The following is a 106,483-nucleotide window of genomic DNA, read 5'->3' on the forward strand; positions in this document are numbered from 1 at the left end:
CATAGCCTTCTAATTAGTCTGTTTCTCTAGTCTTTGCATGTCCCAGTCAGCTCCTTCTCACTGTCACTGCCTCTCTCTTTAAAGCACAGATTGCTTCATATTACCTGTTTGGCTAAACCTCTAAGAGTTCTTCATGGCCTTTAAAATCTGACTCAACCTAATTTACTAAGTCCGTATCTTGCCACTTCTCTGCTGAAGGGTCAGCTCTTTCAGACCATGGACCATGCATTTTCTTTTTTGTATCTTTAATTTCCAATATAGTGCCTGGCACACAAATATACTCAATAGACATTTGCTGAAGGGACAAATGAACCCAGCTACATTAAACTTGAAACTTCTTTGACCATGCCCTGTTTAAATATCTCCTTTTCTGGAGTCTTCTCTAGCTCTGTCATTCAAGTCTTATATATGTCACCATGCATTTTTTTTCCTTGTTGACTGTGAGCCAAGGGAATGTCTTATTCATTTTGCATCTGACCCAGTATCTAGGAGAATGCCTGGAATAGAGGAGGCATACAGTTTGTTGGATGGATGAATATATATTAGAGAGGGGGAAATAGTAGATTTTGAGAAGGTCTCCATGTAGTGAGGCCGACTGAAGGAATGACCTAAGAACCATGAACATAGATCAGCAAGTACAAATAAGGTACAGGGAAGTAAATACACAGATGATGATGTAGAATTAAATAATTAGAATAAAATGGGAGTCAATCAGAAAAGGTTCCCTCAAGATGGACTTTGAGATGTGTTTGAAATGAGGAAAGGGACATAACTTGAGATAATAGGAGCCTAGAAGCATGTCACTGAGTTTGGTTGAACCAAGTCATGGTAAGTAATTAGTGTGTTTGAAGCCTGCTTTTAGAGCAGGATCTGTTCTACTCCAGAGCTCAAGTTCTGCCTTTTTCCTGGCTCCTCCCCAAGTGGGCATGCTCACCCACTCTCTGTATTTTGATGTTTCCCAGGTCAGCCCAATGTAGGACTTTATGTTCTCAGTTCCTGTGAAGATAAACAAACAAAACTGCCCCGTGGGATTGAACACTTGCTAACCTTGGTCCTCTAGGGAAATAAACTTCCCTTTTCCCAATAAAACAGAACTGCTCCCAGTGATGTTAAGCCAGAAAAGAAACCTTAACGAACAAACTAACGTAGTATTACCACTTCTTCACAAGAGTATTAGCACATCTTCACTTTTTTTTTTCCTTTTTGTGAGGAGATGGAGATCCAAATAGGTCAAGAATGTATACAAGTGAGATCTGAGAAATACAGGGTAATAGCAGAATCTTGATTTTGCCACTTCTGTCCCCCTCCTCAAAGAGTATATGCAAACAACCATGATGCTGGACGGTCACTTTGTAGGGCTCAGATCATTGCTGCCTCCAGCACTTTGCAGGATAGAAAAAATAAACAGGTTATACTACTGTCTCTAAAAATGGTCCCCACTTTAGGAACAAGAACATTTTACACAGCGGGAGGTGCTTCTGAAGTCCTACGGAGAGAATCTCTTGACTAGGGGAGATGGCAACAGTCTTTCTTTTAGGATAACCTAGTTTTTACAGTGTCCATTTTTTTCTGAATGTTGTGTGTCCAACATCCAACATTCAATGCACTCCCGTTCCTGAATACCCAGTCTTACTGTCTTCTGCTCGAGGCAAGAACGTTATGGTAGCATTCGCTCACTGCACGTTTTGAGGGGCTGGGTCCAGAGCACAGCTGCTCCTTCTCACCTCGCAATGCACACAGTTTTCCTATGGCGGGCAGCGGTAGTCTCCTAAGCGGCTCCTGATGTACGAGGAGGCTTCCAGATCCAGTGCACGGATGCCACTCTGCCAGAACGTCTCTAGATGGCAACGAAACGTTTAAGCCTAAACTGAGGTAATTCCTCACCAGCAGCGGGGCTTCCCGGGTAGGCACTGCTTCGCCGCGCGCTGCCCAGTCTCTGGGGGAGTCACACTAGACTGTGGTGATGTCACACTGGCTGGGATGACATTTCACAGCTGGACACCCCCCCCCCCACCGCCACCAAGCACCTTTAAATCACCGCGGAGTCTGTAGCGCGGAGGGGGCGGGGAATCCGGCCCCGCACTCGATCCACGCTGGCTCCCCACGGAGGCCCCCCAACTCCCACTCCCATCTGTACTATGCTGTCCTCCTAATCCGCCCGCTCCTCAACACTTCCGCCTCAGTAGGTGTCATGGCGCTGGACTGTGAATGGTTCCCGCGGGGCGGGGCCGCCGGATGGGGGCGGCCGCTCGGCGCTCGGCTCGTCGTGTCTGGCGACAACGGCGGCTGCGGAGCGAGGGGCCCGGCGGTGGCCCCGGACGGCAGCGGGAGGCCGAGGCGGGAGCGCGCGGGGCTGAGGCGGCGGCGGCGGCGGCCTGGGGCCGGGCGGCGGAGCGGGCGGGAGGCTGAGGGGGCTCCCCCCGCGGGACGGGCGCGGGGACGGCTCCGGGGGGCGGGGGCCGGGGCCCGGGCCGGCTCGCGCGGGGGGTATGATGACCCGGCGACGGGGCCCCGGATCTCGTCTCCTCCGCCGCCTCCTCGCGGCAGCCCCAGCTCGCGGCTGAGAACCAGACCCACCGGCGGTGAGTCGGACCGGGCGGGAAGGGGCCTCGGCAGGGAGCGAACTCCTATCCGCTTCCCGAGGCGGGGTCGGGAGGGCCGCGGGCTCTCAGGGGCGCCCGGCCTGCGGGGGGCGCCTCCCTGGGCGCGCCCCCACCCGGGACGCGGTGCCCCGTCCGGCGGCCCGGCAGCTAGCGGCCGCGGAGGAGCTTGCGTTCCCGGGAAAGCGAGGAGGCTCCGGGCTTGTTTTCGGGGCAACTCCCCCTGCCTCCTGCCACTTCTCTTTGGGGCGTGTTGTTGTCCTCAGATGACAGGGGTCCGCCTTGCGCCTCCTCACCCGGCCGGTTTTTTCCCGGCCGTCGTGGCAGGTTCCCAGCGTGTGACTTGTGCGTGTGTATTTCACAGCTCTGCTTATCACCATGGTTTTGGGTTATTTGTGCTCTTTGCGACCAGGAAGCGGTGTCTGGAAAGGACGGCGGTGGTGGTGGGGTGGGTGTGGAAGCTTTTCTATCCTCTCCGCTTCTGTTCTTTAATCGTTAGGTTTGTAATTTGTAATGATGGTGGAGACTACGTGGGACCAGCCCACCTAATGTGTGTCTGTGCAAGGCGGATTTAGAGGTCTGGCTCGGAGGGAAACTTTTGCTGTCTGTCGCCACTTTTCCAAAGCTTTCGTTTAAAGAAAAGAGAGAGAGAGAGAAAAGGTGAGGAAACAACCGAAAACTCTTGGGTAAGGCCCGTACTGTTCGCAGGTCTTTGGGAAAGAGGCCCTTTTTGTGTTTAGCAACCGGGACTTGGGGCTCGGTCTCCAAGAGCGCTGGTCTAACCTCCAGTTTGTTGTGGTGACAAACCGTGAGCACTGGCCTTGTGTTTATGCTGGGCGCGTTTTCTTTCCTGTTTAGGTGGGGGAAGGGAGGAGGGGCTCGAGAAGGGGAAAAAACAATCCTCAGCCTCCGTATGTCTTTCCTGCACGTAAAACCGTCCCTCAGCTGTAGAAAGACTCGTTTTGAGGAAGCCCTAGGTGCTTTTTCTTAGTGACACTTCGGGAATTTTCAGAAATTGCATCAAAATATTCATTTCAACGGTAGACTCTTCTGCCCAGTCTGTCCTTTATCTTATTTGTTCCCTAGTAACTGATGAAAACAGCAGCCTGGCTTCCTGCTCTTGATGAAATGGGGTTAAATTAAGTGGCTGATGCCCTCAGCAAAACCTACAATTTTGCTCTTGTTTGTGTAAAGCTATTTTTGATTCCTGGTCTGTAGTGTGTGTGTTTTGAAGATTGTAGAGATTTCAAGTCATTACAGGCTTTTACTTATATAGGTCTAAAGCTTTCTGAAAACATTTCAAAAATCTAACAAGTCCTGTTACCTATGATTTGGGATCTTTACATGTAATTACCCCAGAGTTCTTTGTTACAATACTGGTATGATGGAAGTATATCTGTGACTTTAAGATACTGTTCCTTGCTGGGAGGATATTTTAGTAAAGTAACTTGTGGTTGGAACTGTAGGCAGCCAAGCCAGTAAAGCATCTGATGAGTAAAATGGTGAGTGAGACCTTGTAAATATGTATACTGGCTCTAGTTGGTAAGTAGGACTTCTGCTGGTGATGCTCATAAATAGTTTATACCATTTTTGGATATTGTAGTTTTATGGATTGTAGAGTAAGTTGATTGGTAACTTGAGATTTATTTTTATTTTTAAATTTTTTTTTTAAAGATTTTATTTATTTATTTGACAGACCGAGATCACAAGCAGGCAGAGAGGCAGGCAGAGAGAGAGGAGGAAGCAGGCTCCCCGCTGAGCAGAGAGCCCGATGTAGGGCTCGATCCCAGGACCCTGGGATCATGACCTGAGCCGAAGGCAGAGGCTTTAACCCACTGAGCCACCCAGGTGCCCCGGTAACTTGAGATTTAAAACCAAACCAAAACTCCCTCCTAAAAGAAAAAAAGATAATCTCAAAATTCACAATTCTCTGGAAAATAGAATTTCTTCATTCTGTGGTTTTGTTTTCACAAGCACAGTTCAGTCAGTAGTTGTGTTGGGAGAAATCAGTGAGCCAAACCTGCCTTGTAAACTTCTTACACTTGGAACTTGCACAACTTGTTGTTAGTTATATATATTGTAACTGGTCTTTTTGTAATTTGAAGTAATTTTGCAAACATAAACTTCCTGATCTCCCCTTTTTCATTTTCATGACTGCATAAAGCAATCCATATGTTTTTAGCTTTTTTTTTTTCAAGTTACAGTTATTAATTTCTCCCTAGTCTCTTCCCTTACATTGTGCCATTCTGAACACAACCCATCAAAATCATTTTTCCTTCAAGTACCACTTCAACAATCAGTGATTTGCTTTTCGGTTCCTTTTTTGTTCCTAACTTCACAGCTCCCTAAATGACTTATGTATTTTTGTAGAGCATAAATTGGCTCTAAAAAAACCTTTTATATCCTGTTTTTATATTTTTCTCTTTCTTTCTTTTTCGTGTGTGTGTGTGTGTGTGTGTGTGTGTTACATCACCTAAGCAACATTCTAAACTCCTAGAAGATTATATTTTTTATGTATATTTCTTTTGGATTCTTTAAGGGCACCTGGTACGGTGCTTTCCCAGAGTGCTTAATGAAAAAGAATCAGAAGACCTGAATTCTTTGCCAGCATTACAACTCATTAGCTCTATGTAAAACTTGTTTGCCTTTCTTGGGTCTCCTTTTTCTCACCTTGGAATTAGGGGGTTTTGGAAAGTCTCATCAAGTCCATTTTAGCTGTAAGAATCCCTGTACTTTTTTGCCAGTGTTTTTTGCTTCAGTTGAGTACATCTCCTTACTTGAAACAGTTTTTCATTTTTCCACATTCCCTAGCATACTGGCAAAAGTTATCTCATTAATCTGAAAGAAGTTATTCCACCTTCTATCCGCCAAAGTATTGTTACCTTATTTAAGTTCTCTTTTCCTTAGGTCTTTGCTGACTGATCTAAACAGGGTCATCTCAAGATTCATGTTTCATGTTGATGTTTGCTTTGTTAATTTGACATTTTCCTTATGCTTGAAACTCCTTGAGGTATAGCTTTCTTCATTCTAAATTTTGTAGGCCTTGTAAACTGTTGGGTGCATATACCAAGATCATACCTTTTTACCAAACACAAAAAATACATACTTTTTTTTTGTTCTATTGCTATAGATTCATCATTCCAAATAATGAAGAGCTTGAAATTTAGGAAAAGATATCCTGCCTAGAAGGATAGTTTACAAAATATTACAAAATATTGATTATATGGCTGTGAGTTACATAGAATTATAGAATTACTCTTTCATCAGCTAACACCACTTATTCCACACCCTCTCTTTGCATACTAGTTGGGTAATTGGCTTGCTGGTTCCTTATGAAGGAAAGTGTTACAGGAAAGGGGTGGTGGACTTTCATTCAAATAGTGTCCTTAGGGTTTCACGCCTATTTTTTCCTTCTGTATCACTACACTTAGAAAACTATTTTAGGTATTCTCTTGTAGGCAAGAGACTATAATTTCTATTTCAGTTGATTATTTCTCTAATTCAGTCAGTATGACACCTGAGATCCTCTTTTGTTTATATATGGAGAAGAAAGATCTCTTTCTAGTCATTCATTCTAACAAACATTTGACACATACCATATGTGATAGATGCTGGTGATACCCACCCCCCAAAGACACCTACTCTGGTATTTAGAATTACCCTTACAGAATTTGCAGTTTAGAAGAGAAGTCAACTTTTCTTTTTGAGGGAGGGAGGGAGGAGGGGGAGGGGCAGAAAGAGAGAGAGAGCATCTTGGGCAGGCTTCACACCCGGCGTGGAGCCCGTTCCAGGACTCAGTCTCACAACCCTGAGATCACAACCTGGGCCAAAATCAAGAGTCAGAAGCTTGACCAACTGAGCCACCCAGGCATCCCAAGAAGTCAGCTTTTAAATAGTCATACTTAGAATAACATTTAGGGTGGCCTCATGAGTTAATACATGATCTGGCTCTTGTCTGCCTGCTTCTATTATTTCCTTCCTTATTCTGTTCCATCTACACTGCTCTCTTCTTCAAATAAGCCAAGAATGTGCCTTGTCACTGTTCTCTTCCACTGGAATGGCTTCTTCTTGTCAGTTAGATCTTAGCTTAAGTGCCACCACCTTACAAGGCTTTCCTTGACCACCAAATCTAGAGTATCTCTGCCCCTCCCACCATCTCTGTCATATCATTGTGTTTTGTTTTCATCCATAGCATTATCTCTAGCTTCTGTTTTCTTGGGGGATATGTGTGTGTTGTTGTCTTCCCAGAAGAAAGTAAATTCCAGGAGACAAGGGATCTTGTCCATCTGGAACACCACTGTTATCCCTAGTTTCTAGAACAGTGCCAGGCAGACAGACTAGGTACTCAGTATATGTTTGTTAAATGAGTAAATGACATAAATAAGTACAGGTGTCATAACTACTGAGAAGTGGTAGAGGATGCTGTGGGAGCCTTTACCAGGAAACCTAAGCTAGTATGACGTGACCTGGGTGTATTTGTCAGCATAAGGCTTACTAACACATACATAATCTAGGAACATAGTTTTTCTTTCATGTGACGTCCTGAAGTAAATGTTCCAGGTTCAAGTGAGCATTCTTGGTGGGCAGGTGGTTCTGCTCTTACAGGATCATTCAGAAACAGTTCTTTCCATCTTATTGCTCTGTCATTCTTGAGCATTGTTTCATGGTAGAAGCTGGGTCTCCATGGGTTTTTGCTGGTAGAAATGGAAAGGAACACAAAAAGCTGTACATTACTGTCTGTTTGTGAGAGGGGCTGGTGAACATAGCCATGAGCCTGGGTTGAAGGAGAGAGTAGATTTTGATCCAAACCAACAGCCTATATAACCACACTGAAAAAATGGAGACTAACAGGATAAGTAGAAAAAGAGAAGACTAGGAGGGGACAATGAAGTTCAGAGAGGAAATATTATGTGTAAAGGAACTAGAATGGGAGAAATCAGGTCTGCTCTAGGAACTCATAAATTTAGTGCTACTGGAAATTTGGACATTTTGTACTTTATCCCAAGGTTTTAAGCAGGAGATAGATAAGCATTTTTTTAAAGTTTCATTTGTAAGGTGAAGAATGAGTTGGGAGAAGGGAGTTTTAAAAGGGGGCTTGAGAGTCCCATTTGGGGAAAGCAAGTTAGGCTGTTGAAATAGCCCAGGATTTTCAGCAGGGGTGAAGAAAAATGAGTGGAGTGGAGAGATAGATGGTGTTACGGTGAAGGAGTTTTCTTCCCAACACTACTCCTTGCTTTATTTTTACAGAATGTGTTTTCTTATTTACCTACCTTAATGATATGAATATTCTTTTTTTTTTCTTTTAAAGATTTTATTTATTTATTTGACAGACAGAGACCACAGGTAGGCCAAGAGGCAGGCAGAGAAAGAGGAAGGGAAGAAGGCTCCCTGCTGAGCAGAGAGCCCGATATGGGGCTCCATCGATCCCAGGACCCTGGGATCATGACCTGAGCCGAAGGCAGAGGCTCAACCCACTTAGCCACCCAGGTGCCCCTGAATATTCTTTATATATCATCATGCTGGGGAAGATTTATATCTGTGTACATGTCAGCTGAGGACAAGTGCCAGAGGAAGCAATCAATTTACAGTACTGATTTTAGGTTATTTAGGTCACCAATTGTTAAATTGTATCAAAGAGGCAAAGATGATGCTAAGCAAAAGCAGTAGGAATTTATTATTCCTACTGGAATAATAAATTATTCCTACTGGAAGATGTAAGTTACCTGGAAAGGAAGGGCAGAACACTGACAAATGATTACCTTGGTTGTCATAACTCATTTCTCCTTTCATAGTTATAATATTTGAATCCTTTGTAGTAATATTAGCTACCTGTAGTACCCATAATGTGGGGCACCCTGTAAATGTTCAGTAGATGTGACCACGGCAGGGAGTAGGGAAGCCTTTAATCTGTTTTTGAAAGCTGTATGTTCTAGCAAGACTCAGTTCTCTTTAGCAATAAGTACAAATGCTAGTAACCCTTTGCCTGTTAGTTCTAGTTCCCCATGAATACTGTGGCCAAATTTGTCAATATACTTGGATAGTTAAATCCTTGGAAATCAGATTTGAAATGAAAAGACGTTTATTAGTAGAGTCAAGAGGTGCAACATTTTTAGGAAGTCCCAAGTAATTTATTGGGCACTGCTCTCCTGCGGATTGGTAATATTCGTAACTTAATAGAGTCTGATACATAGTAAGTTTTCTGCAGATGTTAATTCTGTTCCATATTTTTGTTGGGAAGGCCTTACCCTAGGAAGAAAATTTCTTCCGCATTTTGCAGAGGCGGTTTTCTGGAACATAGTATCTTTATCTTATGTCTAAGAATGGCTGCTTTTAGCTGAATTTCAGGATGTTATATAGATAAGAGTGTTGATTTTTCTTTTTCTTTTTTTAAGGATTTTATTTATTATTAGAGAGAGAGAGAACATGAGTAGCGGGGAGGGGCAAAAGGAGAGGGAAAAGCCAACTGCCCACTGAGTAGGGATCCTGACATGGAACTCAATCCCAGGACCCTGAGATCATGACCTGGAGGCAGATCCTTAACCAAGTGAGCCACCCAGGTCTCCCAAGAGTGTTGATTTTTCCAGGCAGGTTTGATTTTGTATTTTCTTCTCACCTTGTGCTTGTTGAGGTCAGGATGAGTCTCAGCCACACTGGCATAGTACTGACTTAAGTACCACACACCCTTACTGTGGGGAAAGCCAGTCAAATTCTGGGTTGTTCTTTCCCTATGGATAGACTTAAAAGTTAGTCATACTGAATAAGAATCACGTCCATTTATATCCTTAAGCTTTTAGAAAAATTCCTAGAACTTGTGCATCTTGCAGGGCTCATTGAGGACTTGAAACCATCTGTATCTGTTATTTTATTTATTGGGTGAAAAGTTGTCCATAACATTACTCTGGTAAAGGCAGTATTTTAAAGTGTCTAGTTATGAACATATTCTTAAAAATTTGGTATTATACTTCATGAATTCTTTTTAGATTTATTAACTTTTTAAGCTTTCATATTCCTTGATATAGCTACAAACTGCAAATTTTGTATTCAATTCTTTTATCAAATACTTTTAGGCACATAAAGGTTGTGCTCCTGTTTCTTGATAGGTTGTTAAAATTAGTAGTTCAACAGATATGCAATGGAAAACAAATTTCAAAAATTTGCTTCCTTTCATTGTTTAAAAATTGGCTCAGTTTTATAATAGGTGAGAAGTATTTTTGCATATATTTTAATAGGTAAATTTTGTAAAGGTACTACTTGGTTTCAGATTTTTTTTTTTCATTTCTTTTTTAAAAAAGATTTTATTGATTTATTTATTTATTGATAGAGAGAGACACAGCAAGAGAGGTAACACAAGCAGGGGGAGTGGGAGAGGGAAAACAGCCTTCCCACGGAGCAGGGAGCTCCATGCGAGCTGGATCCCAGGACTCCGAACCAGGAGCCCGGCATCATGACCTGAGCCACCCAGGCTCCCCTTTCTTTTATTTTAATTTGGTATTATGTCAGTGATAATAGGCAGAACAAAAGGACTTGCAAATTCGTAGCCTTGGAATTAAATTGCACTGGCTTTAGCTTTTAATTTACACTTTTTTTCTCTTCAGAATTCATATAAATTGTGAAAACTCTCGTTTAAAGTAAATCCAGGCCACATTTTAGAAATCGAAGGCTGAGGATTTGTTCTTCGTTCCAGCTGTCTAGTCCAGTGCAGATGGTTTTTAGTTGCATTCAGGCACAAAGAAATGTACACATTGCTTTTTTATGTTCTGTAACATCCTTTGTCATGCTTCCTTCCTTTCTTGTGTGTGTTTATTTTCTTATGACTAGTAAAATTAAACTATGTGTAGTGGAGTGGAGACTCCCTCTATATCTCAAAGATGCACACAGAAAAGGGAGGGATATTTGAAAAATAAAACCAAGCATTTGAAAATCCTGAAGTTTAATATGAGTGGTAGGGAGTAGATAAGAGGTTGGTAGGCAGGGGTCGAAATCTAAATACTGCACGTCTGAATATTGCCAGGGTCTCTGCGGTAGTTTCTGATGCTATAAGCAAAGAACAAGACCTGTATGGCACCTATCATGGAATTAACACTGTAGCTGGAGATGGGAGTAACATTGAGTAAATAATTTTGAGTTGTAAGGGAGGAACAGGATGCTATGGGAGAGCATGGTGGGTGGGGAGGTGGTAGTTGTGGGGTGTATGTGTGTGAGTGGGGTGTGTGTGTGTGTGTGTGTGTGTGTGTGAATGAATGGTTTTCTCAGAAGAAAATCTTCACCATATTAGAGGGCCTTCCAAGAACTGAAAAGGGCAGTATGGGCAGGATGGCTGGCATGGAGGAATCAAGGTGAGGAGGTTCTGGAAGACAACAACCAGATTTTTGGAGAGTGTTTTAAGGCAGGTTGAGGATTTTGGACTTTATCCACAAAGCAGTGGAAAACCCTGAAGGCAGGGGGAGGAAGGTTGTTAAGAAAGAAAGAGCAGTCATCTGATTTGCACAGTTTAAAAACAAAGATCCCCAGAGTGCATTCAGGATTAGTTTGGAGGCTATTGGCTGTTTGAACTAGAATGGTCCCAAAAGGGGTAGGAAAAAAATGGCTGATTTTGAAATATACTTAGGAGGTAGAATTGGTAAGATTTGGTTATAGATTAGAGGTGGAGTAATAAGGGAGGAGGAGCATTCAGGATAATAATACTAAATGAATTCCAGGCACTGAGACTGTACATGTATTAAACAATTTAATTTTCAGAATAATCCCATGAGTTAAGTATTATCACCAATTTATAGATGAGGAAACTGAGACTCATTGCTTCTCTGATTTTTGGCTTAAGATATAGTATCATAATTGAGTTAGAAGACTAGGGGTTGGGTGGGGGCTCATAAGATTAATTTTGGACTTGTTAAATTTGGGATGTCTGCAGGATACCCAAATTGCAGTGTGGAATGCTATTTGGAAATAAGAATTTGGAGTTGAGGAGAGAGAAGTCTCGGTTAGAAATAAAGATTTGAGACTCTTTTGTAGATGACTAATCCTGGGAAGTAGTTATTGGGAAGAGGGAAAGTATGGACAAGAGAAGAATTAATATAGAGCCCCACAGCATCTGAGGGTTATATGATTGAGAAAGGGAAGATAAGTAGGAAATGGCTTGTTATGCTCTGTCAGTTGTTTCAACTTTTTTTTGAAAGTATTAGCTTTGGAAGTCTTGGGGTTTATTGAGTTTGAGGTGTTTATGGGATAGTTCAGGACAGAAAATTTGGCTGTTTTACTCCCTTTCTCCATGTTTTTCTAAGAAGAACTTCCTGTGGGTCTTCAGAAGATCCTCTCGATAGGCTTCACACCATCTTGTTTTGTGATCATTTTATCTGTGGTCTCCTTAATTGGTAGTGGACAGAGCTAGACACTATTAAAATAGTTAACTGAACAGAGTAGATAGCATCCACTTTGTCCAGTACATTCTGGACACTATTTCTATGAATGTAGTTTAAGATTGAATTAGCTTTTGGGGTGTGTGTGTGGGGGGGAACATTATTATATGTTTCTCTTACCAACTCAAAGTGTCTTTCATATACATGTGCTCCCACTAAACCTTGTATTTCTTATCCTTCTGCTTTGTGCTAGTCATATTTTGGACTATGTAGGATTCTCTATTCATGTTAAATTTCATCTGCTATTTTTGTCTTGTAGTTTCTACCCTATTGTGGTCTTTTTGAATCTGATACTTAGCAAATACTGAGTATCTGCCCGAATTTGATTCCTGTCTAAATTTTGTAAGTGTGCCTTCTATGTCTCAATTTAAATAGTTGATCAAAAAGCTCATCAGGGCAGGAGTGAACACAGACCTATGGAATGAGCTCTCAGGCCAAAGAGCTTGGTGCTGCTACTTAGTAGCTGTACTGTTTTGGGCAAATTACTTTATCTACTCTGTATCTTAGTTTCCTCATCTGTAAAGTGTAAATAATAGTATCTCTTCCAAAGAGCTGTGGTGACAATTAAAAGAGTAATGTATGTGAAGTGCTTAGACGACTACTTGACACATAGTAAGTGATCAGTGTTCTAAGCCATTATTATTATTATGGTTATTATTTTATAAACCGTTATAGATGTTCATGCTCTTTTAGCAATATGACTAACTGTTGCTGAGTCTTGAAGAATGTTTAAGAGTGTGAGATTGACCAAAAAATTGATCCTTCTGTAATAGGAAATGTGTTTTGGAAAATGTATAAAATAAAACCCCAGGCAGGTAGTTATACTTTACTTGTGGTTTTTCTAAACTAAAAGTCTTCTGCTCTGTTAATTGAGGGGTTGTGTAAAATTGAGAGTCTAATTCTTCCTCTCTCTCAACGTAGGTATGGCATCACAGCTGCAGGTGTTTTCCCCCCCATCAGTGTCGTCGAGTGCCTTCTGCAGTGCGAAGAAACTGAAAATAGAGCCCTCTGGCTGGGATGTTTCTGGACAGAGCAGCAACGACAAATATTATACCCACAGCAAAACCCTCCCAGCCACACAAGGGCAAGCCAACTCCTCTCACCAGGTAGCAAATTTCAACATCCCTGCCTACGACCAGGGCCTCCTCCTTCCAGCTCCTGCAGTGGAGCATATTGTTGTAACAGCTGCTGATAGCTCGGCCAGTGCTGCTCCATCAACCTTCCAAAGCAGCCAGACCCTGACTCACAGAAACAACGTTTCTTTGCTTGAGCCATATCAAAAATGTGGATTGAAAAGAAAAAGTGAGGAAGTTGACAGCAACGGTAGCGTGCAAATCATAGAAGAACATCCCCCTCTCATGCTGCAAAACAGGACTGTGGTGGGTGCTGCTGCCACGACCACCACTGTGACCACAAAGAGTAGCAGTTCCAGTGGAGAAGGGGACTACCAGCTGGTCCAGCATGAGATCCTTTGCTCTATGACCAATAGCTATGAAGTGTTGGAGTTCCTAGGCCGGGGAACATTTGGACAGGTGGCTAAGTGCTGGAAGCGGAGCACGAAGGAAATTGTGGCTATTAAAATCTTGAAGAACCACCCCTCCTATGCCAGACAAGGACAGATTGAAGTGAGCATCCTTTCTCGCCTAAGCAGTGAAAATGCTGATGAGTATAATTTTGTTCGTTCTTATGAGTGCTTTCAGCATAAGAATCACACCTGCCTTGTGTTTGAGATGCTGGAGCAGAACTTGTATGATTTTCTAAAGCAGAACAAGTTTAGCCCACTGCCACTCAAGTACATCAGACCAATCTTGCAGCAGGTGGCCACAGCCCTGATGAAGCTCAAGAGCCTTGGTCTGATTCACGCTGACCTTAAGCCTGAAAACATAATGCTGGTTGATCCAGTGCGCCAACCCTACCGAGTGAAGGTCATTGACTTTGGTTCTGCTAGTCACGTTTCCAAAGCTGTGTGCTCAACCTACTTACAGTCACGTTACTACAGGCAAGTGGCAAATGCTAAAAAAGCATATCTTAGACTAGAGATCTGTCTCTGTATTTAACATATATTACATAAAGTTACATATAACAAACAGTTTATTTACAGATTCCAAAGTAGAATAGGATAATATGTTTTACTTCATTCCTTGTCTGGCATTCCTATATGTAATATTGTCTTATTTCTGAAATTATTATTTAACACTAGAAAATCTAATTCAGTCCAATTTTGAAGGTTGTTCCTTGTTGAATTATACTAGCATCTGGTTCCTTCTTTAGTATCATTATACCTAGTTTTCCCATTTTAAAGAGCCTTTAAAAATATAAAGATGTTTACTTACTTGTAATGAATTTGGGCATATGCTGCTACTTTTTTCAAGTTCCTTTCTTGGCAGGTAAGATGCTTTGGGAATAATTCCAGGTTTAACTCTAGCAACATTTCATTCTTTGACATGTTCTTTCTTTTGTAATAGAATTGGATCTGATGATTGCTAAGGGCACTTCCTGTTTTAACATCTCCATAATAGTTCGAACTTATTCGGTTATGACCTTATTTGGTTATCCTAGAATGTCCTTGACCCAAGTGCCTTGTACTTTAGTGATTTTTATTTCCAGATTGGTATGTCTAACAAAGCTGCCTTTTTAGTATATAATGATTATTAGGACAGCTCTTAGATGTCGGTATATACAATGTTGTCTGTGCTATAACCAAGAAGATTTACTGAAAGAAAAGGGGGAAGTCTTCTTAAATGAGCTTTTGTTTCTTCAGTACCTCATTTATTTATCTGTTTGTCTAGTTACAAATTTTAAGGAATTTGATACTTAATTTTAATGATCATTAAATACAATTGCCCACTCACCCAATCAAGAAGTGAAACAATAAACAAAAAAAAATAGGCAATCCAAATGTGTTTATCAGGAGATATATCAAGAGATAATCTGTAAAATGCCTATATTAACTTTTGAGTAAATAGAAAGTCTGAACTTAGAATTTTATATAGTGTGAAAATAATAGGATATTTTAATCTGTACAAGGCTCAGAAGAGATGCCATCTCTTTACACATCTCTTTACATCTCTTTACACATCTAATTGTGTAAAATCTGCCTAACATGAAGTTTACCATTTTAACGATTTTTAAATGAACCATTCAGTGTCATAAAGGACATTCACCGTGTTCTGTAACCATCACCACTACTAAATTTTTTTTATCACCCAAAACAGAAGCTCTGTGACCATTGAGTATTAACTCCCACCTTTCTCCTACCCTCGGTATCCTCTATTTGACTTTGTGTCTCTATGCATTTGCCTATCTAGATACTGCATGTAAGTGGAATTATGCAATATTTGATATTTGTCCCTTTGTGTCTGGTTTATTTCATTAGCATAATGTTTCCAAGGTTAAGCCATACTATCAAATATTTCAGAATTTCATTCCTTTTCATGACTAAATAATATTCTGGTGCATGTATGTATTAGATTTTGTTTACCCATTCTCTTGGGTTTCCAGATTTTTGGCTATTATGAATAATGCTACAAAGAACATTAGCATTCAAGAGTTTAAGTCCCTGTTTTCCATTCTTTTGGTGGGTATATAGCCAAAAGTAGAATTGCTGGATCATATGATAATTCTATGTTTAACTTTTTGAGGAACCACCAAACTACTAGTAATGAATAAAGATTCCAGTTTCTCCACCTCCTCATCAACAGCTTTTTTCCCCTTTTTTTCTTTTTTGAAGTCAGGGGGATAATAGCCATTCTTATGTGTATGAAATGGTATTCATGTGGTTTTGATTTACATTTCCGTAATGAGTAATGATGCTGAGAATCTTTTCACTTATTTTTTAATTTAATTTTTTTAAGGTTTTATTTATTTATTTGACAGAGAGAATGGGAACATAAGTAGGGGGAGTGGGAGAGGGAGAAGCAGGCTTCCTGTGTTGCTGGGAGCCTGATGCAGGGCTTGATCCCAGGACCCTGGGATCACGACCTGAGCTGAAGGCAGACGCTTAATGACTGAGCCACCCAGGTGCCCCGACCATCTTTTCATTTCTTGCACATCTGTGTATCTTCGGGGAAATGTCTGTTCAAGTCCTTTGTCCATTTTTGAATTAGATTTTTTTTTGTGGTTGAGTTTTAAGAGTTCTTTATATATTCTAAGTATTAATCCCTCTGCAGATAGTTGATTTGCAAATGTATTCTCTTATTCCATTGTGTTGCCTATTTACTTTGTCAGTGGTATTTGCACAGAAGTTTTAAATTTTATTGAAGTTCAGTTGGTGTTTTTTGTTGCTTATACTTTTGGTATTCTTTCTAATAAATCATTGTCAAACTGGTGTCATGAAACTTTTTCCCATTTGTTTTCCTGTAAGAGTTCTATAGTTTTTAGCTCTTATTGAAAAGAATGTAAGAATACAGACCAGACATAGATAGCTCTTATAGTTGGGTCTTTGGTCTATTTTTAGGTTAATTTTTGTATATGGTGTAAGTTAGGGATTCGGTTTCATTCTTTTGTCTGTGAATATTCAGTTTTTCTAGCACCATTTGCTTAAAAGACTATCTTTTCTCTATTGAAAGGTCTTGATATTTGTCATAATTCATTGACCACAAATACAGGGGTTTATTTCTTGGCTCTCTCCTCTCTTCTATTGGTCTGTATGTCTGTCTTTATGCCAGTACCACACTGTCTTCATTACCAGTAGCTTGGTAGTAAGTTTTAAAAATTTAAAATCAAGTTTTGGCTATTTGGAGTCTCTTGAACTCCATTTTAGGATGGATTCTTCTATTTCTGCAAAAAACATTATTTGTTTTTGAAGGGATTGCACTGAATCTGTAAATCACTTTGGGTAGTAATGACATCTTCACAGCATTATGTCTTCCAATCCATTCTTCTCTATTTTTATCTTTTCCTTTTATAGTTTTGTAAAACTCTGATTATTTCTTGAGTGAGATGGAGTAAAGAGATTCCTACGGCCTTGGTTTCTCATTTCATTATGCTCTAGGCAGTTTGGCTATTTTTGCAACTCTCACCTCCATTTAGTTAGTTATTCACGACTTAGAAGATTTAGGTTCTGATTACTTTTTCTTTTAGTATTCTCCTTTGAGCAATCCCACCACCACCCACTCAGGTATATATACAGAAACACTCTACAGGTGCGCTTAAGAGCTCAGTTCTGCATCTCCTTTGGAGCACTGGGGAGGTAGGAGGAAGGGCACTGCTGAAGGGTGTGGAGGTTGATCAGCTCTTGCTTCTCGATCTCTTCTCCAGTCAGTGCCTGCAGGTGTTCTTTAACTCGTAGCCTTATCTGTGGTAACGGAAGCCAATGTTAAGATTGAAAAGCAATTAGAAGTAAGAATTATTTTGTGAAATAATTTTAATGGAATTTTCTCTTAAAGGGTAAAGGAGATTTGAAGGGTAAATAGTTCTGGCTGCTTAGCTTTCTCTAATAACTAACTTATTTGAATAATTTTCAGTGTTAGGTTGCTGGTCTTTGCCCCTTTTCCTAACCTTTTGATGTCCTTTTTTTTTTTTTTAAGTTGTTTTTTTTTTTAAATTTTATTTGAGAGAGAGAGAGTGTGAGCTGCAGGGAGAGGGAGAGAGAAGCAGACTCCCTGCTAGGCAGGAAGCTAGATGTGGGGCTGGATCCCAGGATGAAGGCAAATGCTTAACTGACTGAGTCACCCAGGTGCCCTTGATTAATTTTTTTAAAAGATTTTATTTATTTGAGAGAGGGGGAGAACACATGGGAAGAGTGAAAAGGAGAAGCAGACTCCCTGCCAAGCAGAGAGCCCAACATGGGGCTCATGGGGCTTATGGGGCTTGACCTAGGACACTGAGATCATGACATAAGCCAAAGGCAGATGCTTAACTGACTGAGCCGCCCAAGCACCCTATCCTTTTGATTTAATTTCAGCTGTCATTTGAGTAATTCGATTGTTTTTTTTTTAAAGATTTTATTTATTTATTCGACAGAGAGAGAGAGATCACAAGTAGGCAGAGAGAGAGAGGAGGAAGCAGGCTCCCTGCTGAGCAGAGAGCCCAATGTGGGACTCGATCCCAGGACCCTGAGATCATGACCTGAGCCGAAGGCAGTGGCTTAACCCACTGAGCCATCCAGGCGCCCGATTATGTTTTGTTTTTATAAGAAATACGATTTTCAGATTTTTGAGTCCACTGGAAATTACTCTTCAACAAGTCATCCTGGCGATCCATTGCATTTAGTTCTCAACTAGAGGAGTAATTGTGACTGGAGCTCAGTTTACCCCTTAAAAACAGGAGTTCTTTCTGCATATTACTGAGTAATTACTGCGCATTCTGAAGTTCAGTGTCCAGGGTTTAACTGCATTTAGGTTTTTTTTTCCATTTGAAATTTAACATGAATATGCTCTTATGTCACAGTAATACTTGATAATGAACCTCAGGCCAGTGGAATAGCAGCTCAGGCATTCCTTCTTTACCATTAATTTTATCCACAGTGGTCCTCTTTAAGTTGCATTTAGAGTCTGTTAAGTCCTCACCCTGGTGTCTTTTAGAAAACCTCTGTGAAATCTCTTTGGCCAGTGAAGCATCCTGGCTCCAAAGCCAGACTTCCTCTTACCTTCCTTTTTAGTTTACATTGCTTCATCTTCCTGATTACATGCCAAAATATTATCAGTTGACATAAATTTTTGCCATCATACTTCTCTGTTGGCCCATCGGCTTGGCTAAATGCCTTAGCCAATGGAAATAATATACTTTATTTCCTGGACGCTATAATTGTGTTTGCAGACTACTTCCAAAGAAGTTGCTGTCTTTGGGGCTTGAGTTTAGGCACAAGGGTTTGCCATGTTTACAAGCTTAGTGCTTTTCCATTCTGAACAAATTAACTGGCTTTATTAAAGTCGAGATCACTGTATTTGTTATATATAGAAGGACAAGGGCTAGAGAAGAAAAGCATATTTTCAGTTTAACATAGACAAATAAACAGTTTCACCTAAGCCACAGATGCAGGAAGTTAGGCTTTATGTTATATCTCTGATCTGGTAAGTAAGTTTGATGCCTCTGAGATGGGCAGGAAGAAACAAGAGTGCTCATGACAATGAGCAGGGTTTAATTTGTGCTGTTAAGTGATCCTAACCACAACTTGCTCCATGTTCTAGTGAAATAATGCTTTATGGCTTTGGAGGGTTTTTTTAGTTTAAAGAAATTTGAAGTTGGAAAATCAAAAGGCAAGAATTGCTATTTCTGCCACATGGTTTTAGTCATTACAGCCTGCTTAGTATTTGTTCTTAAAGGATGGGATGTATTTTCAAAGAGGAGACCCACTAAGTCCCAAGTACAGTTAATGCCATTTTCCTACAAAAGTGAATACTGCCAGTTTGGGTTTTTTCCCTCTCTTCCATGTGTTTCTATAGGTCATCTTTTTAAATGTTCAGTTGTTAGAATGTCAGAGCTGGAGTGGGACCTAGAAGCGTAATTAACCTCACTCAGCCTCCCTAACAGATGAAGTAGAAGCAGAATTTTAGTGTTGAGAGTTTATGTTGAAGGACTGAGAGATAATGGAAGGCAAGGGGAAAGATGATACAGTAATGAAGATAGCACCAAGAATTATAATCTGAATTCAGAGTTTAAAACATTCAATCTTTAGAGGTGAGCCTGCTTTAAATGTTCTGTTCTGTTCAGTAAAAGAAAAGAACCTCAGTCTTTTTGCTTCCTGGAGTTTAGGTCAGACAGTATTTCTAGTTTCTAATGATAGTGAAAATCCCTCAGTAGACTGAGCAACCTTATTTTATTTTTACTTTCTTTTTTTTTCTTTGATACTTACCTTTTTGTATGGTAGATGTGGTAGTTACTGTTTTAAGTGAGTTTTTGCTGGAAATCCTTAGCTGCTTTTGTTACTCCGGAAGCAGAGTGAGACCAAATGGAAAAACTGATTCCAGTCAGTCTTTAGGGGATTTTTTTGTCTAATGAGGCTTGGGGGCTGGAATTAATGTTTTTCTTAATTTCCCTGAAACTTTAAGCTTTGGAAGCCTAATAGTTATCACATATTTTTGCTACCTTTCTAAAGAAATAAGTTATTGGGTGGCCTGCCCCTCCCTATGACCTACCTTTGGATTTTAAAATGTCTTACTGGAATAGTGGGAATGGCAAAAATCAATCTGCTGCTCTTCAACTGATGCTTAGGAATGTTCTAAGCCCAGTTTTTATTTTGGCACAAAGCCATTTGTGTGCTCCCTGCCAGCTATTTTTGGCACTGTCATGAACTTGGAAATTAATGATTCTGCTCACTGAAAGTAAAAATTTTGTCCCCTTTTCAATTTTAGAAAAGCTTTTATGTTTCTGGATACTCTTATGCTCTAGTTTATTAATGCTGTTAAACTTGTGCCATCTTAAAAACATGCTACCGTGGTTGGGATTTAATTAAACTCTCAAGTTTCATCAGTAATATGTCGCGCTAGCCACCTGCAACAGGAATATCCCTTTTGAAGTTTGTTTCTTTGGCTAACAAAACCACAGTTCACATCAGTTAGTATAAAAACTGGTGATATTAGTCTTTCCACAGATAGCTGTCAAATAGTGAAGTCTTAGCAGGCCTGGATCAGTCTTCTGCTGTTCCTGTTCTAGGATCAGGAAAGCCTTTGGATCCTGTGAAGTCCTCTAATTTACCTTATTTTCTAAGGGCTACTTACTTAGAAAATTACTTCGGGGAGGATATTCTTATTTAAGGAAATATCCTTTATACAGCCCCTGCTCAGTCCTCCCTCCCCCAAAGCAGCAGCGTGCACATAATACTTAAAAGTTGGAGAAACCTAGGCACTCCATGAGAGGACACAGTCTGTTAAAGGGCTCCTTGTGGAGACAGATCTGCCAAGGGGTCTGGATTTGGTGTGCCCTTCCTTACAGATTCTAATTCTGTGACTTGTAAGAAGGAAGGAAATTGTCTGGAGATGATGATAAAATGTTTACGAGCTCAGCTCTTAGATTCAGATTGCCTGTGCTCCATCAGTTAGTAATTGTGTGGCCTTGGGTGAGTTACTTAACTTCTCAGTGCCCAGTTTCTTCATCTGTAAAATGGAGGATCCTTTATTATGTAGCATCTAAGATACCATTGATTAGAAACATTTATGTACCAATAAGAAGGTAAAAGCACTGCCATTAAGCTAAAATACTCATCATTTGCAAGAATTTTCTTGATTTTAGAGATGTTAAAATATGAAAAAAAATGCACCTTAGAATTGATGACTTGGGGCACCTGGGTGGCTCATTTGGTTAAGCATCTGACTCTTGATCTCAGGGTTGTGAGTTCAAGCCCCATGCTGGGCTCCATGCAGGGCATGGAATCCACTTAAAAAAAAAAAAAAAAAAAGAATTGATGACTTAACAGTAATAGTATCTATTTTCATAGGATTGTTGTAAGGAGTAAGTGACCACATTTGTAAAGAACTTAGAACAGTGAGTGGCACAGAGTAAGTGCTATATGAGTGTCATCTTTTATTATTATTGATATTAGTAATAACCTGTTATTATCATCCCCCTTTTAAACCCATTTATCTCGTAATTTTAGTCGTGGTTTAAAAAATGCCATGTAGGGCGCCTGGGTGGCTCAGTGGGTTAAGCAACTGCCTTTGGCTCAGGTCACGGTCCCAGAGTCCCGGGATCGAGTCCCACATCGGGCTCCCAGCTCCATGGGGAGTCTGCTTCTCCCTCTGACCTTCTCGCCTCTCATGCTCTCTCTCACTGTCTTCTCTCAAATACATAAATAAAATCTTAAAAAAAAAATGCCATGTATACTACCATGCCAAATAGATTTATATAGGTGGATATATACAACTTTTACTTTTTTGGAGACAGTGCAATACAACTCTGGGCCCAGATTGCCGGGGTTCAAATTCTAGCCCTTCCACTTATTAACTGGAATTTTGGGCAAATTACTTACTCTCTTTGCCTCAATTTCCTCTATAAATGGGTAATGATTTTTTAAAAGATTTTATTTATTTATTTGACAGAGAGAGAGATCACAAGTAGTCAGAGAGACAGAGAGAGAGGGGAAGAAGCAGGCTCCCCACTGAGCAGAGAGCCCAATGTGGGACTCAATCCCAGGGCTCTGGGATCATAACCAGAGCCAAAGGCAGAGGCTTAAACCACTGAGCCACCCAGGCACCCAAGTGGGTAATGATTTTATCTTAGATATGTTCATATATATATAAAGCTTTTAGTTTATGGTATTATCTTAGTCTTCTCTTCAAGGCTCCATTGGGTTTGGTTTCTCACTTTGAGCATTAATGGAAGTGAATATTTCTATAGTGCTTTCAACCATGATATCTCTACAGAAGGCATTTCTGTTACCAAGGGATATTTATTGATCAGGTCACTTAATTTTTTTTCTATAATTAAAAAGGTGCTAAGAATAAAAAGAATAAATTTGTGATCCCTTATCTGTGATTTCAAAATTAAAAAACTTTAAGTTTGGCATAAGCTCATTTATTGGCAAACTGTCTTGAACTAATGTAGGGCGGTTTAAGTCTTTATTTAGCCAACTTAGTATGACTGTTCAATTGTTTCATTGTGGAAATACTAATGTGTTTGATTTTGGGGTGCTTTCCTAAACTCCATTGGGATTACTATGCAATATGTAGTTTTATGTATGGTGATACCTTTCTGAAATTCAAAAAAACATTCAATTCTACAACACATCTGGCCCCAGAAGTTTCAAATGATGGATTTTTATATCAAAGATAGTTTTCAGTTTCTTTAAATCAATATGTACCTTAAGTTGGTACTAAAACAGAGTTTAGTCGACATAGTTAATTTCCCCAAATAATGTTTGTTTTTTAATTTGCTTTTTTTGTTTTTTGCTAGAGCCCCTGAAATTATTCTTGGATTACCGTTTTGTGAAGCTATTGATATGTGGTCATTGGGCTGTGTGATAGCTGAGCTGTTCCTGGGATGGCCTCTTTATCCTGGTGCTTCAGAATATGATCAGGTAAGAGTGTGTATTTGGATGGAAATAGAATGCAAGTATTTACTAGTGAAATAGATTCTAGAGGAAGTACTTGCTAGTGAAGTATTTAGATATTAGGGAAAGAGTAGTCCAATTAGAAAGGATTTTTTTGAAGACTAGAATTTTCTCTACCTGTTTCTCAGTCTGGTATTATGTTTGCAATTCAGAATTTTAAGTTTTTTATTTCATATTACCTTAGATTGGTACTTTTTTGGATCTGTCCTGATTTATTAAGACTGGTTTTGGTTAACAAATGTGTCCTGTGAGTTTTTAAGATAGGAAAATAAAGAAGGATGAGGAATTAGAATTTTAAGAGTGAAGCTTGTCTCATTCAGAGCTGTTACTTCCTTGTATACATGACATATGCTGAAATAAGTACTCTCTACATACTGAAACACATTTGGCCCCGGAAGCTGTAATGTATACTGGGTTTCTGTAAAATAGGATTTAGGAGGGAAATCATATGAATTGAAAAGTATTGTATAGAAGATGATCTGTGTCTCAAAACAGAGAAGCTTTACAAGATGTCCCAGTTTCCCAAGGAGCTCGTCCTAAGGGAAAAGGTTTTGCCATGGATGTATTACTGTATTATGTATATTATGTATTATGTATAATTGTATTATTTGCCATGGATGTATCATATGTATTATGCCATGAATTCTTATTTCTTGTTCTTTAAAAAAAAAAAAAAAAAGGTTTTAATTACTGTGCTGTAAGCTCTTTAAGGGCTTAGACTGATTCCACTAGTGTGTCCTCAGCTCCAGACATTATGTCTGACACATAGTAGGTACATGAGGATTATTGTTTTTTGTTTTTAAAGAAATAAATGGTTCTCTGGAATTATTAATAGGAAAAAAGAGTAAAACAGTATTTTCCCCTATTCAACTTAGAATTTTTGATTCCTTGATTCAGTTCAGAGCCACTTTCTAAAAATTTGACTCTTTGGGTATGTCTTTGCTTGAAACAAAAAATGAGTTGCTCATGTGATAAGTAACTGGTTACTTTGAGCTTTGTAATAATTCTGCCTTATGAGAGAGAAGCCAGCTTTCTTGTTTTACAATGACAAAGTGTGAGGGAGATAAATGATGCAAAAACACAGTTGAACTAAGCCATTGATCCTTCTTTTGGGGTCTTAGACCCTTATGAGAATCTGATGAAAGATAAGGTGTATGGATATTCTTAGAAAAATTTATGTACAGTATTTTGAGTTCAAATTTAGGGGATTCGGGGGACAAGATGGCGGGGTACTAGGAAGAGGCGTCTTTTCAGCTGGTACCCCAAAGTGAGCTGATTACCTACCAAAGAAATCTGATCACCCATGAAATCAGCCTGAGATCAGAATTATACACGTCTGGATCTCTACAGGGGCAGAAGACGCCAGTGAGCAGGTAAAGCGGAATGGGAACGGCGGACTGATATCGGAAGATAAACAAAAGGGGGAGGGAGCCACCAGAGGCGACCGGTGCGAAAGTAATACCCCGATACGAGCGAGAGCGCCCTGCGTCTGGGGACCAGCATTAACTTGGAGACTGGTTGAAAGACTCCAAAAGAGCAAAGGATCGCGGGGGCAAATTGTGGGAATCGGGGAGGCTAGGGACAGGGGCTTAAGTCCCCGGTCCCAGACAGCCTCCCCGGCGCGGAGGCAGAGAGAGTGCGGCGGAGAAACCGGCTCCTGGTCCCTAAGCCGCCAGTGCGCCCCAGAGCGCGGGGGTTCCGGCTCCTGTGAGGGGATGGGAGCTGCGCCGGTCTGCAGAACGCGCACTAGCCCTACCACAAAGCTTGAGATGCGCGCGCACGTCGCTCCAGCTCTCCTGGGTTTCTAAGGCCCGGGGGCGCTTCTTGACCCGCACCATTGTTTCAAAGTCTAAGCCGAGAGCGTGCGAAACTCTTCCCCGGACAGAGGCGCGCAAAAGCCCAGCCTGCGGCTTACGGACCAGCGCCCTGTTCTCAGTGCCCCAGACGCGCGCCGGACCCACAGCCGCCTCTGAAAAGAGGTGCGCGCAAGCCGGGCACTCCCAGCCCAGGCCGGCGGCAAAATCTCAGTGTGCGATCGCTGTTTGGAACCTCTCTGGCGGTCAGGAGCTCCCAGACAGCCGCCACTGCCTTGGCTTTGGGGACGAGCAAAAGATCCTGCGCCCCCAGGGTCTGCAACTTGGAACCTGCACTGCCAGCGGCCAAGGGGGAATTTATTCAGCTTCTGCACCCAGACTGAGGCTTCTCTCTGAGACGGAGATCAGGAAGTGTTCCAGGGTGCACCTTGACTGCACCAGAGTTGATACATCCAGCTACATCTGTTCAGTCTTCTCCCACCAAAATGACTAGGAGGAGGAATGCCCAACAGAAGAAAAATACAGAGGATGAACCTTCTGCAATAGAGCTAACGGCTATCAACATAGACAATATGTCGGAAAGAGAATTCAGGCTAACAATTATCCAGGCAATAGCTAGGTTGGAGAAAGCCATGGATGACCAAACAGAATTGATTAGGGCCGAACTGAAAGCGACCAGACAGGATGTTCACAATGTTAGGGCGGAGCTTAAAGCCACCAGGGAGGAGGTCCACAATGCTCTCAATGAGTTCCAATCCAATCTAAACTCTCTCAAAGCTAGGGTAACTGAGACAGAAGATAGAATTAGTGATCTGGAAGACAAACAGATAGAGAGAAAGGATCAGGAGGAAGCCTGGAACAAACAGCTTAGATCCCACGAAAGCAGAATTAGGGAAATAAATGATGCCATGAAGCGTTCCAACATCAGAATTATTGGAATTCCTGAAGGGGAGGAGAAAGAAAGAAGTCTAGAAGATGTCGTGGAACAAGTCCTTCATGAAAACTTTCCGAATCTCGCGAATGAAACCAGCGTTCATGTACTAGAGGCTGAACGGTCTCCACCCAAGATTATACACTCCAAAAAAACATCACGACACCTGATAGTCAAATTGAGAAATTATAATTGTAGGTATAATCTCTTGAAAGCTGCCAGGGCAAAGAGGCTCCTTACTTACAGAGGGAAGCCCATCAGAATAACGTCAGACCTGTCCACAGAGACCTGGCAAGCCAGAAGAGGCTGGCAAGATATATTCAGGGCACTAAATGAGAAGAACATGCAGCCAAGAATACTTTATCCAGCAAGACTGACATTCAAAATGGATGGAGAGATAAAGAGTTTCCAAGACCGGCAAGGCTTAAAAGACTATGCAACCACCAAGCCGATACTGCAGGAAATATTAAGGGGGGTTCTATAAAAGAGGAAAAATCCCAAGAATAGCATTGAACAGAAATATAGAGACAGTCTACAGAAAGAAAGACTTCAAAGGTAACTCGATGTCAATAAAAACGTATCTATCAATAATCACTCTCAACGTGAATGGCCTAAATGCACCCATAAAACGGCACAGGGTTGCAGATTGGATAAAACGACAGGACCCATCCATATGCTGTCTACAAGAGACCCATTTTGAACCTAAAGATACACGCAGACTGAAAGTGAAGGGGTGGAGAAGCATCTTTCATGCCAATGGGACTCAAAAGAAGGCTGGGGTAGCGATTCTCATATCAGATAAATTAGACTTCAAACTAAAGACTGTAGTCAGAGATACAGAAGGACACTACATAATCCTTAAAGGGACTATCCACCAAGATGATCTAACAATTGTAAATATCTATGCTCCCAATATGGGAGCAGCCAATTACTTAAGAAAACTGTTAATCAAGATAAAGAGTCATATTGATATGAATACACTAATCGTAGGTGATCTTAACACGCCTCTTTCAGAATTAGACAGATCATCGAAGCAGAAACTCAACAAAGAAACAAGAGCATTGAATGACACATTGGACCAGATGGACCTCATAGATATATACAGAACATTCCACCCTAAAACAGCAGAATACTCATTCTTCTCAAGTGCACACGGAACCTTCTCCAGAATAGACCACATACTGGGTCACAAATCAGGACTCAGCCGATACCAAAAGACTGAGATTATTCCCTGCATATTCTCAGATCACAATGCTTTGAAACTGGAGCTCAATCACAAGGAAAAGTTCCGAAGGAACTCAAACACCTGGAAGCTAAAGACCACCTTACTTAAGAATGCTTGGATCAACCAGGAGATCAAAGAAGAACTGAAACAATTCATGGAAACCAATGAGAATGAAGACACTTCGGTCCAAAACCTATGGGATACAGCAAAGGCGGTCCTAAGGGGAAAATATATAGCCATCCAAGCCTTGCTCAAAAAAATTGAAAAATCCAGAACACACCAGCTGTCTCTACACCTTAAAGAACTGGAGGATCAACAACAAATCAAACCAACTCCACACATAAGAAGGGAAATCATCAAGATTAGAGCTGAGATCAATGAGGGAGAAACCAGAGATACAGTAGAACGTATCAATGAAACTAGAAGCTGGTTTTTTGAAAGAATCAATAAGATCGATAAGCCACTGGCTACACTAATCCAAAAGAAAAGAGAGAAATCCCAAATTCATAAAATTATGAATGAAAAGGGAGAGATCACAACTAACACCAAGGAAGTAGAAACAATCATCAGAAGTTATTACGAACAGTTATATGCCAATAAGCTTAGCAACCTAGATGAAATGGATGCATTCCTGGAAAAATATAAACTACCAAAATTGAACCAGGAAGAAATCAACAACCTGAATAGACCGATATCTAATAACGAGATTGAAGCAGTGATCAAAAATCTCCCAAAAAACAAGAGCCCAGGACCTGACGGATTCCCTGGGGAATTCTACCAAACCTTCCAAGAAGAAATAACACCTATTCTCCTGAAGCTGTTTCAAAAAATTGAAGCAGAAGGAAAACTTCCAGACTCTTTCTATGAAGCCAGCATTACCCTGATCCCCAAACCAGGCAAGGACCCTACCAAAAAGGAGAGTTTCAGACCAATATCACTGATGAATATGGATGCTAAGATTCTCAACAAGATCCTAGCCAACAGGATCCAACAACACATTAAAAAGATTATCCACCATGATCAGGTGGGATTCATCCCTGGGCTACAAGGATGGTTCAACATTCGTAAATCAATCAATGTGATACAACAAATTAATATGAGAAGAGAGAAGAACCACATGGTCCTCTCAATTGATGCAGAAAAAGCATTTGACAAAATCCAACATCCGTTCCTGATTAAAACGCTTCAAAGTATAGGGATACAGGGAACATTCCTGAACCTCATCAAATCTATCTATGAAAGACCCACAGCAAATATCATCCTCAATGGGAAAAAGCTTGCAGCCTTCCCGTTGAGATCAGGAACAAGACAAGGATGCCCACTTTCACCACTCTTGTTCAACATAGTATTAGAAGTCCTAGCAACAGCAGTCCGACAACAGAGAGAAATAAAAGGTATCCAAATTGGTAATGAAGAAGTCAAACTCTCTCTCTTCGCAGATGACATGATTCTTTATATGGAAAACCCAAAAGACTCCACCCCCAAACTACTAGAACTCATACAGCAATTCAGCAGCGTGGCAGGATACAAAGTCAATGTGCAGAAATCAGTGGCTTTCTTATACACTCACAATGAAAATACAGAAAGGGAAATTAGAGAATCGATTCCATTTACTATAGCACCAAGAACCATAAGATACCTGGGAATAAACCTAACTAAAGAGGTAAAGGATCTATACTTGAGGAACTATAGAACACTCATGAAAGAAATTGAAGAAGACACAAAAAGATGGAAGACCATTCCATGCTCTTGGATCGGAAGAATAAACATTGTTAAAATGTCTATACTGCCTAGAGCAATCTATACTTTTAATGCCATTCCGATCAAAATTCCACCGGCATTCTTCAAAGAGCTGGAGCAAATAATCCTAAAATTTGTATGGAATCAGAAGAGACCCCGAATCGCTAAGGAAATGTTGAAAAACAAAAATAAAGCTGGCGGCATCACCTTACCTGATTTCAAGCTTTATTACAAAGCTGTGATCACCAAGACAGCATGGTACTGGCATAAAAACAGACACATAGACCAGTGGAACAGAGTAGAGAGCCCAGATATGGACCCTCAACTCTATGGTCAATTAATCTTCGACAAAACAGGAAAAAATATACAGTGGAAAAAAGACAGTCTCTTCAATAAATGGTGCTGGGAAAACTGGACAGCTATATGTAGAAGAATGAAACTCGACCATTCTCTTACACCGTACACAAAGATCAACTCAAAATGGATAAAAGACCTCAACGTGAGACAGGAATCTATCAGAATCTTAGAGGAGAACATAGGCAGTAATCTCTTTGATATCAGCCACAGCAACTTCTTTCAAGATACGTCTCCAAAGGCAAAGGAAACAAAAGCGAAAATAAACTTCTGGGACTTCATCAAAATCAAAAGCTTCTGCACAGCAAAGGAAACAGTCAAAAAAACAAAGAGGCAACCCACGGAATGGGAGAAGATATTTGCAAATGACAGTACAGACAAAAGGTTGATATCCAGGATCTATAATGAACTCCTCAAACTCAACCCACACGAAACAGACAAACACATCAACAAATGGGCAGAAGATATGAACAGACACTTCTCCAATCAAGAAATACAAATGGCTATCAGACACATGAAAAAATGCTCATCATCATTAGCCCTCAGGGAGATTCAAATTAAAACCACATTGAGATATCACCTTACACCAGTTAGAATGGCCAAAATTAACAAAACAGGATGGAGAGGATGTGGAGAAAGGGGAACCCTCTTACACTGTTGGTGGGAATGCAAGTTGGTGCAGCCTCTTTGGAGAACAGTGTGGCGATTCCTCAAGAAATTAAAAATAGAGCTTCCCTACGACCCTGCAATTGCACTCCTGGGTATTTACCCCAAAGATACAGATGTCGTGAAAAGAAGGGCCATCTGTACCCCAATGTTTATAGCAGCAATGGCCACAGTCGCCAAACTATGGAAAGAACCAAGATGCCCTTCAACGGATGAGTGGATAAGGAAGATGTGGTCCATATACACTATGGAGTATTATGCCTCCATCAGAAAGGACGAATATCCAACTTTTGTAGCAACATGGACGGGACTGGAAGAGATTATGCTGAGTGAAATCAGTCAAGCAGAGAGAGTCAATTATCATATGGTTTCACTCATTTGTGGAGCATAACCAATAGCATGGAGGACAAGGGGCGTTAGAGAGGAGTAGGGAATTTGGGTAAATTGGAAGGGGAGGTGAACCATGAGAGACTATGGACTCTGAAAAACAGTCTGAGGGGTTTGAAGTGGCGGGGGGGGTGGGAGGTTGGGGTACCAGGTGGTGGGTATTATAGAGGGCACAGCTTGCATGGAGCACTGGGTGTGGTGAAAAAATAATGAATACTGTTTTTCTGAAAATAAATAAATTGGGGGAAAAAAAAAATTTAGGGGATTCATGATTCCCAAATAAGAAACCTTGTTCTGAGCAGTTACAGCCCCCCAAGTGCCATTCCTAGGCCAACCTTCAACCTTTGTAAACAGATTGGTACTGTTAATTTTCCTAGGAAGTAGAGCCAAATGAAATTAGGTTTAGAAGTTAAGATACAACTGGATTTTTTTTTTTTTAATAAAGAAATGATCTGATAGTTTTGAGAGAATTTTTGCCTAGTGCATAGGTGTGAAACTGTGGGTGGTAGGAGGAAGTCGTTTTTCCCATGCTGAATAAATAGGGTACTGCTGTTGTAGAGCAGGATGGGGATGGGTTATCTTGGTGCATCTCTGGTTATACAAAAAGATTTCTGTTGCAGGATTTCTATTCTTATAGTTAAGTTTCTTTAAAACAATTTATATTGAGATACAGTTCATGTACAATGTAGTTCAGCCATTTAAAGTGTACAACTCCCTGATTTTTAGCACATTCACAGGGCTGTAAACCATAACTATGGTCAGTTTTAGAACATTTTCATCCCTCTGTAATGAAACTCTATACCTAATTAGCTGTCAATGCCCTTTCCCCTGAACCTCTGCATCCCCCACCCCGTGGCAACCACTAATCTACTTTCTGTTTCTATAGAGTTGCCTAATGTAGTTGATCATATTTATCACATACCATGTGTGGTTTTCTGAGATGGACTTCTTTTACTTAACATGTTTTTCATCCATGCTGTAGCCTGTTATCAGAACGTCATTACTTTTTATGGCTGAATAATGTTGCATTATATATATGTATACCACATTTTGTTTGTCCATTCATGTGTTGATGGACACTGAGTTACCATCTTTTGGCTGTTGTGAAATATGGTGCTATTAACATTGACATACAAGTGTTTAAGTTCCTGTTTTCAATTTTTGGGGCTATATAGCTAGAAATAGAATTGTTGGGTCATACGGTAATTTTATGTTTAGACAAACTTTTTCACAGTGGTCACACCATTTTACATTCCTACCAACATTACACAAGAGTTCAGTTTCTCTATATCCTTGCCAACACTAGTTCTTTTCTTTCTTTTTTAAAAAAATAGCAGCCATCCTTATGCATGTGAAGTGATAATCTCATTGTGATTTTGATTTCCATTTCTCTAACAACTAGTGATGTTGAGCATCATTTTATGTGCTTAACTAGATATCTGTTTATCTTCTGTAGAGAAGTCTATTCAAGTTGTGCATGAGTGGCTTAGTCAGTTGAGCGTCCAACTTTTGATTTTGGCTCAGGTCATGATCTTGAGGTAATTAAATAAAGCCCAAGTCAGGGTCTGTGCTCAGTGAGGAATCTGCTTGAGATTCTCCCTCTCCCTCTCGTCTTCCCCCCACTGCACTCAGGAATCTCTCCCCAACAGCACCCTAAAAATCAATCAATCAATCAAACAATCAATCAATCTTTAGAAAATCTACTCAAGTCCATTGCCCATTTTTGAATTGGGTTGTTTATTATTGAGTTGTGGGAGTTTGTATATATTCTGGGTATTAATCCCTTATCAGATACATAATTTTCAAAAACTCTCTCCGATTCCTTAGGGTTGCCTTTTCACTGTGTTGATAGCATTTTTTGCACAAAAGTTTTTAATTTTGATGAAGTCCCATTTGTTTGCTTTTCCTTTTGTTACTTGTACTTTTGGTATCATATCCGAGAAATTATTACCAAATCCAAAGTCATGAAGCTTTTCTCCTATGTTTTCTTCTAAGATTTTATAGTTTTATCTCTTGCCTTTAGATCTTTGAGCCATTTTAAGTAGATTTTTCTATATAGAATAAAGCAAGGGTTCAATTTCATTGTTTTGTATGTGGATATTCAGTTTTTTCAACACCATTTTCTGTAAGACTGTTCTTTCCCTACCTCTTTGCATCCTTATCAAAAATCAGTTGACCGTAAATACAGTGATTTATTTGTGGACTCTTAAGTTCTGTTCCATTGATCTATATATCTGTGTTTATCCAGTATTACACTGTTATGATTACTGTAGTTTTGTGGTCAGTTTTGAAACTAGGAAGTGTGAGTCCTCTAACTTTTTCTTTTCTTTTTTTTTTAAAGACTTTATTTATTTATTTGACAGAGAGAGAGAGAGAGAGATCCCAAGTAGGCAGATAGGCAGGCAGAGAGAGGGGGGGGAAGCAGGCTCCCTGCTGAGCAAAGAGCCCGATGCGGGGCTCGATCCCAGGACCCTGAGATCATGGCCTGAGCAGAAGGCAGAGGTTTAACCCACTGAGCCACCCAGGCGCCCCTAACTTTTTTCTTTTTCAATATTGTTTTAGATATTCAAGGGACCTTGAGATTCCATGTGAATTTTAGGGGTTTTCTTTTTAATTTCTACAAAATAATTATTGGTTGTTTTGTTTAAAAAGTAAAGTCCATTGAATCTCTGGGAGGTATCACCATCTTAACAATATTGTCTTCTGATCCCATAAATGTGACCAGATTTTTTAGGTTTTCTTTAGCAACATTTTGTAATATTCAGAGTACAAGTTTTCATCTCTCTTATTAAATTTATTTCTAAGTATTCTATTTTTTTTTTTTTGATGTGGTGGTAAATGGAATTATTTTCTTTATTTTATTTTCAGGTTATTCATTGCTAATGTATAGAAATACAATGAGTTTTGTAATTGATCTTTTATTCTTCAAACTTGTTGAACTCTTTTTCTAGTAGTTTTCTTTTTTTTTAAGGTTCTTTTACTTTATTATTTTTATTAAGTGATCTGTATTCCCAGTGTGGGGGTTGAATTCATTGGACTTGAACTCATGATAAAATGAGTTGCATACTCTACTGACTAGCCATCCTGGTGCCCCTCTAGTAGTTTTTTTCCTCTCCTCCCCTTCTTCTTCTTCTTCTTCTTCTTCTTCTTCTTTTTAAATTTGAGAGCAGAGAGAGAGAATGAGAAGGGAGAGGGTCAGAGGGAGAAGCAGACACTTCGCTGAGTAGGGAGCCCAATGTGACCCTCGATGCTGGGACTCTGGGATCATGACTTGAGCCAAAAGCAGTTGCTTAACCAACTGAGCCACCCAAGCACCCCCCTCGAGTAGTTTTCTGATAGAGCTCTAGTTCTCATTGTTTTAATGGAATCCTTACAATTTTCTAACTATAAAATCAAGTTATCTACAAATAAAAATGGTTTTACATCTTCCCTTCCAGTTTGAATTCCTTTTTTTTCTTGCCTAATTGCTTTGTATTAAAGCAGTAATAACAGTGTTGAATAGAAGTATAAGAGCAGAAATCCTTGTCTTGTTCCAGATTTTAGGGGGAAAATAATTCAGTATTTCACTGTTAAATATGATATCAGCTAAAGGTTTTTCATGAATACTATAGCAGATTTTATAGCAGATATTTGTGATTCTTGAAATATTAGTTAATAGCTTCAGATTTGTTGAAAACATTTTGTTTAATATAACAAATGACAATAATGCTTTGTTTGCATAAATACAGGACTTTTGTTTTTGCTGTTTGTAAGCTATGTGAAAAGCAGCATCTGGATGATAGCTTCCCATTCTACTTTCACAGTAAAACTCATTCTGTAATATTAAAATTTTTAAATGTTTTAATTCTTTAAGTGCATCATTATAGAAAAATTAGAAAAGATGCAGTAAACCAAGAGATAAAACTTTTAACCTTTAGTAGTTTCAACCTTCAGAGGTGACCCTTTATGATTTGGCATATTTTGTATTTATTTATGTATATAATTTGTTAATTTTCATCATGTACTTATTGAGTACCTACCTTAGACAGTGGGGATATAGTGCTGCATAAAACATTATACTTGCCCTCATGGAGGCTGTAGTTTGGTGATGGGAAACAGGCACTAAGTAAATAATTATATAATACTTTTCTACATAATATATAAATTATATACATAATCTCCAATTATATACATAGATCTCCAGTTTTTTTACAGGATTTTTACAAAACACAAATTGATCATGCTACTTCCTTATTCTTCAGTGGTTTTTAAAATACTTTTGGGGGGGCGCCTGGGTGGCTCAGTGGGTTGGGCCACTGCCTTCGGCTCGGGTCATGATCTCAGAGTCCTGGGATCGAGCCCCGCATCGGGCTCTCTGCTTGGCGGGGAGCCTGCTTCCTCCTCTCTCTGTGCCTGTCTCTCTGCCGGAGTGAAGGGCTAAATTCTTTTTTTTTTTTTAAGATTTTATTTATTTATTTATTTGACAGAGAGAGAGAGATCACAAGTGGGCAGAGAGGCAGGCAGAGAGAGAGAGGAGGAAGCAGGCTCCCTGCTGAGCAGAGAGCCCGATGCGGGACTCGATCCCAGGACCCTGAGATCATGACCTGAGCCGAAGGCAGCGGCTTAACCCACTGAGCTACCCAGGCGCCCGAAGGGCTAAATTCTTAATATGGCCTCTGAGCCCCTACATAGGTTGTCCTTCCCCTTTCTCTCTCCCTCTCTTTGATCTTATACCATTTCTTCTTGCTTTTCGAAAAGTGCTCTAACACTATTGGCATCATTTCAGCACTGGTTAAGAATATGCATCCTTCCAGCAAAGGCCCCTTGTACGTACTTTTCTCATAGTCTGGAATGCTTCTGTACCACCCATTCATTTCATCTAGTCAGTGCCTACTCATTTATTAGCTCAAGCATTACTTTCTCAAGGAGCTTTTCCTTACCAGTCCCCAATCTAGCTTGGGTTCCTTTGCTATGCATTTTTATAGAAGCTTGTTTCTTTTTTTCAGAATGCGAATTCAGTTTGAATATTCAGTTTCTGTCTCCCTCACTTGACTGCAGGGTTTATGAGAGCAGGAACCATATCTATTTTTAAAATCACCAGTGCCTCGCTCAATAAGTACTTCCTAAAAGAATGAATGAATATATGTGCTATATATAGTTCTATTCCACATGATAAACTTAGGGATATAGAGGAGCATATATACTGTATTTGGTCATATTTAAGACACTACTGACTGAAAGATACACCATTTTTCTGTACCTGTAAAAAGAATGCTGCCAGTTAAACCATGACAGTTACCAGTTGTGAGACATATTTTGATTTCAAAGATGTTAGTGTGAAAAAATATGCCTCTTAGAATCAGTGAAATGTAATTTTTTAAGTGAGATTATTTAATTTGTAATCTTGTTTTTCTACTTGGTATACTGTGAAATATCTTTGTGTGTCAAGAATTAAACTTCTGTCATTTATTTCTTTTACTTATTTTGAGAGTGTGAGCATGCACATGTGAGCAAGCAGGGTGGGGAGGGGCAGAGGGACAGGAAGAGAGAATCTTCAGCAGGCTCTATGCCTAGTGCATCTAGTCCTGACCTAGGACTCGATCTCAAGACCCTGAGATCATGACCTTAGCCAAAATCAAGAGTCCGATACCTAACTGTCTGAGCCACTCAGTTGCCCTTCTTCTATTGTTTTAAATGTCTGAGTGGTATTTTATTGCACAAATTTTATTCTTGATTTTAAAAAATATTTCACCATTTTTGTATGCAAAAGAAGTTCATATTTAAAATATTCTTATCTAGGGGGACCTGGGCGGCTCAGTGGGCTAAGCCTCTGCCTTTAGCTCAGGTCATGATCCCAGGATCCTGGGATCAAGCCCTGTATCAGGCTCTCTGCTCAGCAGGGAGCCTTTTCCCCTTTCTCTCTCTCTGCCTGCCTCTCTGCCTACTTATGATCTCTGTCTGTCAAATAAATAAATAAAAATAAAATCTTTTTTTAAAAATGTTCTTATCTACATTAAATTTTTTTTTTCTATTTTGTTAATGCTATATTGACTTCCATTATGTAGCTCTCACAGATTCAAGAGTGATATCCTGGTGTTACCTGAAATTGTCTCATGAAAGCAGGCCAGATGTGGCCTACAGGCCATAGTTTGCTGACCTCTGCTTTACACTGTTAAAAAATTGGTGAGGATCCCAAAGAAGTCTGTCTGTATACATTATATCTGTTAGTATATACTGCATTAGAAGTTAAACTGGCTGTACCTGGGTAGCTGTTGGTTAAGCATGGGACTCATGATTTTTGGCTCAGGTCGTCATCTAGGGGTCATGAGATAGAGCCCTACTTCAGGATCCACATTTAGCACGGCATCTGCATGAGATTCTGCCTCTACCCCTACTCTGGCTTAAACACATACTCTCCCCTCAAATAAATAAATAAATAAATAAAATCTTTTTTAAAATAATAAAATAAAAAATAACTCAGAAGAAAGTTTTTAGGGGGAGAGATGGGAAGTAAGATTTATTTCCTGGCTTATAAGTTCTCTCTAATTTTATCTTAAATACAGCCATTCAAATATGGAAAAGGTGGTTAAAAAATAAATTACCTCTTGTATCACTCTCAGTAGTGGAGAGAAAAGCAAATCACCTCTTCTGTTGCTTTCTTGGGTCTTTGGAATTGTGGAAGCAAACAAATGTTGAACAATAAAACTGGAAAAATTTTTAAACACAACTATATACAAGCACGTATTTTATTAGCCATCAGAGCAATGACCTCATCACACATCCTCTCTGGAAATCTCTATTGTATCCCCATAACGAAATGAAAAAGGCAGATAATTTCTGAGTATTATTTTTTAAATAGTTTTGGTTTGTGGACTCCCTGAAAGGATCTTGGGGACCCCCAAGGCTCCCCAGACCAGACTTTGGGAGCTGGTAGGTTAGTTCATAGTGGGTACTTAGTAAATGTTGGTTGAATGAACACACTGCCTGCCCCCTAGTGATGTAGGGATAGAGAAACTAAATTAGTATTTAATTTTATGGTATGAGAGAGAAGCTCTATGGCAATTTAGAGTAGGGAGCTAGAGTAACCAAGGAAGAAAGAAGCTTATAAAAATGTTTTCCTGATCTTTTTAATTTGATAATACATCAACAAATGAAATGGAAAAACCCTTGTGATCCATGAGATAGTTTGTTGGAAATTATTCTGTTCTGTCCTAAAAATCACCTAAAGTTTTCTGAACTTTGTATCAGAGGTCTACAGAAAAGCGAAAGTGTTTATACACAAAATTTTCAAAACTGAGTTTTCCTTGTAAATGACAGATACAGTAACACAGAAATAACTGAATAAATATTTGGGAATCACCTTTGAGTGGGTTTGCATATATATGTATTTACAGATATGTTTTATTTGTATTGATTTAACTAGAGCTAATAATGTCTTAGTGTAGAAGTTTTTAATATTTTCTCTTTCCACTCCAAATCAGTGTCTTAATGGTTTTGATGTTTCAGATTCGTTACATTTCACAAACACAAGGCCTGCCCGCCGAATATCTTCTCAGTGCTGGGACAAAAACAACGAGATTTTTCAACAGAGATCCTAATTTGGGGTATCCGCTGTGGAGGCTTAAGGTCTGTCTCCCCTACTATACTACCCATTCCTGCACTCCTTACTCCCAGCTTTTTAGTTACTAAGTTCTTGAGGTGGAGGTGGGAAAGGGGATGGTGGTGGTGGCAATGTATGTTTGCAGGAAGTACTTAAAAAAATTATCTCATTGTACCCATCTGACCTGATCCTTAGCTTAAAAAAGTAAGTAAATAAATAAACACCGTTCAGTTGTCTGAGGTTGTTTTGTATATTTGAACCAGCAGCTGAGAAGAGGGTATGGAAAACAGTGTCACCATTAAATCACAGGAAGAACAAGAATAACTTAGCTATGACTGTTTTTTGGAGAATTCTGAGTAAATATGAGAAAACAACATAATTTTCTAACTCACCATGTTAAGGCCTTATATATTTTCATGAAATAAATGCCTGCTTTTTACTTCTGAATCTACTCCTTTAACTTGAGATCTCAAACGAGTTTGAGTAACTTTGTAAATCTCTGTCCCTGAACCTGTTTAATAGTTAGGATTTGAAATATCATTTCCTTTGAAAGTAGCTTTAAGAGAAATATGGTAATGATCCTCTTACATGACATCCTTCAGGTACTGTGCTACATCATTGTTTCCACATTTAATTTAGCAGTATTAAAAGAGTAGTCAGATATCCAGGTCCCATTCATATGCTAGAAGATTTTCTGGCTGTAAATTACTTTCATGTTTGCCATCTCTGATTGGCAAGGTGATGACACCTGTTTCTTTGTATTTTGGCTTTAATTTGAACAAAATGTGAAAATAACGTACAGATGGAATTTTTTTTTTTAATCTGTATTTTATAGACACCGGAAGAACATGAATTGGAGACTGGAATCAAATCAAAAGAAGCTCGAAAGTACATTTTTAATTGTTTAGATGACATGGCTCAGGTGAGTATAGAAAGTTTCAGGAAGCCAGATATTTCCGTATCTCAGAGACACACTTCCATTGATTAATTATATTAAAGATAGATTCAATCTGTTATCTTCTAGTACATTTTCATTTTTTAGAGATAGAAGTTCATTAATATTCTGCCATGTATTAAAAGAACATTTGAGTCCTAACCAAGATACTTTTGGAATTACGTGTTCTCCCTTGCTTTTGCTTAACTGATCTCTTTGCGTGTCAGTATTTTGAGATACTGTTTTTGAAGATTTCTTTACTGTCCATTTTCTCTGCTAAAAAAATACATAAGAGCTAACATTAGTTGAGTGCATATTGTGTTCCAAATTCTGTTTAAACACTTCATATTTATTATGTCATTTAATCTTTTCAACAATAGGAATTTTTAAGTAATAATAATTGCTTTCATTTGTTTGTCCAAATTTTGAATGAAAAGGTTCATTCAGCTTTATTCTACCAACACACTCTACCAAATTGAAGATTTTATTTAGTGTAAGAAGAGTTTCCACTTGTTAAAATGATTTTTCTGTAATAAAATGAATTTCCTCAGGTTTTTCTCTTGAGATCTGTATCTGTTTATCGATCTATCTATGTATTATGCACATGCTTAGTATCAACATTAAAGGTTAAATGATGAAGTGTGATATTTCTAAATTTTTCCCGTAAGGTAAATATGTCCACAGACTTGGAGGGAACAGATATGTTGGCAGAGAAGGCGGATCGAAGAGAATATATTGATCTGTTAAAAAAAATGCTAACAATTGATGCAGATAAGAGAGTTACTCCTCTGAAAACTCTTAACCATCAGTTTGTGACAATGACCCACCTTCTGGATTTTCCACATAGCAATCAGTGAGTATGGTCTGGGGCACTCACCATGATGTGGTCCTGTGTTGTTACCATCTTACAGTTAAACAGAGTGATCATGAGCAGCGGCCTTGGTACTTGCATATGTGGCTCACTGATGCTTTCCTTTCTCATTGAAAAATCATGAGATTAAAAATAAGATGTCTGTTTTTTCTCTTTACAGTTATAAAAACTCTTGATTCATTTTATCTAAATATAGTTGGGTTAAAATTTTGATCCGTATTCATTTTGAGTTTTTGTTAACTTTTTAAATCTTAGCATACATTTTACTGAATCTTTAATCTTTCTTTTCAGTGTTAAGTCCTGTTTTCAGAACATGGAGATCTGCAAGCGGAGGGTTCACATGTATGATACAGTGAGTCAGATCAAGAGTCCCTTCACTACTCACGTTGCCCCAAATACAAGCACAAATCTAACCATGAGCTTCAGCAACCAGCTTAATACAGTGCACAATCAGGTATTCAGTAAATGATTTTGGAAATTCGAACCTAATAGGGATAGGAACTAGTTAAGAGTACAGGTTGAGATAAAGAAACCAGTCTTTGCTTTGGTGATCTTGTTATTTCTGAACGAATTTCCTGCATGGCGAAAGTGATGGAAAACCAGGTGGACATGACACTTACCAGTAATGTGTCGCCAAAAACTAAATACAAAGGCCTAATTCAGGTTCTTATAGTTTTCTCCTAGTTTCATAAGTGGACCATAGCTGTTGTACTTCTTACTGCTGTTAGTTGTATTGACTTTAGCCACTGACTTTCTCTGTTAGAAAGATTTTATATTTCTCATTACAGTGTGTTGAAGGGTATTTCCAGTAATTTTTTTCTCTACTGTACATTAGATCCTCAGAACTCATTCATCTTGTAACTGCAAGTTTACAGTTTGCCTTTGATTTCCTCCACTCACTTTCTCTCCCACCTGCTGCCCTGTCCCTGGCAACCGCCAGTCTACTCAGAGTTTCTATGAGTTCAGTTTGGGGTTTCCAGTAATTAACTTTAAGAGTGATTTTGCATTTGTTTGCCAAACAGTGATATTTATATTTGTCACTGAAGATGTGAGCTTCCTAATTTCTTTTAAAGTGCGATTTGGTGGTATCTCATATCCAGCAACTTTTTGTACAGAGAGAAGGGATAAGGGTTTATCTGAGGCTGTCCTTAGTACAGGACTGTTTTTGATTCTGTGTTTTCTTATTCAACCTTATAGTATGCCTTAAATTTAGAGACTGGGAAAATTTCCTAAGCAGAGAGTTATTTCAGGGACCATTACTACTACATTTTAAAACTTTAAGTTTTTCTGGCTAGATTCTGCATGTGTAAAAATACTGTTATTTCTGCTTTATGTCCATATACAACTATTATCCTTTTGTTTTTAGGCCAGTGTTCTAGCTTCCAGTTCTACTGCAGCAGCTGCTACTCTTTCCCTGGCTAATTCAGATGTCTCATTGCTAAACTACCAGTCGGCTTTGTATCCATCGTCTGCAGCACCAGTTCCTGGAGTTGCCCAGCAGGGCGTGTCCTTGCAGCCTGGAACCACCCAAATTTGCACTCAGACAGATCCGTTCCAACAAACATTTATAGTATGTCCACCTGCTTTTCAGAGTAAGTGGGGAAACTCCTGTATGGAATAGTATCATATCAGACCCACAGATCTTGCTTTACGCAGTTCCTTAGTAGGTATCTAGTTGTTCAGTTTTGATCTCTGACAAGTTTAAACTCTGTTTCTGAATATGAAGATTTACCCTTTTTACATTGGTTGTTTATTTAATTTTGATACTGTCTGACACATTTTGGGAGTTCAATTAACTTTTCGTATTTGAACTGCTGTGATAACAATTTCTTGCCCACTGAGACCTTGTGCCACTGTCCTATATCTTGTTTAAGTATGTTTCTCTCAATATGCAGAAATACTAAGCTTGAAGAAATTTGTTGTAAACAGAAATTCTTTATCGAATCTTACTCCTTTATCATTCCATTATTAAATAAAATTAACATTTCAAATAAAAGGTAATTTTATCCTAAAATGTAAAAATTATGCCTAAGAATATATAACCTCATGAATTACATTCAGAAATAAGGTTATTATTTATTGAACTGAAAAATTCTACAAGCTGAGGTACCTGTGGGGAGTACATTTAGATTATCTGCTTTAGCTTATGAATCATACTCTTCCTGCAAACTTCTATAAACAGAGGAACAGAATAGCTGAAGAAAGAGGCTCTGACCCCATGCATTGCAATAAGATTTAAAATTTAAAATTTCACATTCCCATCCTTCCTCATTTTTTTCATTGTTGTTCTGTAATTCATTCCATCCAGTTCCTTTTTTTCTGAAATATGGGAAATGTGTTTATTGATATGGTGAGCCAATTAAAAGGTTAAATTATTTAAGGATATTTTCTGATAGCATACTTGACTTTCCCAACAGAAAGTCATTGACTGTACTCCGTGGTAATAAACCAGGATTCAGTCTTGTCATAGCAGAAGCAGGTAGCATTTTTATCTTTTAACTTCAGTTACTTATTGACTGTGATTCTCTTGTTTGTTTGGTTTCTGACAGAGTCGGAGCAAACAGAAGGAAAAGAGGGGCTAGGGGAGACTGAGAGATTACCGGGAGGACAGGAGAGCGATAGCGATGTAAACCAGGGAGAAACCACAGGGAGAGCGGAGGAGCAGATTCCAAACCCGTAAATGCAAATTTAGCCTAACTTCCAAATAATTTTCTGGTATACTACATGATAGTAAATTCTATACTTTGGGTTATCATATGTTGAGTGATTCTTCTACTGAAGTTAGCGAACTAGCCACCCTCCTCCCCTTCACCTTTTCCAAAGTGAGTCTCACAGGAACAGTTTTCAGATGTGAGACTCTGAAGTCTTCTGCTGCTTCTCAGATGGTATTTATGAGACGAGGCAGAACTTTTTGGTTCCCTTAATAAAAAAAAAAAAAATGTAGACTCGATATAGAGGGGGAAAGTGGTGTAACTCCTTTTGCTTTAACTAGGTAAGTATAAGTTTTGGAAATTTTTTTCTATAGGAAGTCCGAATAACCTGAGGAGCTAGAGCAAATTATAAAATTTCCAAACAAAAGGGAGTTTTTAAGTTAAGGTAATAAGGATGAAAATAGCTGATAAGTATTACTACATGCCAGATAATGTTCTATTTGTACTTGTATTAATTCATCCTCAGCAAACAATCCTAGGAAGTAGGTAATGTCATTATGCCTAATGTCAATATGTCCCGTTAAAGATGAGAAAATTGAACCTGATTCTTTCATCTGCCCAAAGTCTTAATAACTAGCTAGTGGTAAAATTGGGACTTGAACCTAGGCAGTGGGGTTTTGAAATATGCTGTACCTCCTCTTAGCATTTAAACTCAGCTGAAAAGGTTGTCAGTTGGTTTGCCAGCCCAGCCATATGCTGGTTTTTTCCTAGCAGTCCTGTATTCCAGGTTGCCTTTTTTCTTTCACTATCTGCTCTTTTGCAAAATACTATACTTAGAGGAAAATTGACCCTCATCAATTAAATAGTTCTTTCCATACTTCCATGGTTTTTTATTTAATGGGTTGTATTCAACAAAAACAAAACAAAACAAAAACCAAAACTTGAGTAATTTCTTAGTTCAGAGTTCAGGGAGAACCTTCCAAAAGCGTTGCCTTTTGTTAATTCTTGGTTTTCACTTGTAGTTTTCTGAAGCAAGTTTGAAGCTAGCTTAACTGCTGTGGTTTAACCTAAATTATGAAAGCAATCTGATGGTTATTTAGTTGCATTTTTAGGTTAGTACTCTAAATACTACTTTCTGTACTATTCCAGTTGACCAAAATAGGTACACATTTTGCTCAATGATGACTATTATTTTGTAATTTTGTCCCTTTTACTTCATTATCTTGAAACTTAGAGGTGAACGTCATGAACATTTCTTCCTAAATTTTGCCTCCCTTTGCCCTTTGTTCCTGCCCATTTCTAGGAGGCTATCACAGTAATGTTGTCTTGTAGTTGGCCATATGTCCTGGGAATTTAGACAAGAATTTTGATGTTGCTTAGCTATCTTTTTTTTTTTTTTACAGTGAGTAAGAATCATTTATTTGTACATTAGCTCTTCCCAGATTTTTCTTTTTTTTTTTTCCAATTTATTTATTTTCAGAAAAACAGTATTCATTATGTTTTCACCACACCCAGTGCTCCATGCAAGCTGTGCGCTCTATAATACCCACCACCTGGTACCCCAACCTCCCACCCCCCCGCCACTTCAAACCCCTCAGATTGTTTTTCAGAGTCCATAGTCTCTCATGGTTCATCTCCCCTTCCAATTTACCCAAAAGCAATACCCTCCCCAATGTCCATAACCCTACCTCCCTTCTCCCAACCCCCCTCCCCCCAGCAACCCACAGATTGTTTCGTGAGATTAAGAGTCACTTATGGTTTGTCTCCCTCCCTATCCCATCTTGTTTCATGGATTCTTCTCCTACCCACTTAAGCCCCCATGTTGCATTACCACTCCCTCATATCAGGGAGATCATATGATAGTTGTCTTTCTCCGCTTAGCTATCTTACTAGATAGCATTGCCTTATGAAGAACAGCTGGCAGATTTTCTTTCTAATCTGGATATCTGGATTTGTTACCTTTTATTTTTATATAAGTAGCACTTTTTAAAAAAGGTATTATTCTGGTGTTTTATTTCTGATCTTACTAGTCTCTCTTACTTTGTGTATTTGTGGATTGTGTTTTCCAGTGTGACATCTTACTGCTAAAATACTTGTAAATCACTGAAAAGGAAAATTGTAAGACTTGCTGAAAACCACAGTATTAGAGTTTAGGAGTTACGCTTATTTGGTGTCTCTATAGTAATATTAAGAGAAGTTAGTCATTGGTAGCTTAGAAAGTGTCACTGAAGAAGTATTCTAATTAAAATAATATGTTTGTGTTCCCACCTCACCAAACGCAGGCATTAGTGAATTAGAGAAACTTCTATTAGTAGATAATAGAAACTTAAATTCTGCACATTGACAGTTTTGATAGGGCAGGTTTAAAAGAAAGCTTTGAAGTCTCTCTTTTCAACTCTTGGCTAAAGGGAGAGCTGTCCTGAGCCCCTTTTTCCCCCAGAATAAGAAATTCCCATTTGGAGGAAACATTCATTCAGCATTTGTGCCCAAAGCAAGGCAACAAAAATTCTTGATTTTCTTAGCTATGCATTAGTTGTAAAAGAGCCTTATTAGAAAGCTGGCAAAGGCAAAGGCAGATTCCTAAAATAAGTAGAAAAAAGTGTTTCTGTAAACGCAAATATCTACTTTTTAAATATTTTTATCCTGAGTTATAATTTCTTCAGTTCGTATACTAGTTAAAGATCAAATGTATAACTAATTTGTGAATTTTTTGAGGAGTAGGGTAAAACATCTTAAAATATTCTCAAAGGGTAACTTAGATGATAAATAATGATAATTTTTTTCTTAACTTGAGCCATAACTAACCAAAAGTTACAATTATTTTAAGTCTTCACTTTTAATAGATTACATGTAAAAAATCCAGATTTTTCCCCCGAATGGATTAAAAGGTGAATGTAACCTAATAAGTGTAGATTTTTTGTTTGTTTGCTTTTGCGTGTGCTGTTAATGGGAATGGGATGGGTATTAGTTTTAAGTGTTGTAGGACAAAAAAAAAATTTCTTTAATTCCCTTAAACCATCCCTTTTTGTATCAAACATCTTCCCATGAATTTAACCTGAAAGAGCCAAACCAGTCTCCCTTTTCTTAGCCCTCTAGACTTCTATGAAACTCCTTTGTCTTACGTGTCTAATACTAACCTGGGTGATGAATTATTTGAACAGAAAAGCTAAAAACAAGAAAGCCCCAAACAAGGCGCAGACCTCACACAGCACTTTAACTGTGGTGGTGTTTTCTGCAGCTGGACTACAAGCAACAACAAAACACTCTGGATTCCCTGTGAGGATGGATAACGCCGTGCCGATTGTACCCCAGGCGCCAGCCGCGCAGCCACTGCAGATCCAGTCGGGAGTGCTGACGCAGGTAACAGCCACGGCAGCTCGGACACTCCGTGTTTGTCCTCGAGGATGGTATTTGCTTTGACTGTCAGATCTTTCTTGGTTATGATTCAGTGGACGTAAAAGGAGACAACTCTAGAGGAATGATTCCTAACACTGTTGCAACTCTGACAGTGTCTTCCTTAGACTTACAGGGATAAATACCCTGACCCTGATAAACTGTGTTTTGAGTAAATTCACTCCGACTTTGTGGGATGTAGTTAATTTTTTATACACATGGAGTAACATTTTGATTCTAAAGATAAAGTGTTGCCCTTTTGTTCCCTTCAGTGGCCCCTTTGCTGGCTCTTTCAGAATGACGTCATGGCAGAGAGGCTGCATCAGATCAGGATGCCTCTTCAAGTGTTACATTCCTTCACTCTGTGTGTTTGAGCTATAGGAAGCCTTAAAAATTTTCTACCTGCCATGGGACATGCAACTAAGATGGGCAAGAACATCATGAAAGACTTACATAAGCAACAGATACTGTATTTTCAATTCTATGTGTAAATATTTGTGTCCCAATACACAGAAGAAATTTGGAAGTCCAGAAACTCTTCTCTTGGGAGTAGGAAGAAGAGAAATTATTAATACATGCCTTTGTTACCTGAGTTTTGTAGAACCGATCCTCTGAATCTGGCCCAAGAAGGATTCCTGTACTTGATTGCTTTAGGCCCTTGACATTTGACCTAGTAGGCTGATGCTGTGCAGAGTTGAAGGGGCAAGTTGTGTTTGTACGTGCATTTAGGTGATACGAAATGACTGCTTGTTGGTAATATCTTGGGGGGAATGAGAACCCTTCTGAATCCAGATAACCTGCCTCCGTGTCTGTTTCACTCATCTGCCTGATCTACGTTGCAGGGAAGCTGTACACCACTAATGGTAGCAACTCTCCACCCTCAAGTAGCCACCATCGCACCGCAGTATGCGGTGCCCTTTACTCTGAGCTGCGCAGCCGGCCGGCCGGCGCTGGTTGAACAGACTGCCGCTGTACTGGTAATTCCCCTCACTTGATTGTGTTACTAACGGAGTTTCTTTGGTTTCTTTCTTTTTTATTTTTTCCTGCTTGTTTTTGTTCTGTTTTCTTCTGGTTTTCTCATTAAAAAAAAAAAAAAAAAAAATTTAACTTAGTCTTTGCAGAGGGCATGGAAGCATGTGCCATCTTGTGGCTGTGTTCTTGCTACATCTTTAATGTCTCGTTGTTTTCCTCCCCAACATTTGCTGAAGCACTGTTTGATTCTGATATTCAGAGTGGCTCTGTAAGGAACCAGATCCCTTTATTCTTCTTTGCCAGCCTAGTGTGATAAAAGCACTTGGTGTAGCCTCAGAAGAGCTTCAACACTGTATCTGTTTTTTGCTCTTTTACCCTCTGATCCTTGAGAATAAAGGAAATGGCCCTTAGTTTGGCTTTGCTGCAGGTATCCGGATGGCCAAAATTTGAACTCCTTGGCAAGTTAGCTTCCTTCTTTATTTGCTATTTTAAGCTTCTAAAATTTTTGTGCGTGTAGAAATGTTTAAGATGCTCCTAATTTATTGCTTTATCAGTTGATGTTAACGTTTCTTCTATGAACATATGAAGATAACTCTCTTTGCCACTCATGATCAGTGGCAGCTGATATCTTCCATTTAAAGATGTTCCCTGTAGAATTTTTTTAGATCATATTTCATTTGTTGGTTGTGATTAAATATAAACTCATTTTTAGGGGTTTATGGAGAAATTAATGACTTAACAAATAGGTCTTTATACAGAGATGAAAATATGGCTGAAAACTCTTATGCAATACCTTTGTGACTAAAAGTCCTGGGAACAGTCACTAAATGCAGCAGCAAATGCAGTAGTATGGGGCTTAGAGATAGGAAAAATAAGTAGGACATCAAGGTGTATTTCAGGATTTGTATCCTTCAGAGTGGTCTTTGGATGTGTTTTGGTTTATTCGGGGGAGTTAGAATTGTTTATTGGACATCCAGCATTTCATTATTTGAAATTTAAAGCTAGGTAAGCATTTGAAAACCTTATTGATACTACTGAATACTGATTATCTGTATCTTTTGTGAAGGGGCTTTTAAATTCCTTTGTTGTTTCTCAAGGACTCTGTGTGAGTATAAACACTTCCAGAAACATACTTTGGTTGTCGGAATTTGCTTGGTTTTTAGTTTAAAAGCCTTTGTCACCTCCATATTAATTATATTATGAGCATAAAACCCGAGTGCAAGGGAGTCAGATACATTTCCAATTTGATTGATCCAGGCCCTGGTTCTAACTTGCTCACCTGTAGTTTTGAGAATGTTAGTTGATACTCTCCTCTCCTGCTTCTCTTAAGTTTGCTCTAGTCATTTGCTAAGCTTTGCATATTTTTGTTCTTCCTCTGTCAAAACAGTTCGTCGCTCGGAACGCCAGATTTCTGCCTCACGTTGGAATGTTATTTCTTGCTCTGTATTAAACTACATGCTTTGTCTTGTGCAGGTGTTGGCTTATGGAAAGACGCATGGTGTGACTTAACATACTTCTCTTATTTTTTGTTTTGTTTTATTTTGTTTTAAATTCTGCTTATGGTAGCAGACGTGTTTGCAGTTTCTCTGCTTTGAAGGCTTCTTGTTTGGAACCGGTATTTGTAACAAGTGGATCTGTTACTTGCAGAAATATTTTTAAAACAGTGTGTTGATGGCCTTGCAGTTTGAAATTTAAGAAAGAACCATATGTACCCTAGCATTGTAGGTGATTGTACTGTAGAATTTTAAAGTTTAAAAAGGAAACTTTCAAATCTGTTCGCATTTTTAAGAAAATGCCAGAATTTCTGTAAGAAGTTTCAGAAAACATATTTGTTGCTGTCTATTGCAAGTGCTTGTTAAAAACCAGAAATGATGTATTTTCTTGTAGTGATTAGTTTTTATGTTGAAGTATATTTTTATAAATGATATGTTAAACAGTATATTTTAAGTAACTATTAAAAACAAAATATGGTGCTCCCTGCATCTGTTTTGGAAATATTTTACTTACTGCCTTATTTAATTCTCTCATATGGCTATATATGATGAAGTTGGCTTTCTGTTTCTGGCATATGCTTGTTTGCCAAAAGGATTTTGGCCTTTGGTCATTCACATCTGGCTTCATGTTTGAAGTTCTACCCTTTTAAAAAGGCATAATTCTCCCCTTTGTTTTATGGGTTGAATTGACCTGATGTCTTAACTGATTGGCACTTAAATTTTAAAATTCCTATTTTTAATCTCAAGGGAACTGTCTTAACTCTTTCTAGGTGTATTTTTAGAATCCTTGCAAAAATTATATTCCATCATTTAACCAGAGCTTACCTCTGAACTTTTCAGACTCTTTGACTCCACATTATAATAGAGAAACTCTTAACCACAGGGATCTTCTTTTCTTTAATACCCTGGTGGTCATGTTACAGAGGTGGCCCAGAGAAAGCAGTATGTTCTCTTTCCCTGTTCATAAGACTTGTAACCTTGAGCCCCTCTGACTTTTCTTTTTTGATCTCTGCAAGTTAACAATCTACAAGCAACTTCTTTTACAATATGAATTTTTCTTTCATCTAAAAAACAAAAGAAAAAGCCAAGAATGAGTTAAGTCTGGATCTTTTTTGTGTGTGTTTCCTTACAGCAGGCTTGGCCTGGAGGAACCCAACAAATTCTCCTGCCTTCAACTTGGCAACAGTTGCCTGGGGTAGCTCTGCACAACTCTGTCCAACCCACAGCAGTCATTCCAGAGGCCATGGGCAGTGGCCAGCAGCTCACAGACTGGAGGCAAGTACCCTGTGTTCCTCTCTGGGAGATCTGCAAGGGCAGCTCCCTTAGGGTAGGAGTGCTTAATGATTTGGTCAGACTCCTAGGAAGAAAATAAAGGAAAGGAGAGATGTATCTCTGTTTCAGATTCTTTAAGAAAAGAACCCATTTCGGGCTAGGAGGTGGAGTAATGAGAAGCTTGGAATATAGGAAAACATAGGTTCTGAGGTCAGGAATCATTTACTTCAGATCGAAAGTCTTATGCATTTAGAAACCATGCAATGAAAACCAAGGCTTTGTCATCCAGGTGCCCAATTTAAAAAATAAAATGCAGCTCTATTTGGTTGTCTTAATTGCTTTTAATACCTATCTGGTCCTAATTTCCCAGTGGTTTAGGCATTCAGTCTTCTCTGTGTCTTTCTGTTGGTGCAGGAATGCCCACTCTCATGGCAACCAGTACAGCACTATCATGCAGCAGCCCTCCTTGCTGACTAACCACGTGACGCTGGCCACTGCTCAGCCCCTGAATGTTGGTGTTGCCCATGTTGTCAGACAACCACAATCCAGTTCTCTCCCTTCTAAGAAGAATAAGCAATCTGCTCCAGTCTCTTCTAAGTAAGTCTTTGTTAGAGTTGGTAGTTAAAAGTGCCATTTTTGAGAGAGACATCGCCAGCATTTAAAGGGCTGTGGTATAGACCTTTTTGGTGAGAAGCAGCGAGTAGCTGCCAAATTGAGGAAGAGATAACCTTTTCACTTGGGCATGCATACCAGGTGTGTCCTCCTTATGCAAATCCTTTCTCTCTGCTGCCACTTTGAATCCAGGCCCTCTTTTTTTTTTTCTTTTTATATGATTTTTTTTTTTTATAAACATATAATGTATTATTAGCCCCAGGAGCACAGGTCTGTGAATCACCAGGTTTACACACTTCACAGCACTCACCATAGCGCATACCCTCCCCAATGTCCATAACCCCACCACCCTCTCCCTACCCCCATCCCCCCAACTCCCCTCAGTTTGTTTTGTGACATTAAGAGTTTCTTATGGTTTGTCTCCCTCCTGATCCCGTCTTGTTTCATTTATTCTTTTCCTACCCCCAGACCCCCCATGTTGCATCTCCACTTCTTCATATCAGGGAGATCGTATGATAGTTGCCTTTCTCTGATTAACTTATTTCACTAAGCATAATACCCTCTAGTTCCATCCACATCGTTGCAAATGGCAAGATTTCATTTCTTTTGATGGCTGCATAGTATTCCATTATATACACACACACACACACACACACACACACATACACATCTTCTTTATCCATTCATCAGTTGATGGACATCTAGGTTCTTTCCATAGTTTGGTTATTGTGGACATGCTATAAACATTCGGGTGCACGTGCCCCTTCGGAGGCCCTCTTTTTTGCCAATGTTTTTATTTTTCTGCCCACGTTACATTGGGAAATTTAACTATGGAATAAAGGGCATACAAAAATAAAATTTACATTGTATTTTAGGGTTCTTGGCTCTGATGGAAATCCTCTTTTAGAGTGGTTTTGTTTAGTTTTTATTGTAACTTCTATAGTCAAGTGTATTGAATTAATGATTAGGTGAAAAGGAGTCAAAGAACAAGTTGGAAAGAGTTCTGGGGAAAAGGTAGATAATTTGGGGGGCCAGGGACTTAACAGTGTTTCTTATGGCCTTTTTCTACAGGTCTTCGCTGGATGTTCTGCCTTCTCAAGTCTATTCTCTTGTTGGGAGCAGTCCTCTCCGTACCACATCTTCTTATAATTCCCTAGTCCCTGTCCCAGATCAGCATCAGCCAATCATCATTCCAGATACTCCCAGCCCTCCTGTGAGTGTCATCACCATCCGCAGTGACACCGATGAGGAAGAGGACAATAAGTACAAGCCCAATAGGTAAGATAGGTGAATGGCTCCCTGATCCAGTTGAAGGCAGGAGTGACTAAGGCTCTTAGCCTTAGGCCCTTGGTTTCAGACAAGTGGTCCAGTTTGGGCTATGAGAGGAAGGACTAAAAATTGATATTTTGGAAGTGTGGTCTTGGATGTGTCAGAACACTCCAGTTTCCATGACTGAGCATCATGGTAAATCCTTCTATTCAGATACGTTAGCTGGAAGGGGAATATTAAGTCGCTTAATATTTAGCTGCTTTGGTTTGGAATGCACATTATACCATGGACATGATTCCCTGCCTTTAAGGACCTTTAGGGTCTGAAAACAGATGCCATAGCAGAGCACATAAACAACAGTTAATTGGAAAAGTCAGTAGATAGGAGGTTATTTGTAAATTCTTAATCTGCAAAGGCCACTTTGGAAGAGGTCCAACTTGAAATAGGGCTGCTTTCTTTCTCCTTCTGCTTTGTGGTCTGAAAGTTGAGGAATGTCCATACCAGATAATTTCCTCTTATTTCAGCACCTTAATCCAAGTTCTTAACTGGGCAGTTAACCAAGAGAGAGTGTATACCTTGAAGAACTATTACATACACCTCTCTCTTAGTGGGAACATAGTCAGTTGCTTCGATTGTTCTGTGTTGTATGCTTTATTGGGCCTTTAGTGCTAGGCATAAAAAAGAGGGAGTAACACCACGTTTACCTGGGAAGGTAGGGTTCACACATGACAGTAACTGAGAAGACTTTGCAGAGTTACATATGAATGAAGTTTAATGACCTGAAAGAGCAGATTTAGAATGAAGTACCTCAAAAGAGGTATTTACAAATGATATTTACAGTTACAAAATGGTATTTACAAATGGGATGTAGACTTGAAACTAAGCCTTGGAAGTGGTTTCTGAACTGATTTGGGGAAGAGAAAAGGTAAACTTTCCAGTGAGGAAAAATGACTATGGAGTGGCAAAAAATGTGTAACCAGCAGGATTTCTTTGACTAGAGCCAAGTCTCTTTAAAAAATGAGGAAAAATTAAAGTTAGGAAGGTGGAGTTCAGTTTATGAAGGAACATTTAAAAAAAAAATATGGTGAGAAGTTTGTTTAGACATCCAAGGAATCATTAATATAGTTTAGCAGGATGATACAGAGAATACTGTAGAGATAACCGTGGGTGGAAATGGCCGAGCAGCAACATGGAATACTTGTTAGAGCTGTGTATCTGGCAGCATTCTGTGCCAGCTTGAATCCTGTCTTCACCACTTACCACTTGTGTGATCTTGGCTGAGTGTCTTAATCTCTCTGTGCTTCAGCTTCCTCATCTGCAAAAAGGGGATTATAGTAACTACTTCAAAGAAGTGTTGTGAGGATTTAGTGAGACCTATGTGGAGGGTGAGAATAGTGCCTGATGCAGAATAAGAGCTCAGAAGTCTGCTGCTGCTCGTGTTACTCTGTTGCCGTTATCATCCTGGGAGAAACAATGATCATCAAAGAAACATTGCTAAAAGTGGGCTGAATTTTCACATATTTTCTTCTCCTCAGCTCTGGCCTGAAGGCAAGGTCTAACGTCATCAGTTATGTCACTGTCAATGATTCTCCAGACTCTGACTCTTCCTTGAGCAGCCCATATTCCACTGATACCCTGAGTGCTCTCCGGGGCAACAGTGGACCCCTGGTGGAGGGGCCTGGCAGAGTCGCGGGGGATGGCACCGGCACCCGCACCATCATTGTACCTCCACTGAAAACTCAGCTCGGTGACTGCACTGGGGCAGCCCCAGCCTCAGGTGAGCATCCTCACAGCCACATGGGAATTCTCTGTCGCTGTTTGTGTCCTGAAACGTGTTGCTTTAATCTACTTATGCCAACAGTAGCGACCATTCTTTAATTCAGAAATCAGTTCCTTGGGATGTGAAAATATTTTTGGCGATCAGTTTATCTTACTTTGTTTTTTTTGTAAACATAGTGATGAATTTGTAGTCTCAGAAATATACTCACTTTTGATGGGAGAACACAGACAAGAGCTGTTGTATAGCCGGGAGAATCAGCTGGCAAATTTTTTTGTCACAGGTGATTCAAATTTGATAATCCAGAGTAAAAAGGAACTGATACTTTTTTTTTTTTTTTTTTTTTTTAAACAGTGTGTACTTAGATCTTTTCTTACCTGGTGTCATAGCAGTGATACTTTGTGGTTTTATTATCAACCTAGCTTCCTCCATCTTTTTCCTGTTAGATGCTGGGCTTAGGCTCGCTGGTTCAGTTACCGGGTAATGCTAGCTGTAGTAACAAGCAGCAGATCTCCAGGGCTTAACATAATAGAATTTTGCTTCTCAGTCACATGACTTCCCAGTGCTAGTGCTCCTGGTTGGTGGGCCTGCAGGGAGTCAAGGATCAGAGCCCAGGAATCCTCAGCCTCTGATGAGAAGAGGGAAGAGTTTGGAGGAGGGACACACATTGCTTTAGCTTGTAAGCCCTGGAAACAGTGTATACTAACCCCATGGCCCCACCTGGAGGTTGGGGGGCCCAGGAAACGGAGTCCTTGTCTAGGCAGCTGTTTTTCAGTGGCAACTCTGTACACCAAAGGAGGGAAGCATGAATTTTTGGTGTCAGTATAGCTGTCTGTGCTGTACTTAACGTAAATTAGTGTTTTACTCTGAATTGTGTTACTGCCAGAGACATGAACAGGATTCTGATTTTAGGATATTGTATTAAGCTTCAGTATGGTTCCCCCCCTCCCCAGAAGTGGGTAGCTGTCCCGTTGAAGACAAGGCAGAACTTCCTGATACCAGGCTACTGAACAGTGTTGTTGGAAGCTCTGTCCACTGTTGGGTCCAAAGAATAGAGGCTACTCCACAAATCATTGAATAAATGATTCCATTTTCCTAGTAGGACTACAGAGGAAACAAAATTTTGAAATTGATCTTGCTTATATCCAACTGGCCTGCAGTTTCTTAGAATTTGAAGCTAGTGAGTGCCCAACAAGATCTAATTGTACCTTCTTTTGAAGCCCCTTTGACACCTAAATGTTCTAAGTATTACCAACATCTTATTCAGCTTCCCATTGCCATTTCTATACTTGTTTAACCCCTTCCTACATAAAACTCTAGCCCCCTTGGGGGCATAGTGACTGTGTCCCACTGGTGTTTGTTTTTCCAGTAGTGCCTTGCACATTATAAGAGACTGGATAAGATTTACTAAAGTGAATCTTTGGAAGATCCTTTATGGAGCTTTGTAGCAAGCCAGAAAAGAAATGGGTTGTACAGTTTTTGTTCCTCTGGTATAAACGTAATTGAGGAAATAAGATACACATGAAACCTTAACTTTTGCAAACCTCTTTCAGCTGTGGACTGATGAATATGATGCCATCTGAGGTTTAGCTAAGGCTACTCATAACTCATTATGGTCTGACCCTTTTTTTAGGTCTTGTGAGCAGTAAGACCAAGCCAGTGGCCTCAGTGAGTGGGCAGTCATCTGGATGCTGTATCACCCCCACCGGCTATCGAGCTCCACGCGGGGGGACCGGCGCAGCACAGCCACTCAACCTTAGCCAGGTAAGCGCTAGGGGCTGCTGCCTTCTGTTTGGGGCCCTCCCTCCTGTCACTCTCTGGAGAACCCTGCTTCTGGCTGGACTGCTGAATAAAGCCAAATGAAGCCCCTTTTGTGTCAGACCGTTTAGTGTTCTGTGGCCTGCGTCATGTCTACATGTGCTATGTCCCTTTATTCCCTCTGTAAGTGTGTTGAGAATGCACATTCCAGGTTTTCCATTAGACCTCCCTAAACTGTCCTGGAAGATTAGAGAAATGTCTGGAATTTAGGAAGAGCCTCAGGTGCTTTAGTCCCTGCATGCTTCTGTACCACCACATGCTTTGCTCCCAGGTTCTCTTCCTTTATCGCCCAGGTCATAAATAACCTTGAGCTCACACCGATTACTTGAGGCAAGAGACAGTGCAAAGCTTTGTGGCTACTTCATCAACTGGTTCTAGTGCTGTGTGTTGCCTTGAGTCTGAGATAGCCCCCCCCCCAACCAGTATGTGATCTGATAGGGTGGGGAGAGACACTATTCTGTTTGTAAAAGAGGTACTATTTATTCTTTCTTAAGCTAAAATTCTGGTGCTTGTATGTTGTCTACCAGTAGTAAGAAAGTGTAAACATGAGGATGTAACTGTGTGTGTGTGTGTGTGTGTGTGTGTGAGAGAGAGAGAGAGAGAGAGAGCACACGCAAGTGCAAATGTCAGTTCGAGTTAGTGCATGTGTTTTAGGCTCCACAAGTCAAGAGGGATATGAAGAACTTAGAGGAGAACAAAAGAAAACAATGGCAAGAAAGAAAGGTTAGGAAAAATTCAAATTCCCTGGCACGAAAATAGGGTGAGTTGAGTCAACATTTACTAACTTGCAGGCGTGGGTAACCCTGTGAACTCTTTTTTTTTTTTTTTAAGATTTTATTTTATTTATTTGACAGAGAGAGATCACAAGTAGGCAGAGAGACAGGCAAAGGGAGGGGGGAAGCATGCTCCCTGCTGCGCAGAGAGCCCGATGCAGGGTTAATCACAGCACCCCGAGATCATGACCTGAGCTGAAGGCAGAGACTTAACCCACTGAGCCATCCAGGCACACACATCCCCCACCACCGTGAACTCTTGATTCCCCCGTGGCCTCTGTCATACTTAAGAGCAAACTGCTGATATCTGGGCTGGGTTAGGATCTGTTCTACCAAGAGGTGGAGGGATGGGGTCTGACTTCTGGCAGCATTGCCAGTCTGGGAGATTCTGTGCTGTGGCAGCCCAGGAATAGTACAGGTTAGAACCTCAACTCTCCACTTGGCCTTTGATCCCTGAACCGGAATGACCTCTAGGTTCCTCACCCCCTTCTTCCTCCTTCCAGAACCAGCAGTCATCGTCCGCTCCAACCTCGCAGGAGAGAAGCAGCAACCCTGCCCCCCGCAGGCAGCAGGCGTTTGTGGCCCCGCTCTCCCAGGCCCCCTACGCCTTCCAGCATGGCAGCCCACTACACTCGACGGGGCACCCACACCTGGCCCCAGCCCCTGCTCACCTGCCGAGCCAGCCTCACCTGTATACGTATGCTGCCCCCACCTCTGCTGCTGCATTGGGCTCCACCAGCTCCATTGCTCATCTCTTCTCCCCCCAGGGCTCCTCAAGGCATGCTGCAGCCTATAGCACCCACCCTAGCACTCTGGTGCACCAGGTCCCTGTCAGCGTTGGGCCCAGCCTTCTCACTTCTGCCAGTGTGGCCCCTGCTCAGTACCAACACCAGTTTGCCACCCAGTCCTACATTGGGTCTTCCCGAGGCTCAACAATTTACACTGGATACCCACTGAGTCCGACCAAGATCAGCCAGTATTCCTATTTGTAGCTGGTGAGCAGAGGGAGGAGGGGTCATGGCTGCCTGTTCCTGGCCCTGAGTTCTTAATAACAGGCTATGATGAACTCCTCCCTTAGGCCCCTTTTGAAACTCCTTAGCCAGCAACTTGTTCTGCAGGGGCCCACTGAAGCAGAAGGTTTTTCTCTGGGGAACCTGTCTTAGTGTTGACTGCATTGTTGTAGTCTCCCAAAGTCTGCCCTATTTTTTAATTCTTTATTTTTGTGACAGCATTTTTGGTATTTGGAAGAGTTCAGATGCCCATCTTCTGCAGTTACCAAGGAAGAGAGATCGTTCTGAAGTTACCCTTTGAAAAATATTTTCTCTCTGACTTGATTTCTATAAATGTTTTTAAGACCAAGTGAAGCCCCTCTTTATTTAACTTTGTTTTATTGTAATTGCTGGTCAGAGGAAAAATGCTGATAGAAAGACTTGAAATCTGGTAACAAGTGAGAAAAGAAAAATCATCACTTTTTGCTTATTTAAAAACCAAGACTTAATTGCCTCTTTTAAGAGCAGCTTACACAAGTCTGTATTTGACTATCAGGCATTTCTCCTCTCAAAATTTTACCTTTCCTTATGGGACATTAGACTACGGTGTTTAGTTAGTTTTCATGTCATGTTATACTTACTGGGCAATTGTTATTTTCGCAAAACTGGTTATATACTGCTCCTTATTACTCTTGGGATTCTCTCAGTTGCTCCTGTGTTTATTGTAAAGTAGTGTTAAAAAGGCAGCTCACCATTTGCTGGTAACTTAGTGTGAGAGAATCCATACCTACCGTGAAAGCACTAGGTATTATTACTCTTCTTAAGTGAAGTACCATGCAGTCTTCTTAAGTTATTTTTTAAAAGTATTTCTCTCTCTGATTCAGCTTAAATTTTATTATTGGAAAAGCCATTAAGGTCGTTATTATTGTATGATGGTGGTTGTCTTATTATATGCAAAATCTCTTTGTATTATGCGATACTGGTATCGATGAGCTTTGCCTAAAGGTTGTTGGCATTGGTGAGCTTTGCCTAAAGATTAATATGAATTTTCAATAATACACCTCTCTCTCTTTGCCTCATCTCTCCCTTCTGTTCTATGATTTATTTGGGGAGAAAGCTAAAGAATCTGAAACCAGATAAGAACGTTGTGTATAGCTTTTATACTTTAAAGTAGCTTCCTTTGTATGCCAGCAGCAAATTGAATGCTCTCTTATTAAGACTTATACAATAAGTGCATGTAGGAATTGCAAAAAATATTTTAAAAATTTATTACTGAATTTAAAAATATTTTAGAAGTTTTGTAATGGTGGTGTTTTAATATTTTGCATAATTAAATATGTACATATTGATTAGAAAAATATAACAAGCAATTTTTCCTGCTAACCCAAAATGTTATTTGTAATCAAATGTGTAGTGATTACACTTGAATTGTGTATTTAGTGTGTATCTGATCCTCCAGTGTTACCCCGGAGATGGAATGGATGTCTCCATTGTATTTAAACCAAAATGAACTGATACTTGTTGGAATGTATGTGAACTAATTGCAATTATATTAGAGCATATTACTGTAGTGTTGAATGAGCAGGGGCATTGCCTGCAAGGAGAGGAGACCCTTGGAATTGTTTTGCACAGGTGTGTCTGGTGAGGAGTTGTTCAGTGTGTGTCTCTTCTTCCCTTTCTCCTCCTTCCCTTATTGTAGTGCCTTATATGATAATGTAGTGGTTCATAGAGTTTACAGTGAGCTTGCCTTAGGATGGACCAGCAAGCCCTTGTGGACCCTAAGCTGTTCACTGGGATTTATCAGAACAGGATTAGTAGCTGTGTCGTGTAAATGCATTGTTGTCAGTTTCCCTGCCGACGTTGAAAAATAAAAACAGCAGCTTTTCTCCTTTAGCACCATGTCTACCCCTTTCCAGTCTGGAATCTCAGCTGATTTCTCACAGAAGCATTTTCCCCACGTGGCTCTCTCACGGTGCATCGCTACCTTGCTTCTGTGAGAATTTGGGAAGCAGGTGAGAGGAGTCAAGCCAATATGACATATATGGTGGTTTTCTTTTTCTTTAAAGTATGTGCAATCACTTTTAGAAAGAGGTTTTTTTTTTCCTTTTCCCATGTGGCAGTCCTTCCTGCAAATAGTTGCCATTCCTAGTAAAATATTTGCTTGTTGGAAAAGAAACATATAACAGATCTGTTTATACCAAAGAGCCTGTTGTATTGCGTACCATGTCCCCATACTATGAGGAGGAGTTTTGTGATGCCGCTGGTGACAGGGAACTCACAGGAAGGTTTCTGAGCTGGTGAAGAATATTAAAAAGGAACCAAAGCCTGTTGAGTCATCGGGCTTTTGACGTTTCTTTTTAACAACTTGAATATTCTTGGGGCTGTGAAATTGTCCTTGTACTCTCAGCTCCTGCATGGATCTGGGTCAAGTGGAGGGTACTGGGGATGGGGATGTTCCTGCCCATAAAAGATTTGGGGGAAGAAGGTTAACTCTAAGATAGAGAAGTGTTCCATCTGATTTGAAAATTATGTACTTGAGGGCTAAGTCTAGGACTGGTTCTTTGTAGAGATGGCGTCAAGGAGGTGCAGGATGGAGATGGGAGATTTCATGGAGCCTGGTCAGCAAGCTCTGTACCAGGTTGAACACCGAGGAGCTGTCAAGGTATTTGGAGTTTCTTCATTGTAAAGAGTAAGGGCTTCCACGATGGGGCAGATAGTCAGTACAGCCTACCAGGAACATATTGGTGTTTTCTGCTTTTTCTCTTTTCTTTTCTTACTTCCTTTTCCTTTTTTTTTTTTCCTTTTCTTTTTTTCTTTTCCTTTCTTCTCTCCTTTCTTTCTTATTTGTTCTTGTGGTCATTCTCCTGAGTTGTGTTTGCACTGCTGTATTGGTGAAGATACCGAAGCAGCTCGTATAGTTTCCATCACTAATGTTACACATTTTTCTGGTCAGTGTGTGTGATCTTTGTGTTTTCTTTTTTGCCAAACGTTCTTGTTCAAAGGCAGACCTAGTTCCTAGTAGAAACATTTTTTATTCCTTATCTTTCCTCTGCAAGGGATAAAAGATTTGTTGTTTTTGTAACAAATAAGATATGGGGCGGGGGGCATACAAAACATTCCACTCCTGCCCCCCATCCAATAAGTAGATACCACTTAAGGTGCAAGTCTTAACTAACTTCATGGGGAAAAGACAATACCCAGAGTGTGTATTGTTATCTGAAACATCCGTACTAGCAGTTGTGGCTTTAAGAATTTTGGAAACTTTCAGCCTTAACCTGCAAATCGGCATTTCAAATTTACCAAGATAAAAATCCATCTGTGTCTGCTGAATGAATACAGTGCTCAATGTGGCTTTAGAATCTGTCCGTGGGGCTTCACATTGCCAGCCCTGACAGGATGGGGGGAAGCCCTGTGAATTCAGTGAGCAGCTGGCACCTGGTCATAGTGGCCTAACCTCAGGCCAGCTTCAGACTTTACGTCCTTTCAGAACTTGTGCTTCCAGCTTCTCCCCTTCAGGGTGAGAGAGAAAGTGGGGAAGGCTTAAGTACAGCCACTCTGGGCTCATCAGGACACTTGATCACTCCAGAGTTTTAATAGCTCCCGGGAGGGGACACTGGCGTCAGTGCTCAGCTCAGATACCAGCCCCAGAAATCAGAACTCCATTTCACACAGTTCTAGCCATCCATCCTCCTCCACTAGAGGGGCTCAGCTTGACTGCCCTGAGCCAGGCAAGCACAGTAATGCGTGTGTTATTCAGCATTATTCTGCAAAAACCCACTGGTTAGGTTGGTTTGTTTTAGGATAGGAGATGAAATGCCTCTCAGTGACAGGAATGGCCCAAGCCTGCTTCCTATTTTGGGTTTTGGTTTTTTTTTTTTTTTTAAACTGATGGTTGGTGCAGCATGTCCACATGGTTGTTTGTCGCTAAACTTTATATAATGTGTGGTTTTGATTCAGCTTGAAAAATAATCTCACTACATGTAGCAGTACATTATATGTACATTATATGTAATGTTAGTATTTCTGCTTTGAATCCTTGATATTGCAATGGAATTCCAACTTTATTAAATGTATTTGATATGCTAGTTATTGTGTGCTATTTTAAACTTTTTTTGCTTTCTCCCTTTTCTGGTTGTGCGCTTCCTTTTACAACAAGCCTCTAGAAACAGTTTCTGAGAATTATTGAGCTATGTTTGTAATGCAGATGTACTTAGGAAGTATGTAAAATAATCATTTTAACAAAAGAAATAGATATTTAAAATTTAATACTAACTACGGGAAAAGGGTCCATTGTGTAAAACATAGTTTATCTTTGGATTCAATGTTTGTCTTTGGTTTTACAAAGTAGCTTGTATTTTCAGTATTTTCTACATAATATGGTAAAATGTAGAGCAATTGCAATGCATCAATAAAATGGGTAAATTTTCTGATTCATGTGGCTGTTCTTGACTTCTGTTGGGGGGCGGGTGCAAAGGGGACCAAAAAATGGCATCTTTGGAGTGGCTAAGTACATCGCATCTGAACATCAGTGGTGGCTTAGGGGCAAATCCATCTTTCATACAAATATCCACAATGGAAATGAATCAGAGTTGATAGAAAACACTGCCCAAGAATGGAGTGTCTGGGCCCTAACTGAAGATCATCTGGTCCTGTCCCTCTGAAAGAGACAGAACTTCTGACCCAGGATAACTAAACTTTGTTTCCTAGCACATTCCACCAACCATCTGAAGTATCGTAATGAAAATCAGAACCACCACAGAAGACACTACTTTTTCCACCTTTCAAGCTGCATTGTTAGAAGTCCTTTTGGAGAAGGAGCCCCTCTGATTAGATTTCTCTTGATCCTAAAGTGAAGAAAATTTCTCCTCATAAAGAACTAGAGATTTGGTTAGATCAATCACTGCAGGTCTCTGAATAAACGCTATATTCACTTGGGTTTTTTTTTTTGACACATGTTTCAGGCCACATCTACCCTACAATGGCCATTAATTCATTGTGGGGTTCTGCAGTCATTGTTGGGATATAGAGATGAGACACATTTAGAAACACTTTTGGACCATAACCAAGAGAAATGATCAATAAGCTCTTCTCTCCCATTGGTCAGAACACATGTATTTTGATTTAGACTGCAACACATTGTATTTTTCCAATTTTTTTTTTCCTAAATAAATGAGCATGAAACCAGGGTGGACTCACTGAACGTTACCCAGTTTTGGTAAGAGAACGTACCTAGAAGCGTTCAGGTAAGAGAAAGCCAAGTAGAAAGGCTCTGCCATCAATCTCACTTCCAGGTAATCAAGAATTAATTTAACTTGTCAGTGATCTGGGTTTGTTTTTGTTTGTTTTTAAATCTCAGTTATATTCTCTTCGTTAGGCTTGGGTAAGTCTGTGGGGAAATCTGTGTTTTAATGATGAAAAGCCCTGTAAACTTAATCTGCTTGGCTCACTTTGTGGAAAATTTTCCACGGGACTTGAGGTCTAAGCCTTGGTTTCCCTGTGAATCCTGAGATGACACCAGGTGCCTATCACAAGATGGCGCCAATGAGCTATAGAAGAAGGTAGTGTAGCTGGGACCTCCGATCTTTTCTCCCACCTCTTCCCCTCAAACCTCATCTCTCCTGCTTCCAGCTTCCACTCAACAAGGCAGAAAACAATTCATGCTATTATTGCTGGGAAAGGAAAAGATTAATGATGGATGTTTCTTAAGAAGCCAGCACCGACTGGAAGGACGCATGCATTCTCCTAAAACAGGAAAAGAGTTTGCTGAGTGTACTCTGGGGCCCCTCCCTCCTGCCGCTAGCTCCTTTTTCTGGGTGACTGCCCGGAAGGCCTCTGCCCTGGGGTTTCGTCTTCTTCCCCTCTCCTGGGGAGCCTGCATCCTAGGCGGGAGGCGGTTAAGGCTTCTGGCTGCTCTGCCATAGGACCATCTGTGTTTGATCAGGCAGAAAGGAGCGGGTGGGGGCTGTAAGGAGACTGTGAAAGCATTCCAGAGTAGTGAGAGAGACCCGAGATCCAGAAAGAGAGAAGGCACCGCCCCCACCCCGCCTCCAAAGCTAAGCCGCGGGCTTGAGTGGAAAAGGCACGGGACCTCACACTCCTACTCCGGCCCCGTTCTGCTGCCATGGGGCCCTGCACGCCTCTTGTCACCTTGTTCCTTTTGTCATGGCTGCAACCCCTTCAAGGACAGCAGCACCACCTTGTGGAGTACATGGAACGCCGGCTAGCTGCCTTGGAGGTGAGTGACTCCTTTCTCTCCTGGGCCAGGCGGGAAGGACTTCCCATCTCTTGCTGATTCACCCAGTGTGTCAGGGATCTGGGGACATGGCAAGACAGGGCTCTGTGAGGACATACAGAAAACTCTTATTAAGAGTATCCTTATAAGTGCAAGCCCTCCTCCTTCCCCCGCAACGACAGAGCGATTCCAAAGCAAACAGGCCTTTGTGTTTGAGATTGTGTGGGATAAGGGGACTGAGGACGGGGACATGAGAGCTAGCATGGCAGGACAGCATCTCAGGGGCAGCTGATGATTCTGTGAGAGTTGGAAGTTCCCAGAGAATCTGCAGCTTTGTGTCTTTTTAACAGTTTGAAGTCTGTGGCATGCCCAAGTTGAAATCTGTTCATTCCCAAGAGGAGAACGGTACGGGGGAGCCGAGACCCCTTACTACCCTCCTGGACTTAAGCCACCCACAGCGGCTCAGAGGACATGAAGTGGGGGGTCAAGGCCTAGGTGATCCCAGCTGGGTTTTTTGCACATTTGGCATTTCTGAACATCTGGTTTCCCTTCGGTGGGGGTTGGAGGGGAGTTAATCTCTGGCCGAGTTTGTGCTTTTTCCTGTTCCTCACTCCCTGGTTGGGCCTCTCCCTGCCTGGGAGTGGTAACCCTTCAGCCCCTCTCCTGGCCCCTATCCCTGCAGGAACGGCTGGCCCAGTGCCAGGACCAAAGTAGCCGGCATGCCGCTGAGCTGAGAGACTTCAAGAACAAGATGTTGCCGCTGCTGGAGGTGGCCGAGAAGGAGCGTGAGGCCCTCAGGACCGAGGCTGACAGCATTTCGGGGAGAGTGGACCGTCTGGAGCGGGAGGTTGACTATCTGGAGACCCAGAACCCAGCTCTACCCTGTGTGGAAGTTGATGAGAAGGTGACCGGAGGCCCTGGGATCAAAGGCAAGGGCAGAAGAAACGAGAAGTACGATATGCTGACAGGTAAGCAGAGGCCTGACACTCTCAGGGCATGTATTCTGCCTTGGCTCTTCCCTGTTTTTCTCCTTGTCCCAGAGGCCACTTTGGTGTGATCTTCTGGAATCTGCTTTAGGAGACTCTATAATGACAGGTCCATTGCGAGCATTTCTGGGGACCCAGACCTCTGGGGCACCCTTTTCCCTATCCTCTGTATGAGTGGAGGCGTCCACCGGCAGCCGTCCTCAAGGTGGCCCACCCTGGGGGGTTCCCGTAGCGGGCATCTAACTCATGTGTGTATTGCCTTGTCCTGTGCTCTTCTTCTCCGTCCCCGACAGACTGTGGCTACACCATCTCTCAGGTGAGATCAATGAAGATCCTGAAGCGGTTCGGTGGCCCGGCTGGTCTATGGACCAAGGATCCAATGGGGCCGACAGAGAAGATCTACGTATTAGATGGGACACAGAATGACACAGCCTTTGTCTTCCCAAGGCTACGGGACTTCACCCTCGCCATGGCTGCCCGGAAAGCTTCCCGGGTCCGGGTGCCCTTCCCCTGGGTAGGCACTGGGCAGCTGGTGTATGGTGGCTTTCTTTATTATGCCCGGAGGCCGCCTGGAGGACCTGGAGGGGGAGGTGAGCTGGAGAACACTTTGCAGCTCATCAAATTCCACTTGGCAAACCGGACCGTGGTGGACAGCTCGGTGTTCCCGGCAGAGGGTTTGATCCCCCCGTACGGGCTGACGACAGACACGTACATCGACCTGGCTGCTGACGAGGAGGGCCTTTGGGCTGTCTATGCCACTCGGGAAGATGACAGGCACTTGTGCCTGGCCAAGTTAGACCCTCAGACCCTGGACACCGAGCAGCAGTGGGACACCCCATGTCCCAGAGAGAATGCCGAGGCTGCCTTTGTCATCTGCGGGACCCTGTACGTTGTCTATAACACCCGCCCTGCCAGCCGCGCCCGCATCCAGTGCTCCTTTGATGCCAGCGGCACCCTGACTCCCGAAAGGGCGGCACTCCCATATTTCCCCCGCCGATATGGGGCCCATGCCAGCCTCCGTTACAACCCCCGGGAGCGCCAGCTCTACGCCTGGGATGATGGCTACCAGATTGTCTATAAGCTGGAGATGAGAAGGAAAGAGGAAGAAGTCTGAGCACCTAGCTCTGGTGGTTGAATCTCCCTCACCTCTACACATTTCTGTCCCTGCGACATTTCCTGCTCCTCGTCCAGATGTGGGCAACTTGCAGTTTGGGGCCCATAAACGCAGCCAATGGAAGCCAAATTCTCATAGCCCCTCCGTTTCCTGTGGGACCTCAGATCTCGAGAGATCTTTTCAGGGCTGAAAGAGAGAAAACCCTAAGTGTTGCTCCGCTCCTGCCCCCTGGCAATGAATTTCAGGCCAAAGGCCACACAGACCCAGAGCTCTGACCCTCCTTTGGGGGCAGCCCCAGCAAACGGGCAACAGAATATTTCTTGCCTCAGTGCAAGTCCGGTGGAGGGAGAGAGTTCTAGGAGGAGGAGACTTTGGCTCTCTGCCCTTTCCTTTTAGTGCCCCGGAGAATGGGGGCTTTCTCCACATCATTTTGTATTGCAAGGTTTTGCATTAAAAGGAAAATCCACTGCTTCTCGCCTGTGTTTGTTTGGGGGTGGCCCTCAGCTCAGATTTCTCCCTGTGACCCCGCATTTTCCTCCTCCACCCCACTGCCACTCCATAAGCCACATGAGGGATTTGGCTGGGCTCTCTTGCTGAGGGAGAGGGGACTTCTCGAGTTACAGATTTTACCGTGAGGCGCCTGGGGAAGCACAGAATCCCGCCACTTGAGGAGGCTGGCCGAGGGAAGGCCTCCCTCCACACCCATCTCTCCTCCACAGTGGCCCTCCCAGAGCTGCCCTTGGCTGCCAGCCTGGGGCCCAGGGGCAGAGCTTCGCATTCCAGTTCTCAGACGGTTTAAATCATAAAGTGGACTTGAGTCCCCCTGGACTCTAATGAAGACCAGAGCCCCAAATGTGTTTTGGGAAAGAACCTCGGGTCTCACTTCGGAGGTGGATTCTCCCCCAGCCCCAGCCCCACTCTCTCTCCAGCTTGGGGCAGTCCCCCAGGGTCGGTTACACAATGGAGCTTGCTCTGAACCACGCCGATTTTCCTGCTGCCACGGCGTCTGCGGTTTGGGCCAGGAGGAGGGCCAGCGACCATGCCCCAGATGGTAGCTTTACCAGTTTCCCAACACATCCCTCTGGTCACCCCCACCACAGTCCTGGAACCTGGCTGAAGCCTGGCCAGGAGGCCTGGAAACTTAACCCTTTCCTGCCCTGGCCCTCAGGCTCAGGATTATAGGAGGCCATGAGGGAAGGGAGAGGGATCCGGAGAGGAAAACCATGGCTTTGGGAGTCTGGTCCCTCCCCGGGGTTGGGGGAGTGGTAGTGGTAGTGGTAGGGGTGGTGGTGGGGGTGGCCCGCCCAGGTTCATGCTCCCTTTCTGCACTCCAGAGCAAGGCGGTATGATGGACAACATCCCCTGCCTTTCTGGAGTAGGAGACCTCAGGCAGCCCGAGGGTCCTGGTAGTCATTGACCTCTGTGTGGGGAGGGAGGAGAAAGGAACATGTCTTTTCCCTAAAGGACACCCCCACTCCAGGATAGGGTGGATCAGCCAGGGCCCTGTGATCCTCCTTTTGTCTTCTTTTCTTCTCTCCCCAGGCAGAGCTGCCCCTGACGTAGGCTGGTGAAGAAGGGAAAGGAGAGACAGCGAAGCACCTCACAAAGGCGCTATTGTAAGGAGCCCGGGCGGGTGGGGGCTCTCTCCCATTCAATTCTCTCCTAATGTGGGGCTGGCAACAGTAATCACCGCCTGTCACCCACAGAGGGGGCTGCCCACGGAACATCTGGCTCCGGCAGGCGGTGCAGGGGAGGGGTGTGGAGGAGGGAGCTCTCCCTGGAGGCCTGTAGAGAGAGGGGTCCCAGCCCAGCGGGGGTCACTGTATGTGTGTGCACATGGGGAGGATGGTCTCCTCACTCCTCATAAGCGTGACACCCTCACAGTATGAGTACAAGCTGCCGAGAGGCTGGGGCCGGGTCTGTGAGTTATCTTGATAGGGCTGCAAACATCAGGAATGGGTTTTGGACGACCCTCAGAAGGGAACCGCTCTGAGACTGTGTGGACATGACATCAGTATGAGGAGCAGGATGTAAAAACCAGGACCTTCTGCCTCCAATGTGGGGGCCTGTCTTCGTAGCGTCTTTCTTTGCCCCCATCGTCAATGAGAAAGGCAACCCCCCCCTTTATTTTTTGCAGGGTTTTATTTTATTTTAATTTTTTTAATAAACATATAATGTATTATCCTTTTTTTTTTTCTTCAATTTTCTTTGGAAAAGTTCACTGAGACTTTTCTGAAAGGACAGAAATCTCTGGAGCCTTGTCATTTATTCCTTTTTGCTTTTTTTTCTTTTTGGCTCCCATACAATACCTAGTGCTATTTTGGAAGCATTTTGGAAGGTGAGTGGAACTGTGTGGGCAGATCCAGTGAACTGTCCAAATTCATTAAACTAAATTATCTGCTGCTCAAGGAGAGTGCTTCGGTAGCTGAATCCTATCATCCCAAACCAGCCTCAGTGCCCCTTCTCAGACCCTCTATAACCCATCACTTGGCAGAGATAGGTTGTGACTGCTGCTTTGGGTTGAACAAAAGGCAGTAGGAGGCAGAGCCCTGCATGGGGGAGAGAGGACTAAATTCCCAAAGAGAAGCCCCACATCTGCCCCCAACCCCTGGCCCGACAAGGCTGAGCTGCCGGGCCACAGCCCTTGGCCACATCAGTGGTCCAGATGGTGCCTTTCCATCACAAGGCCTGTTGGAGAGGGCTCCCTTCCCCCTACTGCAGCGCGGAGCCTCCTGCCCTAACTCCCAGGCTCTCCTTTTTGTTCTCATTATCTTCTCCTCCCTGGTGCTGGTCTTTGCGTCTGGGTCTGGCCGCCAGGGAGCCCTAAGTATTCGTCTTGCCATTTTTATCAAGGAGCCTGAGCCAATGTTGTCCGAGCTCTGGGTGGTAAGGAGGGAAGGGCAGAGATGGACGGATGAAGTTGTTGATTCAGCTGTCAGTACTTCCTCTGGGACAGGACTCCAGACTAAGCAGGAAGCAAAGCCCTTTCCCTCCTCCATTTCCTCCTCCCCCAGGCTCAGTCCATCTCCTAGTGCAGGAGCCCCATCCTTCCCTGAGGCTCCTGGGATCCTCCATTAACTGTTCAGGTCAAAACGTGCTCATTTTGAGACTTGTTGAGATGTCTGTCCCAGCCTCTGGACCTGCTGTCCAGCCTCTCCATGGCTGCCTGGGCAGGGCAGTGTGGTCCAAGAGCTCTGCTGCGTATGTGGTGTGTGTGGGGGGGCGTCCCTGCACCCTCTGCACCTATCACTGCCTCCTCGGCACCAGCAGACTGGAAGCTCCCTCCTTTTCTACCCCTGCCACCAGCCACCACTGAAGCCGACAAGCTCTCCTCTGCCTGATCTTTAACTTCTGCTCTCACAATGCAGAGCTTAAAAGATTAAATCTTTATTTATGGATTTAATAACACCGCAGAAGAATTATAAATGTGGAAGCCAATGTATTACTTTAAAGGGCAGACCTCTCAGCACTGTCTTTCCAGAACATGGGATCTGACAATGTCTAGAGATGGACACCTCTCCAGAGCCCTCCAGAATGACCCCCAGGGATCTGCCCCGCCGTCCAAACCCCACCTTCTCTGAGAATGGACGCCCACACGCCCTGGGTGGCCCAAGGGAGAAAAAATCACATTCTCTTTCCTGGGGATTTAGAATTGCAGATCAGAGATGTTAGATCTGAGAAAGTGTTTGGAAGCATCTTTTGGCCTGCTACGGAGAGGCAGCAAGAGCCAGATGCAGAGGGGAAAGGAAGAGGCGGCGGGGGGCAAGGCCAAGGCCCCTCGAGAAGAGGCCGCTGAGGGCGTGTCCTCTCCCTACCCATCTCCGCTGTGCTCTACCCCTGCTCTGCTAGCCAGACTTCTCTGAAATGCCTGACTCCTTAAAGCAGATACTCCCTTTCTTGTTTGCTTTTCTTTTCTTTCTTTACCTTTTGCTTTTTTTCTCATTAGTATGTTTCTTCTCAAGTTATTTCTCAAGTTTCTATTTCTTACAACATGAAGACGGACAACTCCTCATCCTCGACTAACCTCCCCACCGAAAACATCACCGTCCCATGGACTGCTGGGCAGAGGGCCCTGCCCCTCTAGGACACCAACCTCCCCCTTGACCCAGAGGACACACCAGGATAATGAAAGAACTTGTGTAGCCTGTCACACCCCATCCCCATCACCTTCCGGATGGTGGTGCGGTTCCACTTTCCTGCTGTGTTCATTCATGGTGTGCTGTGTCTTTCTTCAACCTACTGTCCTCTGCGGCTGCCGTCCATATTAGAAAGTGCACAGACTGCAGAGTCTGGCAGGCTTGGAGTCAGAGACTCTAGTCTGCCACTTCCTGCTGTGGTGCCGTGAGCAAGTTCCTTACAACTTTTATCTATAAACTAATAGGATCTGCCCAACAGGGCTGTTGCTGCGAGGATTAGAGCTGATTATAATGGAAACTCTTGAGCAGTGCGGACAATTTCGGCTCTGGGCTCTGAAATCTCACTTCCTTGGAGTTTCCACTCCCACCCAGCAGAGTCAGGTGCCTTTTCTCTGGGCCCCAATTTACCCCGGGCACATCCCAGCTCTGGCCTGTATCACCATACCCTGTATCTTTTTTTTTTTTTAAGATTTTACTTATTTATTTGACAGAGATCACAGGTAGGCAGAGAGGCAGGCAGAGAGAGAGGAGGAAGCCGTTTCCCCACTGAGCAGAGAGCCCAATGTGGGGCTCGATCCCAGGACCCTGAGATCATGACCTGAGCCGAAGGCAGAAGCCTTAACCCACTGAGCCACCCAGGTGCCCCAACACACCCTGTATCTTGCTCATCTTTGTGTCCCTAAGGCCTCATCAAGAGCCTGGCTCATAGATGGGGCCCTGTAAATATTTGTTTTCAGGTTGCCCCTGTTAGACTGCACACCCTCGGAACCTGGGGCGTACCTGTCTTCTAGCTTGGGACGTCGTAAATGTTCTCAGCGGCATTCTTCATTTCAGCTGGACAAAGACTGGCTACAGAGAAACACGGAAAGCAGTCTCCTTCAATGGCAGAACATGCTGGCCTTCCCACATGACAATTTCTAGCTCCAGCATCAAAAGGCAAAATCTCACACTAGGCAAGTTGTGACCACAGGGGAGGAAGGCAATAAAACTACAGAAGGTAGTGGAAGCTTCTGGTTCAGCAGCTGGGTCCTGGCAAGGGTTCTGGAGCAAGGAAAGCTGCTCCTACCCTAGCCCTGCCCCCCACTGCTTGCCCCGTACTTCACCTCTGCGGGCCTCCGTTTTTTTTCATAGATTGTGGGTAGTTGTACCCATTTCACAGATTACTGTGAGGACGGAATGGAGCAATTTCTATAAAGCAGTGAGCCCAGTGCCTGACACATAGTACATGTTCAATAAGTGTCATTCTTGTTATTGTTAGTAATGTCACCATGATTGCAGAAGTCTTTTCAGAGAGCAAAGAGCTCGTGCACTTAATCTCCGATCTTTATAACAATTCCACAAGAGAAGCAGGTCTCGGAAGCCTGAGGGGTCTAAGGCCACATGGCTAATAAATAAGTACTGAAGCAGAACCATGTCTTGGAGGCTGCTTGAGGAGTGGAAAGAGCTGGAACTCTCCACTCAGGCTGAATTCAGATCCTGGCCCGGTAACTCCCTATTCTCAGCCTGAGCACACCAATTCTCTGAGCTTCAGGGAATGTTACCTACCACAGAGCTGGTGAGGAATGCAGCCAGCAGAGCCAGGAATGCTCATTCCCAGGGCTGATTTTCACTGTCTTCTTGTGAGGAGTATGCTGGTGGCCATCTCTGGTTGACAGGGATCCTGCACCTGCCCTCTTTTCTCTTTGCCTAAACAAAAGCTACCAGCAGTAATGCGTGTGTTTGGTTTTTGGGGTTTTGTTTGTCTCACCCACCTCCCTTTTTTTTTTTTTTTTTTAAAGATTTTATTTATTTATTTGAGAGAGAGAGACAGTGAGAGAGAGCACGAGCGAGGAGAAGGTCAGAGAGCGAAGCAGACTCCACATGGAGCTGGGAGCCTGATGTGGGACTCGATCCTGGGACTCCAGGATCACGCCCTGAGCCGAAGGCAGTCGTCCAACCAACTGCGCCACCCAGGCGTCCCCCCACCTCCCTTTTTTAAATGTAGAACTCCCAAGCTGCCTTTTTCCTTCTACCATATTTTGTCTCAAAGATACTTTAGCTGTTCAGCATGGGTGCCTGGTAGACATCACTATTGACTTTTATGACTTACCTTGTTGTTGACCTTGACAGATCCTTCCATGCCATTGCGGGTGCACGTGGTCGTACAGATATTTATGATTGTCCAGGTACACATGATTTTTGTTTTGTTAGCTGCTGAATGTTGTATTCCAGACTGGGAAATCTGTGCCATTGTCAGTTGCGTGGGCTATTCCCTGTCTATTCTGCTTGCCCTTTTGGAGGAAGGAAGGTAGTGCAGAGAGAGTGCAAGGGAGAGAGGAAGACCCATCTCGTCGGTGTGACTGGTCCATGTGGCTGAGTGTCTTGGCCCTGCTCGGCTTCGACTGTGTGTCCTTGAGCCAGACATGAACCCCTCTGAGCCTCAGTTTGTTCATTTGCAAAACAGGATTCTGGGGCCCGGGTTACCACCTCACGGGACTGTTGAGGTTCAAGCCATAAAGCATAAAGCTTTTAGCGCCCCCAGAAAGGAAACTTAGGAACTGCAGAGTTTGGCTCCCTCATGTTACAGCTCAAGAAACTGAAGTCCAGAACCTTTTGAAGGTGAGGACCATACTTTATCCATCTTGCTATCCCTGGGTCCAGAGTCAGGTGCATCCTGGACGGCCAATAAATATTTTGCAAATGAGTCGAGTGACCAGTTAGCTCTCGGTGACCTATCTAATGGTTGACCTGTCTTGATGTCTTGGAGTTGTCAGCAACATTAATTCCTACACTGGGCTGCCCTGCCTTGATGCCTTCGGAAGCACTATGCTGAATAGAATGTGGCTACTGTGCTTTTGCACGTAGGTTTCTTCTCTTACCTGTCTCACTGTCACCTGTCAGTTCTTCCTGTAGCCACTGGATCCAATCGGAGGAATCTGCATCACCTTCTAATTGCTGTCCCCTCTAGGCTGGGACAGAACTAGAGTGGAGGGCTTTGAAAGATTTAAAGGGCACCCGCACCAGGTACCATGAGGGGAGTCCCAAGGAATATGGCAGAATATTCCAGAGATCAGAAACACAGCCTCTTCTAGGCTGGACATGGCGTGAAGTCATCTGGTCTCATCCCCTCAAGACATACAAATATCTTCTTACTCACTATGCCCTTTCTACACCTGGAGTGATTAGTTTACCATCAGTGGCTGGTACTGGCTGGGCAGTGCGCTTGTTTCTGCTCCCTGCAGTCTCTACCCAGTGACCTGGATTCTCAACTCCTTTTCTCTCCCTGCCCAGGGGAGGGAAACACACAGAGATGTGGATTTCTCCTCTCATTTCTGCTGATGACCTAATAAACTCCCTTCTCTTCCTCCTTCTGTCCTTGCCAGCCCTCCGTAGTCCTGACCGGGGTGAATTATTTCTTGCTGTCACAAACTAGTAAAGGGATAAACTAGGAGCACTCGCTTAATAATAATTCAGGAGGTGAGGAGAGACATAGGGGAAATGTTAGTCATATCACTGGATTTTAAATTGAGATAGGAGTAATCTCATTTCTATCAAACTTCAGTATTCAATTGAAAGCCTGTAAATTGCAGATAGGTTATCAGCCGTAAATTGGGATTTATGTTCTGTGGGTTTTTTTAATGAGGGCAAATCAGGCAGCTCAACACTTGTACTGATTCATGTCTGGAAAGCCCCAGCTGGCTCATCCTCGCCGAGGGCAGTGCGGTGGAAGGGCTCAGAGCAGACATCGGGGTCCACTGCATAGGTGGTATCAACACCTCCCTCCCGGGGACAGGGTGATGACTAAATGAGATAACATATGTGAAAGGGCTTTGTAAATCATAAAGCACGCAAGTGTATACAAATGCCAGCTGCTCACAATAACCATTTCTAAATTAGCATAGATGTCTCACGGCTGTGCTGGGTTTCAGGCAATCAAGTCCTTCTTTCCAGCAAGAAGGAGCAAAGGGGTGTTATACAGACAAGAAGTCGTAATTAGGGGAGTCGATTATTAGCAACAAAGGGAACTTGTAGATATCCCAGACTCTAAAAGGGGCTCTGAAACACTGTCTTACCTGGACCCTGTGTGGGGTCGCACGGCTGCAAGTGGTCATCAGTAGGCAGGGAAGACAAAGCCAAAGATGGTGTTCCGACGGCACAGTTCAGAACACATGAAAGAGTGGAGCGGGACCCAAAGTCTAGTTCCCAGATCAGGAAGAAAATTGGGGTGAGACACAGGTCCAAGATAGGAAGGCCCTGAGACGTGCTGAGGCCTGAAGGGAGCCCAAGTGAGAGGTAGCATCCACGGGATCACTTCAGTGTCAGAGCCAACTGGACAGTGGATTAATGAAGAACATAATGAATATTGACGAAGTATTTACTATGTGCTGCATGCATATTCCCAATATTGGGTAAGACAGACATGGACGTCTTCACGGACTATGGACAGGGGTTTGACGGGATGAATCAATAGGCAACCATGTCACCTTATGGTGGGATTATGGGAGAGGAGGACCTTCCACCCTAGCCTTGCCTTGTTGGGGGCGGGAAGCTTCTGGAAGCTCCTCTGTCTGAGCCAGAGGGACACCCCACCCCCACCCCTGCAGGCTCCTCCGCACACCATTGGCACGGCTGTCATGACCACTCAGCCCGCCCATTGCAAGAGGCTCCCAGTTGACCTCTTTGACTATGAGTCTCTCCCAGTGCCTGCGCACGGGTCACGTGTCTCACTGTCATTATTTGTAACTGGACCCATCTCCCCACGTGAGCTGTGGAACAGCCCCTGTCTGCGGGGAAGCAGCCCCCAGACAGCCGGGACAAGAACTGCCTCTTTACCACGTGCTCCAGCATGAGGGGTGTCTGCCAGAAACAGAAAGATGCACAGGCCGAAGGTGCAGAGGTAAAAAGCAGGGTCTTAACCATCCCAGGGCTGTCCCCTCCTCCCAGGGATATTCTCCATGAGCTTGAGAGGGAGGCCCCCTCCTCCCCTCAATGAGGCTTTTTCACAGGTGTCAGCGCTCCAGAAGCAGCAGCTCCTCTTCTGAATGGAAAATGTGCCAAAGGCCAGTAGCCAGAGGGGCGGAACCCAGCGACCATCTTTGTTTCACACACTGTTTTCTCTGCGAATCTTCTAGTAACAGGGGCCTTGTTGCCAGGCTTCCATCCATCGCCCCCCCCAACCCTTGTCAGCCTAGATTCACCGGGGGCGGCCTCTAATTCACATTTGCCTCAGGCTGCAGCTTCTGTTGGGCCCTCACCCCTGGGCTGGGCCACCAGCCCTTATAGTTATTCAATAATTACACAGAAATAATAAGCAGCAGCACCGTCTACCTACCCTGTGCACACACCGGCCATGGCCCGAGTGCGGCGGTCTCCATGCTCAGAACAATGGATCCCACCAACAGATATTTCACAAGAGCCAGGCTTCATGCTGGGGGTCAAGGAGGACTCATGATGAGCTGACGGTTCAGGTGAAGCAGGGGAGCAGGGAGGTGTTGCAGGCAAGATGATAAACAGGCACGCTTCCCTCTGCTACCCAGGCTTCAGAGGGGTTAAAGAGCTGTGCCTTAAGACAGGGTCTTTCGTAAGATCTCCAAGGAGGAAGCGGTCATTCTCCAACGAGGAAGATTTGAAGGGGCTCCGTAAGGGGGTGACATCTGAGGTTGGCCTTGGAGGGAAGACGGGACCTAGAACAGGTTCTGGAAGAAGGGACTAGTGTGAGCAAGGGTGTGGGGTGGGGGGCGCGTCAGCTCAGGCCTGGTCGGGAAATAGCCATTAGGCTAGTTCTTTGAGAATATAAATTGCCTCTAACTGCCCAATAGGTTTAAAGCCAAAAGGACTGGAAGGATTTAGGTTGATCTCAGGTTTATGTAAGTAGGTACAACGAAGTGCGTCTGCTGCAAAAGATGAGTCTTCTTAGGCCGCGTAGGTAGAAGCCCAGCATTAGTGTGAAGGAGGGGGAACAGTCAGTCCGGTGTCGCTCTGCTGTGGTTAGGCTGGAGAAGTTGTGTTGCCTTCTGTCCCAGGGCAGAGGATAATTACAGTTGCTCCTACTTACTGGAGGTCTGCCATTGGCGAGGCTCCTGTGAGACATTAGCATGCATTCTTTTGATTTTGATTCTGATTATTTGTTAACATTTATTTGTTTATTTCAGAGAGAGCGCGCGAGCGGGAGGAGTAGAGAGGCAGAGAGAATCCCAAGCAGACTCCACGCTAAGTGTGGAACCTGAAGAGGGGCTCAGTCTCATAACCCTGAGGTCATGACCTGAGCCGAAGGCAGAGGTTTTAACCCACTGAGCTACCCAGGTGCCCCAGCATGCATTCTTTTTAATCCCAACAGCAATCCTGAAAACTAGATCTTTTTTCTTTAAGATTTTATTTGTTTAGTCATGAGAGACAGTGAGAAAGAAAGAGAGAGAGGCAGGGGCAGAGGGAGAAGGAGGCTCCCTGCAGAGGAGGGAGCCTGATGTGGGACTCGATTCCAGGACCCTGGGATCACAACCTGAGCTGAAGGCAGACGTTTAACCAACTGAGCCACCCAGGTGCACCAAACTAGATATTATCTCCATTTTAAAAAACTGAGCCTCCAACAGGTTGTCACAGGCCAAGTTCCCTGGGCAATGGAGTGGCTGACACCTATTGAGAAGTCCTGTGGGAAATAAGAGCATGGCCTTCAAACGTCTAAAGGAAAAGGGATAATGCTTGTTTTATCCGGCTCCAAAGTGTAGAAAGAGGCTCTCAGTACATGTTAGTTGCACAAAAAGAGAGTTTTACTTAACAAAAGGAAGAATAGTCAGCCCTGTGTCAGAATGTTCTGTGCTATGTTTGGCGGTAGTGAGGTCTTTGTTCCTGGAGGTATGCAAGCAAAGGCTGGATGAATTTTGGGTGGGGCTTTACAGAGTATGCAAGTGTTAGGGGGGTGGAACTAGATGTCCCTTATGGTATTTTCCAACATTCAAACTTTGTTCCATTTTCCAGCAAGATAAAAAAGAGGGAAAGTCAAGAGGGAAGAGGTTCAAAGAACTTGGGATGGCTGGCCCCGGGGCAAACCTCCTCATGGTTCATTTTAACAAATGAGAGGGGTTCTTCTGGCCTTTGGGTGAGGGGTAGAACTGGGATCCTGCCGACTCCACCCCTGACTTGATCTCAGATGAAGTCTCCTGGAGAAGTTAGAGGAAGAAGAAATACAAAGTGTGAATTTCTGCCTAAGCAACTCTGCATCCATTTTTCGAAAGCTCTGGCTCAGGCAGGTGTCTGGCTGTGGTTTGAATCTGATTTGTTTGCATTTCTGCAGCAGGCGGCCCCTGTGACTGGCTGCAAAGGGAGAGATTTGCTTTGCACATAATTTAATACAAGGTTTAGTTAATGAGTTTGCTCCCCCTCAGACAAGGGGAATCAACATGCTTCTGCCAACCTTGCCCTCGCTTGGTCATTAGCTGGGTTGCTGCTCTGTGAGCCTTGTTAGTTTCATGTGATCACAATTCACGGGTGATTTGCTCTAACTCCTGATATTAAAAACCTCTGAGTGAGACATGCAGAATGAATAATGCTTTGTAGTGAATTTGTTAATGAATTTCCTCTCTGCTCCCCAAAAGTAGGGACTGGCAAAAAGAAAGGAGGGGCTCTTAGACCAGGGAAGGACCATAATATTCTGCAAATCAGAGTTCTTGATGAGTCTGGAGAGAAAGTAAGCAGAAATTGCTTTTCAAAAAAAAAAAACCAAAAAACCACTTCTGTTCTCAGGAGGCACTGTCATTAATTTCAGGGTAGAAAATGGGTTGGCATCCTTCCGGTATCCTTAAAATAGAATAAATAAGCAGTCACCTTAAGGGGAAAAAAGGAGGTTATGATCCAGGGTTTAAATAATCTTGGCTGGCTTCTGATTTGCATATATATGATAAAGTATGCCACTGTTCCAGAGGTTGATTGCTGGGAAAGTGGACTCAGGAAAATGAAAATCTGTTCAGCAACAGGTGAGGAAGCAGTGTGACCTCCCGCCAGCTCCTCCAGGAACGGTGCAGGTCTGCAAGCCCTCACCTGCTGCGTCAGGCTGCCCTGCTCCAGACCAAAGACGGGGGCAGGCATCCTGGACACGTGATCCCAGCAGCCCCACAGGGCTGCCCCCTTAGAGGGCCCCACCCTTGGTATAATAATGCTCTGCTACTGCTGTCTCAAAAATCTTTTTTTTTTTTGTCTCAAAAATCTTAATTTTCTTTATAGAATTTATTTATTTGAGGGAGACGGAGAGAGATTGAGCACAAGCAGGGAGAGTGGCAGGCTGAGGGAGAGGGAGAAACAGATTCCCCATTGAGCAGGGAGTCCAATGTAGGAGCTTGATTCCAGGACTCCAGGATCGTGACCTGAGCGGGAGGCAGACAAGCCACCCAGGCGCTGCCAGGAAAACCTTACTTTTTGAAGAAGGAGGTTCTTTCATTTTGCACCAGATCCTGCAAGTTATTTAGCTGGCCCTGCCAATGATTCTTTATCCATCAATGACCTGTCCTATGTTCATCTATCTCTTCCACCTCCGGTTTTCTCCAGAAGCAAAGTGATAAGTTCAATGAGTATTGCATAAAGTATATGGCTGTCCTTTAGGAAGGTGGACAATTTACTGTTTTTGTCTGCTGACTGAAAAACATTGCTTGCTAATTGTGGAAAATTTTAAAAGTACAAAGAAAAAAAATCGTCCGGATACCCGTCTCCCACCCCCGCCCCCACCTTTAGAATTGGAGATATACTGAAATCATGTTTTGGAAAATGCTTTTAAAAAATTCTCAACATAGCATGAACTTTTCTCCCTACTCCCCACCCCCCCAAGATTTCATGGTATTCTAGTGGTCCCCAAATACCATCATTTGTTCAGTCCCTTATGTTGAGTCATTTGTATTTATTATGAATAACACTTCAAAGAGAACACTCAACAGATTTAAGACAAAATGAAACAGACTGTTTTTCCTGGGGTGGATTCTTAGAAGTCAGACTTAGTAAAACCTTTGGCACACATCACGAAATTCTCTCTGGGAAACTGTTCCAGCGTACAGTGGGGAAGGGAGGAAGGAGGCGGGCGGAGGGCGCAGAAGAAATAACAGGACAAGGGAGCCCAACGTGGTCCTTGTGCTCAGTGGGTTTCTTTTTTTCTTTTCTTTTCCTTCCCCCCAATTTTTATTTCAATTCCAGTTACTTGTTGAGTTTCTTTTCCCGTTCTGATTGGGCTCCACTGCCCTCAATTAGAAGTGAGCTACTTTCGCCTCTAGACCAAAACTCTTCCCTGGAAGAGGCTGGACCCTCCTTCAGGCCCCCACCGGCACTGCCCCAGGGGATCTGACAGCCCCGATGAGGGGAGCTGCCAGGAGTTGCTTCCCGCTCCTTGCTGTGGGACAAGGGCACTGTGTGCATGAACATTTTAGAGTGTCAGGCTTGGTCGAAGGTCTGTCTGTATTCCTTCCAAAGTCTCTCCGGAAGAGGAGAATGGCATTCTAAGCTTGACATCCTCTACGAAGGGTCTCTGGTGAGAAAAGGGAGCCTCCAAAGTCTGCCGCCCCCTGCCCTCTGCAGGTTCACCTCAAATGTAAAGGATCTTCATGTGCATTCACAGTACAAGTCTGCCCATAGCTGTCCTGATCATTTAGACTTATTTCAGTGTGGGGGAGTGGGGATGATGAGTGGTGGGTGTGTTTACTATGGAGGCCCCCCCGCCTGTCTAAGTTGTGGCGGGGGGGGGGCGGGGGCTACCATATGCTGTTGGTGGGGAGGGAGCTCTGGAGATCTCTTTGAAATGCAAATTGGGAAATATCCAGATGTTTCCACTCTGGGTCTGTGGCCAGGGTGACTGCCGGAAACAGGCTCCTGCTAAGGGAGAGGGAAAGCGAAGAGGGTGTTCTGGACAGTGTGGGGTTGAAATGGCATTTAGACAGCAGCTGTTCAGGGCACCCAAGGGATCCTCAGCCCCTGCAGAGTCCGTGGCGGAAAGGAGAGGCCACAGGGGTCGTTCTTGATGTTTAATGGCTGTGGTTCTTCTCTGCTTGGAAGACCTTCTCTTGCCTTGGCGATGTTTCCATATGCTGGAGACGCAAAATTCCTCAGTTACATCGTTTTCCCTGAACTTCTTTCTGCCTCTGCCCACAGTGCATTTCACCCTCGGGCTTGTGCAAGGCCCTGCTGGCCGCAGGGTCTGGTGGGAGGTTGCTTACACCCACGGGCTGACCCACGCTGGGCTGGAGAGGCCGGGGCAAACCGCTGGCCTTTTGGCTCCCTCTCCTTTGTCCAACCCCATGGGAAGAACAAAAGGCTCTGTCTCTGTAGACCACCACAAAGAATGTCCCCTGGAAGGAAACCACGCTGCTGGCCGGCTGGTGGTGGAAGTGGCCTCTGCCTTTGGCTCAGCTCCAAGTCAACTTAGTAAACAAGACAGTCTGCGCTTCTGCACGTTCTCCAAGAATTGCTTCATTTTTGACTTCTCGACATGATAAGCTTTACCGAAGTTTTTACTCCATTTATAAAAATAAAAATTTATTTTGAGTCACTGTTTTTGCATACATGTTTTCGGGAATCCTATGAGAAATTATTTCCTTTAAAGAGGACTGAACTAACAGTTTGAGAAATACTATCTCGTGCCTCTAATGAGAACAACTTTCTTTGCGAAGCCTTTCATCAATGTCAACCCCCCATGCAGCGGCTCATTCATGTCCTTCAACACTACTGTGACACAGGCATGGCATCGCCATCTCCACCACCACCACCCACTGTCCAAAAAAGGAGGAAAAAACCCTAACGCACAAGCCAGGAAGCTAAGATGCAAAAGTCTCATCCCAAAGCCCACACCTTAATTTGAGTAGAATCCCCCATGAGAAGCATCGTTCTAAATGTGGAGATGAGTGTGGAGTGAAGTTACAAAATATTCCAATGACACTGGAACATGGATTATGAACGCATGAGGGGTTATAACACATGTACACACGTAACTGATAAAGGTCACACAGTGATTTTTTTGCTCGTGCAAAATCAAACGCGAGGAGGTGCTTAAGAGCAGAGGAAAGAGAAATTCTAGCTTAATAGGTTTGAAGAACATAGGAAACAGAATCATTTCTTTTTAAGCTAAAATTTCAATGAGCTGCTACTGTGTGCAAAGTATTGTTCCAACTGCTAGAGGTACAGAGATGAAAAGGACATGTCCAGCCTTCAGAGTACTCTCTAGGGCAGCAGGATGAATGAGTGGGCAATGAGGAGGCAGTGGGGAAAAGCGCAGGAGTGGAGACTGAACACAAGGTGGTACTTCCTGGGGAGCACGGATGTTCTCCTCCCCCTCCAAGGTCCTCAGGGAAGCTCTGAAGCAGTCAGAGGAGAGGATAGCAAAGGGGATAAATCCGACATGCAGAGAGAGCAGCTGGAACAGAGGGTCAGAGGCAGTGGCCCACAGAGGGAATGAGAATCTGTTCCATATTACTGAAGGCAGGGGGTGCTCCTTACATAATGACTGCAGTGAGATAAGACAGGTGAGTCTAAGCTCAAATCACCCAATTTTTAAAGCCTCACCAAGGAAACTGACATTTTCTGGCAACAGAGGAGACCTGGTAAAGGTGTTACGAATGGGAATGATGTGTTGTAGAAAGCTGACCCAGGCAGCACTGATGGGTGGGGCAGGCAGGGTGAAGGCTGGAGTCAGGGAGTCCATCTAGGAGGCTACTGCAGTAACACAGGTGAAAAATGGGGAAGTCTCAGTTAAGGCTACCCACTGCACTCAGAGGAAAGACCAAAGCCATTGCAGTAACCTACCAACCATGCCCTTGCAGGCTGATCCCTTATTTCGGAGACCTCCTCTCCCACTCAGTCTTTACTGGTCCAGCCACACTGACCTGCTAGCTGCTCCTTGAATATGCCTAGCACTGACCTCAGGACCTTTGCACCTTCTATTTCTTTTCTCTGGAATGGTCTTCCTCCAGTCATTCACATGGTTCCCTCACTTATCTCCTTTAGCCTTTGTTTAAAATTTTCTTTTCCATGAAGACTTGTGAGTCATTTTACTTAAAATAGTCCCTCCACCCTCCACTATGATTAATTTTTTCCATCCACTACACTGTATCCTTTGCTTATCTATTTTCTGTCTCCTTCAGTAGAATGGAAGAGAATGAGGTCAGGGAAATTTCTTGAGAGCAGTATTGCTTGCCGCTGTCCCTGAAGTATCTTCTCAGAGCCTAGCACGTACTAAATATCAATAAATATTGGCTAAATGAGTGAATTATTGAATTTATGGATGAACAAAAAAAATCATGAAGGTAGGGGCAATAGCAGTGGGGTTGAGAAAAGGGAAGAGATGGAGAAAAATCTAGGAGATTTCTCACAGGACTTGGGATTGCTAAGTATGGATGAGGGGACAGAGAGGAATCAAGGATGACTCTCAGGTATCTGGCTCCAACACTGGGTTAATGGAAAGCTATGGTAGTGGTTTTAAACTCTGACTGGTTGATTCCTTTGGGTGGACCCCTGGGGACTTTCTGGAGCCACTTCAGAGGCCAGAGAAGGGAAGAAGGGAAGAGCTCCAACCAGGGAAAATCTGTGTTTCTCTATTTGTTTTTGGTTTCCTTTTTTTGGTGTGTGTGAGAAAATCGAAAAATCCAAATATTGGTCTTTCCCCCACTTCTTGACACAGGGCTTCTGAACCCTCATAAATTCCTAAGTGATAAGAACACTAGAGGCATCTTTTGTTCTAACGAGGTAACTCTGGGTAGCCTCCCAGATGACTCCTGGATGGGGGCTGTTCCCCAGAAAGACTAAGTTGAGTAGAAGGTTGGAGTTTTCAGGCCCACTGCCCATTTTCCAGAAAGGGGAGGGGGCAAGAAATGGAGTTAATAATTGATCATGTCTATGTAATGAAGCCTTCATAAAATGCCAGTAGTGTGGTTTTCTGTCAGAGAGCTTCCAGATTGGTGAACATATTCACGTTACCAAGAGGGTGAAGCACCCCACGTCCATGGGGGACCGAAGCTCCTGTGCTATCCTCTCAGACCTCACTTTACAACTCCTCCATTTGGATGTTAATCGGTATCCTTATCATATCCTTTTATATTACACCTGTAAACCGTAACTGCTTCCTTGAGTTCTGCAAGCACTCCAGCAAATTAAACCAGAGGAGGCAGGCATGGAAGCTTCTGATTTGTAGCTGCTTTGTCAGAAGCACAGGGGACAACCTGGCGTCTGAAGCGAGGTGAGGGTCATCCTGTGGCACTGAGCCCTTAACCTGTGGAGTCTGATGCCATCTCCAGGTAGATGGTGTCAGAACTGAGTTAAATTGGAGGCCAGCCAGCTGGTATCGCAGACCATTGCTTGGTGGGGAAATGCCCCCCTCCCTACCATCTGTTGTCAGAATTGTTCTGAGCGTGGTGGTCTTGTGAGAATAGGAGGTACATAACATGGAAGACTGGGAGGTTTCTTCCAACTCAGTTTGGTTTAACTTTTAATACACTGAAATTGGAAATTATAATAGGTTAGTTACTGAGTTCCTACCATGTTCTGGATATCAGGCTAGGTGTCCCACATGGGGCTCCTTGCTCAGCGGGGAGTATGCTTCTCCCTCTCCCTCTGCCTGCCTGCCCACTTCTCGCCCTGCTTGTGCTCTCTCAGTCTCTCTCTCTCTCTGTGTCAAATAAACAAAGAAATCTTTTAAAAACCTGGTTTATTACATTTCTTCTTCATGACATCTTGATAAGGCTGACACTAATCTATCATCCTCTTTCTACAGACAGGAAACTGAGGCAGAAGAGAGGTGAACCGACTTGCCTCCGGTCACACAGCTGCTGTGGGCAGGTGGCTCCGAGCTGGAGGGGCGGTGCCTGCCCTGTTTCCCGCAGCCCGCCCGCCCATCAAGAATGGGGGCGGAGCCAGGGGCGGAGCCAGGTGGGGCGTGGTCGACTCAGGTTGGTTCCTTAGTAGGTACAGAAACTGTTCCCATTGGGAGGGTGAGCAGCTAGGGGAGTTACAGTACATGTTTTTGAAAATCTTACACAAAAGGACCTAAATCGGTCAAGAAGCCAGACTCCTCAAAAAGAAATTGGTCCGTTGGGGACCATCTGGCCCCATCTGAAGGGCAGCTGCTGACCTAGTCTTGCTGCCTTGCCACCAGGGAGTGTGGGCTCAAGGTTGCCTCATTTTCCAATAATAATTTAAAAAACAACAACAACAACAAAAAAAACAGCAACTAGAAATCAGTATTTTTGTGTAAAATCCTCTGACCTTTAAAAGTTGCCAAAAGCCCCCAAAATACTGTGCCATCTAAACCAATAACCTCAGAAGACCACATCTGGCCTGCAGGCCCTGATTTGTGTCCTCTGACAAGGATTTTTAACTTCTCTGGGTCTTGAGGATCTGATGAAAACTATAGTCTTTTCTTCAGGGGAAAAAATATGCCTCAACAAACAAAAATTGTGGATATCCTTTGTGGGCATCTTTGTGCTCCCAGAATCATTCTTGTCTAAAGGTAAACTTTGTAGAGGCAGAAATGACAAGAGCTTCTCCTGAAGGGACCTGAGGCTCGGGAATGTACAAGCTGACCCAGTCGCGGCACCTGGGTGGTTCAGTTGGTTAAGCGTCTGCCTTAGGCTCAAGTCATGATCCCAGGGTCTGGGGATCAAGCTTGGCATTGAGTTCCCTGCTCAGTGGAGAGCCTGCTTTTCCTCCTCCTGCCCTCTTGTGCTCTCTGTCATTATCTCTGTCTCTCTCAAATAAATAAATAAAATCTTAAAAAACAAAACACAACAAGCTGACCCAGTGGTACTTGGATGGGGTGAATCTTTCATCTGAATAAGATGTTGGAGTTTGGTGGGGTCAGCACTTACACGTCCATGCACCCTGCTCTCATGCTCTGTACCCACCTTTCCTCCTCAGTCTTGGTTAATTTCCTCCATGTCAGGAGGTATGGGTCAGGAAGGTTGACCCGAGGAGCAGGAAAGGGGCTGGGAGGCTGGGACACTGGTCTGGATGCCACTGAGGCAAACTTGAGCAGGTACGGAGGGAGTGAGGAAGGCTTGATGCACAGGGAGCTTTTGAGCTGGACTTTGGAGGTTTTGATAGAACTTTAAAAGACAGAATGGATAGTTTTCTGCTCTTGGGCAAGGAGGAGGGGGTGTGGGTCTCAAGTGGGAATCCTCTACGTGCCAAGGTTCTCTGCAGCTTGGATAGGTATCCCATGCCAGATGCTCTCCTTCAGCCATGCCTGTGTCCTAGCCAGTCTCCTGAACTTTCACACGTGAATGACAGCCCATCTCCAACTCAGCCTATTAAAGAGAGAATGTGGACCTGCCCTCATTTGGTAAGAAGGTGGAGCTGAACTACACATATTTGTCAGTTAATGTAACATTGAGCTCCCTGCAGCTCAACATTAACCAAATGCTCACAGGCAAAAAAGTAGCATTCATAGATGCAAAAGACAGGCATTCCCATTATTCTGCTAGATTTCCTAGTCTTATCCTTGGGTAAATCAGACCTTCAGAGATCTTCAGAGAGCTGGATGACTAGACACATGATCTTGGTCTCTGGTTGGCTAGCTTGTTGGAACCGGCTTTCTCTGCTATGCACCTGGCCTAACAACGATGTACTTAGAAGCATGGGAAGGTTGAGGTTCGCTTTATCAGCAAGTTTCTACTTTTTGAATACTTGTGTGGCAGCATCCAGTGATCCTTGCCTCCCGGGGAGTCATGTCTTTATGTGGTCACCTTCCTCAGTGAATAGGGCTGACTGTGTAGCCAAGAGGATATATGTGGAAGGATGGAGCGTGACTTCTGCAGCTAGGTCATAAAAGATACTGTGGCTTCTGCCGTGTTCTTTCCTATACTGCCCACTCTGGGGAACGTTGGCTACCATGTTGTAAGGAAGCACAAACAGTCCTGTGGAGAGGTCCTGTGGTGAGGAAGGGATGCCTCCTGCCTCCAGTCCACGACACTGGGTCAGCTTTGTGAGTGAGCCTTCTTGGAAAGGATCCTCCGGCCAACTTTCTTAAGCTCCTTCTTTTTTTTGGTACTCACTCTCACATCTCTAAATAACAAGCTTATATAGCTGCTTCCTGATTTTTCTGTTTTAGGCATTATCTAGTGATTTCCCACCTTTTCATTTTTATGGCAAGAATTACAAATTACCTCCAAATTTAGCAGCTTAAAACCAAAAAAGTCGTCTCTCACAAGTCCCTTTCTTCTCTTAATATATTATAGCATCAATTTGATCAACATTTATATTGATATTTGATGATTACATGAAGAGTACAAAAACCCTATTCATAGCAGAGTTAGTAGTTTTATTGTACTTTTTTAAAATACTGGATATAATTATTGCCCTGTCATTATGCTTAATTTCTATGAATCTATCATTATTTCATGCTGAACTTCCCCCTACTTGTCTAAACTCTTTAATACTCTCAAACATATCAGGTATTCCGTTGGTTTCCTCCCATGGAGACAGCCATTTGGAGACAGCTCCTGGAATGTTCTGGTGCTCTCCAGGCCTGCTGCCTGGCTAATACCCTGGGATTTGCCTGTATTTTCATGTTGGAAGTTCCCTTTGCCTCTTTTTTATTCTGAATTCTTTTGTTTTTTAATACATTTGTTTTTATTTAAAAGCACAGCAAATCGCATACCTCATGTTTCCTCTTTATGTTAATTGCCAGGAAACTCAGCACTCAGTCTATGACCGCTTAAAACAAAGGGTACAGAAACTAATGGTGATGGAATGTATTTTTGGCATTTTCACCTTACTCTTGGATTTACCCTCCTTCTTCTAATTTTGCATTTTCTTCTCATTTATGATCTACTTAAAAGAATCTTGTTATAGTCAGTGTGTCTCTATTAACCATGTCAAATCCCTCTACGCACGAGAGACAAAAGCTAGGGTGTCAAAGTGCTGAATACAAGACAAAACTCTGGAGAAGGAGCCAAGAATCAGGGACAGAAAGGAAAGAACACCAAAGCCAAAAGAGCAGGGGTAAGCAAAAAATTGAGAGGTGGTTCCAGAGTTGGGAGGCAGGGTAAGTGAGGAAAAGTTTAAACCTTAAAGAAGGCAGGCCAGTGTCCTCATAACTTAGGGAGGATTCCCAGCTTGCCCATGGTCAGTACAGGCATCACGTTAAAGGCTATGGGATGCAGACGTCTATGTCCTTTTTCTGGTCCCCACTTCTCCTGGTTCTGGACCCCAGGCCTCCCTCTTGCTTCTCAAGCACCTCTAAGTTCTTGCCCTTACTGGAAGGAGTTGAGGAAAGGATGAAACAGGACAGACTTCACAGTAATCTCAGTAACAGATGCCAGTCTCAGTTTACAGGGAGCAGGGAGCTATACGTGTAGTATTATTTCATGAGAGCTGGGAAAGCCACTGCATCTCGGGGAACAGGTAACCCTTCTCCTATCTGTGTGAACCCTGACCTCCCTCCCTTCTCTACGGTCCCCTTCCATCCCTGTCCTCTTCTCTCCCAGATGTGCAGTCTCCTCCTCTCTCCCACATCCTTTTTCTCTATAGATAACGCAAGTTCTTCTCATCCCTAAAAATTCCCTTCCTTGGTTCCCTCTAGTCCCACTTTTGTCCCCTTCCTTACCTTCCCAGCCAGACTTCTTGACTTTTCTGCAACTGCCATGCCCACATGCGGTGTGTTTCTCTGTCTGCCGTGGCATGGATCCACTCCCTGTTGTTCCCAGTGGCCTTTCCGTGGTTGTGCCTGTTTCGGTCTCGATGTGATCTGGCCCGTTTGCATTACCTGCCGCCCCTGCTTTCTCCCACTCGAAACCCCCTGCTCCTTGATATCTAGGACTTGCTTATTCCTCATCTCTTCTCCGTCCTCCACAGCTTCTAATTCCTCCCACCCCTGAAATGAAAGGGTCTGTTGTCGGCTGTCTTCTCTTTTTCCTCCAGTGGCTTTGCATTGTGGTGCTCCCAAATGCACCTGTTTCCAACACAGGGCCCTCTCCCTCCCTGAATACATGTGTGCGCACCCACCCGTGACACCTTAAACTCAGCCCTCCCCACGTGGACTCTGTGGTCTTGCCCAAGCCTGTCCATCCGGCCATCCCCCTGGATATCCTGTTCTGGAAAATGGCAGGAAGGCTACTTTTGCTTCCCAACCAGAGGCTGTGATGTCATCCCTGACTCTCTCTCAGCCCTCCTCCGGCCCCAAGGCCAGTCAGACACCAGTCAGCCTACTCCTTGGTCCTTCCTCTTACTGTCTCACAACCTTGCTCTCATCTTTCCATCGCCATGGAGGCTGCCTTAGTGCAGGCCCCCAGGTGCTCCTCCAGCCTCCTGAATGGGCTCCCCACCTCCAGGCTTCCCTCCAGGAGCCCAATCTGTGCCCGTGTCCAGGGTGGTTATGGAAAATGTACGCGGGGCTGTCATGTTCTCTTGGGTGAAACCACACCAGCTCCCGTGCCCGTAGGCAGGATCTGAACTCCCCGGCTCGATCTTGGAGGCCCTGGGGAGCAGGGCCTGCCGCGCTGGGGCCCTGTCTTGTGCCACCTGCCCTAGCCTGACCTGAGCCAATTGCTCCTTAAACCCTGCACGCCTGCCACCAAACTTTCTGCTTCCCTGTACCTGCAGTCTCCTCTTCACCTTCTTCACCAGATCAACTCAGACCCATCCTTCCAGAAGGGCTAAAGTGCCCCTCCTCCAGTCTTCGCTCTCCTACCACCTCCCTGAGCCCCCAGGTCCAGGCTGGTGGGGCGGAGGTCGGGGGGTGTCCCCTGCTCTTGGCTCCCTTGTCTTCACCTTGATCAGGCTCTGTCCTCCATAGGACCTACTTTTTTTTTAAAGCTCTGTATCGGCACTGTTTGGACAGCTGTGGGTGCCTACCAAGTGTTAACACAGGGAGTAAACAGATGAAGGACCGTGTTGTGGGAGAGAATGTTGTCCAGACTCCTCGCAAAGCTGATGCTTCATAATAACATGCGTTCCCCCCGCCCCCCGTCCCGGATCTCCCAGTGCACAGGGTTGGATTGACCGGCCCCTCAGCTCCTGTGGCGCAGGGTCCCCGCTGGTCCTTGCAGAACCCTTGGCATCCATTCCTGCATCTGTTCCTTTTGTCCCCATTCCTCGGTGCAATTACTATTCTAATGTGTTTAATGTTGGATCGTTGAAAAACGCATTTGGTTGTTTTGTGAGCAGGTGTATTTTTAATCTTGGTGAAGAGTATTGTGGTACAGAGCTTGTTGTTTTTCTTGCATTTTCTATTCAGGGTCCTGTTCTTAAGATCCGGCCCTGTTGCTAGGTGTACAGCTAGCCCATTGCTTTGAACAGCTTCATTGTTCTAAACAAAAACAAAAACAAAAACAAAAAACAAAAAACATTAAAATAGATTTTTTTCGTTCCCATGAATTTTTTGTTTTGGTTTTGTTTTTTAATTCGATCCTCGTATCAGCAAGGTGAGGACGTCAGGACAAGTATTCATATCTTCCATTTACTGAGCAGGAACTTGAGGCTCAGAGAGATTAAGCAACCTGCCAGAGTCCCACAGCATTTTTGTGGCAGAACCTGAATGGAGTTCCCTGTCTTCTAGTTCAGCGTTTGCTCGAGGTCTGCACTCCTTTCTCAGGTGGAAGTGGCCATTTCGGAACCTAAGGCTGTGAGAGATCGGGGTTTGTCCTGATGGTCAATGGCAAGAGGGTCCCTGGGGCAAGCCTCACTGGCTGTCTCAGTATTCCTGCTTCCTCAGAGTCGGATTAAAAGGAGTGTCCGGGCAGCTGGGGCTGGAAGTGGGGAGGAGGACACTATACAAAGGCAACCCCTCTGGGGCTGTTAGAATTCATGTGGGCCTGGATTGTGGTGTGATCGCTGCTTGTGTATAATGGACACTCGCCTCTTCCTCCTTTCGTTGCCTCTCCCAGTAATTGTTGTGTGGCCTGCAAGACAATGGCCCCCATCTCCAAAGCCCAGTCTCTGGAATTTACCACTTCTGCCCACTAGCCTCACTGTCTGTCTCAGGTGCTGGTGTCTGTTCTGCAAGTTCTGATAAGTGACATCTGTGCTTGTTTCTCTAATTAATGAAAATGATGAAGGACTGAAAGTAAAGCTCCTAGAAGAGGCCGGGTGAGCCCTCTCTAGACCCTGCCCACGAAGAAGAGTTTCCAGGAATTCAGGCCACTGCCTCTCCCCGTTAAGGAAATAATACATAATTATAATTACAACTAATAAGCACTATTTACAAAGTATTATTCCTTCATCTCATACATCTTTAACATATGTTATTACCGCTTTTTAGGGATGAGAAAATCAAGGTTCAGAGAGGGTAAATAACTTTCCCAAGGTTACACAGCAAAAATGTAGGACAATTGGGGCTCAGATCTAGATCGTCTGATCACAGATGTTATGCCTTATCCACGACACCCTGTCAAGAGCAGATAATCCAGTTTTTCTCCAGGAGAGTTCTGGGTGGGCACCGGAGACTCAGCATGACAAGGATCTTCTAAAATGGAAATTGCTCATATCCAGTGAGTACCCTGAATGGAGCAACGTATCATCCTTCGTTTAGCAACTATGCCCTGAGCCCCCACTGGCTGTGCAACTGTCTCTGTGTAAGTGAGAAACTTTCAGGTCTCCTTCTGTCTTCAGAGCAACAGAGCCATCTCCCAGTGAATCATTGATGACTGATGAAAATGCATGCTGTCCTGAGCTCCCTGGTTCGTTCTTCCCCAAAGACAGGGGTTGGGGGTGAGGGCAGAGGATGGAAGGAAGCAGAGAAAGAACAAGAGTCAGACAAAAATAATGGAAGGAGAGACAGGCAGAAAAAGTGAGAAGGAAGAGAGGGAGGGAGGAAAAAAGGAAGGAAGGAAAGTTAACCTATTTTTTTTTTCAATGTAAACAGGTAAACTTTCTAAGTCTTTAACAAACTGACACTTGCTAGCATTTTTAAATTTTTAAAAGATTTTATTTATTAATTGAGAGAAAGAGAGAGAGAGAGCATGAGCAGGGGGAGGGCAGAGGGAGAAGCAGACTCCCTGCTAAACCAGGAGCTGGATGACGCAGGGCTCGATTCCAGGATCCTGAGATTAGATATGACCTGAGCGAAGTCAGGCAGTTAACTGACTGAGCCCCCAGGCTCCCTCTTGCTGGCATTTTTCAAAGAGCTCTCAGGTATGAGATCGTATCAGACCTCCTACGAGACCTCATGTTTTAAGTAAAATTTATTATTCAATTTTACAAATGAGGAAGCTGAGATGTTTGGAGACTGGGGATCACATAACCTTGAAGATAGCCTAGAACTGGAATGACCTTGGATTTTGATGCCCAACAGACCTATGAATGATCAACCTGGTCTTTGCCAAGTTCCTCAGCATCTCTGAGCTTTGGTTTCCTCTTCCGAAAAAATGAGGGTGATACCAGCACCCAGATTAAATATATGTAATCTGAGGATTAAATATATTGTGTGGTACATAGAAAGAGCTAGATAGAGGCCAGCTATCTTGTTTCCATTGTTTCTGTATTATTGTCATTACTCTTACTAAAGTATTTGGCTGTACTATTACTTAGAATAGCAACATTCAGCAAAGGTTAGTTTCCCCCTATACAACCCCACACCCCCACTTCCCTGTGGTATCATAGCTAGTGATTGCTGGGGACAGGCTGGCCGTGGCTTTTGACTTTAGTACCAGCATTCTTCTGCAGTACCTTTTCTGCCCACCTCTCTGTTTAGCACCTTAAAAACGCAACCAGACCATACTTGATCTGTCCATGACATTAATATTCTTTCCTTTTCAAAAAGATATCCAGATCTCTTAAGCTCAGTTCTTTGGAATATCCAATTATCCTCTGCTGCTTGGGGGAAGGACATGTGTGCCGTCTCTATTACAGCCTAGTATCCCAGGATATGACATTCCCTCTAATTATTTTTCAGTTTAAGTAGACAATCAATTCCATAGAAACAATAAGCCAGGAAGTCTGAAAATAATGGGAAGTTTAATGTTGAAATTAATCTTAAAGCAAAGTTAATCAACACACAATCATCTTTGCGCTACATGGTGATTAGGTATAAATGAAAGCTATTTGTGTAAGTGAAAATAGCTGGCAATATTTTGTGCAATCAAACCAAGTACTTGTAGGGGCTTTTGGGAGTGAGCAGCAGTCCTGAATGTGGGTGGGTAATACCGCGCTAGCTCCCAGTGTCTCTAACTTGCTTGAGGAAAGGTTTGGCCGCTGAATCTAAGATGCATATACTCCAATGCCTGCCAGTTGTAAAAATGTAGTATATGTTCGCTCCTCCTCTTCCACATCTATTTCTTCTTCTTTGCCTACCCTCTTCCCATTGTTATTATTGCTATTATTATTCCTTAGCCTTAACTAACATGGTCCCAGGACCTCTACCTTAGTTCCCAGGGTCTGAGAATAAGTAACTGTGCACTAGGGGCGTAGACCCCCCTGTTCAGACATTTTTAAAAGAGGAGAAATCTACCCTGGAAAAAAATGGTTTTAGGATTCATTAGGAAGTGCTAATAACAAATGATACCTTCTCAGATAAGAAAAGCAATAAATAAAGCGTGAGATTATAATAGTTTTTAAAAACTCAGTGGATGGAGTTACTGGACTAGAACATCAACAGTTGTGACATGGAAAAGCAACTCTGTCCATGCAGGGTGATAATAGGGGGATGGCTTCCTGTCCCTCGCTAGCCCTTTGAGAATCTTCCCAGCCTCGCCCCGTCTACTCATTGGGATGTGTTGGTATCTGTTCCCTTGGTCGAATGGGAAGGGATGAGGACCGGTGCTTGACTCAGGCTAAGCCAATCAGACGCCTTCCCCTGAGAGCCTGGAGCTGTCATTCCCAGACAGTGAGATCCTGTGTGTGGCTTGAATTGATAACATATAAACTCGAGAGTCAAATGATGACTGTCAGGTAGAGAGAGACAAGAGTGGAATAGAGAGGTACAGAGAGAGATGCAGGGATGATGGGCTATGTGATACCAAAGTAAAAGAAAACCAGAAAACGGCTGATCTGGTCTCTGTGGGGTTTCTGGTTTCTGGTTTGGACTCTCCTGAGACCCATAGCTTCTGCTTGATCTTGGATTCTGTGAGATACTCTTACATCCATGCAATCCATTTTCCTCTTTTATTTATGCTAATTCAAATGGGTTTCTATTATCTGCAAACAAAACACCTTAACCAAAACACTTTGCTTAGTCAGATGGCTTCCCTGATACCTTTTACTGGAAGAAGAGGAATTTGGACAGTTTAGTTGGCAGATGATAAAATGGACACTGCTGCTTCCTTCTTAAAGGCTAACACCAAGCTTACTTATTCCTCCTTCTCTTTCCTGGCCTGAGTGATTAGGTCAGAATGGGAATGGGTGAATATGGTGAGAGCAGGGCAGGGCCAAGATACAAGTAGCGATACTGGAGATTTTCTGTCCGGGGCAATGCTGTATATTCACATCTCCAACACATGTGGTTACCACTATCCACTGTCTTAAGATGAGAATACTGAGGCTCAGAGGGGGTAGATAACTTTCCCAGGGTCATACAGCAGAAAAGTAGGGCAACTGGGAATCAGATCTAGATCCTCTGATCAGTAACTTCCCAGGACTCATCATCTAGAGGAGTTTCCTCTCATCTGACCCTGCTTCCTGCAGACTTTTCAAGAGTCTCCAGGAACCTACTGCCACAGTTCTTGCCACTGAACTGGGGCAACCATTGTCTACCACCCCTGCATGTCACCAGTAGATCTGGAGTTAAGAACAGCTTTTGGGCTTAAAAGTCAACAGGTCAGAAAAAAAACAAAGTATTAAGGGGAATGGAGAAATCAGTTGCTACAAAATACAAGTCCACTTTTGTTTCTTACAAGTAGATGCAATAGTTCTTAGAAGAGCACCAAATACAGACTTAATTAAAAAAAAAAAAGTCCTTAGTTTTCTTCTCTGTCCCCTGTTGCATAAAAACTATTTTCCCAAGCAGTTTGGTGTGGTAAGAGTTGCAGAATGACTGGCAAGGGATCCAAATGTGTTCTTTGTGTTGGAAGTAATTAAAAATCCTGAAAATAGGGGCGCCTGGGTGGCTCAGTGGGTTAAAGCCTCTGCCTTCAGCTCAGGTCATGGTCCCAGGGTCCTGGAATCGAGCCCCACATCGGGCTCTCTGCTCAGCAGGGAACCTGCTTCCTCCTCCTCTCTCTCTCTCTCTCTCTCTCTCTCTCTCTGCCTACCTGTGATCTCTATCTGTCAAACAAATAAATTTTAAAAAAAATCCTGAAAATATTTACATACGGGAGCTTTGTTAGGACAGAGGGGCCTCAGATTTGAAGGAGGTCAAGCCTGCCTGTGTGTGGCAGATGAATCTGTCTCATTGAACAGATACTTCCTCTAGAGAAAAAAATCAAGGACAAATTCTCTGAGCCCCATCTATGCACACTTGTGGTAGATTTCTGAATTCTGTGAAATTCTGGGACCAGCCAGAAAGCTATATTTGAGGAGATCAGAAATTCTAGAAGAGAAGTTTCTTTGGTTATCCACCCAGCACACATTTGGTGAACATCTACTTGGGCCAGAGCACTGAACTGGGGGCAGCAAAAGAAACGAGAAGGTCACCAAAAGCACAGATCCCACTTTGAAGACTTAACGTGTCACTTATGTATCTAGACAGCATTTATGAAGTGCTTGTCGTGGCATTGGAACAAAGCCATGAACTTGAGTAGTTGAGATCCCACTGCCATGGAGTTTAATTCTACTGGAAAGAGACAAAAAACAAGCAAGGAAGTACTTAATAGAAGATAAATATATATGCGAATTTTCAGAGAATAAAGAATATCAAACAGAGTAATGGGATGAAGTGGGCTTGGAGAAAGGGACTGTTTTAAATATGGTGGCCCCTGAGGCCTGGATAATGAAGAGGAGATAGCCAACTAAAGCTGGGGGCAGGGGTGGGGAAAGTTCTAGGTGAAGAAAACAGTGTAAAGCTGAGGGATATTTGAGGGCCACACGAACAGGAAACAGAGTGCTAGAGAGTGACAGGTGGGGAGGAGACAGAGGGCAGAGGCCAGCTCACATGAGCCTCGCAGGCCCCAGAAAAGGACAGGTGTTAGGCTGAGTGTGATGAGAAAACCTTGAAGGGTGTTAAGCAGGAGAGTAATATGATCTGCTTTGTCTTGAGAGGTGGAAGGCCACTCTGGACTCCTTGTGGAGAGTGAGCTCCAGGAGAGCAGGAGGGAAAGTTACTAGTAGTTACTACAGCAGGAAGCTCAGAGGAGGGGTGTTGGTGGCTAGGACAGGAGTGGCGGCAGTGGAGACAGGAGACATGAGCAGAATTAACAGTCCTAAGGAAACAGGACTTGCCTGAGGTTCCAGGGGTGGGGATGGGTGCAGGAATTGAGGACAGCTCTTGGGATTTGGACCTGAGCAAATGCACAGAGCCACCAGTTGAGGCTGGGGAGAAGGGGGTAGGAGATGTTGTAGTGGGAAATTGAAGAAGTTTGGTGGGAAAATGATGGGCACCATTTTGGACATATTACATTTGAGATGCTTTATGATACAGCTTGGTTGGACAAACACATGGAATAGGCAAGGAACGGCTCAAATAGTATAGGAAACAGGATATTCATTCACAAGAGGCCTTGAATATATAAAATCCCCACCAGACTTCACACCCTATGACAAAGGGTCCTGTACCTCAAAGCTCCAACTCCACTACTTACCAGGTGATTGTGGGCACATGCTTAACTCCTAAAACCTTCTATTCTCCACCTACAAAACACAGATAAAAATAGCATCAACTCCATAAAGTTGAGACGACAAAAAAAAATTCTGCAGGAGAAGACTTAGTACAGCTATCAGCACATGGTAAGTGTTCAATAAATATTAGCCATTAGTAACTTAGGGCTGCTGTAACAAGATCCCACCAACTGGATGGCTTCAAACAACAGAAATTTATTGTCTCATGGTTCTGGAGGCCAAGAAGACTGAAATCAAGCTTTCAGCAAGTTATGTTCCCTTTTGAAACCCACAGGGGAGAATCCTTCTTTGGCTCCTCCGGCTTCTGATGTCCGGGGACAACCTTTGGCATTCCTTGGTTTGTAGCTGCATCTGCCTTTGTTGTATCATGACCGTCTTCTTTTTATGTGTCTCTGTGTCTTCACATGGTGTTCCCTCTGTGTGTGTCTCTGTCTCCTCTTATAAGAACACCAGTCACTTGGGGGCTCTCCCTCTGCCCCTCCCCTCACTCTCTTTCTCAAATAGATAAATACATAAATCTTAAAAAAAAAAAAAAAGTAAGAAGACCAGTCATTGAACTTAAGGGCCCACCCTTCTCCAGCATGATCCCACCTTAACTAATTACATCTTCAAGGACCTTATTTCCAACAAAGACCACATTTTGAGGCATAGGGGAGAGGGACAAGATACAGTCCACGACAGTAGTACCAATAATATCACTGAGAAGTTATTTCCATATCTCGGTCAAGGGCCCTGCCAAATGGAACCAGTTACAACCAGTTCTTCCAATTCATGAAAAGGTATTTGTCTCTAATAAAGAACTGTATGTGGTTGGCATTTTGACAGAAAGTTGAGTTGCGACAATCTAGTCATACTTAGAATTATGGGAACATTTGGTCCAACTCCTTTACTTTGTGAGAGAGCCAGCTGAGGCCTGGAAGGTGATGTGCTGTGATGAAGGGCACATGTCCACAAGCAGCCTTGCCCCGACTAGGAAGCTTGGCTTCTCTCCTCCACGTTCATGTCCGCCTCCGCTGTGCTCATTTGGCCCTGCAGCCAAGTGCACTTGAACTTCACTACCTTCACCCCCTCTTCTTGCCCTCTCCCTCTCCCAGCACCACACCCCCCTGCAATCAAACCGCATGTCCCTCTCCGGCTGGGTTCAGGGCCCTGGTTTTCCACTTCCTGTTTGACTCTGAGAAGGTTAGGCAGCAACTGAAGGTTGTAAAGTATAAAATTCTAAACAGATGTGGTGAGTTATTACGACTTCAGCCCTAGTTTCTGCAGCCGGGGGATGGTGTTAATTCAAGCGACTCATTCTTCAAAAAGCAGTTCTAGTGTGACGAACAAAGCCAACGTAGGATCTTTACCTTCAGAGTAAAGCAAAGGCTTAAATGTCTGCTGGCGAGGGGGTTTTCGGCTGCAAGTAACATCAACAGCTGAATAAAATTGGGGTTTGTCTCATATAATGAGAACATCACAGTGAGGCAATAAAGGATTGCTTCACTTGGTCATTCCACCAGTTCAGGAGGCCTGAAGCGGCTTCTCAGGAATCCTGGAGGCTTTTTCCTGGGGTCGCAAGATGGCTGCAGCAGCTCCAAGGACACTTGTGTTCATCGTGCCATTCTATTTTCTGTATTTCTGATGCTTTGAGCTCTCAGACCTTTGCTGGCCCTGGGGAAGATACCTGTCCCCCCCCACCCCGCCTACCCCCCACTCCCACCTCCCCCCACTCCGCCTCCCCCCACAACCCCTGGGGTAGTAAACCACTGGCCTGTGAGCCTGCCTTTCACACCCCCACCACCACCCTTATCAGACTCTCACGGTCTGGCAGACCACCCACCTGCCCTTGCCATCTATAGCCAGGTTTCAGGCAATTAGGGACTTCCCCTAAAGACGACATTGATCAAGCCATAAGGGCAAGCCCCCCCACCCCCCCGGCACCTTGTAGGCCCTCCTTAACATGTGAAAACTCTGTTGAAACCTCCCATCCCTTCCCCTCACCTTCCCCCAACCGCAAGGTATACAACATGCCTACCCTCACAACCCGGGGCAGCAGCTCTTCCTGCCCACGGGTCCTGTCCCTGTGCTTTAATAAACCACCATTTTGCACCAAGATGTCTCAAGAATTCTTTCTTGGTCATCGGCTCCGGACCTCAGCTCACCGAACCTCACCTAGGTTCTAGAACTTCATCACTAGGAGCCCACAGAAATTGTTCTTTTTTTTTTTTTTTTTTAAATATTTTATTTATTTAAGATGGAGCGAGAAAGAGTGAGTGTGAGCTGGGGTGGGGGGGGCCAAGGGAGAGGGAGAAACAGGCTCCCTGCTGGGCAGGGAGTCTGACCCAGAGCTTGATCCCAGGACCCTGGGATCAAGATCTGAGCTGAAGGCAGACGTTCAACAGGCTGAATTTATTCTAACTAGCCAGTCCCAAGCCTGCTTATCCGACCTCACCTGTTTTGCCCCACAGAAAATTGCAATAGAGCCCCTTGTCCACATTTTCTCCCATTCCCTCCCCCTCCAGACTGACCCTGGTGCTTCCCCACATGGCACGGCATGCTCTGTTCTCTGAGAGCCATGAGAAACAAACTCCCTTTCCAATGGCAATTGTCTCCTGATCTGTTGGCCTCACCACGCCTGAAAAATAATAAACCTATGTTTTAAAAACAGTAATATCCTCACATGACAAGTCCGGAAGCATAAATGAGCTGGGGAAGAGCACCTGCCTAGAGCACAGGAGGAGGGTGAAGACTGGAACTAAAGCAGAGTTCTGGTGGCAAAGGCACAGGAGGGATCCTGGCTGGTTGGGCAGGCAACCCACTGTGTCACAGACCCAAGGGAACACAAGGAAGAGAAAGATGAAGACTGGGTCCTGATGAGGAAGACTTTCTGGAGGGCGTGGGCTTCCAGTGATATCTAGAAGTCCAGGATGGACTTGGTATGTGTAGTGCATGGAAGTGAGAAGTCAGTGGAGGCAAAGGAAACACAGAAAACAGATGAGCAGCACCTTGCTGATGATGGTAGACACACACACTTGGATATGCAGAGAGCATATCCAGCACTTGGCCAGGGATGTTGCTGGAAGATGCTGGCATTTCTTCCTTCCTCCCTCCCCCTTCCTCCCTCCCTCCCTCCCTCCCTTCCTTCTTTCTCCACTCTCCCTTCCTCCCTCCCTCCCTCCCTCCCTTCCTTCTTTCTCCACTCTCCCTTCCTCCCTCTCTCCCTTCCTTCCTTCCTTAACCTGTCTGCAAAGAGCCCCAGGATCCATCCCCACTCAGGAGTCCTGAGTCAAAGATGCTACAAGATGTCTGTGACAAGGAACAGTTGGTCATAAGATCTATTTCTGCCTGCTGCCTATGACTCAGGGGATGACTCGAGGTGAATCTCTACGGGTCTCTGAGTCTCTGGCCTCCGTCTGTGGAGAACAGATCACCACATCGGCATTTACCTCTGGCAAGGTTGGCTGTCTGAGCAGGGGCTGTGCTAAGATGACTGGCCTGTCTCATCTGCCCACCCGCCCGCTGACTCTCTCTTCAGCCTTCTGGGCTCTCCCTCCCACCTCCCCTACTTTCTTTCTCTTTTTCTCCTTTTCCAGATAGCACTGCTCCAAAGCAACCCAGGCACGTGTCCTGGGGATGGCTCTGCCGGCTGGCCCTGAGCTGCAGGGGCAGGCTCACCATGGCTCCCTCCACATGCAGGATAAATAATGGGAACCTGAGCGCTGGCTCCTGAGGGCTGGGGTGGATTTCCATTTTGCAGCAGGGTCAGCATCCATTCCACTAGGGGGTTTTGAATGTTAATAGGCATTTCTCTCCCCGTGCCCAGTTATATTCTTTACAGAGCACGGGTCCAGGAGGGACCTTCCATTGGCACCCTCCTGAGAGACTATTAGTCTTCTCACTGTTTTCCTTACAAATGAGTTTCTGGGTTTAATGGCTCCGGTTGCTGAGCAGACCTTGAAAATTGGGGCAGAGTGTGGGGTGGGATGAGCTGGAGCGCCCATTATGGGCATCTGGTTATTGGCAGCCTCCAGGAGTGTGCGGCTTGGGATTGAGGCAGAATGAACTCCCCTTGGTCTCTTGGAGACTTGGGGGATAAGAGGGGGCTTTCTCTTCCCCTGAAAGGAATTATGTTTGTGTTACTGTATGTTTGAGTAATTTTAGAGCGGGTAGCCTTGGACTACAATAAACTGAGAACAAGGATCTCAGTGGGATGTGGGAGAGTGTTGCTCAGCTGGGGGAGGATTTGGAATTATAGTCAGAACTGGGGTTTGAACGTTACCTCCGGACTGTCTCATCAACGCCCCGGAGCATTGAAGGAAATAATCCAGGGATACCCCTGGTGCTGGGAAAGCGAGGACAGGTGCGTGGGTGGGGGGGGCGGGCAGACAGGGAGAAAGTTGAGAACCATGGTTCTGGAAGAGTGGGTGCCCAAGAAGGTCGCAGGGTCTGTGAGGAAATTGGCCGGAGCTGGTAACCTGAGTGATTCATCTCTGGGTTTGGGACGTGTTAGTCATCTCTGCAGCGAGCTGGGACGAGAGGTGCCCTTCAGGCTGGAAACTGCAGCTGAGTGGGAGTTCCCAGAGAGGGCTGGCGCTTTGACACAGGCAAATGGAAGTGGACATTGGGGTAAACAGAAAGAAACACAGCTATTATTAAAAAGAGAAATTGGGAGATCAGAGAAATTTATCCTGAGGAGAGGGCATCGTTAGTGTTTCGATGCAAGCCGATGCCTTTTCAGTTAATGGGAGATGTTTTGGAAAAAACAAACAAACAGAACAGGCCAGGAGTGGGCGAATGAATGGTTCTTTAGCATAACAAGGCCAGGGTAATTACTTCCCAGAGAGTAGGGTCAGAGTTGTGTTGGTGGGAAGAATACGCACTCCCTGTGTAGCTCAGGCTGTGGGCTTTGGAAGAAAATTGTTGCTGTAAGCAAGGAGTGTTTGCCTTTAGGTTGTTCAGGGGAAAACAGCCTGCCTCATTTGGCGAGGGCCAGAAGCTGGAGTTGAAACACCTCTCAGCTCGCTAGCCCTCCCTAACCCACTGGGCCCTGTAGTTCCCAGCGGAGCAGCAGAGCACCACAGACAGGAAACTCACTGAGAGTCACCACCGGGGGAATGGCGGCCAAGAAGAGAATGGGCTGAGTCTGGCATTGTCCTATGGGACCGGAAGAAGAGCCCTGTAGAGGAGAGGCTCCAAGGGAGCATGTAGTGGGAGGAAGAAGTAGGTCAGGAAGAGAGTTAGAGAACAAGGAATATTCCACCAGGAATGTTCCACCTTGCCTCCCCTTTTGGGCAAGCAGCTAGCATTTTGAAGGACCAGGTCTGGTCTAAGCTCTTGTGCCTTGATGGTCTCTTGTAAGCCTCACCAACAATCCTAAGAGAGGGTATTGTCTCTGTTTTACAGAGAAAGTAAAGGATTAAAAAGCCCATGTGACTTGCCCAAGGTCATTCCACTAGCCAGTGGTGGCACCAGGGTCCACCTTTGGCAGTGTGAGTGGAGAGCCCTGTTCTTAAACCCTGAGCCGTGCTGGCACAAGGAGTCAGAAATGAAATGGTTGTCCCCGCAGTGCACGGGGGTCTTCCCAGCTTTGGACACCTCTGACGACGGCTTCAACTACCATCGGAAACGTGGCTATACAGTGTGGTGAACACTGGCCAGGCCATATACTAGCACGGAAAGAGAGTCCTTTTAGAGAGTTTGATACCTCGGTCTGTGGCCCTGTTTGCCCAGCAGAGAGGAGGAGCGGATGGCAGGGCTTGGAAATTTGGAGGGACCCGTCATATGGGTTCCGGGGCTCTACTTAGCTGGGGATGGTGGTGGCAGTCGCCCACATCACTTGGTGGCTACTGAGACTCAGCTCTGCTGGGGACCCAGGGCAGCAAAAGAGCCGAGCCTACCTTGACACCCATGATTGGACGAAGTCAGCGTTCTTCCGGCAGCTGCATGAGACAGAAACAAGACCGGGGACAAGGCAGGCCTTCCAGAGAACAGAGCGACGGACACCCAGATGAGAATGGGGGAGGGCTTCTGTTCCTTCATTCATTCCATCAGAAATGTTCACTGGGCAAGTACTATGAGCCAGGTGCTGTGTTGCCCGGTAAAAACACATGACCTGATTTATGTCTCCAAGGCTTTAATAGTACAGATACACGAACAAGCCAAGTTCAACTGAGTATGAAAAGTGGAAGCAAGCGCAATGTGCTAGCTTGGGGTGGGGCATGGTCAAGGATAAGCTTCAGGCTGACACCTGAAAGTGAACAGGAGTAAGGTAGGCCTGGGGTTAAGGGTGGCAGCAGGAAAGGTGGACTTTCCAGGTAGAACCTATAGCATGCCTTCCGCAGGTTGTAAGGGCCTAGTTAGCCAGAGCAGCTCCATCCAGTTAAACAGTGATTTTGTTGTTTATGCAGTAAAACTTAAACTGACCCTGCCCCCTCCCCCCACCCCCATCTCAGGGAACTTACTTAAAAACAAGTCCCCGAAACCAGTCCCAGGTAATTTGGTAAGCCCAAATACAGGGGTGGGTCAAGCCAGGTGGAGGTATCCAATCAGTGGGGGCGCATACTGTCTCCCTAGCTACCAAGGAGTATGGGCCCCGCCCATTGGGTGCCTTTGGGCGCCAATTCTGACCAAGGTGATAGGTTAGTTCAAATATCTATTATAGGGTAAATTGTAATTCAGTTGATTCAGTTGGTCACTTATGTGTGACCTAGCATGACTGTGTAGCTTTCTCTGTGTGTTACAATCTCATTGGCCACCTGTGCGTGGTCAGGCCCAACCATATGGCCTTTGCGCTTAAAAGCTAGCCTGCAAGGCAGAGAGAGGTCGCCTCTTTGCAAGAGACACCCCGGCCGGTCAGTTTGATTCTTGATGTTTGGTGCGAAATAAAGCTTTGCTTGACCTTTGCTTTGTATCAGTCTCGCTCCTTTGATTATGGACCCAACAAGGGAAGGCAGAACATGGACAACCTAGATCTTCCTGGTTGAAAGCTGATGTTGGGGAAGGTGAGCCAAAGCAGTGTTGTGAATGGCTTTGCCAGGGAGTGTGGGCTTTCTCGTAGGGCACTGGGGATCAGATACAAACTTAACAAGGTTGCTCTGGCTGAGGTAGAGAGGGTGGTTTGGAAACTGTCTGTTAGGGGGCTATTGAAGTTTTCCAAGCAGAAGATGATGGTGCTGTGACCCTCAGGTCTGCGTGGTATACCTCTAAAGAGGGGAGGAATCTGTTGGTGGGGTGTGAAGACAGGCCTTCTTCTCCCAGTGTCCAAGGATCGGGGCACAACCTGTAAGTGCCAGCTGCTAGAGATGCCTACAGTGAGTGAGGAGATTTGCAAGAAGGTTCTGAAAGAGACCAAAAATTCCATCGGATAGAGAAGAGATGTCAAAACAGATATTTTTGGCCTAATGCCAAGTAGCATAGTCTGCCATCCAACCAGAGAGGAAGTACAGGTGAATTTCCAGGATGGGAACTGATTTCCCTGTAGGATCATCTACAGGGGTCGAAGAGCCATAGCGCTGAGGCCGTGGCAGTTTCGGGGACCTTATAATTTCCCTAGATTTGCCATTTAAAAATTCTGTTTGCTTTGCTTTTCTGTGGGAACTAGCTATAAAACCCTTAAAATGCAAAAGATTATTACTTATTTAGCAAAGGCTGGTGGGGGGTCAAACTGGGAAGACTGTATCCTACTTGGGCAGGGCCGGAGGGTGGGGGGAAGTCAGTGATAGAAGGGATTTTGATGGTAGATGGTGACTGCTGGAAAAAAGAAAAACTGGTTTTGGGTCCTGAGGAAGAGGGATTGAGGTTGTTTGAAAATACGTCCTCAGGGGCGCCTGGGTGGCTCAGATGGTTAAGCAGCTGTCTTCAGCTCAGGTCCTGATGTCAGGGTCCTGGGATCGAGCCCCACATTGGGGTCCCAGCTCAATGAGGGGGATCTGTTTCTCCCTCTCCCCTTGCTGTGCTTTCTCTCTCTCTCTCTCCCTCAAATGAATAGATAAAATCTTAAATTAAAAAAAGGAAAAAAAATATGTCCACAGATTCTTTTCTACCATGCACTTCAAAAGTGAAGTCTATTTTCTGTCCCCTTAAATGTGGGCCAAACTGTGTAACCTGATCCTAATGCCTAGTAGAATGTGGCCAAAGTGACAGGGTACAACTTCCCAGGCTTGGTAATCAAAGGCGTCACTGCTCCTCTTGGAGTCAGTCGCTCAGGGCGAGGTCAATTGCTGTGTCTCCAGGGCCCTCCTGCAGCCCTGGAGGGGGGAAACAACGTTCCCCACGACGTGGGTAAGCAGCCTCCGAAACAGCTCTTCACCCTCAGCCTCAGTCACACCTGCAGATGACGTCAGGTCCCAGCTTTCAGTCACCCAGGTGAGATCCCAGAGACCTCAGAGGGAGGTGAATCATGCCTGGTATGTCTTGTCTAAGACATGACATGCAAAAACGGTGAGATAATGAGTGACTGTCACTGTGGTAAGCCGTTCAGTCATGGGCCAGTGTGGGAGGCAGTAGGGGATGAGGTTGGATCAGCCTGGGACTAAGAGGGGTCTCCAAGTTTAACTGAAAAGAGGATCTTTTGTTCCTTTACAGTGGGCCTACCCACCTCAGAGTGTCATCTGTGTATTCACTCACATATCCATCCATCCATCCATCCGTCCATCTCTCCGTCCACCCATTCACCCAACTTCCCACCCACACACCCAACCATCAACTCACTCACCCATGTGACAAGCCTTTAGAGTATAAGCTCCAGGCCAGCAAGGACTCTGTCTACTTTGTTTATTTTCATGTTCCCAGTGTTTAGAGCCATGCCTGGCACATCATTGGCACTCAACATATATTTGTTAAATACAGCTCATCCATTGTTCCCCTCCTCAGTGTTCTCAGGGTCATGACAGCAGACATGAATATCCAAAATGGGAACTCAAATAGAGACGAGCATGGGGGATATGAAGGACAGAGGAAAGGCCTGTGCCTTGGAATGAGAGGACTACAGTGGAGTTGGGAAAGGCTCTGAAGCCTGAACTGGGTTTTGAAGGATGAACAGAGTAGCCCAGGAAGTTGAGGCAGGACTGGCATGAGAGACCACGGACTATCCTGAGAGAGGGGCAATAGGTAAAACTGACCTATTCGTATAGCCCCATCCTTACCTTCCATCCTGCTGGTTTCTATACCCACCATGGATGGTCTTATTCTGTTGGCTTTCTCCAGTTCGAATTCCTCAAAGAGAGAAACTAATCGGTCGGTCTTATGTAGTTGGGTCCCTAGCCACCCTCAAGTTTAGCTGCTATTGGGCTATGTTGTGGACTGAATATTTGTGTCACTTCAAAATTCCTCTGTTGATGCCCTAAGTCTGGTGGCATTTGGAGGTAGGGCTGTTGAGAGGTAATTAGGTTTTGGTGACATCATAAGAGTGAGGACCCCAGGATGAGATTAGTGTCTGGCCTTTAAGAAGAGGCCAGAGCTCCCTTGCACTCTCTTTCATTTCTCTCCACCATGTGAGGATATAGTGAAAAGGTGGCCATTTGCAGGCCATGAAGAGGGGCTCATCAGGAGCCTTGATCTGAGACATCCTAGCCTCCAGAACGATGAGAAATAAATCTCGGTCGTTGAAGCTGCCCAGTCTGTGGTATTTTGTTACAGCAGTCTGAGTTGACAAGGACAGGACAGGTGTCTGTGTCTGTCCCTGGGCCAGTCAGCCGTGGCACAGGGAAGTGGACAGGGCTGTGAAGTACAAAAAGAGCTGCATAGGGCCGCCTCTTCAGCAGAGTCTGATCGCAGAGAAAGTTCCCTTTGGAGGGTCTCTGAGCTATGGAGGGGCAGACAGATGTGAGGCAGAAGGTTTCAGAACTCGTAGCAGACAGTGTTGGTGCTTTGGGCCCCAGCCCCTTGGTCCACCCCGATTTCCGTTGCTGTAGTGGTGGATGGTTCTGGGCAAGATCAGAGATCATGGCTCAATGACAGTGGTCCCGCCTCCAGCACACTCTGCCTTCTGCCTCTGAGGGTCTCTAAGGCTACCCCGGGAGCTCTCTGCTGGGGGAGGAGGGCAGAGTGGATATCACCCTACCAGACAACCTCACACTGGGGCGGGGCCGGAGCTGGTGGGACAAAGGTCCTAGCCTCCTGTCTTATAGGCGAACAACTCTGGGAGTGACTCAGTAAGGGGTCTTTGTAGAACGGAGTCCCGTTGCCTTCAGCAGTGGTGTCCCAACAGCCACCCCACGTGGGCTTGTTCTCTTTGTCTCTCTCTTCCTGCTCCCCTTCTCCTGCTTTCTGGATAGTTCTACAAACCACCTGCACCCGTCTCCATCTTAGACTCTGCTTTCAGGGAACCCAACTGCGATTTACTCTGAAGGCAGTGAGGAGAGCCCTTGAAGCACGTTTCTCCTTTCTAATAATAAACCTCTAATGAGGGGCACCTGGGTGGCTCAGTGGGTTGAAGCCTCTGCCTTCGGCTCAGGTCATGATCCCAGGATCCTGGGATCGAGTCCCGCATCGGGCTCTCCGCTCTGCAGGGAGCCTGCTTCCCCCTCTCTCTCTGCCTGCTTCTCTGCCTACTTGTGGTCTCTCTCTGTCAAATAAATAAACTCTTAAAAAAAAATAACCCTCTAATGAACTCTAGACACTCTTGCTGGGCAGAGAAGATAGAAGTACAATATACAGAAGTCCTTGAACTTCAGGAGCTTATCCCTCCTCCTCCTAGAACCTTCACAGTGTTTTTATTTCCATGATCTCGTTTGGCCCTCTCAGCAACCTTTCCAGAAATGTAGTGCAAACATCATTATTCCCACCTTATAGAAAATGCAAAAGGAGACAAAAAGGTTAAAGCAGTTTGCAAGGTCACAACAGCTAGCACATGGCCTTTTAAGCAATTAAAATCTTCGGCTGGGTCTATAAATTATCATAGGTACTCAGAGAAAATAATGTTAAAAGAGACACATTTGCTGTAATTTAATTATTCACTTGCTTTCATTATATTTTCTTTGCTTTTTCTATTTCTCCTCAACTTGCCAAATATTGTTCTGGCTGTTAATCAGTGCTATAGAATTTCTTCTGTGAAACTAGGTCAATGTACAACGTGTTAACATAACTTTCCTTTTACAGTTTAAACAACATTTTAGTTAAACTGAATCTTAAAAGAAGAAGAAAAAGAACCCCTTTGATTACCATTGCATAATTTTAAGCAGAACAAAAAGATCAGATTTGCATTCTAGAATACCCTGTTCTGAGGGCAGCTTGGAGAGACTGGAAGGGCATGGTTCTGTGTTCCCTCCCTAGGCGGTTCTATCCCTTTCTGTGGCTTTAAATAACATCTGTATGCTGGTGACTCACACATTTACATCTCCAGCCCCAACTTCTCTTCAGAGCTTGAGCTCTGGATTGGCATATCCAGCCCCCTAACTGTCAGCTTTACTTGGATGTCTCCCAGGAGCTCAAACTTAGCATGTCCAGAGTAAACTCTTGGTTTCCACTCTTCCCTCAAGCTGCTCCTCTGAGACCTCCAAGTCGAGATGTCATACAGGGGGCTTGATCAGGGGTATAGCCATAGCCCCAGGTGTTCAAGCCAGAAACCTGGCAGGCATTCCAGATCTCTCTCTCTCTCTCTCACACCCTCTCTATCAAGTCAACTAGCAACTCTGTCAAGTTCTATATTTTCTGAACAGGCTTCAGATCTGTTCACTTCTCCCCATCATGATGGCCACCATCACCTCTTGCCTGGGTCAGGGTTGTAGCCCCCTAAGTGTTCTCCCTCCTTCCTGTTGAGACAGGGGTGAGGGGAAGGTGGGAGTTTTCCCTCTGGTTGATTTCCTATTTCCCTGCGGAGCCACCTCCCTGTTAGGTGAACAGTGTTGGCCTCTCTCCGTGATCCAGGTGG

The 106,483-nt window shown here is 43.7% G+C and overlaps 2 protein-coding genes across 5 annotated transcripts; both read left to right on the forward strand.

Moving 5' to 3' along the window:
• Positions 1-2,475: 2,475 nt before the first annotated feature.
• Positions 2,476-60,955, forward strand: HIPK1 (homeodomain interacting protein kinase 1). 4 transcript variants are annotated; one of them, XM_044238955.1, is made up of 17 exons: positions 2,476-2,582; positions 3,100-3,260; positions 12,938-14,015; positions 22,847-22,970; positions 37,606-37,725; positions 38,535-38,621; positions 39,302-39,486; positions 39,796-39,958; positions 40,871-41,096; positions 45,394-45,515; positions 46,391-46,525; positions 49,146-49,288; positions 49,700-49,882; positions 50,969-51,175; positions 52,702-52,943; positions 54,577-54,707; positions 56,038-60,955. In XM_044238955.1, exons 3-17 carry the CDS (start codon positions 12,940-12,942, stop codon positions 56,524-56,526), a joined length of 3,633 nt encoding a protein of 1,210 aa, XP_044094890.1. In that variant the 5' UTR covers positions 2,476-2,582; positions 3,100-3,260; positions 12,938-12,939; the 3' UTR covers positions 56,527-60,955. The 4 variants fall into 4 exon arrangements, with proteins under 4 accessions (XP_044094890.1, XP_044094889.1, XP_044094892.1 ...); XM_044238954.1 differs by lacking the exon at positions 3,100-3,260; XM_044238957.1 differs by lacking the exon at positions 3,100-3,260 and having other exon boundaries at positions 49,149-49,288.
• A 1,419-nt stretch (positions 60,956-62,374) lies between these two features.
• Positions 62,375-65,327, forward strand: OLFML3 (olfactomedin like 3). Its single transcript, XM_044236483.1, has 3 exons — positions 62,375-62,758; positions 63,438-63,723; positions 64,035-65,327. The coding sequence occupies exons 1-3, from the start codon at positions 62,645-62,647 to the stop codon at positions 64,853-64,855; spliced, it is 1,221 nt and encodes a 406-aa protein (XP_044092418.1). The 5' UTR covers positions 62,375-62,644; the 3' UTR covers positions 64,856-65,327.
• Positions 65,328-106,483: the final 41,156 nt, after the last annotated feature.

This window comes from Neovison vison, chromosome 2, assembly GCF_020171115.1.
Source record: "Neovison vison isolate M4711 chromosome 2, ASM_NN_V1, whole genome shotgun sequence".
In the NCBI taxonomy this organism is placed as follows: Eukaryota; Metazoa; Chordata; class Mammalia; order Carnivora; family Mustelidae; genus Neogale; species Neogale vison.

Excerpts from the sequence above, each read along its gene's own strand:
- HIPK1 (XM_044238955.1), top strand. The coding sequence starts at position 12,940 with ATGGCATCACAGCTGCAGGTGTTTTCCCCCCCATCAGTGTCGTCGAGT. Across the intron at positions 38,622-39,301 it reads GTTTAGATGACATGGCTCAG|GTAAATATGTCCACAGACTT; the intron begins GTGAGTATAGAA and ends TTTTCCCGTAAG. Across the intron at positions 39,959-40,870 it reads TTAATACAGTGCACAATCAG|GCCAGTGTTCTAGCTTCCAG; the intron begins GTATTCAGTAAA and ends TTTTGTTTTTAG.
- OLFML3 (XM_044236483.1), top strand. The coding sequence starts at position 62,645 with ATGGGGCCCTGCACGCCTCTTGTCACCTTGTTCCTTTTGTCATGGCTG. Across the intron at positions 62,759-63,437 it reads GCCGGCTAGCTGCCTTGGAG|GAACGGCTGGCCCAGTGCCA; the intron begins GTGAGTGACTCC and ends CTATCCCTGCAG. Across the intron at positions 63,724-64,034 it reads GAAGTACGATATGCTGACAG|ACTGTGGCTACACCATCTCT; the intron begins GTAAGCAGAGGC and ends CGTCCCCGACAG.